This window comes from Gossypium hirsutum, chromosome A13 (assembly GCF_007990345.1).
Source record: "Gossypium hirsutum isolate 1008001.06 chromosome A13, Gossypium_hirsutum_v2.1, whole genome shotgun sequence".
Taxonomy (NCBI): domain Eukaryota; kingdom Viridiplantae; phylum Streptophyta; class Magnoliopsida; order Malvales; family Malvaceae; genus Gossypium; species Gossypium hirsutum.
The window spans coordinates 22,634,242-22,778,420 of NC_053436.1; the positions used below are offsets into that span (position 1 = coordinate 22,634,242).

Genomic DNA, 144,179 nt, shown 5'->3' on the forward strand with positions numbered 1-144,179 from the left:
ACGCCCATGCACCACCTATAACACTGTTTCTGATGACCCAAACTTCTCCCTTTTGCGTTTGTTTACTCTTTTTTCTCTATTTTCTTTAAATATGTTGCCTATTTCATGTTTTCTCTAATCCATTTGACTATTTTAAGTGAACATTCATAGTAGAATAATAGAAATACTCATGCTTATTATTAAAGAATTTTTCCATTTTTCATATTACATTCATCCATCTTTCTTGTTTCCATGGATTTTATGCTTACCCACATGCATTCATACATTAGATATTTCGGTCATATTATTCTCATAGTCCTATTTTAATAACCTAATATATTTGCTTTAGTTGTTTTAGTTTTGTTTACTTCATCTAGTACGTGAGTCTCATAAAATATTCCTATTTAGTTTTATTTTTCCATGATATTCTTGGGACATATTGGTTGAACTTCGACTTTTCAATGCAAATATACAATGTCATCCTCACGTGGTAAGAAGACCACTGTCCCCGCCTCGAAGAAGAGGAAATGAGCAGCGTCATCCTTGGGTCCTACAGCTGAGATCCGTCACCCTTTCCTCGAGTTCCCCTTGGGACCCTAGGAGGAGCTATTTCAGATATTATGGGCCCGACCCCTAGGTGTGGGCCGCTGCATTGACTGGGCTGCACTTGAACAAATTCATATTGTTGACGCGGTTCGAGCCCTCCTGACGACTGAACTGTGGGGGCTCTTCTTTGAGATCATCGAGCTGACATACCTCGAGCTCACGATAGAACTATGCTCGACCTTCCATCTCTAAGTCGTCATGACAAACTTCGACGATCCTGGAATGGTCTAGTTCCGCCTTGGTGGTCTAGTGCGCCAGTTGTGCTTACCCGAGTTTAGGATTGCACTAGGGCTGTACACGGACGAGTTTATGGACGACAATGAGCTCGACACCCTCCACCGCTATATCCACTACTCTCCCTCAAAGTGTTGGTAGGACCTCGTCCCTGCCTCGGCCTCCTATAATCCTAGCCGCTCTAAGGCATCAGCCCTCGCCCCATCCCTACAATACCTACACGCCATCTTGGCCCACACTCTGACGGGACAACGAGAGAGCACCAGCGTCTTCACCACCCACGACACCTATTTCTTATGGAGCATGGTGAACGGGCATTGTTCTCGACCTTGCCTACTTTATCGCCCTCACCATCCACCATCATAAGGAGCGACATAGGAGAGGGGTCATCTCTATCGGGCCCTATGTGACTTGATTGGCACGACACTTTGGGCTGCTCAACACAACGACACAATCATCCTCCCTCACTCTCATCGGTCAGATGTCCCCACAAGGTATCTCGAGCATGCTAAACATAAGGATGATCAAGAAACGACGTGGCACCTACCCTCCTTAGTACCGCCTCGTCCATTCCACCAAGGAGGAGGGCCTAGAGGACATTACTGATGATGTCCCTCCATGTCATGAGGACCCACCGTCTCAGCCACCACCCATCCATCATCCAGTTTATGTGGCGGCTTCATACTTTGACATCTTTTAGCGCCTTACTCAATTTGAGCAGCAGTGTTTTCAGCGTTTTGATCACATTGATGCTACACTTCATCAGATTTGTCAGCACCTTCACATCTCATCACCACCACCACCTTGCGAACCATCCGGCGATAACGATGTTCAAAAACTTTTTATTTATTATTTTTATTTTCACTTTTATCTTTATTTATCTTATTTAAGTACTTTTTATTTCATTTTCCTTTATTATTATTTTAATTTTAATTTTTATAATTTTTACTGAATAATTTATAGTTTCGGCTATTTCATTACAAGTAATTATGCTTCCTTATATTTCCTAAAAAGTTCCTGATTCTATCACAGTTATAAAGAGCTCCAAAGCTCATCATCATATAGGAACTAAAAACTCTACTGGCAAAGGTTCTCCATGACTGCCATGTCCTGCTCTGTAATATCCTAAATTAGGGCTTAATCGGAATAGTGGTTTCGTGACCACAAATCTGAGATAGAAATAATAATTTTATAATTATTTTGATGATTATGATATGATTGCATGATTGTGTGAAAATTTCGTGATGAAATTCTATGCCTAAAGTGCTTAAATTGAAAGTAGGGACTAAATCGAATAAGTTGCAAAACTTGCATTCTAGAAGTTTTTAGTATGAAATTGTTTTGGAATATTAATGAGGAGGTCTTAAATAGCAATTTGACCAATTTTAAGTTCATGGACAAAATTAGGACATGGAAGGAATTTTTGGAAAGTTTAGTAGTAAGGGTATTTTGGTCATTTAGTTATTAAAATGAATTAAAAACAAAATTAAAAGCCAATTTTTGTCCATCTTCTTCATTAGGCCGAAATTTCAAGGGTTCTCCATAGCTAGGGTTTATTTCAAGCTTACAAGCTCCATAGTAAGTGATTCCAAGCCCCGTTTTTAATGTTCTTTACGTTTTTGGAATCCCGATAGCTCGATTAAGCTTATGTTAGCAATAATTCAACCTAGGGTTTATAATTGGAAAAATACCCATAGGTGAAATTTGTGTATTTTGATGTTTTATGATAGAATATGAGGTTTTAAATTACGTTAGACAACTTGTGCTACTCAGTTTTGAGTGAAAACGAGTAAAAAGGGCTTAATCGACAAAAATACCTAATAGTCACAAGTATATGTTAGAGAGAGAATTTGATGTTGCCGTAGAAGGGAAAAATGATCAGAATGTTATAAAACATAAGAACAAGGAATAAAGTTTAATTCCCGAGCCTAGGGGCAAAAGTGTAATTTTTCTAAAGTTCGTATTAAATGCTGTTTTGATGAATGTATGTATTAAATAAGATTAATTTGGTATTATAGATCAAGAAAAACGAGATTCAAGTCGCGATCGAGGAAAAGAAAAGATTGTGGACTAAATTGCAAAATCTTTATATTTTGGTACCAAGGTAAGTTCATGTGTAAATGTAGTAACATAATTGTCATTTTAAGAAATTTAATGTTGTTTATATGATATGATGCTGATTATTATCATGAAATATTATGCTTTGTGGTTATTGTTGAATAATATGTAATTATGTGAATTACTTGATGAGTATGAACTATCACCGAAGTACCGATTTCGATATTCCGTGGAAGACGGCAAAGATGTGTGATTGAGGAAAACGCCCGTTTGAACCTTAGGAATAGATTAGGATACAAGTGACATGTCACTAGGATGGTTGAGCATCCGAACTTGTTGAGTTGAGTCCGAGTTCACTTATGGATGCGAATGTCCGAACTCGTTGAGTTGAGTCCGAGTTCGTGAAATGTAACTAGGCATCCGAACTCGTTGAGTTGAGTCCGAGTTCACTTATGGATGCGAACTCCCGAGCTCATTGAGTTGAGTTCGAGTTCACTTATGGGCGGGTTACATGGTAGCTTGATTACATATGAGGCACTTATGTGCAAATTATCCGTGTATCCGAGTTTTATTCCGATGTGTTCAACAGGTGAAATTTCTAATGAAATGGAAGAACACTTAAGATGCAAGCGACGTTTTGGTAAGTGTTGTGAAATGGACACTTTGGACAGGTATGTTCTTAACCCTCGGGTTGAAAATAGATACAACAATGATAAGGTGGTAAGATGAGGAATGATGTTTAGAAATGTGATATATGTTTTGGTGATACCATGCTAAAGTTGTTTGGTATATTTGTATTGTTATGTTACTTGTTATTTACATATGAACTTACTAAGCATTTATGCTTACTCCTTCCTTTTCATTCACTGTAGTTTTGAACAAGCCGGCTCAGGAATCGGGACAGGTCGAAAGTTCGATCACACTATCCAAAGGACTTTTATCTTGGTAAATGGCTTGTACAACTACTTAAGTATGGCATGTATAGCAATATACTTATTTTGTGTAAATAGTTTTATTATATGGCCATGTTTGGTTGAGAAAATGTTTGATATTGATAAGTCATGGTGATGGCTAATTTAGATCATGTTTGATATCATGGAAGTTTAATAGGTTATCTAGTTCATAAAAATTCATGGAAAGATGAAACTTGCCTTAAAACAGAATATTGTTGCAGCAATGACATGAATTTGAAAAATCACTAAAAATATTATAAATGGAAATAAATGATGAGTAAGTTATGAAAATGAAGCTTAATGAGTCTATTTTCATATGGATTGAACAAAACAGGAATATAAATTATATTTTATGAGATATTTAAACTTTTGCGAAACAGGGCCAGAGTGATTTCTGGATCCCCTATTCTGACTTTAAAAATTCATAATAAATTTTAAAAAAATAATTAGAAGTTGTTCTTTATATTTACAGATTCCTTATTAAGTCTAGTTTTAAGAAAAACAAACCTCGTAGTCATTGAAATTCTGTATAGAGAGATATCTGATTCGTAATACACAGATGTCAGAGTAGTCGAACCCTGAAATAGGGGAGACTTTAACTAATAAACTGTACTAATTGGCCCAACCAAAAATTCTAGAAAAAAAATTAGTAAATATATATATGAGTCTATATTTAGGGAAAATTTACGGATCTTGATTTCAAATTTCGTAACTCGAGATATGATTTTTCTTGTAACTGTGACGCGGGTAGTTAGAAAGCTGTGAATGTAGAAACAAATGATTTGAAGTTCTTAATTTGATAAATTATGTTCGGTAACCCCTCAAGCTCGACTCCGGCGACGGTTTCGGGCGTGGGGGTGTTACATTTAGTGGTATTTGAGCCAGGTTTAGTCGGTTCTCGGACTACGTGTTGTATGTACAGATTTTGCTATACATGACATATGTATGAATTGTGATAGTGTGACGACTTCTGACCTTTTTAAATGAATTTTTATATAGTAAATGGATCTCGATCCAGCAGTGGCAGATGAAGTAGAGAGTAATGCGCCAGCTCCGGCTGAAGGGGCAGCGCCGACTGAAAACCCACCTCCTACTGTTGGTCAGGGAGGAGGAGAAAGGGATCGGGAAGCCTTTCTCCAAATGATGAGTGCATGGTACACTGAGTTCGTTCGTACGAACCCAAATGTACGACCTCCCCCACCTCCCCCAATTCCTCAACCTATGCCTCCAATGCCTCAGGGAGTGGATGTGATAAAATTTCACAGAACCCCCATTGATAGAATTCGTAAACAAGGGGCTGAAGAATTTAGAGCAAATATTGATGATGATGCAGAGAAAGCAGAGTTGTGGCTTGAAAATTCTGTCCGGGTATTTGATGAATTATCTTGTACACCTGAAGAATGTTTGAAATGTGCTACATCTTTGTTGAGAGATTCAGCCTATAATTGGTAGAAGACTTTGATTTCGGTGGTACCGAACGAGAGGGTAACCTGGGAATTCTTTCAAGAAAAGTTTCAGAAGAAATATATTAGTGAAAGATTTATTGATCAGAAATGTAAAGAGTTTCTTGAGCTGAAGCAAGGTAATATGACAGTCTCAGAATATGAAAGAGAGTTTGTTCGATTGAGTAAGTATGCCAGGGAATATGTTCCTACAGAAGCCAAGATGTGCCGACGATTTGAAGACAGGCTCAACGAAGACATTAAGGTATTTGTCGGGATCCTTGAACTGAAAGAAATGGTAGTACTGGTTGATCGAGCTTGTAAGGCTGAAGAACTACTGAAGGAAAAGAAAAAGGTAGAATCTGAAACACGAAATTGGAAGAAAAGACCAATGAGTAATGCACCTTCACAGCAACCGGGAAAGTCAAGAAATATGAATCCTCGTTCCCAAGTTTCAGCTGGGCAATCATATGGAAATTTTAAGAAGCAGAATGTGGGTCCTAAATCTCAGACTACTTCTGCGGCTAGTGTGGGAAATACGAGATTTGTTAAACCCGAGTGCCAGCGGTGTGGTAGAAATCATTTTGGTCCGTGTAGAGCAAATGAATGTTTTCGATGTGGTTCTCCGGATCATTTTATTAGAGACTGCCCAGAGAGAGCTGAGAAAGAAAAATTTCAGAGTGTAAAAGCTAGTGGTGCAAACTCGAGGGAAAGGTATCCGAGAAAAGCTGGAAGTGAAACAAGCAGTAAGAATGTAGCCAGAGATGCAGCAGTTAGATCTGAGGGAAGAGCTCCGGCTAGAACTTATGCTATTAAAGCGCGTGAAGATGCTTCCTCACCCGATGTGATTACCGGTACATTTTCTCTTTATGATATTAATGTTATTGCTTTGATTGATCTCGGTTCTACTCATTCATACGTATGCATTAAACTGGTGTCTAGTATGAATATACCTGTTGAGAACACATAATTTATGATTTGAGTGTCGAACCCGTTAGGCAAATGCGTGATAGTTGATAAAGTAAGTAAGAAATGCCCTTTAATGATTCGGGGTCATTACTTTTCGGTCGACTTGATGTTGTTGCCGTTTGATGAATTTGATGTTATTTTGGGTATGGATTGGTTGACATTGCATGATGCTATAATAAATTGCAAAGAAAATGTTATAGAATTAAAGTGTGAAAGTGGTGAAATTTTGCGGGTTGAGCCAGACAAATCAGAGGCATTATCTAGTATGATTTCTTTGATGTTGGCTCAGAGATATTTGAGAAAGGGTTATGAAGCTTATTTGGCGTATGTAATTAATACAAAAGAAGTTGAAAAGAAAGTTGAATCAGTGCCAGTTGTGTGTGAATTTGCGGACGTATTTCCAGAAGAATTACCGGGTTTGCCTCCAGTCAGGGAAGTAGAATTTGGTATAGATTTGATACCGGGAAAAGCTCCGATCTTGATTGCTCCATATAGAATGGCACCAACAGAGTTGAAAGAATTAAAGTCGCAGCTGTAAGAGTTGGCTGATAGAGGCTTTGTGAGATCGAGTTTTTCACCTTGGGGTGCTCCCGTGTTATTTGTGAAAAAGAAGGATGGTTCTATGAGATTATGTGTTGATTATCGGCAGTTAAACAAGGTGACAATCAAAAACAAGTATCCGTTGCCGAGAATTGATGATTTGTTTGATCAGCTAAAAGGAGTGACATGGTTTTCAAAGATTGACTTGAGATCTAGGTATTATCAGCTGCGAGTAAAAGAGTCAGATGTGACTAAAACTGCTTTTAGAACAAGGTACGGTCATTATGAATTTTTAGTTATGCCATTCGGGTTGACAAATGCTCCTGCTGTGTTTATGGACTTAATGAATCGCATATTTTGGCCATACCTGGACAGATTTGTTGTGGTGTTTATAGATGATATTTTAATTTATTCAAAAGATGAGACAGAGCATGCTAAGCATTTGAGGATAGTTTTGCAAACTTTGAGAGATAAGCAGCTGTATACTAAGTTTAGTAAAAGTGAATTTTGGCTCCGGGAAGTTGGATTTTTGGGTCATATTGTTTCAGGTGATGGTATACGGGTTGATCCTAGTAAAATTTCAGCCATTGTTGATTGGAAACCACCGAAAAACGTAACTGAAGTTAGAAGTTTCTTAGGGCTAGCTGGGTATTATCGGCGGTTCGTAAATGGATTTTCTATAATTGCTGCTCCTATGACTAGACTACTCCGAAAGGATGTTAAATTTGAATGGACGGAAGAATGTCAACAGAGTTTCGAAGAATTGAAAAAGTTATTAATTGAAGCACCAGTGTTGATACAACCCGAATCAGGTAAAAAATTTGTGGTGTATAGTGATGCTTCTCTAAATGGTTTGGGGTGTGTACTCATGCAAGAAGGAAAAGTGGTGGCTTATACTTCGAGGCAGTTAAAACCTCATGAGAGGAATTATCCTACTCACGATTTGGAATTGGCTGCAGTGGTGTTTGCTTTGAAGATTTGGCGACATTATTTGTATGGTGAAAAGTGCCGAGTATATACCGATCACAAAAGTCTTAAATACTTGATGTCACAAAAAGACTTGAATTTGAGACAGTGAAGATGGTTAGAGTTATTGAAAGATTACGAGCTTGTTATCAATTATCATCCGGGAAAAGCGAATGTGGTTGCCGATGCTTTAAGCAGAAAGTTGTTGTTTGCTTTGAGAGTTATGAACACTCAGTTGAAAATTTCAGATGACGGTTCGATTCTAGCAGAGTTAAGAGCAAGACCAATGTTTTTACAAGAGATTTCTGAAGCTAAAAAAAATGATCAAGATTTGCTAGCCAAAAGAAAACAGTGTGAAGCTGATACGGGATCAGATTTCAGAATCGGTTCTGATGGTTGTTTGATGTTTAAAAATCAGATTTGTGTACCGAAAAATGATGAGTTGATTCAAAAGATTTTGCATGAAGCACATAATAGTTGTTTGGCGGTTCATCCGGGCAGTACGAAGATGTATAATGACTTAAAGAAAATGTACTGGTGGAGTGGAATGAAAAGAGATATTTCCGAGTTTGTATCAAAGTGCTTAGTTTGTCAACAAGTGAAAGCTGAACACCAGGTACCTTCGGGATTACTTCAGCCTATTATGGTTCCTGAATGGAAATGGGATAGGATTACTATGGATTTTATATCAGGGTTGCCATTAACTCCAGGGAAGAAAAATGCCATCTGGGCAATAGTTGACAGACTGACTAAATCAGCTCATTTTATTCCAGTACGTACAGATTATTCTCTTAATAAGTTAGCTGAATTGTATATCCGAGAGATTGTTAGACTTCATGGGATACCTTTGTCAATCATTTCGGATAGAGACCCGAGGTTTACCTCACGATTTTGGCAAAAGTTGCAAGAGGCATTAGGTACAAAGTTAAATTTCAGCATTGCCTTTCATCCACAAACTGATGGACAATCAGAGAGAGTAATTCAGATTCTTGAAGACATGCTCAGATGTTGCGTATTGGAATTTCAAGATAGTTGGGAAAGGTACTTACCATTGGTAGAATTTGCTTATAATAATAGTTATCAGACAAGTTTGAAGATGGCACCTTATGAAGCATTATATGGTCGTAAATGTCGGACGCCATTGTATTGGACTGAACTTAAGGAAAATCAGATTTATGGAGTTGATTTAATAAAAGAAACCGAAGAAAAGGTGAAAGTGATTCGAGATTGTTTGAAAGCTGCTTCAGATAGACAAAAATCTTATGCGGATTTGAAACGAAAAGAAATGGAGTTTCAAGTTGGTGATAAGGTATTTTTGAAAGTGTCTCCATGGAAGAAAGTCCTTAGATTTGGACGAAAGGGCAAGTTAAGTCCGCGTTTTATTGGACCGTATGAAATAATTGAAAAAGTTGGACCGGTAGCATATCGGCTAGCGTTACCACCTGAATTAGAGAAGATTCATGATGTGTTTCATGTATCTATGTTACGTCGGTATCGTTCGGATCCTTCACATATAATTTCACCGACAGAAGTTAAACTACAACCGGATATGACTTATGAAGAAGAACTGATTAAGATTTTAGCTCGAGAAGTCAAACAACTAAGAAATAAAAGTGTTGCACTTGTAAAAGTGTTGTGGCAAAAGCATGGGGTAGAAGAGACTACATGGGAACCTGAAGAAACTATGAGAAACCAATATCCACACCTGTTTACCGGTAAGATTTTCGAGGACGAAAATCCTTAAAAAGGGGGGAGAGTTGTAATATCCTGAATTAGGGCTTAATCGGAATAGTGGTTTCGTGACCACAAACATAGCTAAGCAATGACATGAATTTGAAAAATCACTAAAAATAGTATAAATGGAAATAAATGATGAGTAAGTTATGAAATTTAAGCTTAATGAGTCTATTTTCATATGGATTGAACAAAACAGGAATATAAATTATATTTTATGAGATATTTAAACTTTTACGAAACAGGGCCAGAGTGATTTCTGGATCCCCTGTTCTGACTTTAAAAATTCATAATAAATTTTAAACAAATATTTAGAAGTTTCTCGTTATATTTACAGATTCCTTATTGAGTCTAGTTTTAAGAAAAACAAACCTCGTAGTCATTTAAATTCTGTATAGAGAGATATCTAATTCGTAATACACAGATGTCAGAGCAGTCGAACCCTAAAACAGGGGAGACTTTAACTAATAAACTGTACTAATTGGCCCAACTAAAAATTCTAGAAAAAAAATTAGTAAATAGATATATTATTCTAAATTTAGGGAAAATTTACGGATCTTGATTTCAAGTTTCGTAACTCGAGATATGATTTTTCTTGTAACTGTGACGCTGGTAGTTAGAAAGCTGTGAATGTAGAAACAAATGATTTGAAGTTCTTAATTTGATAAATTATGTTCGGTAACCCCTCAAGCTTAACTCCGGCGACGGTTTCGGGCGTGGGGGCGTTACATGCTCGACCACAACCATAGCTACCACCAGATATAATATTCTTTTGGCGTAGGATTGATGGACTAATGAACCTCTACCACCATCGAAGTATCCTCCTCCACTCTCATCATTACCTTGGCCTATTATTCTCCATAACTCCAAATCAATGAGTTCATTCATCATCCATGAAGTTTCAATTCTCTCCTTATCTTATGATTATTTATCTTTATTTTTCAATATATCTATCTTTGTACATTAGGGCAATGTACATCTTAAGTGTGGGGGGGTCTTTCATATCATCATTAGAAATCCCTGAATTTTGCCTTATTCTCACGTGAATCACTCATATCACTATTAGAATGAATTTTAATTAATTTATGATTTTTATTGATATATCTTGAATTAAAACATAGGCATTTATGCATTAATTGTTTAAACTTTAAGACATTAGGGAATCAAGCATGATAAGTTGATTTTTGATTATAAACTTTTAGGTTGTTTCCCTAAGTTTAGGTATTATCGTGAGTTGAAATTCACAAGTTTAAACATCAAAAAGCCATAATTTTTGTGAGATCTTGAGCCTTTAGAGCATATTTTATTTCTTTCATGCTCACTTTTATTATGAGTGCGTCAGTATTGATTTGTTATTCTGGAACTTGCTTGATTATGCATGTCAAGACCACACCATTTGATTTGATATGTGAAGATGATAAAGGCACTTAGGTTTAACCCACTCACTCCATAAAAGCCTACCTTCATAATTGACCCTTAGTGAACCCCTTTGAGCCTAACAGGTCATTAATTGATTTACCCTCAATATTAACCCATAACCCATTATTGTTGAAATCTCCTAATTTGATCCCTATTTTTTTGAGATTTGATTTGAACTAATTGCTTAGCTATGTTTTTCTCTTCTATGTATTTGACTTGTTCTTAAAAAAAATACTTCAACATATATTAGTAGTAATTCGTCATTTTTTTCAGCTTGAGTGTTAATTCCATATTCTGAGAAGAATCTCACTTGTATTCAACTGATGACTGGTTATTTTTCTAGCAAGGTAATTTTTCAATTCAATCTCGATTCCAACCTTTTCTTTCAGCTTGTGACCACACCCCCTAATCAAAGCCACATTACAACCCTCTAAAAGACCTTTTTGATTGATGTATTAGCTCAATTTATAATGGTGGAGATTTGATTTTCAAGCAAGCCTATGGCAATAGATTTTCATATTGACTAATGAGTACTTTAATTGATGTCCTTAAACACCTTGAGTGATTTGAGTGAATCTTTAGTGAGGATGTTAAACTCTATGATATTTTGATCAAAGGTAATCATTTAGATGAGGGGAGACACCTACGTTTTCGTGATAAAATGCTCAACTTAGAATGTTTGAAGCTTTGATGTACTTTTAGTTGAATTTTCAATGTATGAATACTTATGGATTATTTTGAGATATCATTGATAGGGATTATAAATTGAGAAGAATTTATTTTGATTGTGACTTGAGGATTTTGCTTGAGGACAAGCAAACGCTTAATTTTGGGGGTATTTGATAAACCGTAATTCATACATGTTTTTATACCATGCTTAGCACATTTATGGATGGTTTCTCCTTAGATTTGGTGAATTCGATGCTCCTAATTCTTTAATTTCATGTTTTATACTTAGGTGAGTATAGGAGAGTAAAAAGAGCGAGAATCAGGCCAAAAATGGAGAAAATGGACCCATACGGGAAATCAACATGGCCTGGACTTCCTAACACTGGCGTGTCACACGCCTGTGCCTATTCAACAACCTTAACCACGGGCTGGAGTAATCGTGCACGGGCGTGTCCCTACCGAGCCCAAGTATAACCCTATCTAGAAAAGGCCAATTTTGAGGGCTCTTAGGCATTCTAAAGCCTATTTAAACACCTGAGGAGGCACTTAGGAAGAGAGATGAAGAGTAGGAGGCAAGAAATTACTCAAGGGAAGCCGTTTGGTCCATCTCAGAAGCCAGATTCATCATCAAGACTGAAGATCTCCCTTCAATTTCCATTTAGGGGTTTTGGGTTTTCTTTATATTTTATATTCATTATTCTTTTGAGATGTTTTCTTCTATAATTATGAACTAAACCCCCTAAATACCTAAGGGAAATGAAACCTAAGACGAATCTTGTTATTATTATCTGAATTGTATGATAAATATTTGACTTGTTCATAATTATGTGTTCTTAATTATTGTTTTAATATTCCAGGATATTGATTCAAGTTAATGCTCTTATTCAGAGGAGGAATAGACCCTGTCTAAGAGTAAATTTGTCATAATTAAGCGGAGTTGATTGCACGCCTAGAGATAGGGTGATAAGATTTTGCCGGATTAAGGTGAAACCTAATAAGGGGATCTATAGATCGAGTTAATGCAACACTAGGTGTTAATTAGAAAGAGATTTCAATTAATCAACCTAGGGTTAGACGTTATTAGTCTCGAGAGAGATAAAAATATAACTTAGGGATTTCTACGAATCAAGTCAAATGAATAAATCGTCTAATTCAGAGTCAAATAACAAGTGAAGTCTAGGTGGATTTTTCCTTGGGTATTGTCTTAATGAATCGAATTTTCCCAAAAGTTTTTCCCCAATTTCTCTCTGTGCACTCTTAGTTCAGCTAATTAATTTAGATAAAAAAATCCTTTAATTTTTAGGCTAGATAATAAAAGAAAGTAATTACTAGTACTCTTGGTTCCTTTGGGTTTGACAATCCGATGTTGCTAAAGCTATACTACTGTTCGATAGGTACACTTGCCTTCATCGTGATAATAGTTAGTTTGAAGAACGATTAATTATAAATTTTTAAAACCTGTCACGAATATCACGTATCAAAGCTACAATGACATCTTATTTACATATGTACTTACCTCGGCAGAAAATGATGGGAACGAGCCTGATCCTCTTAAATTTTGTTCTTCCCTCGATCAAGAATCGAATCACGTTTCTATTAACCTAAAATGTCAAAAATTAGCTTATTTAATACACAAATCATTCAATTCAACTTAAGACTCATACTTTGGTAAAATGACTGTTTTGCCCTTAAACTTTGTAAAAATTATGATGTTACCCCTAGGTCCGAAAATCGATTTTTATCAAATTTATTTATTATCCAAGCCTAATCGACCATTTATTTCTCTAATGACCATCCCAAATTCTCAATATTTCACAACATTACTATCTATTTTACAAACTTTACAAAGTGGTCCTATTAGGGTTTTCATGAGAAGTCCTTTCACAAAAGTTGTTCACTCAACAACCAAGACTCATTTTCTTCCATAAAAACTCAGCAAACATAAAAATACTTTCATGGTAAGTCCCTAGACTATCAATTATTTCACAAAATAGTCCCCTTAATATCTAGATTAAACTTTAGGGGTTTCATAAGTACAAAAATTATCAAGAATAACCCTCAAATTGATTTACTTGCAAGAGGCTAGCTTGGATGAAATTTCAAGGCTTCAAAACCCTTATTTTTGCTAAGAATTTTGGTGAAGAAGAAGAGGTGAAATGGGTGATATCATCTTTTGTTTATTTTATTTCTTTTTAGTCAAACAAGGCACCAAATTTTTACCTAACATTGACTAGCCTAATTCTTTGTCCCTGTGGCCGGCCATGCTGCATTTTAAGGGTCTATTTTCCCTTTAAAGACCTTAAATTTTGGATCTGTAGCTATTTTATTTGCCTATCAAGTGAAATTAGACTTTTAACCTTTATGCAATTTAGTCTTTTTTCTCAATTAAGCTCTCAAACGCTAAAATTTATTCACCAAATTTTTCATGCACCTTTATAATCATTTAGTTACACATAAAATAATATTAAAATAATTTCTCTGACTTCAGAATAGTGGTTCCAAAATCACTGTTCTGACTAGGCCTAAAATCGGGCTATTACACTTACTGAGGACACTTTGGAGGAATGAGAACTACTGTTAAAGTACTTCAGTCAGGATTTTATTGGCCGAGTCTATTCAAAGATGCAAATGAAATTTATCTATTGTGTAACCATTGTTAGCGGAGAGGAAATCTATCTAAGATACACGAAATGCTGCTACAAAATATTCTGGAGATTGAGTTGTTTGATTTATGGGGAATAGGCTTTATTGGTCCATTTCCATTGTTAGTGGGAATCCTGTACATACTATTGGTAGTGGACTATATCTCTAAGTGGGTTGAAGTTGTTGTGCTTTCTACTAATGATGCAAAGTCAGTAATAAAGTTCTTGTACAAGAAATTTTCGCAAGACTCGGTACGCTTTTAACATCCTAAAATAGGGCCTAGTCAGAATAGTGGTTTTGGGACCATAAATCTGACATCAAAATATTTATTTTATGATTAGTATGAGGTCTAGAATATGATAATATGAATATGTTAAAGTTTCATGAAGAAATTCCTTGAGTAAAATGTCCAATTGGAAATTAGGGATTAAATTGAATAAATTGCAAAACTTAGATTCTAGAATAAATTTGTGTGAATTGCTTTAGATTATAAATTAGAATGTCTTGGAGATCAAATTTCCCAATTTCTAAGTTTTTGGACAAAAATGGGCTTGTATGGATGAAATTTTAAAGAGAGGGCTTAAGGGCATTTTGGTTATTTGGCATTTTAATGAAATAAAAAGGGAAAAATAAGCCAAAAATCAGCTCATTTCTTTCATGTTGCCGCCAAAAATTTTAGGTTCTCCATACCTAGGGTTTTCAAGCTTTTTAAGCTCAATGGTAACTGCTCCCAAGCGCCGTTTTTAATGTTCTTCGTATTTTTGAAATCCTGGTAGCTTACTCTCTCTATTTCTACCCATATTTCATGCTAGGGTTCATGTTTAAAAATTTACCCATGCATGAGTTACTTGTATTTTGATGTTTTATGAAGGAATATGAAAGTTGGATGTGTGTTAAATATCTTTTCCTAGACGATTTTCATGAAAAAACCCCTAAAAGGACCTTTTTGCAAAAGAAGGTATGAGGTAGAAATGTGAAATAATGGAAAAATGTGGGCTGTCATAAGAGGTAAAAATGTTTGGCTAGGCTTGTGTAAGGTAGAAATAGCATGCATTTCATTATACGAGCCTAGGCACTAAATCGTAAAAATGTGAAAGGTTAGGGGGAAATGGTCATTTGGACCGGGGATGAAATTTTGACTCATAAAGTATAATGTGAGTTGTTAATGATCTAATTTTATTGTTATAAACCCCGAGGAACAAATTCTGGAGGTCGATCGAGGAAAACGAAAAGTTTCGGAATAATCGAAACACGATTCCGAGATGAATACCAGGTAAGTTCGAATAACTTAAAGTAAACTCATTGTATGCTTAATTTCATGATTTATGAATGTATGATAATTGTATTTGATGACGGCATGACAATCTATGAAATGCATTCTTATAATAACATGTTGGTAATTGTCCCAGTTGAGGTTGAAAAGGAAGTTTGATGGATGAACCATGTTTACATATGACTTGTGATCCTGTATGTGTTGCAGAAAGAATTTAGCTCAGACGAGTAATCTGTAGATCTCAAATATAGAAAGGATCTAGCCCAGACGGGTGTTCCTTAAGTAATCGAGCCTCCTAAAGAATATGTGTGCATTTTGGATTTATCCCGGATGGGTAATCCGATTAGGGCTTATTCTGGTTGTTTGTGGTTATAAGGTATTTAGCCTGGATTGGTAATCCTGACTTTACCTTATAAGTTTACAATGCTGGGATTTTTAGCCTGGACTAGTAATCCCGCCGTAAGATGTGAGGTTCATGGGGGTGCATATATGATATGATCGCTCTTTAGACTTGACGGTAAATGGATAATCCATCGAGATTTCCAAGAAACTCAACGGGATTAACATGAGATATAAAAATGAAAATGTTGGATGATGAGCTCATCTAAGACAAATTGCATGGTACATTATTATTGTGACTAACTTGTTGATTGAGTGCATGTGATAGGGAAACCATTTTATTCTTGTTGGTTTTATTGCTTAATATGGTTGTATGCTAATTAATCAGTAAGTTTACTTTCTAGTTATTCAGACTTAGTAAGCATGTAAATGCTTAGCCCTCTCTTTTCCCTGTCTTACAGAGCTCGAGGACTCCTAAATATTGGAAGACGGTTGGAGAGTCAACACACTATCAACTAGTCCAGCTTTGGTATATAGGCACTTTTATTTTTTTCAATGGCATGTATAGGGCTTTGGTTCATTTTGTGATATGTGTCATTTGAATTGTCCATATGAAGGCTTGTAAAAGTTTACATATCTCCTTGTATTTGGCCATGGGAATAGATTTATTTTGAAGTAGGCTACAACCTACAAATTTATGTATGCTTATGTTTGCATGGGATGATTTGGCTATAATTGGCAATGAGTTACAAGAATGAGCCATCTTAAAAGTGTAAATGAGGCATGGAAACCCTTAATACAAAAAAGGAATTAACCTAGCATGTATAAAACTGATGATATGAGGTTTACATGCAATGAGGTTTATTAAGGATGTACATAAGTATATAATCTAGCCTTATTGCGTATTAAGATAACCTATAAGTGTGATTGGTTGTTAGAGTGTGACCAAAGGCTTAGAAAATAGCCTAACAAGGTTTACATGGGTAGACACACGGGCATGTGTCTAAGCCGTGTGTGACACACGGAGCGCCCCCATGGGCATGTGGTATGGTCGTGCGTCCCTGCACCTAAAATTTTAAGTTAGTGTCGAGCACGGGCTAGACACACGGGCGTGTGTCTTGGCCATGTGCCCCTAAATACATGCTGACATCATAAACAGAGAGTTACACGGGCTGAGGGAAATGGCGTGTCCCAAGCCACATGGGCATCTGACTCACTAAAGCAAGAGAATTTATTAAGTTGTCCAAAATTTATTGAATGTTCTCGGTTTTGTCCCGAATTTCCCTGATGCATGTTTTAGGCCTCGAAGGCTAATATAAAGGACGGTATGCATGTGTTTGAAAAGTTTTAATTTTGGGCGAAATTTAATAACCTAGTTCGGTAAGTTTAAGTCCGATAATGCCTCGAACCCTATCCCGACATTGGATACGGGTGAGGGGTGTTACATTTAGTGGTATCAGAGCTACAGTTTAGTCAGTTTTAGGACTACCGTAGAAAGTATTGAGTATCGCTATAGATGCTATTATTCTAACATTGATAGTGTGACATCTCTTAATTGTTTAAATTGTTTTTGAATATAGTAAATGTCTTCCAATCAAGCTCAAGATGAGTCCGAGGGAGCCGAGAGCCATGCTCCAGCTTCCGTACAATGAGCTAATTCTAGTAGTAGTAGAAGGCTTATGTCTGAAGGCCGAGAAGAGGCCTGAGCCGTCTTCTTTGACATGATGGATGAATGGTTTAGGGATTATTTGAGGAATTGCCCTTGACCTCCCCCGCCCCCTAACCAATATGATGAGGATTTGCCACGAGGTATGGCACTTGTAAGAACTGGTAAAGCCCCTATGGACAAACTTAGGAAATATGGGGTTGAAGAATTTAGAGCAAAGATAGATGATGAAAAGCCGAGTTCTGGCTCGAGAATACTACACGGGTATTAGATGCATTGTCCTGCACACCTGAGGAGTGCTTAAAGTATGTCGTGTCTCTTCTGAAGGATACTGCATACCACTGGTGGAAGACTGTATCTTCCGTGGTGCCAAAGGAAAACATCACTTGGGAATTTTCCAAGCAGAGTTTAAGAAGAAATACATCAGTCAAAGGTTCTTAGACTCGAAGCGAAAGGAGTTCCTGGAACTCAAGTAAGGGAGTAAGACTGTATGGAATATGAAAGGGAATTTGTAAGGCTAAGTCAGTATGCCACTGAATGGGTTCAAACTGAGTCAGAAATGTGCAAATGTTTTGCGGAAGGTCTGAATGAGGAAATCAAGCTGTTGATTGGGATTCTTGAGATACGGGAGTTTGTTGCATTAGCTGATCGGGCCAAGAAGGCCGAGGAACTCAATAATGAAAGAAAGAAAGAAAAGAGAAAAGCTCGAGTTTCGGGCCAGAGGTCCAGCTGTAAAAGGCTCTCATTTTCCACAAAGAAATCAATGAGCCAACATGAACGCTCTACTTCATCGGTTGGGTATTCGGGTAGAACGAGAGGCTCCAAACGACACAATCAAAAGTATTCCTCCCTGATGGTGACTAGTGTAGGGAGTGTAGATGACCAAAAGCTGAAGTGTAAAAGCTGTAACAAATTTCACTTCGGAGAGTACCGAATGAAGAGCGGTGCATGTTTCAGATGCGGTTCTCTTGAACACTTCCTTAGGGATTGCCTAGAGTGGAATGAAAAAGAAGTGGAAGTGACTTCGAAGTTGAGTGCTCCTATTGTATGAGGTAGACCTCCTAGATATCCTGGAAGTGCTAGTGGCAGTCGACCTGCGGCTAAAGATGCTGCGAAACCAGAAGCTCGAGCCCTGGCAAGAATGTATGCAATACGCGCTCGAGAGGAAACCTTTGCTCTTGACGTTATTACGGGTACTTTTTCTCTTTTTAATACATGTGTTTTTGCCTTAATTGATCCGAGGTCAACGCATTCATACATTTGCATGATATTGGTATCTAGTATGAACATACCCATTGAACTTACGAAATTTATTACCAGAGTGTCGAACCTATTAGGCAAATTAGTCCTGGTTGATAAAGTCTGTAAGAATTGTCCTTTGATGATTCACGGTCAATGCTTTCCGGCTAACCTTATGTTGTTACCATTTGATGAATTTGATGTAATACATGGTATGGATTGGTTAGCCCTACACGATGTAATTGTAAATTGTGGTAGTAAGTATATTGAACTGAAATTCCTAGATGGTGAGATTCTACGGGTTGATACAAGAGAATTGGGTACGCCGCCAGTTGTAATTACGGCAATGGTTGCTCAGAAATATATGAGAAAAAGGTACGAAGCCTACCTTGCTTTTGTATTGAACACTAAGGAAACAGAGTTGAAGATTTTGTCTGTGCCAATAGTATGTGAATATCCCAACGTGTTTCTGAAAGAAATACCTGAATTACCTCCTAAAAGAGATATAGAGTTTGGTATCAAATTGGTGCCAGGAACAGCTACCATTCCTATTGCTCTGTACAGGATGGCGCCAACCGAGCTGAAAAAGTTAAAAGCACAGTTGCAAGAGCTGGCATATAAATGTGACAGTCTAAATTAGACCCTAGTTGGAATGTAGTTTTGGGGCCATAAGACCGAGTCCCAAGAGTTTATTTAAAATTTAGTTGCATGTCCTCTATGTGTATTAGTGCATGTGTGAAAATTTGATGATTTAATTTAGACTTATGAATGTGAATTTCGTGTGATTGACTTAGTTGAGAACTTAAGAAAATATGATAGGGGAATGAGTAAGGACCAAATAATAACAAAGTGAGGGATCTTGGGTTTGCATGTCAAATTGCCAAAAAAACCCAAGTAGTGGCCGGCCATGCCATGATGCCCATCCCTTAGGTTGAATTTCAATGCAATTATTTATTAGTTAACAATTAAAATAAATAAAAGAAAGGAATTAAAAAGGAAAAGATGAACAAAATGAGGATGGAAGAAGGAGTGTTCATGTTTTCTTTCTTTTGCAATTGCCGTAACTAGAGGAAGAGGAAGAAGGAAGATTCGGCCAAGGTGGTCCTCTAGATTAAGGTATGTTCAAGGTTATTTTTGGAAGTATATACAACCTTTGGGTGATGAGTCTAAATTCTATCTATCTCATGGTTGGATTTGGGGTTGTTGGAGAGTTAGGATTCGGCTAAGGAGCTTAAAAATTTTAGTTGATACCTTGATGCTATTAGCATGCTAGTTATATGGATGTGTTAAGTTGCTTGTTATGTTAGCATGAAAGTTGAAATTGTTAAGCTATTTTGTTGGAGGTGCCGAATTTAGGACTAAGAAGAGAATGAGTATTCGGCTAACATAGTGGAAAGGTGGGTGTTGCCAATTGTTAGATTTAGACTATGGGAGTGGCTATAATGGGCATTAAGATGTGGAACTTAAGAAATGTAGTTATATGTGGATTTACATGATGTTACAAATAGATGTGAAACTATGCTAGATTAGGAAAAATTCGATCAAGTGTTCATGAGATGAAATTAGGTGTTTAAATGATGTTATAGTTGACATTGTACATATATACATACATTCGGCCATCTAATTGAGTATGAAGGTGGTGTTAAACCTAATTGTGATGCCCATTCGGAAGTATATATACATATATATATACATAAGTATGCCCATTCGTGATGTTACCTTTAATTATGTGTATAATCGACTAAATGGGTAATTAGTGAGGATGGTTGCCGAATATACAAACATACATATGCATGTGTAATTGAATTATGAATGTTTAGCAAGATGGTTAAACTAGTTGATTTATTGATTAAGCTCAAGGAGTTAAAGGAGGAGAATCAAGCAAAGGCAAAGAAAAGATCATCGAGTAGCCGAGTTGGAACCGTCTTACCCAACACAAGGTAAGTCATTAAGCATATAATTTGGTATTGATTTAAATAGTCATAATGTCTATGTAATTATGTCGAATGAAATGATAAATATATATATACACGTATGCATGGGGTGATGAAAGTATTGAATGAAAAAGAAAAGAGGTGAGGTGTATTGAAATGTAGATTTCGGCACTAAGTGTGCGGGTATAAACAATTATGATCATGAGATTGGCACTAAGTATGCGGGTTTAAATTGCATAGCACTAAGTGTGCAAGTTTGATTATATAGCACTAAGTGTGCGAGTTTGATTATGTAAGCACTAAGTGTGCGAGTTTGATTATATAACACTAAGTGTGCGGACTTACTATATGTTTTTGAAGCACTATTGACACTAAGTGTGCGACCTTATTGAATTGGTCACGGACAGCGGACGAGTAAGTGTCTTGAGTTCGTGGCTAATAGACGTTATGTCTATATTTGGAATTCTTGCTTGATAAGTTTTGAACCTATGTGATAATTATACTTGAAGTGACGTACATGAGATTCATCGTGGAATAGAGGGAATGTTATTTAGTTGCATGAATGTAACGAGAATGAAAGCATCCATGGAGAATGCCTCAAATACCATGTTGAGTAGCATATGAAAAATTGATGTAGTACTTTGTATGATATTGAGCCGAAAGGTCTAAGGAACCATGGCATAGTTGGTATGGGTGGAGAGAATTAACCCCTTTTCACTTGTTTTCTCATGTGATAATTTATTAATGGATGATTATGTAATGCTTATGACTTACTGAGTTATATACTCACTCGGTGTTTGCTTGTCGCCTACTTTAGGTTTCTTGGACTCGTCTTTTTGCGTGCTTGGGACCGTCATCGAAGTCATCACACCGGCTAGCAACTTTTGGTATCTTCTTTTTAGTCGGTCTAGGAGAACATTTCGGCATGTATAGGCTAATATGTTTTGTTGAAATTTGGTATGTAAACTTTTAGCCATGCGAAAATGGCATAAATGTTCGGTTGGATTTGGTTCTATAATGTTAGGTCGTAAGTCTTGGTAATTCGATTTTTATGCCATATGTCATGGTTGATTATTTTTGGTGTTAAAATTCATGATATGGCAATAGTGTAGTAGGGAGATGTTTGACAATGATTAGCCTTTGGCATGGCTAGTCATGATCATAATTTGTGATATGTATGATGAATTACTAGTTAGATCAAGGAGAAATCACGAAATAGGCATAGTTGCTTTAGTAACAGATGTTGGCAGCAGCAGTGACGTGATATTGAAAAATCACTAAAAATAGTAGGAGTGGAATTAATTAATGAATAAATTATGTAATCGAAGCTCGATGAGTCTATTTTCATATAGAAGAAACGAAACGACCATATGAGTTGTATGTTAGGAGATAATTAAACTCTTGTGAAATAGGGCCAGAGCGATTTCTGGATTCCCTGTTCCGACTTTGGAAATTCATTATAAATTAACCAGAGATAGTTAGAAGTCATTCCATATGTGCATAGATTTCCCTTTGAGTCTAGTTTCTATAGAAACAAACGACATTAGTATTGAAGCCCTGTACAGGGAGATATCCAAGTCGTAATGCGCAAAGGTCAGTGTAGTCGATCCCTGTAACATGGGATATTTTGACTAATAAACTGTACTAATTGGCCCAACCAAAAATTCTAGAAAAAAATAGGTAGATGGGCATATGGGTCTAGTTCCAGGGAAAATTTACGGAACTGGATTTCGAGTTTCAGAACTCAAGATATTATTTTTAAAGCGACTAGTACGCAGATTGGCAGCTTGTCTGGGAATTTTTTTTTATAAGTGGTTTGAAGTCTGTTAACACCTCATGTTCGACTCCGGCGACGGTCTCGGGTTCGGGGTGTTACAATAAAGGTTTCGCAAGGCCAAGCTTTTCACCTTGGGGTGCCCCCGTATTGTTTGTAAAAAAGAAAGATGGTTCGATGAGGCTATGTATATATTATTGCCAATGAACAAGGTAACTATCAAGAATAAGTATCCTTTGCCAAGGATTGATGATTTGTTCGACCAGTTGCGAGGAGCCACCGTGTTCTCTAAGATAGACTTAAGGTCTGGCTACTATCAATTGAGAGTTAAGGAATTTGGCGTACCTATGACAGCTTTCAGAACGAAGTATGGCCACTATGAATTTCTTATTATGCCGTTTGGATTAACGAATGCACTGACCGTGTTCATGGACCTAATAAATAGGATCTTTCGGCCATACTTGGATAATTTTGTCGTTATGTTCATTGACGACATTTTGATTTATTCCAAAGATGGGACAGAGCATGCGAAGCATCTGAGAACTGTGTTGCAGACCTTACGAGAAAGACAATTGTATGCCAAGTTTAGCAAAAGTGAGTTTTGGCTCCAAGAAGTTGGGTTTTTGGGTCATATTCTTTCGGGTGAAGGTATCCGAGTTGATCCAAGTAAGATCTCTACTATTGTTGAATGGAAACCACCTAAAAATGTAACTAAGGTTAGAATCTTTTTGGGCTTAGCTGGTTACTACCGAAGATTTGTAAAAGGATTCTCCATGATAGCGACTCCAATGACGAGGTTGGTATAGAAAGACGTTAAGTTTGAATGGACGGAAAAATGTCAGTAAAGTTTTGAAAAATTAAAGACATTGCTGACTGAAGCTGCTATTTTAGTATTGCTTGAACCGGGAAAAGAGTTTGTGGTCTACAGTGATGCATCCTTAAACAGAATAGGTTGCGTGCTTATGTAGAATGGCAAGGTGATAGCTTATGCTTCACGACAATTGAAGCTACACAATAAGAACTATCCGGCACACGATCTAGAGCTTGCCGCCATTGCTTTTGCCTTGAAAATTTGGCGGCATTATTTATATGGTGAGACTTGTCGTATATTTACCAACCACAAGAGTTTGAAGTAATTGATGACTCAAAGAGAATTGAATTTGAGACAAAAGAGATGGTTAGAATTAATTAAAGATTATGAGCTGATCATTGACTATCACCTAGGAAAGGAGAATGTGGTCGCCGATGCGTTAAGTAGAAAATCCTTATTTGCACTGAGAGCCATGGACGCTCGATTGGCATTGCTTGATGATGGTTCAGTTTTGGCAGAGCTAGAGGTTAGGCCAACATTTCTGCAAGAAATTTATGATGCTCAGACTAATGATAGTGACCTGCAAGCTAAAAGAATTCAATGTGAATCGGGCATTAAATCAGATTTTCGAATCGGTCCTTATGGATGTTTGATGTTCAAAGATAGGGTTTGTGTACCCAAAGATGATGAGCTTATTCAGAAAATTTTTCAAGAGGCACATGATAGCCGTTTGTCTATTCATCCGGGAAGTACCAACATGTACAATGATTTGAAGAAAATGTACTAGTGGAACGGCATGAAAAGAGACATCTCCGAATTTGTATCGAAATGCTTGATATGTCAGTAAGTCAAAGCTGAACATCAAGTACCTTCAGGTTTGTTACAGCCTGTGATGGTCCCCGAATGGAAATGGGACAGAGCTAATATGGATTTCATGATAGGATTGCCATTGACTTCGAAAAAGAAAGATGCTATATGGGTTGTGGTGGATAGGTTGACGAAGTCGACTCATTTTATTCCGGTAAGGACAAATTTCTCTCTTGATAAGTTGGCCGACTTGTATATCTATGAGATTATAATGTTACACGGGGTACCACTGTCGATTATTTCAGACAGAGATCCGAGGTTCACTTCGAGGATCTGGAAGAAGTTACAAGAAGCCTTGGGTACAAAGTTGAGCTTTAGTACAGCTTTTCACCCTCAAACCGATGGTCAGTCTGAGCGAATGATTCAGATTCTTGAGGATATGTTATGATGCTGCATTCTCGAATTTTAGGGTAGCTGGGAAAAATACTTGCCATTGGTAGAATTTGCCTACAACAATAGTTTTAAAACGAGTCTGAAGATGACACCTTATGAAGCCTTGTATGGCAGAAAGTGCCGAACTCCATTGTACTAGACAGAATTCAAGGAAAGTCAGATTTATGGAGTTGATCTAATCAAGGAAACTGAAGAAAAAGTTAAAGTGATACAAGGTTGTTTAAAAGCGGCATCAGATAGGAAAAAGTCATATCCTGATCTAAAAAGAAAAGAAATCGAGTTCCAAGTTAGAGATAGAGTGTTCTTGAAAGTATCTTCATGGAAAAAAGTATTGAGGTTTGGTCGGAAAGGCAAACTGAGTTTGCAATTTATTGGACCATGTGAGATCACCGAAAGAGTTGGACCATTAGCCTATCGTTTGGCATTGCCACCCAAATTGGAAAAGATTCACGACGTCTTCCATGTATCTATGTTAAGACGATATCGATTAGACCCCTCTCATGTGATTTCACCGACTGAGATTGAAATTCGACCGAACATGACTTATGGTGAGGAACCGGTCAAGATTTTAGCTCGTGAGATTAAACAATTGAGAAATAAAAACGTGGCTTTGGTAAAGGTTTTATGGCATCGACATGGTGCGGAAGAGGCTACATAGGAGCCGAAAGAAACCATGAGAAGCAAATATCCGAACCTATTTACTGGTAAGACTTTTGAGGACGAAAGTCCCTAAGGGGGAGAAATGTAACATCTCGAAATAGGGCCTAGTCGAAACAGTGGTTTCGGACCACAAATCTGACATCAAAATATTTATTTTATGATTAGTATGAGGTCTAGAATATGAGAATATGCATGTGTTAAAGTTTCATGAAGAAGTTCCTTGAGTAAAATGTCCAATTGGAAATTAGGGACTAGCTTGAATAAATTGCAAAACTTAGATTCTAGAAGAAATTTTTGTGAAATTGCTTTAGATTATAAATTAGAAGGTCTTGGAGAGGAATTTGCCCAATTTCTATGTTTTTGGACAAAAAGGGGCTTGTATGGATGAAATTTTAAAGAAATGGCTTAAGGGCATTCTGGTCATTTGGCATTTTAATGAAATAAAATGGGAAAAATAAGCCAAAAATCAGCTCATTTCTTTCATGTTGCTGTAAAAAATTTGGGGTTCTCCATAGCTAGGGTTTTCAAGCTTTTCAAGTTCAATGGTAAGTGCTCTCAAGCCCTGTTTTTAATGTTCTTCGTATTTTTGAAATCCCTGTAGCTTACTCTCTCTATTTCTACCCATATTTCATGCTAGGGTTCATGTTTAAAAATTTACCCATGCATGATTTACTTGTATTTTGATGTTTTATGGAGGAATATGAAAGTTGGATGTGTGTTAAATATCTTTTCCTAAGTGATTTTCATGAAAAACCCCTAAAAGGACCTTTTTGCAAAAGATGTAAAGTATGAGGTAGAAATGTGAAATAATGGAAATTTTGGGCTGCCATGAGAGGGAAAAATGTTTGGCTAGGCTTGGGTAAGGTAGAAATAGCATGCATTTCATTATACGAGCCTAGGGACTAAATCCTAAAAATGTCAAAGGTTAGAGGCAAAATGAAATTTGGATTGGGGGTGAAATTTAGACTCATAAAGTATAATGTGAGTTGTTAATGATCTAATTTTATTGTTATAGACCCCGAGGAACAAATTTCGGAGGTCGATCGAGGAAAACAAAAAGTTTTGGAATAACCGAAACACGATTCCGAGACGAATACCACGTAAGTTTGAATAACTCAAAGTAAAATCATTGTATGCTTAATTGCATGATTTTTGAATGTATGATAATTGTATTTGATGATGGCATGACAATCTATGAAATGCATTCTTATAATAGCATGTTGGTAATTGTCCCTGTTGAGGTTGAAAAGGAAGTTCAATGGATGAACCATGTTTACATATGACTTGTGATCCTGCATGTGTTGTAGAAAGGATTTAGTCCGGACGGGTAATCCGTAGATCTCAAATATAGAAAGGATCTAGCCCGGACGGGTGTTCCTTGAGTGATCGAGCCTCTCGAAGAATATGTGTGTATTTTGGATTTAGCCCAGACGGGTAATCTGATTAGGGCCTGAATTTAGCCTGGACTGGTAATTCAAATCCGAGTTCATTTAGGGTGTTTGTAGCTATAAGGGATTTAGCCTGAACTCGTAATCCCAACTTCACCTTATGAATTTACGATGCAGAGGATTTTGCCTAGACTGTGAGGTTCGCGGGAGTGCGTATATGAGATGATCACTCTTATGACTTGACAGTAAATGGATAATCCATCGAGATTTCCAAGAAACTCAACGGGATTAACATGAGATATAAAAATGAAAATGTTGGATGATGAGCTCATCTAAGACAAATTGCATGGTATATTATTGTTGTAACTAACTTGTCGATTGAGTGCATGTGATAGGGAAACCATTTTATTCTTGTTGGTTTTATTGCTTACTATGGCTGTATGCTTATTAATCAGTAAGTTTAATTTCTAGTTATTTGGACTTACTAAGCATGTAAATGCTAACCCCTCTATTTTTCCTCTTTTACAGAGCTCGAGGACTCGTAAATATTGGAAGACGATTGGAGAGTCAACACACTATCAACTAGTCCAGCTTTGGTATGTAGGCACTTTTATTTTTTTCAATGGCATGTATAGGGCTTTGGTTCATTTTGTGATATGTGTCATTTGAATTGCCCATATGAAGGCTTGTAAAAGTTTACATATCTCCTTGTATTTGGCCATGGGAATAGGTTTATTTTGAAGTAGGCTAGGACCTACAAATTTATTTATGCTTATGTTTTCATGGGATGGTTTGGCTATAATTGGCAATGAGTTACAAGAATGAGCCAATCTTAAATGTGTAAATGAGGCATTAGAACCCTTAATACAAAAAGGGAATTAACCTAGCATGTATAAAACTGGTGATATGAGGTTTACATGTAATGAGGTTTATCAAGGATGTACGTAAGTATATAATCTAGCCTTATTGTGTATTAAGGTAACCTATAAGTGTGATTGGTTGTTAGAGGGTGACCAAAGGCTTAGAAAATAGCCTAATAAAGTCTACACGGGTAGACACGCGGGCGTGTGTCTAGGCCGTGTGTGACACATGGAGCGCCCCCGTGGGCGTGTGGTATGGCCATGCGTCCCCTGCACCTAAAATTTTAAGTCAGCGTCGAGCACGGGCTAGACACACGGGGGTGTGTTTTGGCCGTGTGCCCCTAAATGCATGCTGATGTCATAAACAGAGAGTTACACGGGCTGAGGGAACGGGTGTGTCCCAAGCCACACGGGCGTGTGTGACCACACGGCCCCACCCATACGGGCGTGTGACTCACTAAAGCAAGAGAATTTATTAAGTTGTCCAAAATTTATTGAATGTTCTCGGTTTTGTCCCAAACCACCTGATGCATGTTTTAGGCCTCGAATGGCAGTATAAAGGACGGTATGCATGTGTTTGAAAAGTTTTAATTTTGGGCAAAATTTAATACCCCGATTTGGTAAGTTTAAGTTCGGTAACGCCTCGAACCTTGTCCCGACGTTGGATACGGGTGAGGGGTGTTACAACGCTTATAGCCATTATTAGTGATGAAGGATCTCATTTTGATTGCAAGCTAGTGGCTAGTGCCTTGCATAAGTATTAGGTGAAACATAAGATTGCCACATCATATCATCCCCCCAAAAAATGGACAAGTTGAGATTTCTAATAGAGAAATTAAAAAGATTCTAGAAAAAGTGGTGAACCTAACTTGTAAGGATTGGTCCTCTAGACTAGATGAGGCTTTGTGGGCCTATTGTACTGATTTAAAACACCATTAGGGATTTCACCTTTTAAGCTTGTTTATGGGAAGCCATGTCACCTACCCGTTGAGCTCGAGCACAAAGCATTTTAGGCTATTAAAAAGTTGACCATGGATTGGGTCGCTGCTAGCCATAAAAGGTTATTAGAATTGAATGAAATGGAAGAATTTAGGGAACAAGCATATGAGAATGATAAATTATACAAGGAGAAGACTAAGCGTTGGCATGATAACAAAAGTATGCCAAGGCAATTTGAACCAGGGCAATAGGTGTTCCTGGTAAATTAAAATCTTGCTGGTCAGGTGTCTTTAAAGTAGCTTTAGTATATCTGCATGGAGAGTATCAAACTTGAAAATTGGGGTCACATTTAAAGTATATGGACAGCGCTTAAAGCACTACTGAGGTGCTCATGTGGATAGTGACAAACAATCCATTGACCTCCAAGATGTTTGAGTTAGCAGTTTTGCTTTGATTTTTCCTTTCTTTAATTTTTTTTACTTTCATTTAATCTTTGTTATCAGTTATCATTAATTATTTAATGTTGTTTCATTTATGTTTTTATCTTTGATTAATGGGCAATTTTTCTAGATTTCTAGAGACAGAATAAAAGTGTGGAATTATCAATTGTGATACTAAGAGAACTTTGCCACAGTAACTCAGAAAGAAATTATGTCGTGACAAACTGGGTGAATAAATGCCGAGGTATGAGGTAACATGGGTTGACCGGACGGAAAAGTCCAAGGGAGAGATTTTTGGATAGCTAGCCTTTTCTGTTAATTAGGTAGCCTAATGAGTAAAAGCCAAAACATTTTTTAGGGCTAGGTCACCTCATATTTCCCCCCCAAAAAATCCTCTTATTTTTCCCTCCTCCATGCCATGCCACAAAGATTACTCTGCACGTTTCATTTTTTTGAACTATCAACATTATCTCATCTACTCAACTCTTTTCAACTGCTCACGTGTCTTACGTTTCCCACAAATTTTTCCATCTTTACCGTTTCTTTCTCTTCAACTTCTTCTTCATTTCCTCTTACTACATTTTTCGAGATTTCTTTCTATCCTCCTTCAATGGAACGAGTAAAGATTGCTTTGAAGGCTACTGAATCATTACGGGCCAACAACACCCGACCTAAAACCTTTTTTAATAGTGCCACGAAGACAAAATACAAAAATAACATCTTAAAGCACCCTGTTTTGTTTCGAATAAGGGTTCTTATTCAAGGAAGAACCATACATGGGCTATGACGAGTTCGTGCCCTCCATCGTAGAGAAGCATGGGTGGAGTATTTTCTGTTTGCACCCTAAAGACATTTTCGGAAAGGTTGTTCATGAATTTTATGCACATGTTAATTCACCTCATTCTCCTTTTATCTATGTTCATGGTACTTCAGTTCCGTTTGATGAAGATCATATAAATGCCAAATTTTGGATTGCTCATGTGTAAGATGAACACACACCCTTCGCTGACAATGTCACTACTGATGGATTGATTTAAGTCTTGAATGATTTCTATGTCGAAGGTACGTATTGGACTATTTCCAATCAAGATTTCTATACCGTTGAGAGGGCTTTTGTAAAGCCTATTGCGAAAGTGTGGTACCATTTTTAGAAGAGTCGCCTCATGCCATCAACTCACAATACAACTATTTCAAAAAAGAGGATGCTCTTTGTGACAACCCAAAATTGACCCTAGTCGGGAAGTGGTTTCGGGACCGCTAAACCGAGTCATAAAAATAATTAGCTGTCATATTTGATGCTTATTATATGTATATATGCATGTGTGAAAATTTCATATTTGAATTTTGTTTAATTGTAGGTGAATTTTAGTAAATAGGACTTATGTGAGAAAATTTTGAAATGTGATAGGTCAAAGCATAAGGATCTATTAGTGCATGTAAGAAAAAGGGGGGACTTGCATGTCAATTTTCCCCCTAATTAGTAGTGGCCGGCCATGAGCATGAGAGTGGACAAAATGTTATGGGGTGAAACATGTTGGAAACATGTTGTGTTAGTGTGTTATGGGAGAAAGAATATAATAAAGGGTTAGTAATAAAGAAATGAAAAGGGAGGGGTGATGAGAACAAAGTTGTCTCATCCATGTTCTCCCCCCATTGCCGTGACTTGAGAAGGAAAGAAAAGAAGAAATTGGTTCTTCTTGACCAAAAAAAAATGATAGAAGGAAGAAATATGTTTTGAGGATTTCGGCAAGATAGCAAGCTAAAAATTTGAGGTAAGTGCATTCGGTCATAGAGAAAATTGAATCAAAAGTGGGTTGATCCTTGTCCTCCATTGCCGTAGCCTAAAGGGAGGGAGAAGAAGGTTTGGTTGCCTTGATTTTTGGCTTAGAAGATGGCTAGAATGAGCTCAAGAGCTTAGAGGATCAAAGTCGGATAGAGGAAAAGAGAAAGTAAACGAATAGCCGTGGATATCTAATCGTCGGCCACTTTCGAGGTAAGTTTTAAGTGTTTAATCGTTGAGTAAATTCAATTATAATAGGACATGATGAGTTGATTTAATAAGATAAGATGTGGCCATGATATGTTCTAAGCTCAAATGGTAAGTTCTTAAGTGTTTGAGCTTGGGAATTTAAGGGTAATTTGAAATAGTCTGCTTCGGACAGCAGTAGTAACGTGACTTTAGAAAATCACCATAAATTCATGGACTTGAATTAGAGGCTGAATGAGACATGAAATTAAATCTTAATGAGTCTAGTTTCTTATAAAAGAAACCGTGTAAGCAAAGGAATTTCCGATAATGAGATACTTAAAGTTGTGTGAGACAGTGCAGAATGACACTGTAATCCTCTGTTCTGTTTTTAGAAAATCATTATAAATTGTACAAAAATGGTTATAAGATAAAATTTATATGCTTAGACTCCTTAATGAGTCTAGTTTCAAATGAAATCAAATACAACACATTTTGAATTCTGTAAAATGAGAAATTTGATTCGTAGTGAAGAGTGGTCAGATTAGTCAAATAGTGAAACAGGGGAAACTTTAAGAAAAATCTGGTATTGATTGACCAAACCTAAAATTCTAGAAATTTATGGATGGAAGATATACGAGTCTATATTCAGGAAAAATTAACGGAAAGTGATTTGGAGTTTTGTAGCTCCAGTTATAAATAATTTAGTGACTATTGCTCAGGAAAAACAGCTTGTGCTGAATTTGAGATTTTGTTGTGAACCTTGATAAACTTGTTTTAGTTGCTCATAAGCTATTGATTAAACCCATACTTGAATTCTAAATCGTGGTATTGTAAGTTTATGAGTATTCGAATATGAAATGATAGTAAGGCCTAATGGCCGATGTGATGAATGTGAAAGTGTATATACGTGATAGGGCCTAATGGCCGATGTGATGAATGTGAAAGTGTATATACGTGATAGGGCCTAATGGCCGATGTGATGAATGTGAAAGTGTATATATATATGTGATAAGGCCTAATGGCCGATGTGATGAATGTGAAAGTGTATATATATATGTGATAAGGCCTAATGGCCGATGTGATGAATGTGAAAGTGTATATATGTGATAAGGCCTAATGGCCGATGTGATGAATGTGAAAGTGTATATACGTGATAGGGCCTAATGGCCGATGTGATGAATGTGAAAGTGTATATATGTGATAAGGCCTAATGGCCGATGTGATGAATGTGAAAGTGTATATATGTGACAGGGCCGAGTGGCCAACGTGATGGATGTGAAAGTGTATAAATGTGATAAGTCCCGAAGGGCATTTGTGTCAGTACTATATCCGGGTTAAAACCCCGCAGGCTTTATGCGAGAATATTATCACTGATTAATGTCCGTAAGCTTCGTGCTTGTACTATATCCGAGCTCTAAAGACCCGATGACTACGTGTGGGGATTTTGTCCGGGTAAGACCCGATAACTTCGTGTGGAGATTATGTCTGGGTAAGACTTCGTAATAAGAATTGCTTATAAATATATTCAATGCGAAAGGTTAAACAGGTATGTACTCCAAGTTTATATGTGAGCTTGATTTGCACTAAATCATAAGGTAGTTATGTGATGCATACGAGAGCAATCTATGAGACTATTCTTATGATTATGTGACATCGGATCAGTGTGAGGGGTGATGGGAAATCATACGATATATCTATGTCACATGAGCTCACTTTTATGTGAAAGTTTATCTGCCTATTGTATATGATGAGATGTGCGTATTCGGAAAAGGGATGGTATGCCCGAAGGAAGAGTGAAATAAAAATACGAACAACTATGTTATAATTTGATTGTTATCTGTTGCCACTGCTTAAAACTTACTAAGCATTGTAATGCTTACTCCGTTTACTCTGTTTCCTCTGTTTTATAGATCTCATTGCGAAGCTACAGGCTCGGGATCGTCAGTAACTAGTCACACTATCACTATCCACTGTTTGGTACTGCTACGTTTTGGATTATCTTATGGCATGTATAAAATAGACTAGTGGCGGAGGAATATTTGGTTAATATATATAGCCATGCGAAAATGGCTTATATATGTTTGAGCATAATGTTATAATCATTTGGTATGGAATGGTTAATCACTATCATAATTTGTGCTATTTATGCTAAAAGGGCTAGTTGAATCATGGAAACTATGAAGTAGGTAAAGTCTACCTTAAAGGCAGATGCTGGCAGCAGCAGTGATGTAGATTTGGAAAATCACTAAAAATAGTAGGATTGGAATTAAATAATGAATAAATTATGTAAACGAACCTTAATGAATCTATTTTCATAGGAAAGTAACGAAACAATCATATGGACAGTATGTTAAGAGATATTCAGGTTCTCGTGAGACAGGGCCAGAACGGTTTCTGGACTCCCTATTCCGACTTTGGAAATTCATTAAAGATTAACCAGATATAATTAGGAGTCATGCCATATATGTATAGATTCCTCTCTGAGTCTAGTTTCTATAGAAACAAACGGCATCAGTATTGAAGCTCTGTGCAGGGAGATATCCAAGTCGTAATGCGCAAAGGTCAGTGTAGTCGATCCCTGTAACATGGGAGATTTTGACTAATAAACTGTATTAATTGGCCTGACCAAAAATTCTAGAAAAAAATATGTAGATGGGCATATGAGTCTATTTTCAGGGAAAAATCATGAAACTGATTTTCGAGTTGTGAAACTCAAGATATGATTTTTAAGGTGACAGTGACGCAGTTAGCCAACTGCCTGGAAAAATTTTCAAATGGACTGCAATAGTAAGCGAATTTAGTCTGTGAACCCCTCGTGTCCGAATCCGGCAACGGTCTCGGGTACGGGGTGTGACAATTTTATTGGTATCAGAGCTACGGTTTAGTCGATTCTAGGACTAACGTAGCACGCGTGAGTCTATTTATACATGCCATAAAGTGATAAAATGATAGTGTGATGATTTTTGGCTATTAAAATGTGTTTGCTGTATTGCAATGAATCTTGATCCCGATCGAGCTGTAGCAAGCTTCTGACTATGAGAATTTGCGATATAACTTCACTTAGATATGTCTAAATTATTAAGTTGATCAGGTACGGATCATGTACTCGTATTTGAATTTCGATTTGGATTGAATTATAAGGGTGTAAGTGATGCAATTTTGAAAGAGTGTTATGACTATAAATGTGATTTTTGTATGTGGCTATGGAACTGGAAGTTGAATGGTCGATAAGCATGTTGTGGTTGTATTCAAGTAATGTAAATGACATACTAATGTGTATTGCTATATGTGTATATGTATCTAGAGACGAAATTGTCGAATGTAAAAAGGCAGTGAAGCGTATAGAGTGGTTGGTTTTCAGCACTAAGTGTGCGGGCAATAAGTGTTCACGGTTGTGAGATTGGCACTAAGTGTGCGGGCAATAAGTGTTCACGGTTGTGAGACGGTTGTGAGATTGGCACTAAGTGTGCGGGCAATAAGTGTTCACGGTTGTGAGATTGGCACTAAGTGTGCGGGCTTGAAATGCATGGCACTAAGTGTGCGAGTTTAAAGTACATGGCACTAAGTGTGCGTGGTTGATTATTAAGCACTATGTGTGCGAACCCACTATATATATATTTCTATCAATTATTTACATTAAGGGTGCGACCTTACCGAGTCGATTTCGGACAGTGGAAAGGGGTAAGTTCTTGAGTAATAGAGCTTAAATTATGATTTGATTAGATCATGTTTTAAGCAAATCAAAATCATGCTCTTTGTGTGTGGCTATTGGGCCGAAATTGCAAGAATGATAAGTGTCTTGTGTTTGAGTTTTGCTAACGAAAATGAAATACGAATGTGCCATGATTTATTGTTAAATGTGCATGGTTATTTGAATGATGTCCGGGCTAAGTCCTGAAGGCTTTGTGCTAAGTGACCATATCCGGACTAAGATCCGAAGGCATTTGTGCGAGTTACTAATTCCGGGCTAAGCCCGAAGGCATTGGTGCTAGTTACTAAATCCGGGCTAAGTTCCGAAGAGCATTCGTGCTAGTGATATAACCGGGCTAAGTCCCAAAGAGCATTCATGCTAGTGATGTTTCCGGGCTAAGTTCCGAAGAGCATTCGTGCTAGTGAGGTATCCGGACTAAGTTCCGAAGAGCATTCGTGCTGGTGTTATATCCGGGCTAGGTCCCGAAGAGCAATCATGCTGGTGACGTGTATTCGGGCCTTCGTGCCTAGTAGGCTTCGTGCCGGTAATTTGAGCAAAGATTAAGTATTCATTACTATACGAATTCAAATTTAAATGAGATGATATGTTTAAAAGTGTACATACATGATGTTTATAGACTTGGTTAAGCCATATCAACGTGTATTAACGAATGAATAAGAGCACTATGTATGTGAATAATTAGAGGCACTGTGTGTGTGCGAATTCCTTTAACCGAGCACTATGAGTGCGAGATCGGTCAGTGGGCACTAAGTGTGTGAAGTGGAATTCATGTAAGACCTCGTTTGGGACGAAGGCATTGATTTGAGATAGTGTGTAAGACCATGTCTGGGACATGGCATCGACTCGATATGTGAGAATATGTAAGACCATATCTAGGATATGGCATTGTAAGAGCTATATGTGCTATTGCTGAATGGACACTATTTTGTTAATCTTGTTCAAGAAATTATTTTGATTAAGTGTCGACATTCGAAAGTTTGAAAGAATTTTTTTTGAATGTTGATAATTTTGGATATACGAGTTATGCGCTAGAATAAATCTCATGCCAGAGTATTATATTAGGCTTTATGCCTATTCGACTGTATACGGGTAACGTTAACTATGATTGAATGTGCTAAATGAACTAAATGTTCAGGTACGTGAAAGTTGACTTTTCTTTTGGAAATGAAATAAGTTGAATAGTGAGATATGATGGAGTTATTAAGGATATTTATTGGGATGTTTGAGTATATGTGTACTTTTGGTCAGATTACAGCTTATACATGAATGAAAATGTGGGTTACAAATATGTGGGTTGATGATGTGAATTATACATGTTAATATGTGCTTAATATGTGTTTGAAATGCATTTGTGAATTAAATTAAGTGATTATTGCTTATGAAATCAAGAAAATGAGATATATGTGCATACTTGTAGAAATGTTTATGTATTTGTCTTAGGATAAGAAAATGATTTTATGGATCGATGCGAAATCAGTAATGAATTACAATTGCTATCGATGAGCTAATGTTTACATGGATATAATTCAATAAGAGGACGTTATCCTAAACTATGCATCGGTAGAAATTTTCGGGGACGAAAATTTCTTAAGTGGGGGAGAGTTGTGACAGCCCAAAATTGACCCTAGTCGGGAAGTGGTTTCGGGACTGCTAAACCGAGTCATAAAAATAATTAGCTGTCATATTTGATGCTTATTATATGTATATATGCATGTGTGAAAATTTCATATTTGAATTTTGTTTAATTGTAGGTGAATTTTAGTAAATAGGACTTATGTGAGAAAATTTTGAAATGTGATAGGTCAAAGCATAAGGATCTATTAGTGCATGTAAGAAAAAGGGGGACTTGCATGTCAATTTTCCCCCTAATTAGTAGTGGCCGGCCATGAGCATGAGAGTGGACAACATGTTATGGGGTGAAACATGTTGGAAACATGTTGTGTTAGTGTGTTATGGGAGAAAGAATATAATAAAGGGTTAGTAATAAAGAAATGAAAAGGGAGGGGTGATGAGAACAAAGTTGTCTCATCCATGTTCTCCCCCCATTGCCGTGACTTGAGAAGGAAAGAAAAGAAGAAATTGGTTCTTCTTGACCAAAAAAAAAATGATAGAAGGAAGAAATATGTTTTGAGGATTTCGGCAAGATAGCAAGCTAAAAATTTGAGGTAAGTGCATTCGGTCATAGAGAAAATTGAATCAAAAGTGGGTTGATCCTTGTCCTCCATTGCCGTAGCCTAAAGGGAGGGAGAAGAAGGTTTGGTTGCCTTGATTTTTGGCTTAGAAGATGGCTAGAAGGAGCTCAAGAGCTTAGAGGATCAAAGTCGGATAGGGGAAAAGAGAAAGTAAATGAATAGCCGTGGATATCTAATCGTCGACCACTTCCGAGGTAAGTTTTAAGTGTTTAAACGTTGAGTAAATTCAATTATAATAGGACATGATGAGTTGATTTAATAAGATAAGATGTGGCCATGATATGTTCTAAGCTCAAATGGTAAGTTCTTAAGTGTTTGAGCTTGGGAATTTAAGGGTAATTTGAAATAGTCTGCTTCGGACAGCAGTAGTAACGTGACTTTAGAAAATCACCATAAATTCATGGACTTGAATTAGAGGCTGAATGAGACATGAAATTAAATCTTAATGAGTCTAGTTTCTTATAAAAGAAACCGTGTAAGCAAAGGAATTTCCGATAATGAGATACTTAAAGTTGTGTGAGACAGTGCAGAATGACACTGTAATCCTCTGTTCTGTTTTTAGAAAATCATTATAAATTGTACAAAAATGGTTATAAGATAAAATTTATATGTTTAGACTCCTTAATGAGTCTAGTTTCAAATGAAATCAAATACAACACATTTTGAATTCTGTAAAATGAGAAATTTGATTCGTAGTGAAGAGTGGTCAGATTAGTCAAACAGTGAAACAGGGGAAACTTTAAGAAAAATCTGGTATTGATTGGCCAAACCTAAAATTCTGGAAATTTTATGGATGGAAGATATACGAGTCTATATTCAGGAAAAATTAACGGAAAGTGATTTGGAGTTTTGTAGCTCCAGTTATAAATAATTTAGTGACTATTGCTCAGGAAAAACAGCTTGTGCTGAATTTGAGATTTTGTTGTGAACCTTGATAAACTTGTTTTAGTTGCTCATAAGCTATTGATTAAACCCATACTTGAATTCTAAATCGTGGTATTGTAAGTTTATGAGTATTCGAATATGAAATGATAGTAAGGCCTAATGGCCGATGTGATGAATGTGAAAGTGTATATACGTGATAGGGCCTAATGGCCGATGTGATGAATGTGAAAGTGTATATATGTGATAAGGCCTAATGGCCGATGTGATGAATGTGAAAGTGTATATATATATGTGATAAGGCCTAATGGCCGATGTGATGAATGTGAAAGTGTATATATATGTGATAAGGCCTAATGGCCGATGTGATGAATGTGAAAGTGTATATATATATGTGATAAGGCCTAATGGCCGATGTGATGAATGTGAAAGTGTATATACGTGATAGGGCCTAATGGCCGATGTGATGAATGTGAAAGTGTATATATGTGATAAGGCCTAATGGCCGATGTGATGAATGTGAAAGTGTATATATGTGACAGGGCCGAGTGGCCAACGTGATGGATGTGAAAGTGTATAAATGTGATAAGTCCCGAAGGGCATTTGTGTCAGTACTATATCCGGGTTAAAACCCCGCAGGCTTTATGCGAGAATATTATCACTGATTAATGTCCGTAAGCTTCGTGCTTGTACTATATCCGAGCTCTAAAGACCCGATGACTACGTGTGGGGATTTTGTCCGGGTAAGACCCGATAACTTCGTGTGGAGATTATGTCTGGGTAAGACTTCGTAATAAGAATTGCTTATAAATATATTCAATGCGAAAGGTTAAACAGGTATGTACTCCAAGTTTATATGTGAGCTTGATTTGCACTAAATCATAAGGTAGTTATGTGATGCATACGAGAGCAATCTATGAGACTATTCTTATGATTATGTGACATCGGATCAGTGTGAGGGGTGATGTGAAATCATACGATATATCTATGTCACATGAGCTCACTTTTATGTGAAAGTTTATCTGCCTATTGTATATGATGAGATGTGCGTATTCGGAAAAGGGATGGTATGCCCGAAGGAAGAGTGAAATAAAAATACGAACAACTATGTTATAATTTGATTGTTATCTGTTGCCACTGCTTAAAACTTACTAAGCATTGTAATGCTTACTCCGTTTACTCTGTTTCCTCTGTTTTATAGATCTCATTGCGAAGCTACAGGCTCGGGGATCGTCAGTAACTAGTCACACTATCACTATCCACTGTTTGGTACTGCTACGTTTTGGATTATCTTATGGCATGTATAAAATAGACTAGTGGCGGAGGAATATTTTGGTTAATATATATAGCCATGCGAAAATGGCTTATATATGTTTGAGCATAATGTTATAATCATTTGGTATGGAATGGTTAATCACTATCATAATTTGTGCTATTTATGCTAAAAGGGCTAGTTGAATCATGGAAACTATGAAGTAGGTAAAGTCTACCTTAAAGGCAGATGCTGGCAGCAGCAGTGATGTAGATTTGGAAAATCACTAAAAATAGTAGGATTGGAATTAAATAATGAATAAATTATGTAAACTAACCTTAATGAATCTATTTTCATAGGAAAGTAACGAAACGATCATATGGACAGTATGTTAAGAGATATTCAGGTTCTCGTGAGACAGGGCCAGAACGGTTTCTGGACTCCCTGTTCCGACTTTGGAAATTCATTACAAATTAACCAGATATAATTAGGAGTCATGCCATATATTTATAGATTTCTCTCTGAGTCTAGTTTCTATAGAAACAAACGGCATCAGTATTGAATCTCTGTGCAGGGAGATATCCAAGTCGTAATGCGCAAAGGTCAGTGTAGTCGATCCCTGTAACATGGGAGACTTTGACTAATAAACTGTATTAATTGACCTGACCAAAAATTCTAGAAAAAAATATGTAGATGGGCATATGAGTCTAGTTTCAGGGAAAAATCATGAAACTGATTTTTGAGTTGTGAAACTCAAGATATGATTTTTAAGGTGACAGTGACGCAGTTAGCCAACTGCCTGGAAAAATTTTAAAATGGACTGCAATAGTAAGCGAATTTAGTCTGTGAACCCCTCGTGTCCGACTCCGGCAACGGTCTCGGGTACGGGGTGTTACACTCTTATTGCACTCCATCATTATAGGGAGAAGAATTAATATTGGCCGGATCATTTTTCAAGAGCTGCAACGGTGTGCTGAAAAAAAGCTGGCAGCCTAAACTTCCCCTCTTTTATTACTGCTTTATGTCGCATGCTAGAGTCCCTTTCAATGCTGATGAGGATGACACCCACAACAAAGGTGGACTGTCCCAAGCTATTTTTTTTCCAAATTCCAAGCCATTGATGCTACAAAATCAACTCAGCATAGTTAGACTACCACTTTTATTGCTGCACATTTTCCCACGACAGCACCCTCGGCATCTCGTAGCTCTTTTGGACTCAAGTGTTGCACTTCTTAAAGAAACTAAAGTAAAGGATTTCCCTCTTTGAGATTCAACAGTTTCAACTAGTTGAAGAAATGGTCAGGGCCAAGGAGCAGCAGGCTCAATATTGGACTTATATGGAAAGTAGAGATTTGGCTTTTAAAAGATCCTTGTAGAAGAACTTTACAAAGCTGATGCAAGAATTCCTTACTTTTCCCACCTCTTTAAGCCCAATTCCTGAAGCTATAGAGGAGCCAGCTTAAACTCCTATTGCCAGAGTCAAATCTGTGAATTTTGGAATCACTGCTAATGAAGGGGAAACTATTGCTAAGGAGCCTGAGAAGACAACATCATTAAATATTGAGAATAAAGAGGAAGAAGAGAAAGGGGAAACTACCACTGCCACTACTGCCACCACGAAAGGTAAGGACCCTGTTCCATCCACCCCACCAGCTTCCACGACTGCACAAGACCGTGACGTCAATCATCTTGTTCATGAGCTCATGGAAACTAATGAGGGGGACGAAATGAACCCCATGAAAAGGAAGCTGGGTATAAAACCAGTGCCCATAAATCCACTCACAAGGCCAAATAAAGTAACTACACTCCAGTCCAAGCTAGGGAAGTTTTTTTTTCTTTTCCCTACCTCATGCATTTTATTTATTTTTCCATGACATTTTCTGTACATATCTATATTTTTGTTTTTCTGTTACATATCTGTACATGCATTAAGGACAATGCATCCCTCAGGTTTGGGGGTGTATGTGCATTTAGATTGCATTATATATCTAGTACGTCTGCTCATTCTAGTCACATTAAACTTGTTTTGCCACTACCACATAACTACTAAGTACTATTTTGCCTATGTGGAATACGATCTTTACTTATGATGTTCGATGATGAGCTTAAATTATTCAATACACTTAGAACATGTGAAAGGGGATTATGTGATTTTAGCTTAGGTTAGTGATAACTCTTGAAAAGAGTTATATTTTAGGCCTCTAGATTGAATTAATTATTTATGTAAATATGTTTGCGTTTTTAGCATATTTTTTGAACATTTCATAACAAAGCTTGGATTATGATATAAATGTCATTATTTGTTATTGAGAAAGAAAGGTGTTGGTTATTGTCGGCAACAGGTGCAGGATGAATAAAAGAAGCGAGAAAAGAGAAAGAAACTGAATGAAGTGAAATATTGCCATGGAAAGATGTTGGTTAGATTGCCAATAAGAATGCCATGGAAATTCTAGGAAGATGACGTAGTTCTCAACCCATGTTACTCTTAGCAAGCTATACTTATACCAGATAAACCATCCTGAAAAGAGGAAGCAAAAGGTGTGTGCTGAGAGGGGGGCCACCCTATAAAAGAGGAAAGAGAAAAGAAAAGAAGGGACGAGGATTTTTGAGAAAGAGGAATTTGAGAGCAATTAGTTTCTGCATCGAATCCTCATGGAAAATTTTAGAGAAAAGAGAGGAGAGGGTAGCAACTTATAGAGCAAAAATCACAGACGCAATGAAGGGGAAGAGAAATCTGCCCTAGGTTTTGCATCAAAATTCAGTATTAAAGTGAAAGTTGGAATAACGAGCCTTTATTTTCTAATTTGAACTTTGTGATTCATAAACATGAATGATAATGTTGAATGGTTTTATTTTGGATTTGAATGCCTAATCCATGAGCTAAATCTCATTAGGTAGGAATTATTTGGGTGAATTATTACTATCATTAAAGTCCATGGTCTGATTATGAGTAGATTACTGTTTCATTCGATTTGTGATTATTTTAAATGTATGCATGCAAGCTCTAAACATAGATAATTGTATGGCATATTGTTAGATCTGATTTAATTTTGAAAAGATTAAATAAATTAGATTATTACCAGTTCATACAGGTAAGTATTCAAAAGAATATTCACAACACTCTAGATGTAGAAGTTGCGATCTGTACAGGGAAAGGAAGAACAGTCTGGATATCATTCTTGAGTTATGTAGACATAAAAAAACTCAGAATGATAGCTTAAAGTCTGGCTCCTGAAAGAAGCAAACTACAGTAGTGAATCCCTGAGTAGTAGAATGGTCAAGATTTTGGCATGACATTATTATGATATAAAAATAACACTTGAGTAATTCTAACCTTTATCAATCAACAGTACAAATCCTCCCCACTTATTCTTTGAGAATTACCACAGCATTTCAATTGCTTTAGCATTTTTTCATTCATAATTGATTTTATTAATCCATTCATTAGTTCTCTTCAATAATTTATCATCTGCTTCTTTTACACTGTTTAATTAGTCAAATTCATAATAATAGTATAACCAATTTTTTTAATCAATTTTGATCCCTGTGGAGACGATACTCACTCATCACATGATTACTTGATTCGACGTGTATACTTGTGCATTCGCATTACACATTCACACGTGACAGTTAGGTTGCTTGAAGATTACCTCCTAAAAATGAAATGTCCTAACCTCAGTTATTTTTGGACTATAGCAAGTATCTTTTAATGAACTTAGAGACTTTTGAAGCCAAACTCAATCACATCAACATTACTTAAATAACGAACAGTAGATAGTCCAATGCTTAGAATTGCCAAGTCAGCACCACTTTGTTGGCTCCATCATGTTGTGGACTAGAAAGGTGAGTCCAAGTAAGAGTGTGTAATAAAGAAAAGAAAATTAAGGGCACTTCACTATAGTAACAAACTGAGTAGCTAAGGAGGTAGTTGTATGCTCTATTATGATTATTCTTTAAATTGTGACATGATTGAGTACTAGGTAATTCAGTGTATGCTCCATTATGATTATCAAGTCAAAAAATTTTGTGACATGCTAAATCCCCTAATATACTTTAATAAAAAAAAGAAAAATTATACTAATAAATATGTTGAATAAGCTTAGAGAAAGGGTTACAAAGTAACCTGAATTTAGGTAAGAAATGAACTAAGTAAATTAGGAGATTTTTGCTATACCCAGGAAGCACACATGAGTTAGGAAATTTTATTTTTAGGGAGATATTTTCTGCATTACCTTTTTTGAGCAAACCTTTGAAACCCGAATAAGTTTTGAGAGATAAAAGATTGCTGGGAACTAAAGTATATATTGTTCTTTGAATGGGCTGGTAGTACAAGGTGGTTACATGCATTCATGCATTCATGTATATTTTGCTTAAGGACAAGCAATAACTCAGGTTTGGGGCTGTGATAACTCTTAAAAAGAGTTATATTTCATGCCTTTAGATCTAGCTAATTACTTGTACTTAAGTACATTTAGTTGCATTTTAGAACATTCCATTAGAATTTTTCTTATTTTAGCATTACATTAGGAGCTTGGATTTTACTTAAATGTTAGTTATTTTTAATTGCTTGTGGAAGGATTATGTGTGGTGGTGGATTTGTAGGTGCAGGATGAGGAACAAGAAGTAAAGTAGTGAAGGTTTGATAGGGCAAAGGATTGGACAATTTATCAACACGAATGTCATGGCAATTCTTGGAAGATGTCCAGTCAACACTCAAAGCATACCAGTCTTAGGTCAATTTGAACTTGTATCAGATATACTTGTTTAAAAAAAGGGAAGAAAATGATGGGTTGTTGGATTTAATCTATGGAAAACAATTAAAAAAGCCAAAAGAGGAAACCCTAAAGCGGGTGAAAAAACAACAAGAGAAAAAAAAAGAGATCCTTAGGCAAAAAATTGAAAGTAGCGGCTGAGTAGAGACGGAAAGAGGAAAACGAATGCAGCCCCCCTCAGGCACTATAGGACACTACATCACTGAAGTGTAGGCTAGATAAATGAAAGCTATCTTCCTAAATTTCTTTCATTATTTCTTGATTACTCTTTGTGAATTGATTTAATAAAAATGATGTTGAATGATACTTTGAATTTGAATTTTAATTGCCAACCATGAGTTAAATCACATAGTGTTGGGATTACTTGATGAAGCTCTTATTTTCTTTAATGATTGAAACATAGATCTGCTTTAATACACTGTTTCATTCAATGGTTTTTTACAAAATTGCATGTTCGTAAACTCTAAACATAGACGGATGTACAACATGTTCATTAAATTAATCTAATTCTGACAAGGTTAGGTTAATGAGATTGAAATTGAATGATATGAGCAAGTGTTCGACTGAATAACTGTAGCAGCCTTTAGACATAGAGAAGCATTTATACAAATAGAAAACAAAATAGTCTAGGGTACTGTGCTAAAGGCCTATAGACATATATCGCTTAAGGCAAGGTAACTTGAGGTAAATTTATCGAAAGAAGCTGACCATTTTAAAACTCTACTGAGCAGTAGATTGAGTATGGTTTTGCCTAGGCATTATTGTTAGTAAGAGTAGATTCTTAGTAATCTTGACCTTCCAAATCAATATCGTAGACCCTCTATTCTTTGTTGCAGTATCTTCGCCATAGCATTTGTAGTTGTTTACTTATGCATTTGCATATTAGTCACGTAATTATTCTCAAATTTACCATTGCATTCTTACTCTTGTCTTGTCATAGCATTTCCATTATTTATCAATTGCACATAGTGTAAACAGCATTATTCCTTCAAATTACCATATCATTCTTATAAATATTTTTATCATAACATTAATCATATATCGTTCTAATACCTATGGAGACGATCTCACTCTTCACTTTATTGGTTGTTTGATGTGTATACTTGCACAATTCACACATCATATTCTCAAGCAATACTACCTCATATATTACTGGATGAAATGGTATGTGTGTTGATGTATACTAGGAATACTATCGCAATGGAAACAAAATAGTCCTATCGAAATGTGGATAGAATAAGGCGAGTCTATTGTGGGAGTTAAGAATGTATGATAACACTATCCGATCCGGTGGAAAATGCTTAACCACTACTAGATACAACTCTGAAAGCTATGTGATGATCCATGATTGTGAGACGACTATCTTTGATGCCACCAAATGGGAAATTCAAAGTGATGAAGCCATAAGAAATCCAAAATCTGAGCTTGTTGTGACAGCAAGAGAAGATAGTTGGGGTGTGATTAATCTGGTTGTTAGTAAATATATTTATGGTTTTAAACAAGCTTGGTAGCATTTCAAAGTTTGGTATGGTTGGAGTTGTGTGTAAGTTACAATATTGAAAAATAGTGGGCAATACATCTAGATGGTACCATCAGGCCCCAGGATGGTTGTCTCAAATATGAAAATGTAGGAAAGGACGTAGTTAGCGTGGGAACATGGGATGGAGGGACTGCAAAATGATGGTGATTTCAGAGTGATGACACCATTTTTCATGTAGTGACCAAACATGTTATGGATGTGAAAGATACCATTGCCATCCTTCTTGAGATTATAGTCAATAATTACAACAAACGATATACCCAAATTTGGTTTCAAGTGTAGTCAAAAAAGTGAAGCGCATGATACGAGAATCTAACATCTTTAATGTGTTGAATGAATAAATTTTGGATCTTGTTAATCCGCCACTAGCCTTATGGTTGTTAATTAAAGACGTTTTATCTTATTTAAAACATCCCAATAGTTCCTCCTTTTTTTTAAAATCCTAGATCCAAATATTGTGATGCTTTAGTTATGTACAATGATGACCACATTCACTGTTAGTTTTCCTATGTCATAATCTCTTTTCCTTTCTTTTTGGGCCAAAAAGAAATATTTTTATTTTGATTAAGGCAGGTGAAAGTGTTGACTATAAAAATTCGTTAAAATGATATTATGCATATTTTGCTTTAAAATTTAATTGTTTGCAAACTTCCATGTGCTCATTTAAGAGAAGTGTAAATGTTTACCTTATTTAAATTAATTCACTTACTAAGTTACAACTTCACATCTTTATATCAACTAATACCACTCTTTCTCAACAACATTTTCATTGAAAGCTTAGTTACGAACTAAGTTCACTATAATTTTTTTTTTCAAAATATGTTTACTAGAAACAAGATCTTGATTTAAGCTAAATTTGTGCTCTTTTCAACTCATAAATATCACGAGAAACTAGTCTTCTTTAAATGAGTATTATAAGCTTGTAATCTTCTATTGGTGTGAACAAGATATGCCTAGAAATGTGCTTCAATTATACTAATATATGTCATCAAATAAGATAATATCATGAATTGAAGTTATAAAGAAATTGGATCTCCTAAAATGTGGTAACTCAATCTCACATAAACTCTTCAAATATAGTTTTTTTCTTGACTAATATTCAATGAGATTAAATCCATAAAATCTTATTCAAAATTCTCAAAAAGATGTAAGAATTGAAATTGACATTTAGTCAAAAGTGTGCCAATATATATGAAAAATTGTAAAACTGTCCAATTGCAGAATGAGTTACAATTAATGGTACAACTAACATCCTCCACTTTGGCATTTTTTGACCAAACACAATGGCAATCTCAAGCAAGAAAATGTTAATCTTCAAAATTATACTCTTTCTTAATCTTAAGAAAGTAGCCAACCAATAACAATGAAATCAATCATTAATGCAGTAATATCATAGCATTATTAAAAGAAAGATTTATATTTGATGAACTACCAGTGCATAAGTCTCATGTGCCATCAATTGATAATAAGATGATATATTATCACTAGTGTAAAATAAAAAATATTGAAAGACTTGAAAATAAATATAATTAATATTGAAAAACTTGAAAATATCGAAAGAATTTATTTAAAAATAATTAAATACTAATTATAATTATTTTGTTTTTCATTTGGGTTTGGGGTTTCAATTGTAGGTTTTAGATTTTGAGTTCTTGTTTTTTGGGTTTCGAATTACAGATTTTGGATTTTGAGCTTCAAATTTTAAATTTGATGTTTTTGTATATATTTATGTTTAATAATTATAATTAATATTTTTCTAAAAATAAATTTATTTATATTTATTTTTAAACCCTTCAAAAAATTTATTTTACATTAGTGGCGAGGTGTCATAATCTTATCAAATGATGGTACATGAGATTTATACACAAATGGTACATCACATATTCTCCCATATATTACATTATGTTTTATAAACAACTATGTATAATTGAGTTTATTTCAAGATTTGTTTCTCATGATTTTTCTTGATAATAATTTCAACTCAGTTCTTCAAGAATTGTTGGTGGAATTCTTTATAACTTCAACTTGTCTAATTATCTAGATTAAAGATGTTGGTAATGCAAAGTGAGTAATCTCACATTAGTTGAGAAAATGTTACTAATAAGGTTTAAATATAGCCTTGTCACTTATTCTCATTGAGTAATTGGGACAATAGGCCCAACACACTAGCCTCGCTGCTTCCCGACCCGGTCTGTGTTACCACGCGTGTTTCTTTTTGGATAAAATTTTTGTTTTTATAAATTATTTTCAGAATATTTTCAGTTGCAGAAAATACTATAGCTATTGCAAAAATTTGTGGTCAGTTTTTGGCCGTTGCAATTTTTGTAGAAACTAACATTACGTGTTTTACCATTTTTGCCCCTTCAGAAAACAATATAGATAGCAGACCATTCTCTTCTTTAGTATAGCAGACCATTTCTCAACTCACCAATTTTCTTTTTCGGTCAAATTTTCCGATCAAATGCTCAGTTTTATTTTTCAACCTATTTTTCCAATTCCTTTTGAGAAGAGCAATACCAATTGTGTTCCACATTCTTTATTCGAGTGTATGAATATTGAAGTACTGTATTAACCTTGGGGGTGCCGTCCACCATAGTATTACACCAATCAGGATGGATTTGCTTCTAAAGCATTGGTTCTTCCATGGCATAATGATTATTTTATTGATTTACACTCAGATTATTTTTCCTGTCAATACTAACGATTTCATTTTGCAATAGTATATTTCCAACAATTTAGAAGCAAAATTTATACTACTATTTAAACATGTTTTTCATGATGAAAAAGTACATTTCTGATCTTTCTAAAGTGAGTCTCTCGACGGAACCAATTATTGAGGCTGGTCTCAAAGGATGGTTATATTTTTCAAGCAACTTGAAGTCGACTATGTCCTATTCAATCCACCTATTACCAAGGAAGTCGAAGATTCTATGACTGTTCTTAGAGACGCGAAAATCAATGCTAAAAAAAAGTCAAGTATGATAAGGACAACAAAATCGTAAGAGGTCACATGTTAAGCCACATGTCTAATAACCTCTTTGACCTATTTACCAAGAATAAGTCACCAAGTCTATCTGGAATACTTTGGAGAAGAAGTATGAAGCTGATGATGCTGGGGTCAAGAAGTATGTCATTGGAAAGTGGCATAAATTCTAGATGACTGATGATAAGCCAATAATGGATCAAGTACATGCCTACGAGAAGTTAGTTTCCAACATCCTAGCTGAAGGGATGAAAATGTGCGAAATTCTCCAAACAAATGTCCTAATTGAAAAGTTATCGAAGTCCTGGTCTGACTACCACAATCTCTTGAAGCATATGAAGCGGGATATTTCTTTGAAGAAATTGATTTTCCATATGAAGATTTGTTTCTCATTGTTTTTCTTGATCATAATTTCAATTTAGTTCATCAGGAATTGTTGATGGAATTCTTCATAACTTCAACTTATTTAATTATCTTGATTAAAGGTTGCTTGAAATATTTTTTTGTGTTAAAATCTAAACCTCATAGGGAGATTAGATCACCAATCTTCTCATTATCCATCCTCTTCAACAATTTGGTTCTTTCATTCTATAATTCATCTTAATTTTGTTTCTTGTTTATTTCTTTAAAATTCTAAAAATTTATTCATCCTAACCCATCTACATTGATTAATTTTAAAATTTTATTCATAATTGAAGTTGATATTATCGCAAACTTACTTGTGTTCTAAGAAATATAAATTTTATTCTTAAGATTTAAGGATATGTCTTCCATCTTAATTTTTGTCTTCTTTATTATTTTTCCATCTTATAATCATAGCTAACTCAAATTCTTTACTAGGATTTTAAGAATTTATTTAAATCTTGCACATCAAGTCATTAGAGAGCCATTCATCCAGATTGCTTTAAGGTCAATCTTTCACGTCTCGATATCGTCAGTTGTTCAAAGTAAGTGTATGAACTAGATATTTTCTTTAAGGGAATGTCTTCGGAATCATTGTCTCATCATCAATACTAACGTGTGCCCACCCCATCACTCAATAATATTATGAAAACTAAGAGGAAACCATGCATGTATATAAATACCATAACAAGATATCCAAACCCTTGGAGATTCTCACAAACCACCTCTTTTGCTTTCAACCTGGTCAAGTAGGACCCAAAATTCTCGTTTCATTGCCTTCTTTACTTTATGATTCTCAAAAGCCAATAGGAACGTGTTCTGAGATATTCTAAGAATTGAAATACCTTCCATGTCCACACTGCTTAGTTGGTTAGCTAAGAACTCTATTTTGTAGTATTTACACCATCAGACAAGAGACCTTTGTAGGATATTGAGTTTTTCAGCATCAATGACCCCCTCAGAAACCTTTTCAATACCATCACTTTCAACCTGTACCATTCCCAACACCATTGCTTGACTCACCCAAGTGAGATTTGCCAACACCAAAATTTATTGATTCCTTGTATACTTGAAGGCCAACCACCATAGGGGCCTTCACTGAACCCTTCACATGTCTACCATAATGCATTGTAGTTTTTTCATTCTTCATTGTATTAACCCTTCTCAAGTAAAACCTTCTTATGTTGAATCTTACTAAATTTACCTTGGCATGATAGGCAAACAATCAAAATCCATTCCAACGATGAATTTCCCTTTTTTCATTATAACATCCCAAAATATGGTCTAGGAGATTTAGGGGTATTTTAGGAATTTTAGCCTTAGAGTGTTTGGAATTTTGTGACATGATTTATTGATAATATTTTTTATTATGGTTTTTAGAAAATTAAATCAATTTCTGAAAATAAATTTTAAATACCTTTAGTTTTGAAAAAAGGACTGATTTGTAAAAGAGTCAAAACTTAAAGTTTTTAAAAGGTGATTAGACCAGATTTTAAAATCAACTAAAAAACCCCATTTGTAATTTATTTTCACATTAATCTTCTTCTCCTCTCATACTTGTGTCGTCCATAGTTCTCCCAACTCTCCCAATTGATTTTGAATTCCAAATGCTAATTTTTTTTTATTTTTTTCATTTCTTAAATTATAAATCTCCATAAAAGTTAAGAAAAACACCCAAAAACACTATTGATTTATCTATTGTCAAGCTTATCAGTTTTTCGGGTTTTCAATCAAACGCTTAGTTTTTCATGATCTAAGGTAACAATTCAACTCCTAAATAGTTTTAAATGTTATTTAGTCTTTAAAACTAAGTTTTTAGCCATTAAATCACATGTTTTGAATAAAAGCTGAAAATCGAGTCATGAATGGTGGATTTCGAGATTTTGAGTAAAAATGTGGTTTCAAAGTGTTTTCAATTAATTTTGACATGATTAAGAGGTTTCTAAACTTAATTTGGAGTTTCGTTAAAGAATTATTGAGTTTTAATGAATTTGCATGAAATTTAGGAAAATAGCCATAAAACATGTCGAAAAAGTCAATACCATGAATTGAGTAGGTTCGTGTACTTTAAAGGTTGGAAATTAGTCATTGACGAATAATTAGATGAATGAAACTCATTTTAGGCGAAAAGCTTAAGTGTAGATCGAGATATTCAAATTTTAAGTTGGTTATGTTAAAGGTTTTGGCTACATGATAACATAGCTTAGGCTTACATTTTTGATTGCTTGTGGTAAGTCTTTAGCTTATTTTTGAATGTGTTGTTGTGTGAATTATTGTGTTGAAGCTTCGGATTTTTTAGAACCTTCTACAAGTAGAGATAAAAACAAGGAAAAGCTAGTTTGAGCTTTCGACTTTTTAGCGAAAGCGTATTGATGAGTGTTTGGAATAATTGCTTGTAGACATGATTCAATGCGTTATTTGGGAATTTAGTAGTAGCCTAAACCTATGCTATCTTGTGAACAATGTACTTGTGTTTGTGAATAGGTAACTTGAGATGAGATATTATAACATGTGATATGTGGTTATGATAACCGTTGTGAAAGTGAAAATGTGTACATGTTATGTATATGTTAAATATTAGTGACATTGTTTTGCTAAAGATGCAAATATACAGTGCTAGTGCACAGATAGTCGGTAAGTGATATGTGTTTGATTTCGGATATTTTGGCCTTGTGATCTTGAAACCGTTGGATATAATTGACATGCCATAGTATTGTGACCTATACATATAGTGATTTTTGGTGTTGAGGCCTTGGGACATGTTGGAGGGATAAGGGAATATGAGCTAAGCTCCATTCAATGGGACATGTAAGGGGAAACAAAGAGAGTGTTAGCTTTATGCTTCACTTTTGGGACATTTTTTACTCTATGAGTCTATGTGCTGTGTTGGAGATTCGTGTATCCGATGAGTGATGATAGAGCTCACTTTTATGTTTCATAGCTCAAGTGCCAAATTATCTTAAATTATGAATATGTGCATATTGTGATATGTGTTTATATGACATGTGACCATTATGCAATTTATCTATAAACATGCTTTTGAGTATTGCAACATATGCTTGAATGTTATATGATTAAATGAGTATTGTGATATGTGCTTGAACGTTACGTAATTATATGAGTATTGTGATATATTCTTAAATGTTATGTGATTATATGTGTAATGTGGTATATGCTTAAAAGTGAATATGTTTACCATGTAAAAGAACTAGTAATAATGCACAAGTATCATATGACTCTAGAGTTCGAACTGTTGAGGTTATGCTATATGGTTTTTCATTGATGCTTGATGAATTGTTTGCATTGTGGTTGTTCTGACCATTCACTGAGCTTGTTAAGCTCACCCACTCCTTTCTTAAAATCTTTGTAGAGTAGTTAAGTGCCGGTGTGGTTTCCGAGGGGTGATCCAAGCAAGACATTAGCTTTATTTTGTAGGTGTTATTAATTCATTTATGTTTTAGGAAAATAAAGGAAATGTGGTAGAATTGTTGCATAAAATTTTCCATGATATTTTGGATGTTTCTATAGTTTATTTGTTCTCAGGAGTTAAAGTTTTGAATCGTGATATGTTGTTTATTGCTCGGACTTATTCTCAATGTTTAAAACTGTGATTATAGTCATTTTGATATTTATTTGATGATGATATGATAGCATGATGAATTGGTACAAGTTGGAATGACTTATATGCTTAAAAATGTTGTATTTTTCTGTTCTGTAGTAGAGGTATCGATATTCATGTTGTAAAAATGATACCTCTGTGATTTTGAATGCAAGAAGTCAGAATCATAAATTGGTATCTATACCATATCACGAGTATCGATACTCAAGGTAATTTTATTGATGCTTTTGTAAAGGTACCAATATTTTCTGAGACGTTGATTTTAGAAAAGAAACAGAATACTGGTTTGATATCGGTTTTGCAAATGGTATCGATACCGTACCAGAAAAATATCAATAACCTTATCATAGTATCGATACCTACGTGATTGTCTTGGAAATTTTGCTAAGTGATCCCAATGTATGTTTAATTATATTTATAAGACTATTTAAAGTATGTCTGGCATGTTCTAATGATGACTAATATATGTTTGGCTAAAACTTTATAAGATAACTAATAAAGAGGATGATTTCTTAATAATGTGATAATTTACTATGAGTGTGACCTGAGACGATGGAGTAACAACCTAATATTCGAGCTTGGCGGCCAGGCTGGGTACATGGTATTACATTCATCTTCCAAATTTGAAAACCTAATGAAATCGAATAGTCTTCCATCCTTGCTTTTCTTTTGAGGGGTAAACACGTCAACTACTTCTCCATGAAATTCAAAGACCTTTCCTTTGCTTTCTTGGAAGAATGTTTAAAACAAATACCTTCGATCATCTCACTTTTGCCATTTTTCCTTTTTTAAAGTTCTTGATTCCTCTTATCCAATACTTCAATCATACGGTTGTTTTCAATGGTCATGAAAAAAATTCCAATCACGTCATCCATGTTACATCATCGTCCAATATTAGATCAGCCAACTTAAAAAATACATGACATATATTTATATAATATTAAAGATATCATGTTGTTTATAGTCTATTAATTGGTTTTTATATTGAAAAAAATAATGGCTAACGTCTTGTTGCAATGTGAGCGTTCCTATTTCCATTAGTTTTCTTCGCCACAACATATCCATGACGTTGATGTTTGTATGAACACAAGTAGTGGCCACATGAATGGTCATATTTAATGTGGATGCTTAATGGCATTGGCAAGAGTAATTGTCAGATCAATATTTTTGAGCTAATGTTGCTTGTTATTTAATGTCATACCTAATTAGTTAACTACCTTATTATATTATTTCATTCCTTCTAAACTTCTGGATTTGACTATAGAATAGATTAATTTTTTAAGGGGTTTTTTCTTTATTAAAGATGCGTATTAATAAGAATTTTTAGTCTCTAGATTCACTACAAAACTGAGGTGATATAGGGAACTATTAAGGGGACGCTAGAGTTAAACGTCCTACTAGCACAAAGACATTAAGAAAATTCTGTCCCCAATATATGACACTAATTAATTTGAGGACGACTAAATTTAGAAGACTAGAAAGTCCACTAGTATCTAACAATAGAGCCATTAATCCTATTTCACCTGAGAAATATTAATGTGTAAGTTTTTTTCTAAGGTATTCACTACCATATAAATAGAGATATTATTATTTTTATTGAAATTGGTATATATTGGTATTGATATATTTTGGAGTATCATTTCAAATTTATTAATTTTTTTTAAAATATTTAATATATGTATATAAATATATTCACAAATATCAAATTGATGAAACTAAATAAATTTCAAATATAAAATATTCATCAATTATATAAATTACTTATTAATAGACTCAACAAATAAAAATTAATCATTCAAATAAATCCAAAATTAATAATAATCCATCATTAATATGAAAATCCAAAATTAATAATAATCCATCATTAATATGAAAATTTAAGGATTTAGCTTTTTTTTATATATATAAAATAAGTTAAAGGGTGAACGGATATTTTTCTTTGATAATAGCGCAATTGAGTTTCTCTTCATTATATTTTAGTTTTTATATTTTAAATATGAAAGTAAGTCCAAAAAAATATTTTTTAAACTTTACATCCCTATCTGGCTTTTTTTATTAGTCACATTTGGTTTAAGTCTTCAGCATAATAGTAAAGAATTAAAAATATTATTTTTTTAATATTATTCATGCACTAGATGGTATACTATGTTCTAATCAATGCGACCAGTATGGACCAAAATTTTCACCGATGTGAAAAAAGGTGTTGGGCGTTCCAGTTTAGCACCGAAACAATGCTATTTTAGAATGACTTGTGATGTTATTGATTCTATTTAATATTAATCAAGGTGCGTAGTTTTCTTGGTTTGGTCAAGTGTTATTGACGATTCGTTAAAGGTTTTTCAATGATAGCATTATCATTAATGAAGTTGTTGCAGAAAGATGTCGATTTTGTTTGGTTAGAAAAATGTCAATAGCGTTCCGATCAATTGAAAGTTATGTTAACAAAAGCTCCGATGTTGACTCTGCTTGAATCTGAGAAAGAATTCGATGTTTACAGTTCTGTTTCGCTTAACAGATTAGGTTGTGTATTGATGCAAGCCAAAAACATAGTAGCCTATGCTTCTCGAGCTTAAGTTGCATAAGAAGATTTATCCTACACACAATATGGAATTAGTTGCAGTTTGTTTGATTTGAAGATTTGGTGACATTATTTATACAACGAGAGATGTCACATTTTTACCAATCACAAATGCCTAAAGTGTAATAGTCCATTTTTAAGTGGTTTCGAAAACCCCATTTTTGATGTTTGAGCCCATAAATATTAATATTTACAAGGTTAGTATAAAGGTTAATTGAAGTTTGGTTCCTTAATTTTGTCAAATTAATGGTTAATTAAGGTATAAGAACTAAATTGTAAAAGTTATAAAAGTTGATCACTATAGATTTTTAATTGTTAAAGGACTAAATTAATAATTAAATTAAGGTTTTAAATGGAAAATGGACCATTTGGAAGATAGTGGATGGTTAGGTGTGGCTTTTGATTGTTAATAATATTAAATTATAATTTAAAGAATAAAACATGTAATATCATAAAATTAAAAAGATAAAAAGCCTTTTTTTTCTTTTCTTTTCTTCTTCCTCTTCTTCTCCCATTCATCTTCTTAGCCGAAACTTTAGAGAAAGGAGAGTTTTGAGTTTCAATCTTTCACCTATGCATGGTAAGTATTTTCTAGTCCGTTTCTTGTAATTTTTATGTTTTTGAGGTCCCGGGAGCTTGATTTAGCTAACTTGTGTACCAATTTGTAAAACTATTAAAGTTTTTAAATGTTTCCATTGTTGATTTCTTGAAGTTTCTGGGTTAAATTGTTAGATTTTGAGCTTGAAAGTGAAAAAAGACTAGTCTGTAAAGTTTAATTACTAGTTTTTAAACATAGGAACTAAAGTGCATAAATTTTGAATTTGATGTTAAATTTCTATAAATATAGATAATAGAGGGATCTAGAAGAATTTATTTGAGATTAGTTTTAAAATTGAAGCACAAATTTTAAAGTTATGACAATTTTGATTTTAGAGGCTAAATTAAATAAAATACAGAACTTTAAGGGAATTTGAATAATGAAATTGAATTTTACTATAAATATAGTAGGATGATATAAGCTATTTGGAGTTGATAAATTAAAACAAATTATCGTATAGATTGGGAATTGAATCAATTAGAGGATAATTGAGGAAAAGAAAAAAATTGTGGATTAGTCCTTGACCTCTTGTTTGTTTTTGTTATTTCTAGTTAAGTTCATATAAGGCTTATTTTATTAATTCATGATATATTTTTGTAATATTTTTTTGCTTTTTAATTTGAATTGTTATGTAAATAATTTCTTTTTACATCAAATGGACTAAATCGTAAAATATGAAAGAAATGATAAATATGAATAGGTACATGGTATCGAATCGATGTGAAATTGTTATATGATTAGATGATATGTATATGATGATGTTGCCAGGTTTGAAATGATACAGTAATGGTAATGGTACCCGTGTGAACTTAGTAAATTATTAGGATACAAATGTCATACCATTAAGGTCTTAAAAAGGAGAACGGTTACGGTAAACTACTAAAATAGTCACTTTTTTGCATCAGGTTACATTTTAGTCACTTATGTTTGAAATGTTACGTTTTAGTCACTTATGTTATCTTGTTGTAACATTTTAGTTACTAGACTGTTAATTTCCATTAAGGATGTAATGGTAAGTGACGTGCCACATTAAATCATTATTTCAAATGAAAATTTTAGGTTAAATTATACAATTGGTCCTTACATTTTTTCATGTTGATCAATTTAATTTTGCTTCTTTTATGTTCTTTTAACTTTCTTTTTTTTCATTATTTTTCATTCTCTTCTGCTTCTCCCTTTGTTTTCCTCCCTTCTCCATTTCTTTTAACATTGTTTTTCTATATTTTCCATTTGTTAAAACTAATCCCTATCCTTTATGAAGGTTGCTTTCCCTTAGAACCATATTGTTTTCTTCAACAATATCACAGCACCTGCATACATTTTATGAAGGTTAAATATAAATTCAGGATTGCATCATAAAAAAATAGAACGTAAAACAATACCTTCAGTAATCATTTCATCTTTAGTAGAACAATAAGTTTGATCTTCTTTGTCATCATTCAAACAAGTGTCGAGTTTGTTCAAAATTGCATTATCACCTTGGACTTTATCAGTGCCTTTTTCATTCGAAAAGCAATGCCGAATCTTCGGTTCCTCTGCTGTTACTTGACTTACATGGCTGACATAGTTTCGTTGATCATTTTTATTCACATTTGGGAATTTGTCATAGCTAGTAAGTCTCATCTATTCAGTTACAAAACTAAACTATGAGTTCTTCTCAGAGCTACCAAAAGGGCTTAAGTTATACTTTAGGAGAGAAAGAATCCTCCCTAAGGATTTAAAAACCTTTTGGAATGAAAGATCCACATTTTCATCCCCATTTATTAACATCTCGAATAGATGTTTCTTTGCCTCGATATAAAGTTTATAATACCGGGAAAAGTTAGTAGTCTAAAATTCTGTGCCTAATTTGGAGCCTTTTAGCCTTCTTGACTTTTCTCCTTTTTTGACACTGAAAGATGGCCTCACGATTCTTTTGATATAAAAGTGATTTTTAGTCAGATAACTCACCCAATATGTTCCTTAACTCCTCCATCATTCCCTAAACTTTGTTGCTCACTCAATAATCTTCCAGATATACCATCGTGGGGTTTCTGTGTTGCTCCCTTCGCATGGCATGTTTCCAGTTTCTTTTGATTTCAAAAAGAAAATAGTTGGAACCATCTTCATAAAGCATAGTGACTAGTTTTAACAAATGGAAAACATAGAAAACTACATTAAAAGAAATGGAGAAGTGAGGAAAACAAAGGGAGAAGCAAAAGAGAATGAAAAATAAAGAAATAAAAGAAAAGTTAAAAGATCAGAAAAGAAAAAAATTTACTCAAAACAAAAAAATATGGGGACCAATTGTATAATTTAACCTAAAATTTTTGTTTGAAATGATGATTTAATGTGCCACGTTAGTTTACCGTTACACTGTTAACAACAATTGACGGCTTAGTGACTAAAATGTTACAACATTATAACGTAAGTGATTAAAACATAACATTTCAAACATAGTGACTAAAATGTAGCCTGAAGTAAAAAAAAAGTGACAATTTTGGTAGTTTACCCAAACGATTATTTGATCAAAGGCTTATATGATGATTTGAGATCCAGCATGTGTTGCATTCAAATATATCAGCTCTTGTGAGCACACAAGTCTAGTATCCAAATTCAATTTACTTTAGTTCTTCAGGCGAAAGCATAAATGAAAACAGTATTAAATGGAAACAAAATAGTTGAAATGAATGAATATGAATGGAATTATATATATAAATGATGCAAGTTGAATATGATTAGTTGTACATGTTATAGGATATATTGTTACATGTATATATAATTGTATTATAAGTTAATGACATGCAAATGAACTAACTAAGTTGTTTTTTTTTTCTTGAATTGTATATGAAAGTATAAGATGCCAAAGGATTGCCATGTTATTCCAATGTATTTCAATTGCTTAAATTGTTGTAAATGTCAAGGTAAGTTAAGTAAATTTCATTTGAACTTACTAAGCATTCAATATGTTTATATTGTTGTTTCTTTTCCTTGTAGTTGTCAGATTGTGGAATATGTCGATCGGGTCATGTTGAAGCTCACACTATCCTATTATCGACTCGATAGAATTTTAATCATTTTAAATTCTAGTTATGTGGTATGTACATAGGTGTTAATACAAGTGTTAAATTTGGATTGATAGTTTGGCTTGAATTTTAATTAAGGCTTGAATTAAAGAGAGCTATTCATGTATGTATATATGTGTGTGTGAAAATGTGATAAGCTTTAAATGTGGCACTTGAATGCCAAAAATTTTCTTGATGAATGGTACGGTAATTGATGACGTTGAGTAGTTTAAAGGTATGGTTCTTTAGGTAGGATTTTGTAGCACCCCTACCCGACCCGTTCGCCAGATCTGAGTACGAGTGTCACCAGTGAACTGGGTTAATACACATACTTAGAATACATTATTTAAAATCAAACTATTTTAACTATCTCCTAAATAAACTGAAAAAAAAAAAAGATTACCTAAAAGGTTATCGAGTACTGGCTCATTTTCGTCCCCTTTGGGATTGCTTAAAAGATTTCCCGCCAGTCTAGCTAATTAAGACCAACTTGCGACAAATAATGGTTAGATTACTTCTTTGTAATCCACTTTTTCCAAAATACCATGTTAATAATTGCGATATACCCGTCTGCTATGGATCGCTTTAACCTTTAAAATCAGTCAACTGCTACTAAAGGCTCTCTGAGTTCATATTTTCTTTCTCATCCGGCACCCCCACCTAATTAGCCATTTGACTAATACTTCTTAAATGGCTTCCCTTTAACGAGGAATAGTCCTGACAGACAATTCTTTCATCCCACGTATCATTATTTGTCACTCGGTTCTAACCACCTCTCCCTTCCTAAGGGATTAACCGGTGTACATATGATATGCCACTAGTTTATAGGGTTTCACAGAGCACCCTCAAGATTTTATTATGGTAGATCCTTATCTATAATCATTGAATAACAATTTTTTTTCACTTGTACATTAGTCAACTTCCATGACTATATCTTGATGGATTAACATCCTTATGCCTTGCAGGTTACATGACTACCATTCCCGCAATCTCTTCTTATTTCCATTACGTTCCCATTCTTTGGTCATTCCCATTCAATAGTGGATTCCTTCGACCCACTCCTCGACTGTTGAGAGTTCATACTTTCATTTACCTTCCAACCCCCTTTTTGTTGTTTGTGTGTTGTCCTACGATTCTTTTTCTGATTTTCCAACTGTGTTTATTGTCCGGACGGGCTATCTATGCTGTCATGGTTAACATATGGTCTTACTCCCATAATATTTGTGTTTAATGTCCCGATGGACTACCCCCTGTTTAACATCCCGTTGGACTATCCTATGTTTAACGTCTTGCTAGACTATCCCGTGTTTAATGTCCCATCAGACTATTCATAATGGTGTAACATCTCTGAACTAAGGACATACACAATATAACCCAGTGTTTACCATCCTAGTGGACTACTGGGATGCCATAATGTCTTTCATGGATCTCATACATTTTCTTAGATAAAATATCATGGATTATTCCTATTAAACTAAAAAGGTAGATACTCATAGACTCATGCAGACTTCCAGTAGAGTTAGCATTTTAGGGTTTGTCATGTCCTAAAAATTGGGTTAGTAAAATCGAGTTTGTGAACCGAGAGTGGTCACACCTCGATTTTTAAGGTTATCTGTGTGCATTTGTTATAAAATGTGTTAGTGAAATTGTTCTTAAAACCCAAGTTTGAATCCCTTCCTTCGTATCAGTTTTTTTTGTGCAATTTTGTTTCAAACCCTAGTAAATGTCACGCCTTATTTTAAAAATAAATCTTGTAAGAGTTTGAACAAGAATGACTTATGGCTTAGTGGTTAAGAAGTAGTGTAGTTTTCCTAGAGAACTGAGTTTGATTCTCCTCTCCTATATAATTTTTATTCACAGTATATAACATAATTTTTTGTTGTTCTTTCAACCTCTTTTGAACATTTTTTTCTCCCCTATTGCTGCCTCTCTCATCTTCCTTTTCTCTTCCTCAACATTTTCTCTCTTCTCTTCATCATTATGTCACACCCTTTGATCTCCCAATTTCTCTATTATTGTCGCCCCATTTTTTTTTCATTCTTCTTGCATATCCACCCCCTCTAAAGCCCTCACCTTCTCATTTCCTTTTTTTCTTTTGACACGGATTTAAATCTGGTGGAGTGTAAGTTGCAGTTTTAAGTCAAATATGATTTTGCTTTTCCTTTTCTATTTCTTCTCTAATGGTCGAATCTACCATTCATATTTGGTCAATTATCACATGTTTTATTTCGTGTTTAAATTGAGGAAGGTCCAAATTTGAAAGCCTCAGGTCAGCAGTAACACCGAAAGTTGTTCGCAATTTCATTTTAAGCCGAAATAGTGTAAGTAGTGATCCCGAAAACTTGATCTAAAAATCTGATCTCTTTTTTCTATGGCCGAACCCTATGGGGTGTTTAATGGTCATTCTTGATGTGCAACTTCTTTTTGTTAAGTATATATTTGAACTAGTTTAGCCAGATCTGAAGTGTAGAAGTTACAGATTTACGGTAGTGCTTCAGATTTGTGTAAATTAAGTGTGGGTAATAACTTTTTGTGTTTATGGTCGTTAAAAACTTGTGTATGAGTTAATTTGGTATTTGATCGAATGAAATAAGTGTCAAAATAGTATTGGCCAAATGTTCTAGGGCTTGTAACGTGATTAATTGATTGTGTAAGTGCTTTAATGGACCAGCCTGATTTTGGGTCCAGTCGGAACAGTGGTTTCAGGACCATAAATCTAACATATAAAAATGTGTCTTTATTATATTTTTATGGTCTAAATTTTTATGGAATTATTTTTTAAAAATTTCGTTCGAAAATTTTGACGCTTGGGCACTCAATTTAGTCAAAATGACTAAATTGTAAAAAATACAAAAGTTGAGTTCTACATGCTAAAGGTGTCCAATTGTTATGAAATTTTAAATTGGAGGTCCTTATATGGTAATTAAACCATCGGTTAAGTTGGTGAACAAAAATGGATATGGTTAGGCATGTTTTCAAAGTTTTTCATTAAGGGCATTTTGGTCATTTAGTTATTAAAATGAATTAAAAACAAAATTAAAAGCCAATTTTTGTCCATCCTCAACCCTTAGGCCAAATTTCACATGAGGAAGACATAGCTAGGGTTTTTCAAACTTCCAAGCTCGATTGTAAGTCCATTTTAGCCCCGTTTTTAATGTTATTTACACTTTTGAGATCCTCGTAGCTCGATTTACCTATTTCTACCAATATTTTGAGCTAGGGTTTATATTTAAAAATTTACCCATGAATGAAATGCATGTATTTTGATGTTTTATGGAAGAATATGAATGTTTAGAGTGATAAACAACTTTTACTAAGTTATTTTTGATGAAATTGCATAAAATGACTAGTTTGAAAAATGTTGTAAAATGTGTGTAAGTGTGTGATTTAGTGCAAATTGTGGACTGCTATAGTTATGAAAATGGTTCAGCTAGGCCTAAAATGCAAGGAAATTGATTAAAAATTATTTTTCGAGCCTAGTGGCAAAATCATAATTTTGTGAAACTTTAGGGGCAAAATTGTAATTTTTGCCATGAGATGTTTTTGGGCTGATCTGAATAATGTGAGAATTGAATAAGTCAAATATGTTATTATAGATCAAGGAAGACGTGGAATTGACTTTGATCGGGGAAAGGAAAAGATTGTGGACTAAATTACAAAACTACTATATTTTTTGCACCGAGGTAAGTTTGTATGTAAATAGTATATCGTTTTTATTTATGTTATAATATTTTGTCATTATATGAGATGTGGTTCAATATTGAATGATCACTTGATGTAAATTATGAATTGAAATTGATTATGAATGAATTGGCAAAAGGTTGAAAAGTGAGGAATTTCTCGGTTTGACCTTCAGAATAGAAAAGATACGAATAATCTATTGTGAGAACACGTGTAGTATTATGTGCAGGCTACTATGTGTTTAAAATGGTTTTAGGTCACGTATGTAGTACTAAGTGCAAGCTACTACGTGTACTAGATGGTTAGGTTGCATGTGTAATACTAAGTGCAGGCTACTATGCGTACCGATAGCTTCAATCACATGTGTGGTACCAAGTGTAAGCCACTATGTGTAAGATATGTATGGTACTATGTGAAGGCCACTTTGTGAAGAAGGTAGCTTTGACTACAAGGGTGGTACTATGTGCAGGCCACTGGGTATCCGTTATTATTCCAATGTGTTCAACAGGAAATGACTAAGTGTAATTGAATTTGACTATGTGATGAATAAATGTAGGTACGTATGTGTAAACTTATGAGCAATGTGCTCTATATGTGATCGAACTTTGGTAAGATTGATATGGAGTAAGTGTTACAATAAAAGCTACTACAAAGAAAACATGAAAGAGTGAAATTTAGTAATAAAATAGTTTTGGACAGCAATAGTTGCGTGACTTTGAAAAATCACCAAAAATGGTGGAAATTGAATTAAGGTTGAATAAGATATGAAATTAAATCTTATTGAGTCTATCTTTCATATAAAGGAAACAGAGTAAGCAAAAGAATTTCATATTATGAGATATTTGAATTTTTGTGAGACAAAGTCAGAATGATTTTGGAATCCCCTATTCTGATTTTGGAAAATCATTAAAAATTTTACAAAAATAATTATGGGTTTCAAAAGAAACAAACAAAAACATCATCCAAATCCCGTATGAGGAGATAATTAATTTTTAGTAAAGGGGGGCTTGAACTATTAGACAGCAAAACAGGGGTGATTTTAAAGAATAGACTGTACTTATTGGCTAAACAAAAAATTCTGAAAATTTTATGGTAAGAATATATGGGAGTCTAGTTTTTGGAAAAATTAGAAGATCTTAATTTGGAGTTCCATAGCTCCAAATATAAATAATTTAGTGACTATAACTCGAACAGACAACTTGTTTTGAACTTGAGTAAATAGTGGATCTATGTGTAGTTATGATTGTATTATTTTGAAAACATATTTTAAGGATTTATAAAAGCATGTTAATATATTTTTTTTATTTACATACCTACTTACTAAGCTATATGCTTACTCCCCTCTTTTTTCCCTTGTTTTATAGTGTCACTAAGCTAGCTCGGGGTACGGAGATCGTCGGAGATCCATCCACATTATCATCATTCTTTTGATATTTTGAAATTCATATTTTGAATTATGGAATGTATAGAGTACTTGGTTATTTTTTTATATGTCATAATTGATTTGGCCTAAAATGTTGGCCTTTAATATTTGATAACTGATTTTGTATAAGGCCATCGATGTTGGCTAATATTAGTTAAGTTAAATGTTATGATAATGCATTTTGTGAGAGGCATGAGTTGGTTGAATGAGTGTGTAATGACTAAGTATGGAAAATGTGGCATGTGAATGGCTGTGTGAAGGACACGGCCTTAGACACGGGCGTATGCCCCTATTTTCAAGAAATTTTCCAATGTTCTCCAAAGTTCTCGGTTTAGTCCCAGACCGCTTCCATAGTATGTTTTGGGCCTCGTAGATCCATATCAGGGACTTAGTGATGAAATTTGAATAGTTTAATTTGGATGAAAAAAATATGTCTCGGTTTTGTACGATTGCATGTGTATGTTTCGGTAATGCCCCATACCCTGTTTCGGAGTCGAACACGGGTAAGGGATGTTACATTTAAGGGTAAGTCGATTGAATGATTTTTTTTGAAATTGATTGATTGATATTATTTATTTTTTGCATGTAAAAGAATGCCACTATTTTATTGTATATATTGATAGCATGTTTTGCATGCCATGTAACACCCCTCACTCGTATCCAACTCTGGGACAGGGTTCGAGGAGTTACCAGACTTAAACATTCACAAACATAAAAAATCGGGTCACCAAATTTTGCCCAAAATTTAAAACTTTTCAAATACATGCACATCGTCCCTTATACAAGCCTTCGAAGCCTATAACATACATCGGGGTGGTTCGGGACTAGACCAAGAACTTTGAAAATCTTTGGGCAACTTAACCAATTTTTATGTTTTAGAGAGTCACACGCTCGTGTGGGTTGGGCCGTGTGGTCGTACACATCCGTGTGGCTTGGAACACTCCCGTGTCCTTAGCCCGTGTAACTCTCTATTTGTGACGTCAGCAACCATTTAAGGGCACACGCCCAAGGCACACGCCCAAGGCCCGAGGCCGTGTCTTCTACACGACTGAGACACACGACCATGTCTCTACTCGTGTGGTCAAGACTTAAGCTAATTTTCAAGCCTTTTTTCATCTTTACATGCACACACATACATGATTTCAATGGCATTCATCATTAGTTCGTTATTATGCATTAGTTCCACCTACTCATGATAAACTAGTCTAGCCACATCACAAGATATTAACACATATCATGGATAAATAGGCTGACAAGTCAAAATCATTATTAGCCATATCTCATTACTATAATCAACAAATCAATATAAGCCAATACATTTGGCTAATCACAACAACATCCATCATAGGAAAACTAAGTCCCTATACATGCCACTCACATGAAAACATTTAACATACACATGCCAATACTCCAAGGATAATGGCTCGATAGTGTGATGCTGCCTCCGACGATCTCCAACCCTGAGTTGACCTGACAAAACTAAATGAAATGGAAAGGATGGAGTAAGCTTTACACTTAGTAAGCTCGCATGAAAATAATAAGCAATGCGATAACATGCTATTTTCATATTCTTTTTATTTATTCAAGTTCTAGCTAAGCTATTTTCCCAAGTCACAGTCATTAAATTATTTATATCTAGATCTATGGAACTCCAAATTAAGACCCGTTAATTTTCCCTGAAACTATACTTATATATCTTCTTACCATAAAATTTCTAGAATTTTTGGTCTATTCAATAAGTACATTTTATTCTTTAAATTCTCCCCAGTTTCACTGCCTAGTAGCTTCGACCTCTATCTACTAAAAATCAAATATCTCAAAGTACGAGACTCGGATAATATTCTCGTCTATTTATACTGAAATTAGACTCGTTAAAGATTTTATTCATATGATTCCTAACTCATAGTTATTTTTGTATAATTTCTAGTGATTTTCCAAATTTAAGACAAGGGAGTCTGGAATCACTCTGACTCTGTCTCACAAGAATTCAAATATCTCATAATACAATTTTTTTTTTCTTACACCATTTCTTTTATGTGAAACTAGACTCATTAAGCTTTAATTTCATATTCTATGCAGTCTTTAACTCAATTTCCACTATTTTTGGTAGATTTTCAAATTAGGACTAATGCTGCTGTCCAAATCAGTTTTGGTACAATATAATGATCACTATCATAAGATCATTTCCAACTAATTATGAACTTACCATTTCATGGATCCCTTACTCATTTTTCACAATAGAGCTCAATATAAAAGTCATTATTTCTCATGGGCATACTTAGTCATGCATTCCAAGTATAGGATAATTCCCTATCATATACACTCAATCGATAAGTTAGTTCCATAACAATGCACCATGTAAATTTGTCTTAGATGAGCTCATCATTCAACATTTTCATTTTTATATCTCCTGTTAATCCCGTTGAGTCTCTCGGAAAATCTCGATGGATTATCCATTTACTGTCAAATCATAAGAGCGATCATCTCATGTATGCACTCCCGCGAACCTTACATCTTACGGTGGGATTACCAGTCCAGGCTAAATCCTCCGTATCGTAAACACATAAGGTGAAGTTGGGATTATCAGTCCAGGCTAAATCCCTTATAGTGACAAACACCTTCAATGAGCTCAGATCTGCATTACCAGTCCAGGCTAAATTTAGACCCAAATCGGATTACCCGTTAGGGCTAAATCCACAATGCACACGTTTTCTTCGGGAGGCTCAATCACTCAAGGAACACCCGTCCGGGTTAAATCCTTTTTATATTTGAGATCAACGGATTACCCGCCCAGGCTAAATTCTTTTTGCAACACATGCAGGATCTCAAGTCATATAAGCTATGATTTATCCATTAGATTTCCTTTTCAACCTCAACCGGGACATTTATCAACATGTCATTATTAAGGATATATTTCATAGAATTTCATGCCATCATCAAATGCAATTACCATACATTCATAAATTATGCAATTAAGCATACTATGAGTTTACTTTAAGTTATTTGAACTTACTTGTCGAAACCTCGTCAGGTACAACCATGTAGCAACTCATACAACCCATGTAATATTAATTTAACATTCAATTCATGTAACAATAATTTGCCATTCAATTTCACATAACACAACAAACATCACATTTTCCATATCATACACACCATCTATCAACTTCTCCTAAACATATTAAATCATACAATTTATGCCATATCAATAGAGAATTACAATTCAAGCATTGTATTGCATTATTATTAACACACGAACTTACCTCAGATCTAGAAACGATAATTTACCATTTTAATCCATAACCTTGTATTTTTACAAAAATCACATGGTCCAAAAATCATATTTTTACAAATTTTCATTTTGACCCCTAAACTTTCACATATTTGCACTTTTGCCCCAATGCTCACAAGATGATTTTTATTCAATTTCCTTGCATTTCAAGCCTAGCCGAATCATTTTCATAACTATGGTAGCCCCTAATTTCCACTAAATCACCCTTTTATGACCAATTTTACAATTTTACCAAACGGTCCTTTCGGATGTTTTCATCGAAAACCGCTTAGTAAAAGTTGTTTATTTAACACCCAAAACTCATTTTCTTGCATTAGACATCAAAATACAAGCATGTCACTCATGGGTAAATTTTGAAACATAAACCCTAGCTCAAAATAATGGTAGAAATGAGTAGATCAAGTTATCAGGATTTAAAAAATGTAAAGAACTTTAAAAACGGGGCTCGGGATCACTAACAAATGAGCTTGGAAGCTTGGCCAAACCCTAACCATGGCTGCTCTTGGTAAATTCAGCTGAAGCAAGAAGAAAGGGACACATTTGGGTTTTAAAATTTGTCTTTTAATTCATTTTACCCCTAAATGACCAAAATGCCCTTTTTACTATTCTTTCAAATTTTACCCATCCAAGGCCATTTTTGTCCAAAAAGTTATACAATGGTCTAATTACAATTTAAGGACCTCTCATTTAAAATTTCATAACAATTAGACACCTCTAACACTTAGAACTCAACTTTTGCACTTTTATAATTTAGTCCTTTTGACCAAATTGAGTGCCCAAACGTCGAAATTTTTGAATGAAATTTTCATGAAATCATTTCGTGAAATCATAGACCATAAAAAATAATAAAAATGAAATTTTTCTCATCGAATTTGTGGTCCCAAAACCACTGTTCCGACTAGGCCCAAAATCGGGATGTTACATGCCACCGTACTAAATTATTACTGATTAAGCATGATATGCTTCACTACTTCATGTCATTATGTATTGCATGGGTTTCCAGATTTGATGGGTGACAGAAGAGTTCTGCGGAGTATTGGCAGTTTATCTACAAGTTATTGATTAACTGTATATCTGCGCCCTGAAGTATTGTTGGAGTACCAACGACTTATCACAATTTACTGAAAGTTATCTACAATTTATCAACAGCTTGACTGCAATTCACTAGCAGCTCATCTGCAATTTTACTGTCAGTTTTACTGTGTCAATTTTGTGCTTAGTCGAAACAGTGGTTTTGAGACCACAAATCTAAAGTTAGAAAAATTATTATATTAATTATTTTGGGGTTATATCATGATTATAAGGGTGTATGAAAATTTTGGTGAAGTAATTTTAGCGTTTGAGGGCTTAATTTCAAAAAAGGACTAAATCGCATAAAGTGCAAAAGTCTGATTTTAATAGCTAAAGGTGAAAAAAGCTAGAGAACCTAAATTGGGGGTCTTTAAAAGACATTTATACCCTAAGATAGTGCATGGCCGGCCATAGGAGACAATTTGGTCAAAAAGTCCAAGTTTGGTGGGTTTGGTGGCTAATTTGACTAAAACAGAAATAAAATAAGAAAAAGATGATATCACATTCTCATCTTCTTCACTACCACCGATTTTTTAGCCATTTTTAAGGGTTTTGAGCTTCAAAAATTTCAGCAACTTGTTCCTCTTGCAAGTAAGTGATTTACATACTTTTTGTTGATTTACATTTTTGGACCCCTTACAAAATGGTTACGAGATTAGGGTTTTTCCATGAAAGCATATGTGTAGTTTTCTAAAATTTTATGGAAGAATATGAGTATTAGACATGTAATAAACAACTTTTGTGAAGGGATTTCTCATGAAAACCCTAATAGGAACTATTTTGCATAAGTTGAAAATTTGATGATAAATGTGAGATAGTGGAAATTTTGGATTTGCTATAAGAGAAAAAGGGTTCGGCTAGGCTTTTGATATGATGAAAGTCGATAAAAATCAATTTTCGAACCTAGGGTAAAATGGTTATTTTGTAAAAGTCTAGGGACAAAATGGTCATTTGGCCCAAGTATAGATTATTGAGTCCCTAGATCGATAAAGTGATTGAATTTATGAATTTTTGTTATTATAGATCAAGAAATTCAAACTCCAAACTTAGACCGGGGAAAGGCCAAGCAAATTGATTAGACCGACTAGACACCATATTTTGTAACCGAGGTAAGTTGTATGCAAATTATACAACTACATTGTCCTTATATGCGATAAGTTAATTTAGCATGAATTACTTGATTGAGGAAATGAGAAGGCATGATGCTAATTAAGGTAGTAGAATTCCCGTTTGAACCATGGGAAATAAAATCGGATATTCATGCCATGATGTATAGACTATTATGAGCTAGTGTAAGACATGTCTAGGACATGCATCAGCCACATTAAGAGAGCTAGTGTAAGACCATGTTCGGGACATGGCATCGGCATTGAGACGAGAGCTATTGTAAGACATTTTTGAGACATGCATAAGCTACGAGTAAAGCTAGTGTAAGACCATGTATGGGACATGGCATCGGCATCCTACCCCATAGTGAGGCTCATTGAATATTCGGTAGTGTTTCAAATGGTTCAATGGTGAGAGTTATGGTTTAAAATCAAGAGAAAAGTATAATTGTGTTGTGAGTGATACAGGTACCTATTCAGTCTGTGTGAGATGTGAGTTCAATATATATTATATGATGAATATTGGTTTGTGATGAGTAAGTTGTGTTTATGCCTATTTATATCAAGAGCTTGTTGATGAATGGTATAGTTGTTGCTATGTGTTTGCATACTTCTTACTAAGCTTTAATCTTACTCCCTCTCTTCTCCATTTTCTTATAGTGTCGCCTAAATAGTTCGAGGATCAACAGACGTTGGAGGCTACAACCACACTATCACACTATCATTCGAAGCACTTGGTATAGTTAGATTTCTTGTTTTCTTGTATGGCATGTATAGGGCTAGAATTTAATGTTTTGTGTCATTAAGAAATAGCTGAATGTGTTGGCTTGGAACAAATATATTTATTTTGTATAAGTCCATGGATAATGGTCAATTCTCATTTTGATATTTATATAGAAGATATTATTTTCATGGATGAGTAAAACGCACAAATAAAATGTTGTCCATCGTGGTTAGTTTGGTTGTGTGATGTGCCCTTGTTTTGGTATGGATTGATTTTATGCAGGTTATGTATGCAAGGGTGGCAAAGAGGCTTGGTAAATATCCTCTTTTTGTCCACATGGGTAGGCACACGGGCGTGTGTCTATGCCGTGTGTGACACACGGTCCGCCACATGGGCTTGTGACAAGGCCGTGTGCCCCCTGCACGTAAAATTTGCAAGTCAATATGCATGGTAGTAAATGCATGGGCAAAGACACGGTCGTGTGTCTCATCGGTGTGTAAAGCATGGCCTAGCACACAGGCGTGTGTCTTGGCTGTGTGACCCTTAAGAATTGCTGACGTCAGAAACAGAATGTTCAGGTTTTTGCACCAAGCTAGGACACGGGCGTGTCGTGGCCGTGTGAAGAACACAAGCCAGGGACACAGGAGTGTGCTAGGCCGTGTGAAAACCCCTATAGGTGTGAATTTAGAATTAATTCCACAGGGGTAGAGGGCACGGGTGTGTCCATGTATTGCTAAGGCCGTGTGAGTCACACAGCCCAATGCAAGACCAAGTCGAATTGGTCACACGGGCGTGTTGCCCCTCCCACACGAGCGTGTGCTCATGTGGCTAGTAATATTTTTCAAGGTTCATGGTAAGACCCAAATCATTCCCGAATAGTTTTTAATGAATGTTTAAAGCCTACTAGGCCTTTATTATGGAGTTTTTGATTTAGAGTGGAAAAGTTTTAAGTTTAACTAAATTTTGATGACTAAGAAATGTGTGAATGTATTTGATCGATTTCGGCAACACCTCGTATTCTATCCCGGCATAGGGTATGAGTGTGGGGTGTTACATACTACATATTGTTACTGGTGGTTTAACCAAATCGAGCTTTGGCTCTTACTGTTTTGGTGTTCGGATGACTAGTTCTGGGGAACTTCTGGTGTGTAGATGATGGATAGGTAGGTCCTTTGCACTGTTTTACATTCGATCATACACATTCATATAAACTGTTTATTAAACTGTCATGATCTATTATGGACATTGATATTGATGGCTATGTGCCCTATTGCAATTGTCTGAAATGTATGTAATACTACTGTTTGTTCTGTTAAGGCTAACACTAAGCTTTTAAAGCTCATCCCATTGTTTAATCCTTACAAGTAATCCTTGAGCCTAAGATTAGAAATGCCATATGAAGTACTCAACTCAAACATCTAATTTTTTCTAAACAAAGTACTTTCATCTTAAATATATTTTTTGTTTGGGGCTGTAATATGTTAATTTTGAACTGTGGCGTGGGTTTACTTTTTATTGGGATTTTTCATGCATGGATTTCGTTATAAAATGAAAAACTCTAATAATCGGCTCAATATGCCATAAAACATGTTATTTCGCACAAAAATTAAAGGCATCACTTTCTCCGCTGCCTAATGATGAAAAAGGAGTTTTAAAAAAAAAGCAAATTGAAAAAATCAATTAAGTTTTTTTATCATACGACACAACGTATAATATATTGGACTCTAAATTTAATCGGCTTAATAATCAAACATTTATGACAACTATCCTAAGTTTTTTTAAATCAATCAAATTCACACATAAGAAACTAAACGATTTTACTAGGCCATTTCGATGGCCAATGTAGCCTTTCGAATTCGACCATAATGTCTAGGTCGGGTTTGGGAGTTATAAGGTTGAAGTTGAGAAACTTACTTGATGCTTCCTTGCCTCATCAACTTATCTTTTCCTAGCGCCAAAGCTTCAATTCTCCTAAAAACTAAGCATGAAAACCAAAATAATGGGTTAAACTTGGCATGTTTAACTCAAATCTCAGTTTTCTAGAAACATGCAAAACCGTTAATATAGCTTGTAAAAGCCATTAACTTTAGTTCCTAAATTATACGTTACTGAAGGATTCCTAACCTTACCAGTTTACTAGATTCTCTATTTTCCCAACCTAAACCTCACGATAATCAATCCATGCATAGCTTTCTTTAATCATTTTTTCCTCAAATTGACCAATGGAGAAGAAGAAGAATGAAATAGATTGGAGAAGAAGTCTCCCTTGGGAAGTCACTCTCCAGCTATATATAACCCTTCCTGCATGGCCTTCAATCGTGTAAAATCCATATGTTTTTAATCATTTTGTCCCCCACTAAGGGACCAGCTGGTTCTAATCCAACCAAACCATGATTAGATTTTAACCTTGTACAATTTCAATTACTATCTTTTCCTGATTTTTCAGTAGAAACTGTCAGCTTACGGACTCTTCCAATTTAACCCCTAAAGGAATTCGGGTGTGACAACTCTTCCACCCAAAAAAATTTCATCCTCGAAATTTCCTTTTTCACTCAATAGCCAAGGTGGACTTAAAGATACCCTTATTTATTCTTGCCCCTAGAGGGTGGGTTTGGTGTACTTAGTCGCCTTTCCTCCTTACTAGAACCTTCATCTTAATTCTCCTTTTGTTCACTCTCACTACTTTTTCCCCACCTATTCTTTTAATTCCACCAACACTTAACGATTTATAGATATCAGCTCTTTAGTGTGTATTTGACCACTATGAATTTAGACATACTATAGTTCGCATTTTTTCTTCCTCCTTCGTTTAGTGATTTATTCAAAGTGAACATCGCATGACCATCATCTTCTTACTTCTAATTATGGCGGATAATCTCGAGATTGCTAAGGTTGTTTATACACTAACCCTACCCATATAATGGGTCAATTCTTTTTCTAACACAAGACAGCTAAGTTCACCTATGAAACATCTTTATTCCTATCTTGGCGAAGCACCAGAGTTACTACCTTGAATCCTGAGTTCTACTCCATCAATAATAATGGTTTATTAGCCCTATTCGACAACACTTGTCACTGAACGAATGTATGGATAGTTCTATTTTCACAAGAGTCACACCATAATGGGTAACAGTTGGTAGATATTCTTGTTTTGTGAATCTTAAAGATTTCTTCCTACTCCCAATGTCACAGGTGGCTTCCTTACATTAATATATTTGAACGATTATTTCGCATGCATTTAATTTGTTTCCACGCTTTCCTTTGGTTATAAATAAACTGAAACATGAAGGGAGAATCTCCCAACTCCTCGATCTTTCTATTTGGTCATTTTACCTAATATTTCTCACCTCTCTTTTCACTACTTTCTTTCTCTTATTTATGTATGTCCATGGGGTGTAGTTCCCCGATTGCTTTCGTTGCTCAAATCTATAAAATAAATCATTTATTCATTACCTTCTTTACCTGTCCAATAGCTAAATCCTTCATTGATGGCTCAAGCTTGACAACAAATCTTGATTTATGGGATCACATCCATCAATTATAATATGATAGATTACCTAAGATTCCAAGAAAATCGTTTTCCCTCTATTACTTTTGATTTCTGAATGAATCAAGGAAAAGGTCGACTAGGCGAAACTAATAATACCCCCTCTTCCTTTGGAGGGTACGATTTATCGTGGGGGAATACATTCCTCATTCATTTCCAGTCAGTCTAGAATATGACGAGGATTTGCCTCAAGTACAGAGGGAGTCTGTTTCCTCAACCTCCCCATTCCTCTCCAGGACACCACTCATTGTGACTCCTTCTATAACAACATCGAGAGACCTCATTAGCATTACTTACCTCTCCGTCTCTTTTTCTGGCAGAGATTTAACTCTTTGCCTTAACAACCTTATTGACTTCTTTCCACTATCGATGAGGTAGAAAAATAAATCCTTTTAAGTATTTCAAGGTAGAAAGGAAGTTAGGCAGGTTGAATCTAAGAGGTTCACCTATCCTGGAGGAAAATATCGTGTTCAGCTTTTTAAATTCCTAGCAGTCCATCTGCCAATGTAAGGTGACTGCCTCCGGACGTACTAATGTCCAGAGTGTGAATATTGCAATAAAAGATATAGATATGAGGCAATATCTACAAGTATACAGGTCCAGTTGTAATATAGTTACAATGGAGTAGGTGAGTACTCTAAGGATCGTACCCAAGAGAGGCTAATACTAGATCAATTTTAACCTAAACACTAAAACATCTAATTAGTACTCTAAATCAGTTATAGTACAAAAACATAAATAAAAGGGATTTTTAAGATCTTTATAATAGTAAAATAATAATAAATAAATAAATAACAAGAGATTGAAAAGTATAATTAATTAAATTTGATTGTAGGTGATTAGCTCACTTCGGTAATCCTCATCAACTATCACTTCGGGCTCATTATTAATCAACTAGTCGCTATCCCAGCAGGATCTTTTGATCTTCTACTAAAATAACGAGTTGACAAGGACTACTTATCTTTTGACCTCACAGTCCAGACTGGCTTGGGGTGAAGGTGTTCATGGGTAGGCCTTACTAATTTTGGGTTAATTCCCACCTTGATGACTTTTTAGGGTTGTCAAGCCTAGGGTTTAGGTTCTTCCTTTCCCAAACAGCTGATCTATTGAGTAACCTTATAAAATAGTTAATAAATCATACATCCACTCACTAATCCTCCATAGAAGGATTAATTACCCATGGTTTTCATAAACAATATAGAATCGATATAAAGAGTAAACATGATAAAGTTTCAGAAAAAGCCTGATTTGTATTAAGAATTAAAGTGAATCCACAATGTTTGATTGTCACTACAAATCAAATTTTTCGAGATAAAATAAAGAACAAATTGAAAGTAAATCTAAAACCTAAGAAAAGAGAAAAACTATACTGAAATTAAAAGAAAAAATTCTAAGGTAAGTGATTGGTGTCCATAACATGTGACAAGTGGGCATATTTATAGATTTTAGGTGGTCGTAATCCTTAACCCTAGATTAACTAACATTCTTGAGCTTTAAGTTTGATTGTGTAGACCAAAAAGCCCCTTGGCTTGTATTAATTCCCATCTAGAGTTGATGTTATGACACATCAGAACCTGTGTCGCAACATAGAAGTCAATATACACTTCTTGGGATATCTTTAAAGGTATGTCACCACATCCTTAAGTTGTGTCGCGACACTGAAAGCAACATCAAAATTTCTCCATTTTGCTCCTTATGTTGTGAGATAATGACTAGTATCAATTTAGCACTCCTTCTAACGGTCTCTTACACACTTACAAAGTTCATTAGCTCACCCTTAGGACTCATCTGACCCCTAAGGTCAATAAAAGACTCAATTTGCACATTTTATTAATTTTATGTAAACTCAATAAAACATAATTAAAACTAATGATAATGCTTGTTTTCAAGCACCTCAAGTGTGATAATTAGTTTAATCTGCTACACTAAATTATGGCAGATGAAACTCTCCCCCACTTAAGTCATTGCTTGTCCTCAAGCAACACACAAAAAAAAAATAGAAAAGATGACTCTTGAGCAAATATGATACAAGTACTGAATTTGGAGCACATGGCCAGGCATTTCATATTTACATATAATTTTGACATGATGAATAATTGATTTACCACTTTTGACCTCAAACATCTAAGTTCAGTGCATTGCACAATATACAAGCAATAAGCTGAAAGCGATTTACCACTACCCTTGATATAATTTGTAAAAAACTAAACATAAACTGATTGGTCGAAAATGTGTCAAACATGTCAAGTTCACAATTTTTGGGATAAGAACAATATCAGTATGATTAATCTCAGATAAAAAGGTACCTCAATTAAGGACATTAAGACAAAAAGAACCCACATTCTGCCCTATTAAATATTTTTAGTAAAACAAAGCAGACAAACCATCTAGTTCCAATGCTTTTGTTTGACCCATATCATTTAGTGCAACTAGAATCTTCTCCCTTTCATATTTCGCTATAAGAACTCAATTCTAATCCTTTGATATACACCAATTCACCCCCTCCAAAATGTGATCCATATCACCTGAACCTTATGAACAGAATAGATTAGAAAATTTATTATTTTCAATCACACCTATTTCCATTCTATCCTTTGTAATCCTCAATCTTCCCTTAAAAGCCTTTCTATTTTATTTTTCTGTCGCCTCTGAGATGTAAACCGATGAAAGAATGTCATTGTAATAGGTCATTTTTCAATGGTCTCGGAAATAGTGATTTCGGTATCACAATTCTAAAAAGTGAGTTCATATATATTAGTAATTAATATTTAAGAGTTAAGTATAGTATTATGGTAAATTTTGATTGGATAGATTTTATTAGTTGGTTAGTTAGTCAAGGTACAAGTGGTGTGTATCGAAAGTCAGTGGTTTTAGAAAATGAGGTATTGAGATCTCGTTTTCATAAATCGAGCTCAAAATAATAATATTTATGGAGTTTTTGTATAAATGGATTGAAGTTTGATCTAGAAATTTCAGTGATTTGATAGTTAATTAATGAAAAAGGACTAAATCATAAAAGTGATAAAATTTCTATTGCTATAAATTTTTAATTAACCAAAGGATCAATTGAGCAATTGAACCTTCTTATGTATGTCAAACTGCGGTGGAATCCAATTGCTATCCACTAACTTTGTAAATTGAATTTAATATTAGTTAAACATGTTTAATTAAATAAACTATGATTAATTAAATTTTTTAATTAAAGATATATATTAAATTAAAGAAGAGAACAATCATTCTTTCCTTCTTTTACTTATCTTCTTTACTAAGCAAAAGAAAAAAATGGGTCTTGAAGCATTTGGGCCCTCAATTTAGTAAGATTTTAAGTTTGTTTCTTGTCATTTTTATGTTTTTAATATCATTGCAATTAGGTCCAGCTAATTCGTATCTCCATTTTCAAAATTGTTAAAGATTTCTAAAGTTACCATTGATATTAATTGAATTTTTTGAATGTTTATGGTAGGTTTTGAAGCTTAAAAATGAAATAGGATTAAATTGTTCAGTAAATTTTGTTAATTTAAGTTTAGGGACAAAATTTTGAATATCTTGAAATTGGTATGAGTTTTTTTAAAATTGTAGTAATAGGAGGTTTTATATCGACATAGTTGAAGTGGATTTAAAAATTGGAGTTCAAATTAGGAAGATATGATAAGTTCGATTTTAGGGACTAAATTGAATAAAATGAAAAAGTTTGAGGGCATTCAAATAACAAAATTAAACTAATATATATGTATAATAGGATGATATAAGATATTTGGAATTGATAAACTAAATTGAATAATTGAATAGATCAGAAATTGGACCAAATTGAAGATAATCGGGGAAATGGCAAAATTTGTCGTTTAGTCTTTAGAGAGATGTTGGTTTGTTGTTTTGACTATGTAAATTCACATAGTACAATTGAATTTAAATTTTTTTATATTTAATTTGTGTATTTGTATTTGTTTGATAATAGTTTGAATTGTGCACAATTTAGTACAATGGGTGAGTTATGAACTAAAACATAAAAAAATTATAATCTGATGGTTAAAACTTAAAATGATGAATTGATGTCTGAAATGAAATAGAATTGATAATTGCGTATAATTGATTGAATTGTGTTTATATGAATTTAATCGATTGTTTATGGTTATGATTAAATTGATTTGATTTGAGATTATTGTATATTGAGGTAAATGCACAATTGGTTTTGTATTAAGAAGAATTATGTTAGAATATTGATAGGTATTGGTAAATTACTATTGAACATATATAATGGAATTGATAAATTGGCTTATAATGGAAATTGAAAATGGTTACCTTATTAACTGTTCGAGTAGAGTTGGATAAAGTTGGCATGCCATAGTATAGGAAGAGTTCTGGGTTACTTCGACTACGAGTCGGGGAGGCATTGGGTGCCAAATTACTTCGGTTATACCGATAAGACACTGGGTGTCAAACTTATTAATGAGTGTTGGGCGCAAACTATTTACTTCAAAATTTTCCGATGGGGCATTGGTTGTCAAACTAGAGTGTTGGTTGGATTCGTGTACCCACTCAAGTCCGAGTCGAGTTAATAGGGGTAATAAATGGTAAAAGCGGGATAAGTATAATTGAAATCATGATGATAGAGTCCTTAAAATCATGAAATTGAAAATCTAAAATGAAAAGTGTTATTTGATAATTGAGATTGCAAATAGATAAGAAATGAGAAGTAATGTTATATTTGATTTGTGAGATGTAAACTGGATTGAAAATTGTGATATGGTAATACAAAGTTGATTAATGGTATATATGAACATCGATAGTATTGAACACTCATATGTATCGTATATACAAGCAGGAGGCCAAAATAGAAATGTGACAAATTTATGAATTTGATGCAGAATTTGAACAATAAAAATGGAATAATGAATGTCATTATATTTTGAAATTGGATGTATTGTTGACAACAAAATGAAATGATACCATATAGTCTTTAGATTGATTAACTAAAGCTTGTATACATTGATATATGTGTACCATTGAGACTTTAAGTTGTAATTGTGAATTGGAATGTTGTGAATGTTATTGAGTTTTTTATTTCCATGCCATTGATATTAAAGTTATTTGAAATGCTAAATGTTCAGATTATTACATGAATTGGTTATGGGATTAACTCACCTTGTTGATATATGATTGTCGAATTTAGACAAAATTGTCAAGTTTAATAACTTGTTGTATAAATTCATAAAATGAGGTTAGTTGTTGTTTTAATAACTGTAAACTTACTAAGAATTTGTAATGTTTACTCCCTTTTTTTCCCTTTTTTTTCCTATAGCCAACTTGAGGAATGTGTCAAGCAGATCGTCGAGAAGCTTACACTATCCCGGTATTGATTTTGTAGTCTTTTTATTGTTTAAAAACTCAATTTTGTGACATGTATATAGGTGATTAATTTTTGGTCAATCTTGAAAGCTAGTACTTCGGTTACTGATTATGCGCTTATCCTTGAATCATGGTAGATTATGAATTGGTAATGCTTGATGAATGGTTGATTATTAGATATATGATATAAGATTAGTTGTTGGCTTGAAATGTATATAATCAACATTGATAATTGTATGACACGTCTTATGTTTGTTTAAAAGGTAAGGTTTGGTATGTTTATCATGGCAAAAATGTACCATTTCATTTTGAGATACAATGTTTGAATGAATCATTGGAAAGAATTATGTTGGTATTATAATTGTTGAATGTTTTGATAATGATTTATGATCTGTTTGTGATGGTGTCAAAATGGCATATTGGTTAGGCACTTTAGGTTGTTTTGTATAATGATTTGGATTGAATTCTTGAATGTTTAGCAATATTTTATGTACATAATCATGTGCTTAGTAATGCTTAAGGGTTGGATTGTATAAGTTTCAAAAGTTTGGATTGTATAAGTTTCAAAAGTGATCATTTTTTATGTCACACGATTGGTTGACATGGTCGTGTGTAACTGGTAATTTAGATGTAGGATTATTGACACAGCCTTAGGTTGCCGCACAGTTGTGTAACCCCTGTTTTACATTTTTACCTTACTTTTATGTCAAGTTTCAAATTAGTCCATGCTTAATTCTGAATTATTTTTAGAGCTTTCTTAAGCTCGATTAATACTCGAATCTAACTATATATCATAATACTTTATTGTTTATGATCTGGATGGTTATTTGAAGGATTTGTTTAAGATGTAATTAAACTGAAATTTTAAAAATTGTTTCAAATTAGTCCTAGTTGAATTTCTAAATGATACTGAAGCATACATAAGCCTATATATGATCTGAAAATGACATATTTGTTAATTATAAATTGAATTGACTATTATTGGATTGTTTTTGTTTAATTTGAGTAATAATTATGCATTTATGAAGTATTCTATGTTTAATTAATGTGAATTGAATGTGTTCTATTTCAGTTATGACTATAGCATTCCATAACTCGGGTTTGATGATTGGACCGGGTTATGGGTGCTACATTCATGTTTTGACCACGCTGTTTTAACCAATTCGCCCTTTCCCTTTGTTCCCAATAAATCTCCTCCTTATTGATTTCCAAGTTATGTTTTAGCATCCAAAAATTCCAAAAGGTTTTCCTCCTCCTTATCTCCCAAATTTAGATACACAACTCATCTCCTAAGCGTTCTTATACTCCCTTTCTTCCTTTCCCTCAACCCATCCGCCTATCTCTATATTCCAAAACACAATTCGACTAACCAATCAAGAATAGTACCCTCACTATTTAACCAAAGCCTACGAATTTTACATTCACATGTCTCTTACAAAGTCCACCATGATTCAAGTAGAAATATGTAGCGATGCCCCCACCTATCCATTCGATCTGTGTCTATAAGCAAAGGAAAATGGTCCAAAAATAAATTTGATAAATGGTGCAAATCAAATTTCGAAAAATTCGTCAACCAAGCCGAATTGGCAAGCCCCCTATCTAACCTTTCTCTGATATTGTTTTCTACAAAATTACCCCTCTACCACGTAAACCATGGACTTCCATACCCGACATCTTCTAGCTGATAATCTAATAAAGTATCCCAAAACTCCCTCATGCATATTTCATCCCAAGGCAATCCTTTTTTTTCTCAAAAGAGTACATTATCTCATTAAAATCCCACAGACCATCCATGGTAAATTTTGGTATTATCCTAACCCTTTTAGCATGTCCCAAGCCTCTGTTCGAAACCTCGCCTCAAGAGAGCCATAAAAGCTTGTCATCCTCCACTTTCCACTATCACTTTCATCCTAAACCTCAACTTCAATACATTACCTCAAGAAACTCTTTAAACTAACTGACACTTCCATTTTCCACACCAGACTAAGGCACCCTTTATCCCTTCAGCTAGTACATCAATACCAAAGTGAAAACCACACTTCCTACGAACTTTTTCCATCTAGTGGGAATCCAATTAGTTTCCATGATGAAGACTATATGGGGATAGTACAATTTTAGTTTGTTTCAAAACCTTCTAACAGCTCGTGGACTCCCCAATCCACAGACATTCCAACTTATAAGCTTCATTATTGCTAGTTGACCTAAACCTTGTCGACCGTCTATAATCCTATGGATAAGCCATATTCTGCTCATCAATTACATTAGTTGCATCCATAAACTTAGAAACATTGGAGGTGATTATAGATGTTCTCAGCCTCTTTTACTATCTAGGCCTTCCATTATGTCGTCCTCAAGATCTTGTACCATCATATCCTAACCCGATTCAATTGAAGTTCCTGTCTGATCCTTTAATTCCATTGGAAAATTTCGTTCCAAGTTTATCCCCAATATTGGGTTAATCGGTCTCCTAATTTCTGATAAGATCTTACCTCTTAATGTTCGCTCACCCGATCTCATCCCCCACACGCCTCTCGAAATCTCTGTACCATCATCTTCCCACAGCCAAACACTAGTCATGGTGCTAAATTTCCTAGTCGGCGCCCTCAATGAAATATCCTATCCTACCTCCTCTTTCTTGAAATCCCTGCTCAACCAATCTGGATAGAAATTGTCTCTATGGCTAAGATGTCCACAAATGAAGCAAAATAACATGAGTTTTTCGTACTGAAATCTCACATTGATAAAACTAGATAGCAAGATTTGAATTTTCTTTCTATGTTTCAATAAAAGTCGCTCTTCAATCCTTTAATTCGTAAGCACTATTTAAAACTCAAAGAGATCTACTTTGAATCATACACCTCAAATATCCCTATAAAATTACCAAACTGTTTTGCCACCGTTTCGAAAAAAATCCTAGAGGGAGATCATGAATTTGGACCCAAAACCAATAAAAGATCAATGGTATTTACATTGGATCTTCATTATTTTCAAGCCGATGAAATACCAACAAATGATTATTAAACGTCCATGGTGTACCCTTTACCACCCTATTAATGTCCACCCTATTGTAAAACCTAAACAAATACCTCTTTTCGCCCAGATCCAAGATCTATACACCACCCAGGGGTGCCAAAGATTAGCCATGGTGTTTTACATTGCTAGAAAATGGACCACACTAGTCATTAGGAAACACTCCGCTAAATATAAATCAAACAATTTTGGTTGCATCTCGAATCCATTGTGAAATTGCCAAGCCTCCTCCTCTCCTTCGTTAATACTAAGCCCTGCCAAATCCTTCTCCACTGGAACCAAAAAACCTTAAATCTCCCCACCGATCAACTCTACTTAGCACGCCAATAAAGAAACCCAAAAGCAAACATGATAGAAGAATCATAATCAAATTCAAAGACCAGAATCATGCCACATAAAGGACAAATGAAAACGTGCCATTTCAGCAGACTTTGTAAATTTAAGGCTAAATATATTGGTTTATGACATTTTATAAGATTATATTTTTTTAAAAAAATTAAGAGAAGAAGCTAGAAAAGGTAAAAAATCCTTTGACAGATAGTAGATTTTCAAATATACTTTATAATGTTGTTAATAAATTTAAATCAATAAAATCATTAGCCTTCTATCTTTAAAATGGCGATTTAAATTTTTTAAAAATTACATGGAATGACTAAAGAAGATATCAATATATCATTGAGCATTAATTATGTGAACAAGTAAGAATAAAATTTTCAAGTTTGAACTTAACATCAATAATTAGAGCTACTATTAATTGGACATTTTAATGATAATATAAAAATAGAAGGATGGAATCAAATCACGAATTTCAGAATAAGACTAAAATCAAGATTAGACCTCATAATTTTCTATATTTTTTTAGTCACGTGTTGGGTCTTCTCCTTCGGTCCTCCTCGACGACTCCGTCAAGTCATACACGCAAAAACACAACCATCCTATATCTTTTGTAATAAATTAATTATTCTTTTTTCATTAAAAAAATTAAATCCAAATCTCTTCTCGAATCAGAAACCGACACGGTTCAATAAATAGCAATATCGTTGAATTAGATGGGTAAATGAGTCATTTAGCTTGCTGCCGAAATAACCTCGCCCACAATTAGTAGCAACAAAAATTTCACAATAAGATCAAAATGATTAAAATAAAAATATCTTTTTGGCCAACAAATGATTAAAATAATTTATGGGGTTCTCAATTTTGCTTTTTTTTCCATGCCTTTGAGAAAATTGTCTTCTTGCTGACAGTAATTGTTATGAGCATTGCACAACTCTCTCTATTTTCCCAAAATCTGTCTACTTCCATAAAGATTTTCGCTTTCAAAAATGAAGGTGTGGATTGCTGTGTTGATTGTATCATGGGCTTATTGGATATCCATAGTTGAACCATCGTGTTGCATTGCTGTAACAGAAAATGAGCACAAGCTCAAGATTTACACAGTGAGATTCACCACTGAAAGAGCCACCAGGAACTCTTATCTGATGTTTATGAAGGATCTGTACAATGCATTGACAGAGCGTGCAGATAGAAGCGGAGACATACCGATATTGCCTCCCCGATCTGCACAGCCTACTGATCCTCGGCAATATGTTCTGGTAGAGCTCTCAAATGGTTACCAAACTGTCACATTAGCCTTGAATGTCAGTAATGTGTATATCTTGGGTTATCATGCAAGTGCGGGCTCCTATTTCTTTAGCGATGTCCCAAACGATGTACGTAATGCTTTGTTCCCAGGCAGTAGTGGCCTACCCTTTACAGGCAGATATGGGGCACTTGAGGGTGCTGCGGGAGTAGGTGACGGAAGGGAAATCCCTCTGGGAATGAATGAACTACGCCAACATATTGATAACCTGAATTGCATCAACCCTAATAATAACCGTGCCCCTATCGCAAGAGCCCTCGTAGTTTGCATCCAGATGGTTTCCGAAGCTGCGCGAATGAGAAACATCCAGCAACAAATACTTGCAGTTGCAGAGCCTCACGCGGATGGCACTTATGGAACGTTTAATCCAGATGGCTTAATGACGGAGTACGAAACCAGCTGGGAGGACATTTCCTCCGCCATTCAATCTGCAACAGATGGAATCTTCGCAAGCGCAGTTCGTTTAGTATATGATGCTCAAGAATTGGTTTTAAGCACCCTGAGGCAAGTTATTTTCATCATTGCATTAATGCCAATGGAATGTAACCCAAGACCTAATTTGCAGTTTTTGCGTATGTCAACCTCAACTTCTTCTTTGAGATCCAGTGGCTTGGTAGATAACAGTGACACTTGTGAAAAAGTGTTAGCACCAACCTCACATATTACTGGACAAAATGGTTTCTGCGTTGATGTATACGAGGGGATCTACCACGATGGAAACAAAGTAATCTTATGGGAATGTGGACAGAACCAAGCCAATCAATTGTGGACATTGACATCAAATGATAACACAATTCGATCTGGCGGAAAATGCTTAACCACTTATGGATACAGCTCCCAAAATTATGTGATGATCTATGATTGCGACACGGCTGTTCCTGATGCCACCAAATGGGAAATCGCAGTGATGGAACAATAAGAAATCCCAGATCTGGGCTAGTTTGACGGGTAGTAGAGATAGCTCAGGTATGATTAATTTGGTTGTGGATCATAAGTTTGACGCTTCTAGGCAAACTTTCTATGCCAGCAACAATACAAAGCCAGCAGTGACCACCATTGTCGGTTACAAAGGCATGTGCTTGCTAGCAAGTGGAAGTCGGGTGTGGCTGGAAGACTGCGTGAGCAACGATGCTAAACAACAATGGGCGATATATCCAGATGGGACCATCAGGCCCCAAAAGAATAGAAACGGGTGCCTCAAGTATGCAAACGATTATAGTGGGTTGGTCAACGTGGCTACGTGTGATGGATTTGTTGAGGAACGATGGGTATTTCGAAATGATGGAACCATTTTGCATAAGATGACTGAGATGGTAATGGATGTGCATGATCCTACTGCAACCCTTCTTGAGGTCTCGGTCAATCATTATAGCAATCAACAATTTAGCCAGATTTGGTTTCAGGTGCAACCATGAAAACAAAAAAAAAGCATATGCTGGTGTCTTTCCATGTATTGAATGAATAAATGCTGGGATGATCATGTACCCAACACCATTTGCTAATAGACACTTTTTATCTTCTTCAATAACTAGTCTATTCTAATCTAACATAACATTTCAAGCAATTAGTACTATGTGGATGCATCTCGATTACAAGAACATTGAAGTTTGCTAATCCTGACCTGATAAACGGTCTAGTTTATTGCAACAAGATTTGTCAGTTACATCAACCTTGAGGGTGCTCAATCATTGTAACATCAATGGTAGCAAGGCAATAAGCACACAATAAATAAAAATAAAAAATCAATAGGATTGTTTTTCCTATGGCTATTTAGCTAATAGCCTTTATCATTAATGCCAATCTCAAGAAGGGTCCTCAATGCTTGTTTTCTGATTACTTTGCTATAAAACCCTCTTCCCAACTTCATTGCTCTCTCAAATTCCACCACACCACCACTCTTCTTCAGTCCTTCTACAACAACCTTCAACAGTCTCTCATCACTTCCCATGACTTCTACCACACTATCCACAACAGCCTCCATTGGTGGAATCCGCCTGCCCCACCGTTTCATTGACCTATCTGAACCATATACCTCAGCATACGCAGCCCAAAACGAGGCCCTCAAGTAGCCCTTCCCTTTTCCCCTCACTGCCCATCTCTTCATACCTTCCTCCAACCTAAAAACTGCACCACCTACATCTACCCCTTTCTCAAGGCCTATCTCAATCTCCCTCAACTCTTGCTTGGAACAAACAGCTTCCTCGATCTTGCATCGGCCACATCTGCAGTTAAATCCCCATGACAATGACATTTCCACACGCTTTTCCAATGGAGAAAGTGCATCAAGTGATCTCTTCACCAGCCTTGACATCCCTAGAAGCATGAACAATAACATAGTCCCCTACATGCAAACGTCTTGCATTTGGATTGCATGAATGATTGATGAAGGAAACTAGTATCCATAACCCAACACCGTAAAAATCACTGTTTTTCCCCAACACTTTAGCTGAAACTGCCTCTTCCACAAGAGAATTGACATCCAATATGCTTAATATCTTATCCATATCAAGCTTCTGATCATTTGAACATCCATTTTCTTCAATCTCAGGTCTGAAGATACTCATATCAGGAACTTCAAGCCCCGCTTCATTTTCACCTGTGGATAGCATATCAATCAGAAGCTGTGTTCTTTGACATCTAGTGACAGCTTCCTTAACTTTATCTATAAAATTCTTCCACATAACAAGCTGTGCATTTTCAGCTGAATCTTGACCACCCAGTATACCCCTTTCAATTGCAATTGCCTTAGTGACTAAAACCAAAGTCCCAGCATCAATATTCTTTGTTGCAAACAAGCCACGCCCACTAATCTCAGACCTGTTAACCTTCACTGGACCGATATATTCAGCAAGTTCTAGAGGTTTTCCTCGGAACCCATTAAGGACCCAATCAGAAAGATCGAAACTTCCTGTCCTAGATTGAAACTCAAGCTTTTTACATTTCTCTAAATACCCATTAACAATATCGAGATTCCCATTACCCTGAGGATCAAAGAGGGCTGCTTTGAAGCAGTCCAAGGCATTGAAATATCTATTCAAACAAACAAGATCTTACCTTTGCAAATCAATGTCCTGAAATGGGTAGCTTCGATTTGAAGTGCTTGGTCGCAATCATTAAGAGCTTGGGTGAAATGTTGGAGCTTTGACCTTGCCTCAGCTCGGTTAGAGAAGGCAACACAGAGGGATTTGTGGAGCTTGGGGAGATGACCAGGGTCAGAATGTTGATGGGTGTTTGAAATTTGGGATTGGCAAAGGTCGATTAACTCTGAGTAAAGTTGAATGGAATCTCGCCATTCTTCTCTGAGGAGAAGCTCAGTGGCTTTTGATCTGAGCTGCTGCATTTGCTCTTCAGCGCCGGACATGGCTATATCCCCTTTTGATTTGTTTGTGTGTATGGTTTTTTATTTTTATTTTTATTTTTATTTTTTGCTTCTGCTTGCTGGTTTTAAATTTTGAGAGTAATGAATTATGTAACGGTCATGTCATTTTGGGCTTTTTTTTTTCTTTATTCTCTTATCTAATTTTGAACTTTTCTATAATGGATCTTCTTCTTTGACAACATCAACCGCTACATCAGTCTTGTTTATTTCAGTGAAATTTTTGGTCAATGCAACCGACTAAAACATGAGTTAATTGACATGGGTTAGGACACGTAATTAGGCTCAATTAATTTAAAAATTTCTAAAAATATTTTATTTAAATGATTTTGGGTAAAAAGTTATTAAATTAAATTTGGATTCAAATCATTCAAATATTTTAGTTAAATCTTTCAAGTCACACTATACAAACTTGGAAGGTCAGTGTATAAAGTTGACACAGTATATAAGTCTTATGGTTTAATTGATTGCTTATTGAAAGTTCTTTTTATTATCTTAGTTTATGGCAGTAAACTTGCATTAAAAATGAAAAGTTAATGTGCAATAACAACATTCAAATCTCAAAAGATTTGCATTATACGGGGACTTATTTACATTATAACAAAATTTACTTCAACTTGGGAGTCAACAGAACTAGTAATAACATGGGCCTCAGCCTCAAAAATTCCTCAAAACGCAATAGTTTGTATCCCTCAGCTAGGGTTCCAATCTTGAGAGTTCAACCATGAAAGCCTGGTAGCTGTAGTACCATCCAGACAGTATCATCAACATAGAGACATGTCCAATCTTGCGCAGAATCCCAAGTTACATCCAGCTTTACTTGCATAAATCTTGTCAGAACTCGGAAGTATGGTGATTCTAGAGAAGGACCAGCTTTAACAGAATCATACTAGCTAATTAAGCGAAAAGGTGTCAACCATTCGTGGCAAATATGAAACAAAGATCCTATGGAAATTTTCATGTTCACCTGTTAGGCCAACAGCAAAGTAAGACAGCCCAATTTTAGAATATATCAAGTTTAACAAGATACAAATCCAGAAAGCATCTCATAAGTATTGAATACATTTCCGAAAGGGGATTGCACCCTTCAATTTCTCAGATTATCCTTACCAGTGCTACCTGTTAAATGCTTTATAATTGACGGCCGATTACTATATCAGCTGATTATTACTTCTTCAAAAAGTACATTCCATCTCGGAGCTCTAATTTTTCTTCAGAAACTAGACCTGATAAGAAGCTCTGAAGCTGTTGGAGTGATTTATCATATGGAGGGTCGGCTACACAAAACATCTGAAAGCAACATGTTGACTTACGTTAGCAGTTATGTGACTTTTATTCAATATTAAGTGTGGGGGCATCTCAAAACATCCTACCTTTAGAGTATTATGAATTCGATCTAATGCCATGCTGCCAAAATTTGTAAGCATACCCAAGATGAATTTCTACAATGACCTAAATTCTGGTTAGAGAGCATCAGCAAGGAAAATGGCATATGGAAAACTATTCACATGCATCACATACCTCATATACAGTCATTTCTTTACGTAGTTGATCCTCAACAGAAGCCACAGATCTCTCTGCCTCCTCGTCACCAGCTAGAAGCTCCTCGCAGTTTCCAGTAATACCACTGTTTTTGCCAGCTTCAATCATGCCCTCCACTAGGGTAAATACATGGTTGCTAGGATCTGTTCCTAGTGATTCAGTAAGAACACCCTGGATACAAGATTTAGTGAGGATAATAACTTTGTTAATGGACTTCATTTTCCAATCATTCCTGTATTGATTACCAAAAAATGCCAAATTTCTACCTACTAGAAACTTTTAGCTCCTACTTGCGAGGGAAAATGCCAAGAAATTTGTACCAACAACAAATCAAAACAATGCAGAATATGTACTTCGAAATTGAGAACTAATAACTAAAAAGCTAGTAACTGAGAAGGAAGATTTGCATCAACTTCCCGATAACGTTCCAAACCACAACTGCAGAGGGAAATTTACCATATTACTTATATCTTGAGAGGCAAATACATTTTGGCATTACAATAGAATAACACATTGAAGATCAAGGGGCTGCCTCAAGCTATTACGTGGCAAAAGGAAATTTCATAATTTTGAACTGGGAACATTTTTTTTTTATATGGAAGAACATGAATTAGTTAAACATACCTTACTTATCCAAAAGCTTATCCTCCTGTTGAGCACATCAACAGGGATCCCAGTAGCAGCAGCAAGATTCTTAGAGGTCCAACTGAAAGTGGAAAACAAACATACCATTTTCATATGAACAATAAGATGCAAAGTGTTTGTGATTGTTGAAAGTACCTCGTTTGGTCTTGAAATTGCATTATAATTGCTGCATGCACAGGAGCAACTGTAAATTGCATTACCTTGTCCTCGAATTGCAACTCCAACTACAATAGTTTCATTAATTAAAAGCATAAATGTTAGTTATGTCATATTGGTAAAGCAATAAGAATAATTGATACTAAAAAGGGCATTCATTGGCATTCACAAATTACACTTTGAAAGACCTAACCTTGACTGTTCCAAGATTTTTCTTCCAAATTAGCTTTCGAGGAGTCTTAATTTGATGAAACCTTCTTGCATAATCAGAGAGCAGCTGATCAACAGGTTCAGGAATGATAAGTGCCTCATCCTGAAAATTTCCAGAACATTTATGAAAAAGTGACCACGATAATGAGAAACACTAGATTACTTCAAAAAAAGAGAAAGGATTTCGATCAGTACCATAAGCATGGGCAACAAGGAAACTACAAGTTTGTTGGACACCAACATATTCTATATCTGCTGTGCCTTCTTTAGACAAACACTGTCCTGAACAAGTTTCTCTTGCATATTTTATACAAAATCATTTATTTCCCCTTTCAGGTAGATTGTCAATTTATGAACTCTTCATAGACGTGGTCCATATGAAAATCAAAAGTGAAATGAAAAAGAGGAGAGAAAAATATGAAACTAAAGGTGGCATGATAAATTACATGTTAAGAAAATATATTGAAGTTATTCAATTCTCTCAATTTCTTTTGGTATAATTGATTCCCTCAGCTCTGTTTGATTGGTGGCTCTTCTTTACACATTTTGCTTTTCTCAATAGAAAGTGAAAATAAAATAAATTTGAATTGAATTTGAATATATGGGACCAATAGAAAAAGCATCAATCAAATGGATCCCTAACTATCATGTATTAGCCCTTCCTTTGATCAAATAATTTCTTTGCCAAAAAGCCACTTTGGCTTTGGTAAATAATAAACTTAAAGCCAAAAGGAGAAAGAGGAATGGGGAAAAAGAATATCTAAAATGCTATTTTGAGATGTTTTGCCTGCCTATCATTAACAACAACGAAGAAGGTAAATTTTAATAATTTAACATAGAAAAGAAACAGTATCAGTGAAACGCATGCCTGGATTGGAGGCCAGAAATTTGAAGATATGATTGTAGCATCAAGATTATCCAAAGAAATCCCAGTCTCTGCTGCCACTGGATCTTGGAGTTCCACCAAATGTTAAACAGATTAGGTTAGAAGAAGGTAGAATTAGATCCAGCTATCCATATATAAAAGTTATACAAAACCAGGGAATACCTATTTGAGATGTGTTGCTAATGGTTGCTTTAATGTTGGTATTTGTCCTCTTGGAATCAATCAAATCATTAAGCATGATTTCACACTTCTGCATGCTACTCTCTCCAAAATGTATCTGTAAAAAACAATAATATACAAACGAGCAAGTTTCAGAAGAGATACTTAAGGGAGGAAAAAAGAACAGAATGAGTCTAATAACAAAATAGAGGCAGCATACCTTGAGGAGTTCTAAAGTCCGTATCTCTGAGTCAATATCATAATCTGACTTGTTCAGAAGTTTTTCAGCAAGCATAACACGATATTCATTAACAAGTTGATCCTTCGAACCAATTATGCCGACAATCATTCCAAGTATGTCAACCTTCCTTCTATTTCGGCTACCTTTTAAAGGGTCAGCCTCAACAGGGTCGGGCTCCCAGCTGAGCAAGAAATAACTCACAGAGATGCAGGTCAATATGACAATTTTGATTGTGTAGTTTATATACATGTAAACTACCATTGTCAATAACAGCTATAGCAGTACACATACCGTTGTGCATCAATCCAAGCCTGTTTGTCATCCGTATTAAAATCATCATCAATTGCAACATTTTCTTGATTTTCTTCATCTCTATTTAATTCCTCAAGAAGGCTATCCCCACTGTTTCCAGATCCATTTGGATTACCACTACTGCCATCTGTAAGCATGGTCACAATGCACTTTATGGTGTCTTTTCTTCCCCTCAAGTAGTCCCTTATTGGTTCACCAACAGCTTCAAGAAAAACACCAGCTGGATCTATGGTCCTGAGTGCTTTGATTGTTGAAACATATTGATGCAATATGTCATTGGTTGAGGCACCCGCAGTAAGTAAGCGGTATCTTAGTGCAGAAATAAAGGATTCAACCAGCTTAGAATGCTGTCCAGTATATTCAAGACACTGTTTTAAGTCTTCAATTGCAGGAGAACTGTAGTAGTCAGAAAGAATTTAAATGATGAGGAATTTCCATGAATAGTTTCTATTGCACCACCAACTTCCATTCAAGCAATGAACACATGCGCACACAAACAAAAATAAAAAAGCAGTACTACAGAATATAATTAAGTCCCATCTGTCTTCTTTTGCCCAAATTCAGAGAGAGGAGAGAGGAGAAAGGCCGAGGGACGATAACTTTCTTGGAAAGAGAATTCTTCAAACTCACAGAGGTTCACCTAAAAAGGAGAGAGAGAGAGAGAGAGAGAGAGAGCTGCAGGAATAAAGAAATTTTTGAATGGGAAAAGAGTTACCTCTCAGGGTAGTCCACAATAATCTCAAATAGTTTGGCTATCCTTAAATCTTGCAATGTTTCATAAGCAAAATACTCTAGCCGCAATTTCCATCTAATGAGTCCTTCTGATGGAGTATTTGTTCCAGAATAGCATGAAGATGGTTGTGAAGCCAGAGGTGATTTGATACCTGATGAATGTTGGTCAAAACTAATAGAATCACCAAGATAAGCAAGCAATGCGTTCAAGAATTGCAGAGGAACGACCTGTACAATATTCTCCAAATGTAAGGAACAAGCTCTCAAGTAACTTAACCATAGGGAAAAATAACAGCAAGTTAACAAAACCTGAAATAACATGAAACCTGGAAAGAGATACTTTAATATTTTACCAAAATTAACAGCAAGATTAGCAAGACATCCATGAATTGATTTCTTAAAGTTGCTTTCAATGAAAAGGAAAAATGTGACGGATTTACAAACACCAAAACCAACCTGTATCCAACCCTTAATGGAAGCCAAAACAGAACTCCGGTAATCATCACCCGCCAGATTATGTACTTTAGCCTGTATGCAAACAAGGAAAGAATGTTGCTAAAATAAGGTAAATTTATTAAGCCTAAAAACATGATAAGCAATGTAAGCTAGAGGTAATATTTTCTAAAGGAGAATCATTAAAGAAAACAAAAAGCACAAAGTCCAATACAGAATTGAATAGAAAAAGATCAGATAACTATGTTGAGTTCAATTAGATAAGGTGAGCATACATATTTTATGATAAATAACAAGCCCACCTTCAGAAGCATGAAAATAGCAGAAGCATAGGCATCTTCAGTCATTGATGTGAAACCAAGATTTCTAAGATCACGAACAACCTTCCCAATGTTCCTCACCAACTTACTGTTCTCTGAAAACTTGTCTTGGGAATAGCACTCATCAATGTCCATTTCACCAGTTCTATACTTGTTCTTTTCATCCAAATCCATCTCATCTCTATCTCGATGCTCATTTTCCTCATTTAATTCTCCATCCATTATGGTACTTAACTCCTCAAGCCTTCCCTTAAAATAAAAGTGAAGCACCTCTAACAACATCAATGAAATTATCAGCTAATACTCAAATAATAAAACCCCAGTTATGCACAACAAAAGAACTGACCTTTTTTTCAATAAAAAGCTAATAATTTCATACCGGGAAAATGTCGAGGTAGGTTGGCCATAAGTATGGAGGAAACAATTAATTGATACTTTGAGAAAAGATCGACTTTTCCCACATCAAAGTCGGGCTTTCCATCAGTCAAATTATCCGTATAGGACTGTAATGCATGAACTAACATTAACAAGCATTTCTCTTGATTTTCTTTTTCTAAACAAATCTCCTCCAAAGCATTACAAAGCACTCTTTGAATCTCATCCTCATCAATCTTCTCTAATTCTTCTTCAATTTTGTTATAATCCTCAAAATGGCGCCAAAATCTCGACGCCCCATTTTTCTCAAACGCTTCCTATAATTAAAAAAAAAAAGAGATGAAATCAAGAAAATTTAATTTCGAAAGAGACTGCAATGGCTTAACCGATTATTACCTCTAGTAATCTAAGGAAGTAGTCCCGAGAGAGAATATGGAGGCCGAGTTTGCAGAGAGTGTGAACATGAGAAACGAAGTCATGTTCGAGGGAGAGATCGCCGGAGCTTTTGAGGAGAGAATTAGCGGCGGTGCAGAAACCGTCGTAGCTTTGGAGGATTTCTTGGACGGAGTCGTTGTGGAGACTCGTCAAAATCCCTAGATTGCACACTGGAGTAGAAGTTAATGACTCCATTGACAAGAAAATAACACAAATCCTCTCCTTGCTTTGAAAAACCCTAACTTAGGCCTCAATACTTCAGCTTAGAATTGAACTGTGGAATTCTTTTAGTTCCATTTTTTAGATTTCTTCTTTACCGCCACTGCCATGAATCGCTTTTGCTACATTTCCACCAAAACGACGCATGACATGTGTCGTTTCACTTATTTCGAAAGCCATGTTTTGGTCTATTTTTAATTTTAGTTCCTCTATGACGTTATTTTTTTCTAACAACTTTCTTATGGTCAAGTTGTGAAGTCGGATTAGTACCTGGATTCCTAAAATTTTTGAAAATTTTAATTATTCCTCATGATTTTTAGAAATTTTCATTAGACCTCTTAAAGTTTTAAAATTTTGGATTAGGCCTCTTTAAAAATTTTAGAACTTCTATTAACCCTCAAATTTTTTAAAATTTAATTAGATTTTTCAGAAAATTTAAAAATTCTAATTAAGCCTTTAATTTGTTAAAAATTTTAATTAAAACCTAAATTTTTTTAAAATTAATTTAAATTCTCTCAAAACTTAATGGTAAAATATGTCATTGTTCAAATAACATTCAAATTTGGGACATTTTTTTATCGGCAGTAATTAATTTAGACATACTAAAAAGATTATAGAAGGACGTGAGATTAGGTCAAATTAAAATTAAGGATGAAATCTAAATTTTATTATGATAGAGGGACTAAAACCAGAATAACATTTTTCAACTTATTTGTTTCTCTTGGACGCGCTGCTCAAAGCTAGCTTAGCTTGGGTCTCTCTCAAAGTCTCAAAGATCATATGAAGGCAAATGTCCATGGACATAAAGAAACCAGAACCCGAACCGGAATTAAGATCTTGTTGACGTCACTATCGGCTATGGTGGCGGAAACTTCCACCTTTCCCATAGACTTAACCAAGACAAGGCTCCAGCTTCACGGCGAGTCTCAACCTCTCTCCTCCTCCACGCGCCGTCCCACCAATTCGTTCCGTGTCGCAGCCGGTATCGTCCGTGACCAAGGCGCTTCAGGGCTGTATAAAGGTCTCTCCCCGGCTATTATTAGGCATCTGTTCTACACTCCCATTCGGATCGTCGGTTACGAGAATTTAAGGAATTTGGTGAGCGCCGATGGCTCTCTTTCTCTGTCTTCTAAAGCGCTTGTAGGTGGCATTTCCGGCGCTATTGCTCAGGTTTGCCTTCAAATACTGAGTCAAAATCATGGAGATTAATTTGCTTTCTTGAAATTGCCAAAAAAATGAATTGGGATTATTAATTTTTCTTAAAATACTGTATGATTGAATTGGGATTTTTACTTTTTCCTAAATATGCAAAAGGTTCCAGTAGCTCTGTTTTGCTGAAATTTTAGATTTAATCCCACGGCTTATAATAAGTCGATGACATGAAAATTTTTTGTGATATTTGATCTCACCGTTATGGTCACTTGAAAATTCAGTCCATTATGTTCAACCGGTAAAAAAATTATATTTCAGCATAATGTTTATGTTGCTTTTTGAGAAAAATTTATTTTATAGCAATTAACAGTGTTAGCAATCCAGCTATTGCTTATGCACTTACATTTTTGACAAGATTGATTATTGTAAGTATTGATTTGGAATGTAATAGTATTAGTAGTACAGTTTGTGGCAAGTCCAGCTGACCTTGTTAAGGTGAGGATGCAAGCGGATGGCCGTTTGATAAACAACGGTCTTCAACCTTGATACAAAGGACCGTTTGATGCTTTTAACAAAATTGTAGCCATGGAAGGTCTTGGAGGTCTTTGGAAAGGGGTTTTGCCAAATGTTCAGAGGGCGTTCTTAGTGAACATGGGTGAACTAGCCTGTTATGATCATGCAAAACGTTTTGTTATAAATAATCAGATATCTGATGATAACATCTATGCACACACATTGGCATCGATCATGTCAGGTCTCTCTGCTACAATGCTGAGTTGTCCGGCTGATGTTGTGAAGACAAGAATGATGAATCAAGCGGCTAGTAAGGCAGGGAATGTTATGTACAAGAGCTCATATGATTGTTTGGTGAAGACGGTGAAAATCGAAGGTTTAACAGCATTGTGGAAAGGTTTCTTTACTACATGGGCAAGGCTTGGTCCTTGGCAATTCTTTTTCTGGGTATCTTACGAGAAGTTCCGACAAATTTCGGGGCTTTCTTCCTTCTGACTAATGGACCCGATCAGGCTTCAGATGCCAACATACTTACTGGATAGTTTCAGATGTTATTACCGGTTTCTTGTTCCAGGGGCAATAACTTGAATGCCAGCATTGGGCAGAAGATGTTCTGCTTTGATGCTCTGCTTCCTATGTAGTGTTTTTTTATGGCATTTTTCCCATATAAGGTTAAGCTTGTTGTGATTTGCAGTCCCTTGGCGGTAAATGCGAGATCGGTAAATTTGTGCTTCTTGTGCATGTTGTGGCCTGTTCAAGTTTGTAAGTACGGTATGTAGGACGAATAAAAATAGTATTTTCGATGAATTGATTCAAAACTTTACATGAAACTGTAAGATCATATAAGAAAAAAACTAATTTTACATCTGTATAAGCTAATCAATCCTCTTTAAGTATAATGTTTATGCTGAGAAGTATGAAATGCAGGTCTATTATTTTATGTATAACATATATACATATGATGATATGAGTTAGTTTTATATTAATTTTTTTTATTCAATTCTACTGCCAAACACTACATCACTAGAGCAATAAGACGATAAGAATTAGATCTTCGGCTAAATAGGCCTAAACTTTTCAAGGTTGCTTGAATAAGGATTATCACGTTTCAAAACCTTCAAATAAGGATCTAATGTTCTCAATTTTGTTGAAATAAGGGTTTGTCACATAGATTACCCAAATCTGAAAAAAAAATACAAATTATACATAAACCAAATTTAGCATACACAGATATAGATACTTAAAAGCTAATATAAAATCCCATATTCATTCATCAGCTCTAAAAGAATTTTCGAAGTTTCATCGTTCAACTCTAAAGAGAATTTGAAAGTAAAAAAAGATACTAAAAGATTTCCTTACCTTTATGCTAACTCAAAATTGTAGAATAATTTTTGAAAATTTTGAAACTTGAAAAACTTAAGATGAACAAACAAAAATCAAATGCAAAACTCAAAATCAAAAGATTTAGAAACCTACATGAAGATGATGTCGATGTGGTTTTCTTTGAAACCAACAAAAAATTCCACAATAGATAATAATGGCAATTTATTAAGCAAAAGGAAACAATTTGTCCATGAAATATCATGGGTTATTCAACTCAACAAAGCTAATATTATGGTCTTCAATTACAAATCCCCCCCCAAAAAAAAAAAGAGAGTAGGATTTACATGAGACAGTTCTGGTGCTTCACTTTATGATGAAATTCTTCCCTCATTCTCCTGATCTCCACTTTTCTCCCCCAATCTCTCTTTCTTCTTGTCTTGTTGGTGAGCGATCCAAATGTGGGCTTTATCCACGGCTTACCAAAACACAAAGGCGTGAATGCCATTGTGAAGCAAGTGCCCAATTTCACCAATTTTGCTCCTCTTACTTTAAGGTTCCAGAGACTGGGCTAAGGGACAAATTGTTGTAAAATTCACTAATGAATGCTTCCAGATGCAAAGGCAAGTGGATAATCTAAGACTACTTTTGAGAAATTTGGATTCTGGACAATTTTTGGGTAGATTAAGGTTTCTTCCAAAATCGGGTTTTAGACTCAAATAAAATACAATTTCCCTTTTTTAATTAAAAATAATTTTATTTAACTTATACAAATTCCATCTAGTTTAAATAAATACATTTCATCATTAAAAAATACTAGCTTTTTCAACACCACAAATGTATCTGGGTATGCTGTACAAATGCCCAACTAAGATTCAAAAATATTAAGCCCTTATTTGAATGTTTTGAAACAAGTGACCCTTATTTAAGTAACTCTGAACAGGTTAGGCATTTATATAAGCATTTAGCTTAATAAGTCTCAATCAACAATAAATCCTTAAAAAATTTTAGGTGAGATTTATTGCTTATAATTATAATTTATGTTTAAAAATATTAAATTAATTATAGAAGGAATCCAATTACATCGATGTAAAACTTGAGTCATTTTACATTTTTTTATAATTTTTTACACAATTAATATTTTAACACTCTAACTGTAATATTTCATGCTCAATTCATATAGATCATGCATATTAAGTTTGACATAAATTAAAACTTTTTAACTATTCATTTTATGAAAAAAATTCAACTGTTAAATATATATTAATATAGACAATGTTTTAAATCGATATAATAGAGATATTGGACCGGTTCAAAAATTTATATGCATAATAAGTACAAATATCTTATAAATTCAATTGTTGAAATTATTAAAACATTAATCGTATAAAAAATTATAAAAGTATGTAAAACCACTCTAAATTTTACACGAATATAAAAAATTCCTCCCAATAATTATTATTTAAAAAATTCACTAAGATGAAATTGAGTGAAGACAGAAAAATTTTGTAGCTTAATTATTAGATTAAAAAAATTTCCTTCTCACTCATGAAAATACACTAGAATAGGTTTATCTTTTGAATGAGTTTTAAATGAAAAAAAAATTTTAATTAAATATGTTTTTGTTATCTTCATTTTTTTTCTATTCAATAATTTTTTATTATTTTAATTATTTATAAAACTATTTTAATTTATTATTATATTAAATTGTAAATTTTCATTATATTCTAATATAAAAATATCTTAAATATAATGTATTTTTAAAGTTAATATATGTAATTTTATTTTTAATAAAAATTCATCTATTATAATTATATTTTCGTTTTTTGCCTCTCTTATTTATTTATTTTTAAACAACTTTATGCAGATATATATTAAATATTTTATACTTACTTTTAATTGGATTATATATAGATTTATAATACTTAATTTTACTTGGAGTCAAATAGAATTTAATTATAATTTGATTTTAGGGTAAACTATTAAAATTGTCACTTTTGTTTGTCTCAGATTATATTTTAGTCACTTATATTTGAAATATTACAATTTAGTCACTGAGCCGTTAATTTCCGTTAATTGTGTAACAATAAGTTGACGTAGCAGGGAAAATTTTAGATTAAATTATACAATTGGTCCCTATATTTTTTCGTTTTGAGCAATTTAATTTTTTATAATCTTTTAACTTTCCCTTTTTTTCCTTTATTTTCCATTCTCTTCTGCTTCTCCTTCAGTTTTCTTGTCTTCTCATGTAACGCCCCAATTTTCGGGAATTCTGTGAATGTTGGCATAGGTTTAATTATGTTAGTGGGCCTCTAGAAGGCCCAAGCTTAAGATAGAACCCGGCAATTTTAGTTAATTTTTGTTCCATAAGAAAAATGGGGTGAAATTATGAAATAGGACCTATGTGAAAATGTTTGAAAATGCTATAGGCTAAATTGAAGTGGCCAAATAAATAGGAGTGCAAAATAGGAGGATTTGCATGACAAACCCCCCATTTTACATGAAGTGGCCGGCCATCATGTTGTTGTAGACAAAATGTGCACTTGATATCCATAATTTATGGTACAAATTGATACAAATTGATAATGGGTTAGATAAATGTTCCGTGATAATGGGTTAGGTAAATGTTCCATGATAATGATAATGAGTTAGGTAAATGTTCCATGATAATGGGTTAGGTAAATGTTCCATGATGGGAATTTCATGTCTTTTATATTAAAGAATTAAATGGATGAAATATGAAATTTTATTAAAAAAAAAAGGGGTGAAAAGAACAAAGTTTTGTCCTTCTTTGTTCATCATAGCCTAAAGTTAGAGAAGAGAAAGGAGAGGAGAAAGCTCTTGAATGTTCGGTCACTTGGGGAAGAAAATTGAAGGTAAGTTCATGGTAGTTTGCTTCTATCTTGATGTTCATGAGTTCTTTTTGATTCTACCTTAACTCTTGAAGCATATTTTGGTTTTTGGTTGTGTTGTGAGCATTTGGTCATGAATTCAAATGAAGGAAATGGTTGTTGTTTCATGTTCTTTTGATGAAAAATGGAAGATATGTGAAGTTGAGCCAAACAAATGAGCATGCATGTGCTTAGATGCTAAGGGGAAAAATCGGCTAATATGTTGTGCTTTAAAATGATGAAATGGAGATTATACTTGAGTAAAATCATAGATATGTGATGATTGATTGGTGATATACATGTTTAAAAAAAACATGCATGCAACTTATGTGTGAAAGAGTGATTTGGTAATAAATCTGCTTGGGACAGCAGCAGTAACTTGAATTTGGAAAATCACCATAAATTGTGGGAGATGAGTTCGAAGCTGAATAAATTATGTAATTAAAGCTTAATGAGTCTACTTTCAAATGAAATAAACGAGAACATATTTTGAATTCTGTACAATGAGAAATTTGATTCGTAATGAAGAGTGGTCAGATTAGTCAAACAGTGAAACATGCGAAACTTTAAGAAAAATCTGGTATTGATTGGCTAAACCAAAAATTTTGAACATTTTATGGATAGAAGATATATGAGTCTATTTTCAGGTAAAATTAACGGCACTTGATTTGGAGTTTCGTAGCTCCAGTTATAAATGATTTAGTGACTGTTGTTCACGAAGACAGCTTGCAGTGAGATTATGATTATGTGATAAACATTGACAAAAATTTGTTAATAAGTTGCTTATTGATTTCTTATAAGCTTACTATGACCTATAGGTGTGGTTGGCCGAATATTGTAAGGGGTTAATACGTAGTTCGTATTTGAATAGTTAGATTAATGTGTTAGTAATCCAATTGTAGGCAGTTCGTGTGTGGATCTCGTCAGCATATTGTCGCAAACAGATGTGTAACTAACACCCTCTTTCTTAGTCTGGATCGGCAAAAGTCGAAAAGCCGAAATGCCGAAAACCGGTATTTTGTAGATTTGCGAGTGTGCGAATGCTCGTGGGGTAAATCGATTAATGTTTTTGGTAAGCTGCAAAATTTGGACTGCAAAGTGCATGATTTCTGTGCCCTCGATATTTTTGGGCTTAATGGGCCAAAATTGGAATGATGGGCCAACGGGCCCAATTCGGTAAGAACCCTCGGTATGTGATTCTGTTAGTACGTGAAAAGTAGGAATATGCATGAAAAACCCTAAAATAGGTAAATTACTGAAATAACTTTAAATGTGGAAAATTTACAGTTTTACCCCTAGTAGATAAATTATCGAAATACCCCTAGGGTTAAATTGACCTAAATGCATGTTTGACTGTTGTTATTTACTACATGCCATGTTGTTATTATCTGATGCATGGGATTGGGATATTGACGGAGGAAGTACTGAAAGTGGCTTGTCCACGTACTGGAAGCTTTGCCTCAATTTACTGTTAACTGAGAAGCAAGGCTGCAACTGTGAAGTGTTGGGCTGGGTGGGTTGAGCTATTCCCCACATGGAGTGTAGGGCTGGTACGGGTGGAGTGTAGTGGTTGGTGGGTTGAGTAGTCTCCCCAAATGGGCTTGCATATGTTATTGATGTTGCATGTATTTTGAAATGGGCCTATGGGCCATACTGTTATTTGAATAAGGGGCTAAGGCCCAGTTTATTGTAATCTGAAAAGGGCTCTGGTCCAGTACCACTGTTACCTGAATGGGCTTAGGCCCAATAGGATTGAGTTGACTTGGGTTTTGAATGGGTTTTCCTTGCACACTGAGTTTCCCCAAACTCACCCCTTTTATTTTCATCCACGCAGGAAATCCCCAACCATAGTGGGCTTGGAGCTGTGAGGGAATTCGGAGTGGCCACCCGTTCTGAAAGTTTGGTTTTCTTCTGGTGAACTGGACATCCTATTATTTACGTTGAGGTTTGGGTTTTTAAATGTAATAAGGCCACTTAATTATTTTTGATGGTTTTAATATGTATTACTAAGATAGGTATTACTTATTTTAACTGTTGAAATTGGATAGCTTTAGGGCGTGTTTTCAAAAAAAAAACAACAATTGATTTCAAAATAACACGACAACAAGCAAAGCTTCCGCAATGAAAGTATTTTCCAAAATTAATCACTTTTCCTAAAAATGACTTAATCAAATCAGTTTCCTAGAAATATACATGACGTTAAGGTGTGGCAATGGCGGTGTGCATGTCTAGGATTGGATCCGAATGGAGCTTGGTACTTAAGTAGTCCAATAGACTCACCTCCTCTTTTTCGGTTTCCTACCTGGTGCACAACTTCCATTCACTTTAACCTATAATGAAATTATCTTTTAAAACACTAAGCTGGTTTTTCTGGATCAACAATATAAAATGTTTTGAACACTTCGATGTGGCATGTCGGATCCGGCCATAACGTCTAGACCGGGTTTGGGGTGTTACATTTAGTGGTATTAGAGCCTAGGTTGCAACAACTCGACTGTGGATCGGGTCCAAAAAGGGTTTTCAAAACTTTATGCCAAAAAAAAGAGGGTATTTTTTTGAAAAAAAAAACCTGACTTTTGAAAATAAATTTCCTGTTTAAAGGAGATAATCTCCGACCTTGTTTTTTTTTAACATAAATGTTTGGAAAATGGATTTCAAAAAGCCTAAATCTTTTGAGTTTATCTGAAAATTGATGAGGTGGCACACTGAATCCCCGGCACCAAGGCTGTAAGTACTATTCTGTTTTATATACTGAACTGTACTGTAGTTAGTACTAAACCTTAGAGATAGTACTATAGATAATGTAGCGTAAAGGCTACAAAACTGAGACTGTAGGGTAAACTAAGCCCTTGGAAACTGAGACAGTAGCTAAACTGTGGTTACGCGAGAACAACTCTAAAACCTTATCTGTTCATAAGATATTCTATAATAAATAGTAGAAACAGTAAACTAACTGCATAAAATTCGTAATCAGATAAATCGATATGAGTACGAGAGCTACTCGGGGAAGAGGCCGTGGTCGAGGCTGTGGTCGAGGCCGTGGTCGAGGCCGAGGTAGTACTCAAGCTGGATCTTCGTCTTCTGAACACATACCCGCTTGGAGTAGCACGACCACCACCGGTGGATGAGAATCGGCCGTATGATCGAATCACGGGGGATGATGCTCTGTCCCAGGCCATGTTAAGAGTTTTGGAAAGGGTAGCCGGAGCTAATATCGGGCCTATGAATAAGGGGTCCATTTCTGAGCGACTCCGGGCTAACGGAGCGGACGTTTTTAAGGGTGTATCTAGAGTAGCCCCAAATGTGGCTGAGTACTGGCTGGAAGCCACGGAGCGAATTATGGATGACTTGGACTGCTCAGTGGAGCAAAAGTTAAAAGGAGCAGTATCCTTACTACGGGATGAGGCGTATCAGTGGTGGATCACTGTGAGAGAGGGTATCCCAGCTGAGAGGGTAACTTGGGAGTTGTTTAAGCAGTCTTTCAAGGTGAAGTATGTCAGAGCTAGCTATGTGGATACGCGAAGGAAGGAATTCCTAAACCTGACCCAGGGTGGTAAGACCATTGCTGAATATGAGGCAAAGTTTCTGCGATTGAGCCGGTATGCTAATGGCATTTTCTCTACCGAATACGAGCATAGTGTTCGCTTTGAGGATGGCCTCAAGGATGAGCTAAGGGTGCTCATAGCTCCACACAGAGAGCGCGATTTTGCTGCACTGGTAGAAAATGCTAAGATAGCCGAAGAGGTGAAGCAAGCTGAACGAAGGAACCGTGACAGGGATCGAAATCAGTTCAGGAGAGATGCTGGACCAACTGGTGCTGCAAACCGGAATGTTAAGAGAGCTAGAATGGAGGAACCAGTTCGAGCGGTTCCGGTAAACATTGTTAGACCACAAGCTTGTGGAGATTGTGGTAGAATGCATCTGGGGGAATGTTGGAAATGTTCTGGGGCTTGTCTTCATTGTGGATCAAAGGAACATAAGATCAGGGATTGTCCTAAGAGGCCAGCTCAGGCTCAAGTGGTTGAACAAAGGGCTGTACAACCCGTGCAACCAGCGCGAGGTGGACTGTCGCCGTCGAGAGGTCGTGGCTAAGGTCGCGGTGGCAATGGCCATGGACGTGGGGCACCTAGCAGGGGTACTGTTAACACTGAGGCTCGTCAGCCAGCTTTGGTATATGCTGCTCGTCACCGCGAGGAGGGTGACGCACCTGATGTCATAACTGGTACGTTTTTTTATCTCTAACGTACCCTATACTGCTCTGATAGATGTGGGGTCAACTCATTCATATGTTGCATGTGATATTTCTAGGGCATTGGGTGTTTACTTTGAGGAAACTGTGTGTGGGGTAACTGTGATAAGTCCGTTAGGTCACTCAGTTAAAGTAAAGAAACTCTTTAGGGAGGTGCCTTCAGAAACTCAAGGTAGGATTTTCTGTGGAGACTTAATAGAGTTACCATTCGGAGAATTTGATTTGATCTTAGGGATGGATTGGCTGACCAAGCATAGGGCAGCGCTGGATTGTGCAACTAAGAGGATGGTGTTAGGGACTATTGAGGATGAGGAGGTAATGATTATTAGGGAACGAAGAGATTACTTGTCCAATGTGGTATCAGCTTTAAAGGCTGAGAAACTGATGCGTAAGAGATGCGAGGCGTACTTGGCTTTTGTAAATCAAGTTGAAACTGGGGATCTAACTGTAGATATCGTCAGGACTGTTAGGGAATTCCTAGATGTTTTCCCAGAGGAGCTTCCAGGATTGCCTCCGAATCGAGAAGTTGAGTTTGGAATAGATTTGTTGCCTGGAACGGTGCCCGTGTCTATCGCACCATATAGGATGGCACCAAAGGAGTTAGTGGAGTTAAAGGCTCAAATTCAAGAGTTGTTGGATAGGGGCTTCATTAGGCCAAGCGTGTCTCCATGGGGAGCACCGGTGCTATTCGTGAAAAAAGAAGGATGGTACGATGCAGATGTGCATTGATTATCGCCAGTTGAACAAACTGACGATTAAGAATAAGTATCCACTACCAAGGATTGATGATCTGTTCGACCAGCTTAAAGAAGCTTCTGTATTTTCCAAGATCGACCTTCGATCTGGATATCATCAGTTAAGGGTCAAGGAGGCAGATATCCATAAGACAGCATTCAGGATTTGGTATGGTCATTACGAGTTTCTGGTTATACCATTTGGACTGACGAACGCTCCTGCAGTGTTTATGGATCTGATGAATCGTGTGTTCCAACCATTTTTAGATCAGTTTGTAGTCGTCTTTATTGACGATATCCTGGTATATTCTGAAACTGAAGCGAAACATGATGAGCATCTTCGTATAGTACTGTGAGTGTTAAGGTGAAGGAACTCTTTGCGAAGTTCAGCAAGTGTGAATTTTGGTTGAGGGAGGTAACCTTCTTAGGACATGTGGTCTTCGTCGAAGGGATTAAAGTGGACCCTCGAAAGATTGAAGCAATTTTGGAGTGGAAGGCACTTAGGACGGTGTCGAAAATTCGAAGTTTCCTAGGGTTGGCAGGATACTACAGAAGGTTTGTGGAAGGTTTTTCTGTGATGGCAGCACCTCTGACAAAACTCATAAGGAAAGGGGTACCGTTTGTATGGACTGAGACCCAGCAGGAGGCTTTTGAGAAGTTGAAGAAAGTTCTGATTGAAGCACCTGTGTTAATTTAGCCAGAGTCTGGGAAGGATTTTACTGTGTACAGTGACGCATCACATGTAGGCTTGGGCTGCGTGTTAATGCAGGAGGGTAAGGTGGTTGCATATGCATCACGACAGCTTAAACCTCACAAAGGGAACTATCTTACTCATGATTTGGAGTTGGCGGCAGTGATATTTGCACTTAAGATTTGGAAACATTACTTGTATGAGGAGAGGTGTATTATATACACAGACCACAAGGGTCTTAAGTATTTGTTGACTCAAAAGGAGCTGAACCTTAGGCAAAGGAGATGGATTGAGTTGCTTAAGGATTATGACTATTCGATCGAGTATCACCAGGCAAGGCTAATGTGGTAGCCGATGCTCTAAGTCGTAGAACTGTATCTGATCTGAGAGCAATGTTTGCTCGTCTGAGTCTGTATGGTAATAGAAGTCTATTGGCTGAGTTGCAAGTGAGGCCAACCTGGGTGGATCAGATTAAGGAAAAGCAGTTGAACGATGAGTCTTTGGTCGCTCGTTTTCAACAAGTTAAGGAAGGGGAAACTTCTGAGTTTGGGTTAAATGGCAAAGGAGTTCTGTGTTTCCGAGGAAGAATTTGTGTTCCGAAGGACTCTGATTTGAGGCAGACAATACTGAAGGAAGCTCATGGAGGACTTTGTGCCATGCACCCTGGAGAGAACAAGTTGTATCACGACTTACGAGAATTGTACTGGTGGACTGGACTTAAACGAGAAGTAACGGAGTTTGTAGGGAAATGTCTGACATGCCAGCAAGTGAAAGCTGAGCATCAATTACCCTCTAGACTGTTACAGTCAGTGAAGATACCATTTTGGAAGTGGGAGAGGGTAACCATGGACTTTGTGAGTGGGCTGCCCTTGACACCATCAAAGAAAGACTCGGTGTGGGTGATTGTGGATAGGTTGACCAAATCGGCCCATTTCATACCTGTTCGTACTGACTTTTCATTTCAAAAGTTAGCCAAGTTGTATGTGGCGGAGGTTGTGCGACTTCATGGAGTCCCAGTTTCAATTATTTCTGATTGGGATCCTAGATTTACATCTCGATTTTGGAAAAAGTTGCATGAGGCATTAGGGACACGATTGAATTTTAGTACGGCTTTCCATCCCCAGACTGATGGTCAATCAGAAAGGGTTATTCAGATTCTGAAGGACATATTGAGGGGATGCGTGATTGATTTTCGAGGTAGTTGGGAGGATTACTTGCTGTTGGCAGAATTTGCGTACAATAACAGTTACCAGGCGAGTATTTGGATGGCACCGTATGAAACACTGTATGGACGAAGGTGTCGTACACCTAGTTGTTGGACCGAACTAGGAGAGTGACAGGTTTTTAGACCAGAGTTGGTAGCTGATACTGAGGATAAGGTCAGAATAATTAGGGACAGGTTAAGAGAAGCATCTGATAGGCAAAAGTCGTATGCAAATTTGAAGCGTAAGGAGATTGAGTACTCAGTAGGTGATATGGTTTTCTTAAAGGTTTCACCTTGGAAGAAGATCTTGAGATTCGGCAAGAAAGGCAAATTGAGTCCGCGGTTTATAGGGCCTTATCGGGTTCTTAAGCGGGTAGGGCCAATAGCATATCAGTTAGAGTTACCACCAGAGTTAGATAGAATCCATGACGTCTTTCATGCGTCTATGTTAAGACGATATCGATCGGATCCCTCACATGTTGTGCCAGTGGAGGAGATTGAAGCAAGGACTGATTTGACCTTTGAGGAAGAACCCGTACAAATTTTAGATCGAGAGGTTAAAGTTCTAAGAAGGAAGTTGGGGTTCTGTTGGTAAAAGTACTGTGGCGTAATCATGGAAGGGAAGAAGTTACTTGGGAATCAGAAGAGACTATGCGTTAACAATACCCTCAACTATTTGGATCAGGTAAATTTTGAGGCCGAAATTTCTTTAAGGGGGTAGAGTTGTAACGCCCCAATTTTCGGGAATTCTGTGAATGTTGGCATAGGTTTAATTATGTTAGTGGGCCTCTAGAAGGCCTAAGCTTAAGATAGAACCCGACAATTTTAGTTAATTTTTGTTCCATAAGAAAAAGGGGGTGAAATTATGAAATAGGACCTATGTGAACATGTTTGAAAATGCTATAGGCTAAATTGAAGTGGCCAAATAAATAGGAGTGCAAAATAGGAGGATTTGCATGACAAACCCCCCATTTTACATGAAGTGGCCGGCCATCATGTTGTTGTAGACAAAATGTGCACTTGATATCCATAATTTATGGTACAAATTGATACAAATTGATAATGGGTTAGGTAAATTTTTCATGATAATGGGTTAGGTAAATGTTCCATGATAATGGGTTAGGTAAATGTTCCATGATGGGAATTTCATGTCTTTTATATTAAAGAATTAAATGGATGAAATATGAAATTTTATTTAAAAAAAGGGGTGAAAAGAACAAAGTTTTGTCCATCTTTGTTCATCATAGCCTAAAGTTAGGGAAGAGAAATGAGAGGAGAAAGATCTTGAATGTTCGGTCACTTGGGGAAGAAAATTGAAGGTAAGTTCATGGTAGTTTGCTTCTATCTTGATGTTCATGAGTTCTTCTTGATTCTACCTTAACTCTTGAAGCATATTTTGGTTTTTGGTTGTGTTGTGAGCATTTGGTCATGAATTAAAATGAAGGAAATGGTTGTTGTTTCATGTTCTTTTGATGAAAAATGGAAGATATGTGAAGTTGAGCCAAACAAATGAGCATGCATGTGCTTAGATGCTAAGGGGAAAAATCAGCTAATATGTTGTGCTTTAAAATGATGAAATGGAGATTATACTTAAGTAAAATCATAGATATGTGATGATTGATTGGTGATATACATGTTTAAAAAAAACATGCATGCAAGTTATGTGTGAAAGAGTGATTTAGTAGTAAATCTGCTTGGGACAGCAGCAGTAACGTAAATTTGGAAAATCACCATAAATTGTGGGAGATGAGTTAGAAGCTGAATAAATTATGTAATTAAAGCTTAATGAGTCTATTTTCAAATGAAATAAACGAGAACATATTTTGAATTCTGTACAATGAGAAATTTGATTCGTAATGAAGAGTGGTCAGATTAGTCAAACAGTGAAACATGGGAAACTTTAAGAAAAATCTGGTATTGATTGGCTAAACCAAAAATTCTGAACATTTTATGGATAGAAGATATATGAGTCTATTTTCAGGTAAAATTCACGGCACTTGATTTGGAGTTTCGTAACTCCAGTTATAAATGATTTAGTGACTGTTGTTCAGGAAGACAGCTTGCAGTGAGATTATGATTATGTGGTAAACATTGACAAAAATTTGTTAATGAGTTGCTTATTGATTTCTTATAAGCTTACTATGATCTGTAGGTGTGGTTGGCCGAATATTGTAAGGGGTTAATACATAGTTCGTATTTGAATAGTTAGATTAATGTGTTAGTAATCCAATTGTAGGCAGTTCGTGTGTGGATCTCGTCAGCATATCGTCGCAAACAGATGTGTAACTAACATCCTCTTTCTTAGTCTGGATCGGCAAAAGTCGAAAAGCCGAAATGCCGAAAACCAGTATTTTGTAGATTTGCGAGTGTGCGAATGCTCGTGAGGTAAATCGATTAATGTTTTTGGTAAGCTGTAAAATTTGGACTGCAAAGTGCATGATTTCTGTGCCCTTGATATTTTTGGGCTTAATGGGCCAAAATTGGAATGATGGGCCAACAGGCCCAATTCGGTAAGAACCCTCGGTATGTGATTCTGTTAGTACGTGAAAAGTAGGAATATGCATGAAAAACCCTAAAATAGATAAATTACTAAAATAACTTTAAAAGTGGAAAATTTACAGTTTTACCCCTAGTAGATAAATTATCGAAATACCCCTAGGGTTAAATTGACCTAAATGCATGTTTGACTGTTGTTATTTACTGCATGCCATGTTGTTATTATCTGATGCATGGGATTGGGATATTGACGGAGGAAGTACTGAAAGTGGCTTGTCCACGTACTGGAAGCTTTGCCTCAATTTACTGTTAACTGAGAAGCAAGGCTGCAACTGTGAAGTGTTGGGCTGGATGGGTTGAGCTATTCCCCACATGGAGTGTAGGGCTGGTACGGGTGGAGTGTAGTGGTTGGTGGGTTGAGTAGTCTCTCCAAATGGGCTTGCATATGTTATTGATGTTGCATGTATTTTGAAATGGGCCTATGGGCCATACTGTTATCTGAATAAAGGGCTAAGGCCCAGTATATTGTAATCTGAAAAGGGCTCTGGTCCAGTACCACTGTTACCTGGATGAGTTTAGGCCCAATAGGCTTGAGTTGACTTGGCCTTTGAATGGGTTTTCCTTACACACTGAGTTTCCCCAAACTCACCCCTTTTATTTTCATCCACGCAGGAAATCCCCAACCATAGTGGGCTTGGAGCTGTGAGGGAATTCAGAGTGGCCACCCGTTCTGAAAGTTTGGTTTTCTTCTGGTGAACTGGACATCCTATTATTTACGTTGAGGTTTGGGTTTTTAAATGTAATAAGGCCGCTTAATTATTTTTGATGGTTTTAATATGTATTACTAAGATAGGTATTACTTATTTTAACTGTTGAAATTGGATAGCTTTAGGGCGCGTTTTCAAAAAAAAACAACAATTGATTTCAAAATAACACGACAACAAGCAAAGCTTCCGCAATGAAAGTATTTTCCAAAATTAATCACTTTTCCTAAAAATGACTTAATCAAATCGGTTTCCTAGAAATATACATGACGTTAAGGTGTGGCAATGGCGGTGTGCATGTCTAGGATTGGATTCGAAGGGAGCTTGGTACTTAAGTAGTCCAATAGACTCACCTCCTCCTTTTCGGTTTCCTACCTGGTGCACAGCTTCCATTCACTTTAACCTATAATGAAATTATCTTTTAAAACACTAAGTAGGTTTTTCTGGATCAACAATATAAAATATTTTGAACGCTTCGATGTGGCATGTCGGATCCGGCCATAACGTCTGGGCCGGGTTTGGGGTTTTACATCTCAATTTCTCTTAACGTAGTTTTTCTATATTTTCCATTTGTTAAAATATCCGTGCATATAGATTAAGCATTTTAGTTTGACATTTTTTGTTTCTTGCTTTTGGGAATCACAAGAAGGAAGGGAGTTCAAGGAGCACAACCGGGTCTGGTTCTTGACTAGATGTAGAGGGTAAGAATTGTGGTTGATGTGGTAAGGGGCTTTGAATATTTGCACGAGAGGGTTCAACCTTTGATTATCCACAAAGATATCAGATCTAGCGATGTCCTTTTTGAAGACTTCAAAGCGAAGACTGCAGATTTTAACCTCTCAAACCAGGGTCTCGACATGGCTGCTCGTCTTCATTCTACTTGTGTTTTGGGAACCTTCGGCTATCATGCACCTGAGTACGCTATCTTAAGCTGATTTATATCATTGTTCATTTCTTTTCCGAACCAACCAGTCATTGCCAGTTATTGACATAAATAATTGAAGGGAGGAAAACAATAAGAGAAGCAGAAGAGAATGGAAAATAAAGAAGAAGAAAAAAAAGGAAAGTTAAAATAACATAAAAGAAAAAAAATTAAATTGCTCAAATGAAAAAAATATAAGGACCAATTGCATAATTTAACCTAAAATTTTCATTTGAAATAATGATTTAACATGCCACATCAGCTTATCGTTACACCGTTAACGACAATTAATGGCTCGGTGACTAAAATGTTACAACACGATAATGTAAGTGGGTAAAACGTAAAATTTCAAACATAAGTGACTACAATGTAATCTGAGACAAATAAAAGTGACTTTTTTCATAATTTATCCTTGATTTTATAGTACTTCAATAAAATAATAATTAAAATTTTAGTATTTTGTTATTAAACGTGGAGAAAATATATCTTAAGAAAAGAAGTAGAAGATTCATACTAAATAGTAACAAAGGTATAATTATCTTTTTTTACTCAAATAAATCCTAAAAGAGGATTTATGTGATGTTTTTTAAACCATAGGGATTTGTGGGTATTTTCATAATATAGGGAAATAAAAGTTAGGCTGAATTATTTCTTTCGCCCTCGAACTATACCAAAAAATTTAATTTGGCCCTTTTTCGGGGCTTTTTATATTTAGCCCCATATTTTATTATCTGTCAAATTGGATGATAAAGTTAATGAAGTTGTGAATAGGATAGGATATTATGCCGCAATTCACATGTATTTATTGTTATTACTTTATTTTATATATCATGACATTAAATAGTAAAAAAGTAAAATAAATTTTAAAAAGCTTTAAAAATTATAGACTAAAAAACTTAATCAGAAACAAAAGTTAATTAAAATTACTATGGAATCATCTACAACTTAATGCAGTTCATACGTTCATAGAGTCAATTATAATAATGATTCAACATAATTATTGATATAACATTATTTTATATTTATATATTGTATATAAAATTAATTATATTTATTCAATATAAAATAAATTGATGTATGTGTTATTGTAAATGTATATTATTGAATCAAAATTAAAATTTCATGTATATATTTGAACCACAACAAAAATTTAATATGTATAACTATATTAAATTAAAGTTCATATATTAAATTATACATTAAATTATAGTTCATATATATTTTTAAATTTTATTAAAAGATGTTTTTAGAGTAAAACAGAAGCAATTGAAAAGCAAGAAAGCCTTATAAATTCTTTTACAAAATTTTTAAGAGTCCCAAATTTTTGAATCAATTGCAAAATATCATGTGTAAAGCTGAAGTTATTGTGGGTAAAACTAAAATTATCACCGGTAAAAATGAAAACATTATACTTGTATCATAATTATTTTCTTTAATTATTTTAATTATTAAAAGATAATTAATAAAATTTTATATTACCACTAACTAAAAATAAAATTATTAAGTGATAATTTTAAAGGATTATTTTAGCTCTAATTAATTAATTTAATAAGAGATAAATGAAAGAATTTAAATTCTTGTAAAACTGTAAAATGAAACACTTAAATTATATAAGAATTTTTTTTATTGAAGTCAATGTCCCTGTAAAAAGGGTCACCCAAGCTGCCTAGAAGATTTCCACAGAATTCTTTGAAGAAAGCAAAGAACTTAAAGAAATTTTGACAAATACCATACATGTTTTGAAGAAAAGTCGCTTTCTTATCTAGTTCAATCATTTTTTAAGAAAGCTAATCGCCTTTTGATTCAAATTAGTTGAAGAAAGAAGGTCTAAATCCGTTTTAAGAGCAAGTCGCCACGACACTTGAAACAATTCATATCCATTTAAGATCAAATCTAAACAATCTCTAGATCGAAATCAAACTAGAGAGAAGAATGAAATGATATTTCTTTGTAAAGAAATCGAGAGATTGTAACTTTCTTTTCGAATTTATCAATAAATTTGACTCTAGATTTTCAAGTCAACTTTTGACTCGAAATTTGTGTGTAAATAACATAAATGCCACATCTGCCTTTGACATTCACATCAAGGAGTTAATGGTGATGATAATTTTTTCATCCAATGAGGGATAAATAAAGCCAAAAAAAAAAATCAAATTAACCTTTTTATTGGTTAATATATTATTTGGTATTGAGTTTGATACTTTTTTCTATTGTAGTACTTATATTTTTTTTGTCCATTTTGGTATTTATATATGTCAAAAGATATACATTTTGGTACCCACATGTAATGGTGTTAGTTTTTAATGTTTAATTCGATTTTATGAAAGTTAATTGCTAATGTTATTAGGTTTAGATTTTTCATAATTTTGTTAATAGAATAAATTTATTGTTAATTGTGTATTTGTTTAATTTGTCAAATATAGTCTTATGGATGTAATTTTTTTGGATTTTAGAGTTGATTTGATGAGAGTTAATGTAACGCCCTAAAAATCTAAGCTGTTGGTTTGTAAAATTCCAATGTAGTAACTAGTTTGGTTTAGTGGTTAAGTGACTTGTGCTCTTTGGGCATAGGTTTGAGTCTCGGTTGAAACAGCTATGATTATTATTATTTGTTTGTTAGTAACCTTGTGAGTTGTTCTATTAGTAGAATTTGGGTTTGATTTGAACTCTAATTAAGCTGTTAAGTAAGGATTAATTAGTAGGTTGCTCGGATTGGGTTGGTTAATAAATAGATTTAATTATTATTTTATTTTATTTTAATTCTTATCCCTAAAAGAAATTCTCTTTCCTCTCTCACGTCTCATGTTCTTCCCATTGCTCCCTCTTTACCGTTCTTGTTTCTTCTTCTTCTTCTTTTTGTGTGTTTTAGTTATTTTCTATTTTGTTCATTCTTTTTCCTTGTTGACTCCTATTTGGTCAAGAAACCATATTTTATTCTTTGGGGCTGCAAAGTTAATCTATGTTGGGGTGTGATTCTTACTATCGGTTACTTGTGTAAGTGTTTTTGCAATTATTTTTTTCGATATTAAGTTGTTCTTTAATTATTATTTTAGTTAATTTGTAGTTGGTGAAAAGTTTTGGGGTTGTGAGTGGATGTTTGTTGTTGTTTAATTGAGAAATCTTTTTGGATATTAGGTGAAGATTTTAGGAATAACGGTCCTCCGATGAGTTAGTATCTGTGAAGGCTATTTTTTTTTGTTTCGGGTAAGTAATCACTGTTACGTGTGAGTTAATTGTTGAATTTGGGTTAATGGTGGAAGTTATGGTGGAGAAAGGTTTCGTCTTGGGTAGATTATTATTGATTTGAGTGCTTAATTGTCAATTTTAGGTACTGGAAATCTTGAGGTTGCCTTCGTATCAAAATCAAACCAGGTGTATAATGCAAAACACCAAAAAAACAATTATCTATGGAAGCCGAAAAAGCAATCTGTCGACACCACACGGCTGTGTGCCAGGTTGTGTGATAGGTCATATTTTGGGCCATGTGTGACACATGGTCTAGGCTATTTGAGCCGTGTGGACCACACGAGCGTGTGTGAGGTCGTGTGGGTCACACGGGCTTGCCATCTAAGCCGTGTGGGCCCAAAATATTGAATGTTTTCCTAAGGCCATACACATCGTTCTGATTTTTCGTAGGCCTTCTGTGGGGTCAGTATATGATCAAATAAACTGTAAAATATGAAATTGTAAAATATGAAATTTGGTCGTCTATTAGTATAAATTTTTATATCTATTCATATATTTGAGACATCATATTATAAGTAAACCTTGTACTAGGCTCTGAGTAACCCGAAAAATGATATGCATGCTTTGTATCTGTTATGTTATACATGTATAACTGTATCATGTCTGATTTCTATTCTGATCTGTATTTGCTTTTGGGATGGGTTATATTATGTGGAGGAAGTATTTATGTGAATGGTGATAACTCAACTATTACACTAGCAGCTCAACTGCAAATATTTTAAAAGGTGTCATATCAACATTAAGTGGTATGTAGGATTGGATTGGTGTTTCATACCCCATGGTGTGTTAGATGGTCGGAGATGGTGTGTAGCAGATGGGGTAGGAAATATGTCTGTATTTGTACTGCTTTGTTATGATTTTGTTTCAGTTAAATCGATCTGATATAAATTAATTGTTTAAGTTATTTGTTACAAACTGAGTTTCAAAAACTCATATTTTGTTTAACTGATATTTTTAGGTAATCCTCAGACTCATACAGGCCAGTGTCACAGAAGCTCAGTTACAATAAATTTATTTTTTTAATTTATTTTAATTTAGATTAAATCATTTTTTTAAATATTTGGACTATTTCAGATTTTTTTTTGGGGATTTTGGCCATAATGTTTATGTAACACCCCTAACCCGTATCCGTCGTCGGAATGAGTTACGAGGCATTATAGATCAATCAGAACATAAATCATTCATTTTCACATAAACATTAATAAAATATAATTATAATGTCCCTTATAAGGCTCTATGAGACCTTAAAACTTACTTGGAAGAGGTTCGGGACTAAACCGATAAAATTTGCAAACTTTAGGAAACACATAAAAATTTCAACCATTCAAGGGTCACACGCCCGTGTGAATAGGCCGTGTGCCTCACATGGCCACTAGACACGCTCGTGTCACAAGCCGTGTGAAAACAGGGCATACATACTGACTTACATCACACGGTCGAAGACACACCCGTGTGCTATGGCAGTGGGAAAACTGGAGGGTAAACTGACTTGGGTCACACGGCCGGTCACACGCCCATGTGCCAGCCCGTGTGTCACACACGGCCAGTAGACACACCGTGTGTCTAAGTCATGTAACTCACTGACTTCTTTAATTAAGTTACAGTAGACACACGGTCGAGTCACACGCCGTGTGCTCAACCGTGTGGGGTGAAATTAGGCTTGGTTTAAGCAACATTTCTCACCCTCTTCAAGCATACCTAAACCACACCATTTCATACCATTTTAATGCACTTATAGGCAACCAAAACATGCTAATTCATATACAAATCATGTCATTTCATCTTCAACCATTTCACTACTCAAATCAATGCCATTTGTACAATCAAACACATATCAACTAGCATGATTCATTCCTCATTACTCACCTATTCAATCATATACCAAAGTACATATCATACTCATCAATACAACCTATTTAAACATGTATTTTTTTTACTGCCATCAATCACACACAAAGCTTGGCTCATAAATCATCTATTAACCATTCATTTTATTAAGTCTAAATTCATGCTTTTCATAAGTAAATACTCAACATATACCAAATGACCAAATGATCATATTGAACCATCACCAACCATACCAAATTATGCCATTACACAAGGCAAATTACATGTCAAACATAAGTCATTAATAAGCCATATAAAATGGCCAAATACATCACCAAAACCTTTATCAAAAAGACTCAAGCCTATACATGCCATATAACCAAGTCACAAGTGTATAAATACTGAAATAAAAAACCGGATAATGTGATGTGATCTCCGCCGGCTTCCAACTGAGCGAATGTCTGAATCACTATAAAACATAGAAAAATAATATAAAGTAAGCTATAAAGCTTAGTAAGCTCGTATGATATTAAATTTGTAACACCCCGTACCCGAGACCGTTGCCGGAGTCGAACACGAGGTGTTAACGGACTTCAAGCAACTTACATTAAAATTTCCCAGACAAGCTGCCAATCTGCGTACCAGTTACTTAAAAATTCATAACTTGAGTTCCGAAACTTGAAATCCAATTCCGTAAATTTTCCCCAAAACTAGACTCAGATATCCATCTACATATTTTTTTCTAAAATTTTTGGTCGGGCCAATTAGTACAGTTTATTAGTTAAAGTCACCCCTGTTTCAGGGTTCGACTACTCTGACCTTCATGCACTAGGACTTAGATATCTCCCTGTACAGAGCTTCAATACTTATACCGTTTGTTTCTAACAAAACTAGACTCAAAAGGGAATCTATACATATAAGGCATGACCTCTAATTGTCTCTGATTAATTTATGGTGAATTTATAAAGTCAGAACAGGGGATCCAGAAAACGCTCTGGCCTTGTTTCACAATAACTTAAACATCTCATAAAATAAGGCTCATATGGCCGTCTCGTTTCTTTCATATGAAAATAGACTCATCACGCTTCGATTACATAATTTATTCATTATTTAATTCCATTTGTACTATTTTTAGTGAATTTTAAAATTCACCCTACTGCTGCCGTCAGCATCTGATCTCAAGGTAAGTTTTACCTATTTCATAGTTTTCCATGATCAATTAGAAATTTTGACATACATAGGACCATATATGATCATATTTAGCCATTCCAATGGCTGATCACTTACCCAACATTTCCATAGCACTCCATAACCACATCATAAAACCATGTATATATACATAAACACAAAATGATTTTAATGCCATACTCAAATTATACGAGCCATTTTCGCATGGCTATACACACATACATTACCAAAAGGTACTTGATTAACAACAAAGGGTAGTCCTATACATGCCATTATCAGAGTTCAACTAAAAGAGTACCAAAAGGGCTTCGATAGTGTGAACGACTTCGACTTGGACAATCCCGAGTCCGATAGCTGACGAGCAAAATCTATAAAACAGAGAATCAAAGCAACGGAATAAGCATTTAATGCTTAGTAAATTTGAGTAATGAAATTAGTTTTGATTAAAGTTAGTTTTGACTAAAGTATAACATTCATATGGCTAAATGAAAAACTTCATATATGCACATTCTCATAATCATACTTACTTCACGCTTCAATCAACATATTCATAAACAAGGTATCAAACCTAACTAAAGGCCGAAAGTTCGTTAATCAATTGAACGAATAATATTTAAAACGAATCGACTTTTCCGATGCATATACGAAACATACCTTATCATTTAGATTTTATGAGCGTATTAATTGAAATTATTACAGCAAGATTGCTCACTTCCAAACCCAAGTATCTTCGGGATTTAGCCGGATATAACAACTCGCACAAATGCCCTCGGGTCTTAGCCCGGATATAGCAACTCGCACAAATGCCTTCGGGTCTTAGCCCGGATATAATCACTAGCATAAATGCCTTTGGGACATAGCCCGGATATAGCAACTCGCACAAATGCCTTCGGGTCTTAGCCCGGATATAATCACTAGCATAAATGCCTTCGGGACATAGCCCGGATATAGCAACTCGCACAAATGCCTTCGGATCTTAGTCCGGTTATCATCCGAATAATCATGCACATATGTCCACAAATCATAACACATCTTTATTTCGTTTTCATTACTAGAACTCAGACACAAGGCACTTATCTACCATTACCATTTTCGGCTCAATAACCACATACAAAGAGCATGGTTTTGATTTGGTATATAACATGATCTAATAGAATTATAATCTAAGTTCCATTACTCGAAAACTTACCTCGAATGTTGTCGAACGATTTCAACGGCTATTCAATTACTTTTTCCTTCCCTTTATCGGATTTAGTCCCCCTTTGCTCTTTAGCTTAAGTTCAACAAATTTTAAACTAGTCATTAATCGACTATTCAAGTATTACTTTCAGAATATAATACATATAGATCCGACTTTCACACATATAGATTATAGTAAGCTTTATAAAAATCAATAAATAATTCATTAGCAAATTTTCATTAATGTTTACAATATAATTACAATTTCCCTATAAGCTGACTTCCTGAGCAACAGTCACTAAAGTTTTTATAACTGGAGCTACGAAACTCCAAATCAATTGCCGTAAATTTTTCTTGACAGAAGACTCATTTATCTATTATCCATAAAATTTTAAAAATTTTTAGTTTAGCCCAACAATACCAGATTTTTCTTAAAGTTCACCTTGTTTCACTGTTTGACTAAACTGACTACTCTTCGCTACGAATCAAATTTCTCATTGTACAGAATTCAAAATATGCTCTCTTTTCTTTCATTTGAAACTAGACTCATTAAGGAGTCTAAACATATAAATTTTATCTTAGGGCCATTTTTGTACAATTTATACTGATTTTATACAAACAGAACAGGGAATCTAGTAGTCATTTTGACTCAGCCCCACAATACTTCAAATATCTCAAGATCGGTAACTCTTTTGTTTTTATAGTTTCTTTTGTAAGAAACCAGACTCTTCAAGCTTTAATGACATGATTTATTCAGCTTCTAACTCAACTCCTACAAATTATGGCGATTTTCCAAAATCACCTTACTGCTGCTGTCCCCAAGCAGATTATTACCAAATCAAATACTAACATTTGCATTTCACCTTAATAGCTAGCTTAGCAAACCTTAATTTAACATATAATTCACACATATCACATTCCAAGCATTCACTCTATTCTATCACTTAAGGTACAAACATTACTCAATAACTTCCTAATTCAAATTCGGAAACTACACCAAGACCATCTTAACTTGTTTCTCATCTTGCTAACAAAAACATAGTAAAGCAAATCTTCATACACAATGGTTATCAATTCATCCATTCACTAGGGACATAACCTAATGTTCAATAACAACCCCTCCTTTATCAAGTACACATTCGGCCTTGGTACATAATAAGGTAGTCGATTCCTTTCCCTTTAGCACCCATTGCTCACATATGATTATTTGTATAGTTCAAACACTCATCTATCTTTGCTCATCTAAATTTAACATGGAACAACAAAATTCACCATTGTCAAATACCATAGCCGAAAGCCCTAGTCCATAACACAAATCAAAATTTCTACATGGGTTACAAAAGTAGCTTGATATCTTACTCAAGATTAACCAAAATTTCATGAACTAATATAAACTTCTTACCTTGCTATTAGCCTAGGATGACCGAATGCCTCCCTCCCTACTTCCTCTTTACAATCGGCCAAGAAGAACCAAGGATACAAGCTTTGTTTTCATTACTTTTCTTTTTTATTCTTTCTTTTATTTATTTCCTTTCTTTTGCATAAAATAATGGCCATTTAATTAAGATTTAGTACATATTATATATATGTGACCATCATGGCCGGCCACCACTTATAAAAAAAGGGGTATTTGACATGCAAGTACAATTATTTGCAACATGCATAAATAGGCCACTTTACATTAGCCTAGCACATCTCTAAATTTTCACACATAAGTCCTATTTAATAAAATTCACTTACAATTAACAAAATTCAAACATGAAATTTTCACACATGCATATATACATATAATAAACATCAAATATGACGGTCAATTATTTTTATGACTCGGTTTAGTGGTCCCGAAACCACTTTCCGACTAGGGTCAATTTAGGGCTGTCACAAAATTTATCTTATTAAATAGCATATATTAGGCATTTACATATACTATAATATAAATTCATTTGATTTCACATTTATACCATAATCCTAATCACATAATTAACAAAGCTTCACAAGTTTATTTATTTCTTTGCTCGTGTGGATCAATTACATTCTATTTAGTAAAGATAAATCATGTGAATTATCATCAAATAACAGTATTTCGCATACTATGTGCCATATGTATATTTAGTTAAAACATTTATAACTCATATCTCACACATCATTCAATTCATACCTCATTATAGCCAAATAAACACATTTTTTTGGCATAAAACATACTTATACATAAATCTTTCTCATTTCATACACATGAAACACTAAGAACTTACCAAATTACCTTCATTTGATTCTCATATTGGTTTTGTACGTACCTGTTACACTTAATTTGATTGTATCATTCTCGTCTTGACTATGCCCGTTGAACTATTCAAAATCACAAAGGATACTCGGGAATCACACATAAGTCGTACAATGGCATATCCGGATATGGTCTTACATGTAATCTCATATTGATGCCAATAGCCCAACTATGGTCTTACACAAAATTTCGTATCGATGCCATGTCCCAGACATGGTCTTACACGTAATATCATACTGATGCCATATCCCAGATATGGTCTTACACATATTCTCATCTCGATAACCCTAATGTCATGACATTTGTATCCTATACTATTCCTAAGGTTCGTACGGGACTTTCGAATGCCTTAACTCTGTCGATTTTGACTCGTAATCATGACCATTCAGTATTCAATTCAATTCAATAATAAATAAGCATTTATAACACATAATTAAGTATGTTTATTAGCATATGAACTTACCTCGTTCGCTGTAACGACGAATTAAGTTGATTAATCTGATATTTTGTTTTCCCCCGTTCTAGATCCGAATATCATTTTTCTCAATCTATATAATAAAAAAATTTAGTTATTTAATCATTAATTCATTCAATTTAACACAATTTACATGTTTTGGCAAAATTACACTTTTGCCCCTATTATTTCACATTTTTTCTATTTAGTTATTATCACATAAAATCACAATTTCATGCAATTTCATCCTACCTATGCTTAGCCGAATTCTTCTTATTGCCTTAGCATCCAACATTTTCCAAATAATCACCCTTCTAACCACATAATTTCAATATTTCACAATTTAATCCCTAATTTGCATTTTCATCAAAAATCACTTTATAAAATATGAAAATTTAACATCAAATATTCATATTTCACCATTAAACATCAAGGAACACATAAGATCATCAATGAAAACTATCAAAATCTTTAACAGCTTTGAAATCGAAGACACGGGCTAGCTAGTACTAGTTGCAACGATCTCAAAAATGTAGAAATCATTAAAAACGGAGCTAAAACCATATCTAATTGAGCATTTGAAGTTTGGCCGAACCAAAAGCTTCTCCCATAGCTGCCATTCTTTCTAATTTTCATGGAGAAATGGTGAAAAGATGATGATTTTAATTTTTTTTAATTAAACATTAACTTTATTAACTAATTACCAAAATATCCTTTAAAAACATTAGTAATTACACCAAATGCCACTCCACTATCATCCGCTAACTTATAACTAGCCTATTTACCACTTAAGAAACTTTTATTTAATGTTCTATAGTTATTTGACACTTTTAGCTAATAGAACATAAGTTTTACGCTTTACGCAATTTAGTCCTTTTTACCGAATTAAGCATTCAAACAGTAAAATTTCTTTACGAAACATTCATACAATAATTTTACCATGCTGTAAACTTTAATAAAATAATAAAATAAATATTTTGACTTCAGATTTATGGTTCCAAAACCACTGTTTCGATTTGACCCAAAAATGGGCTTTTACAGTCTAGGCCGGGTTTAAGGTGTTACATTTGGTGTTAGAATCATGTTGCAAAACTCAGGCTGTGAAATTTTGGGTTCAAAATTTTGTGAAGACTATTTTTTTTGGAAAAGTTCATTTCTGCATTTATTTGAAAAAAATCATTTTGTGAAATACCGAGCTCCGGCACCGATTCTGTAAGTAATTTTGACTTAGACAAACTTTAGTTTAGAAAATTTCTAAAATGAATAGATCTGTACTACTATAATTAGAGATTGAGACATCTCTATAAATTCTTCCGATAACTTTTTGAGCATAAAATATCCGTTAATAAATACTAGAACTGATATATAAAAATTTGTAATGTAGATAATATATACAATGAGAACTTGTGGATCACGTGGGTGCGGTACCTTGGGCACGGCGGTGCCGAAGAAGGCTTTGAGTTGAGTCATCCTTGATGGGTAATATGCCCAATTTGGATATAAGTGAAATACCGGGTTCACTTACTGCTAAGACCGGGTCTCAATGTCGCTTGGCTAAGGATGACACATTGTCCCAAGCCATGTTGAGGGTTTTGGACAGAGTCACTGGGCCCCATTCTGGTTATGGGAATCGTGGTTCGATAACTGAACGACTCTACTTTAATAGAGTTGAATTATTTAGGGGTGTCACTAGAGTCACCTCGACTATGGTCGAATATTAGTTGAAGGCCACATAGAGGATTATGAATGATACCGACTACACCTCTAAGCTAAAATTGAAGGGGTGCAATATCTCTGCTTCGTGACGAGGCATATCAATGATAGTTGATGATTAATGAGGGTATTCAGCGGGATCAGATTACATGAGATTATTTTAAAAGTACATTCCAGAGTAAATATGTGGGGGAGAGTTATGTGGATGCTCGTAGACATGAGTTTATGAGCCTTACTCAGGGGGATAGGACTATGGCTGAGTATAAGGCCAAATTTCTAATATTGAGAAAATATGCTTGTGAGCTGGTATCGAATCAATATGATAAGTGTATCTGCTTTGAGAAAGGGTTGAGGGATAACCTTAGGATTCTAATAGCTCCACAGAAGGAGCAGGCTTTTGCTGTCTTAGTGGACAAGCGAGAATTCCTAAGGAGGTTAAGCGCGTTGAGTGCGAAAATAGGGACTGTGAGAGGAGTAAGAATAAGAATGATTCAGAGCCCTCTAGTTTTGTTAAGTGGCCTAAGAAATGGGCCAGATCTGATAGGATTCTGAGAGTTGAGGTTCCAGTTGCTCTTACTGTGGTTCAGCCATGTAGAGATTGCAGTAGATGCCATTTGGGGAATGTTGAAGGAGGTAAGGAGTTTGTTTATGATGCAGGTCGATGGAACACCGTATCAGGGATTGTTCACAATGATTTAATTAGGTGCGAGCTCTAACTCCAGGTTTAGTTCAACCTCAGCGGGGCCTGTGGTCTTATCAAGGGTGGTAACAGTACATGTAGAGAGAGCATCGGACAGAGGTGCTAATTAGAATGAGGTTAGGCAACCTTTACTGGTATATGTGGCTAGATAATATGAGGATAAAGACACCACAGATGTTATCTTTGGTACGTTCTTTATTCATAATGCTCCGTATTTTTCTTTGATAGACAGGATCAACACACTTTTATATAGCTAGTTCTGTCTCTATGGACTTGGGTATGTCTATTGAGAGCATTTTTGGAGAGATTATTGTGTTTAGTCCACTAGGTCAATCAGTTTGGTTTAATAGGCTTTATAGGAATGTACCGCTAGAGATACAAGGGGTTGTGTTTTTGGCTAATTTGATTGAACTGCCATTTGGGGAATTTGATTTAATTCTAGGAATAGACTGGCTTGTGGAACATCGAGTTAGCCTAGACTGTGCTACAAAAAGGGTGGTTCTGAGATCTGAGGGTGATGTGGAAGTGGTTATGATTAATGAGCGCTGAGATTACCTTTCCAATGTGATCTCGACTCTTATGGCTGAAAAGTTAGTTCAAAAAAGGTGTGAAGTATTTTTGGCTTTTATGTACGATTCAACTTCTATATATTTATCTGTTGGGGACATTTAAATAGTTAAGGAGTTTTTGGATGCCTTCCTTGAGGAGTTGTCAAGTTTGCCTTCGGATCGAGAGGTCAAGTTCGGTATCGAGATTCTATAGAGTACAAATCCAATGTCCATTACTCACTACCGCATGGAACCAAAAGAGCTTATGGAATTAAAGGCTCAGCTTCAGGAACTCCTCGATCGAAGGCTTATTTTTCCTAACGTGTCTCCATAGGGGGCACTAGTTTTATTTGTAAAGAAAAAAGATGAGATTATGAGGATGTGTGTAGATTATCGTCAATTAAATAAATTGATGATAAAGAATAAATATCCACTTCCAAAGATCAATGACTTGTTCAATCAATTTCATGGGGATTCTGTATTTACCAAAATAGATCTTCGTACTGGGTATCATCAGCTTAAGGTTAAAGAGGTCATGTTCATAAGACTACTTTTAGGACTTGTTAAGGGTACTACGAGTTCCTAGTCATGCCTTTTGCTTTGATGAATGCTCCGGTTGCATTCATGGATCTTATGAACCGGGTTTTTCAACCATACTTGGATCAGTTCGTCGCGGTCTTCATCGACAACATTTTGGTATACTCCAAGAGTGAGGATGAGCATGATAAGCATCTTAGAGTAGTTTTTCAGAAATTCTGTGAGAAATAGCTTTACGCTAAGTTGAGCAAGTGTGAGTTTTGGCTTAGGGAAGTCACTTCTCTAAGCCACGTGGTTTCTGTTAGGGGGGTCCAGTTAATCCTAAAAAAATTGAGATTGTGTTTGAGTGGAAACATCCTAGGAATGTTTCTGAGATTCGCAGTTTCGTTGGGCTGACAAATTACTATCGAAGGTTTATCGATGAGTTTTCATTTATTACAGCTCCTCTCACTCAGCTATTATGTAAAAATACACCATTTGTTTGGACAGATGAGCAGTAATCAAATTTTGAGAAAATTAAATCTATTTTGACTCAGGCTCTTATTCTAATACAATGTGAATCTGATAAGAAATTTATGGTTTACAATGATGCATTTCATGTTGGATTAGGTTGTGTTCTGATGCAAGACAGTAAGATAGTGACTTATGTGTTTCGACAGCTTAAGTCACACGAAGGAAACTATCCCATGCACAATCTTGAGCTGGCTGCAGTTGTCTTTGCCTTAAAGATTTATAGGCACTATCTGTATGGTGAGAGGTATATCATTTATACTGATCACAAGAGCCTCAATTATCTCTTTACTCAGAAGAAGTTGAACCTTAGTTAACGTAGATGGATTGAGTTACTTAAGGACTACGATTGTATGATTGAGTACCATCCTAGTTAGACCAATATGGTGGCTGATGCTTTTAGTCATAGAGCAATGTTTGATTTAAGGGCAATGTTTGCTCGCCTAAGTCTGTTTGATTATAGGAGTCTGTTAACCGAGTTGCAAGTTAAGCCGACTTGGATTGATCAGATTCAGGTTAAACAGTTAGGGGATGTCTCTTTGGTTCTACAATTCCTTAAGGTTGAGGATGGTATTACTTCTAATTTTGGGTTGAACAGTGATGGGATTCTGTCTTTTCAAGGACAAGTTTGTGTGCTTAACGATTTTAATTTGAGGTGATCCATTCTACGGGAGCGTATAGTATCCCCTATACTACGCATCCGATGAAAATAAGATGTATCGTGATCTGCGTGAGTTATACTGGTGGCTGGGTTTGAAACGGGAGGTAATGAATTTCGTTTCTTGGTGTTTAACGTGCCAGCAAGTTAAAGCTGAGTATTAATTACCTTTGGGTTTGCTTCAACCCATTAAGATTCTCCTATGGAAATAGGAATGAGTGACTATGGACTTCGTTAGTAGGTTTCCTTTAACTTCTACTAAGAAGGATTCTGTATAGGTCATCATGGATCGTGTGACCAAGTCTGTCAATTTCATTCTTGTCAGGATGGATTATTTGTAACATCCCGAATTAGGGTCTAGTCAGGACAGTGATTTTGAGACCACAAATTCAAAATAGAAATAATTATTTTATGATTGTTTGATAGTCTATGACATGATTGCATGTTTGTGTGAAATTTCTATGAAGAAATTCTATGCCTAAGATGCCCAATTTGACTTTAGAGACCAAATTGAATAAGTTGTAAAACTTGTGTTCTAGAAGCTTTAAGCATGAAATTGCATTGGATTATTAATTAGAGGTCCTTAAATGAAAATTTGACCAAGTTCTAAAATTTTGGACAAAAATGGGCATGAATAGGAGAAATTTGAAAGAAAGGCTTTAAGAGCATTTTTATCATTTGGTAAATAAAAGAATAAAAAGGGAAAATGAAGAGAAAAATCTTGTCCATCTTCTCTAAGGGTGCTGAAATTTGGGGAGTCTCCATACCTAAGGTTTTCAACATTTTCAAGCTTGATTGTAAATGCTCCCAGGCCTCGTTTTTAATGTTCTTTACATTTTTGAAGTTGTCATCAATCGGTCTAGCTATTTCTACCATTATTTTAAGTTAGGGTTCATGCATAAAATTTGACCCATATGTGACAAGGTTGTATTTTGATGTTTAATGGAAGAATATGAATGTTTGATGTGTGGTAAACATCTTTTACTAAGTCTTTTTTAGTGAAAACACCTAAAAAGGACTTATTTGTAAAAGGTGTAAAAATGAGTAGTAGAAATGTGAAATAAAGGAAAATATGGGCTGATATGACCATGGTGTAGGGTCGATTTGACCAATGTATGTATTAAACAAGTTAAATTTGATATTATAGATCAAGAAAAACGTGATTTGGGTCTTGATCGGGGGAAAAACAAAGTTTACGAGGATTAGGCTAGTTTCTGTCATATTGTACCGAGGTAAGTTTATTTGCAAATAATGCAAAATATACCATAATTTAAATGCTTTAATATTGCATGTATGGTAAGTACATACATTTTTAATGTGATGTTGCATCATGTGTTTATTGCCTAAATTGTATTATGAATTATGCTTGACAATTCCATGAATATGTGATTGGTGCTATGAGTATTGAACTTGACGTTCCGAGCAAGTTCGATAGAAATGTGGTATCGAAAAATCCCGTTTGAACCTTAGGAATAGTTTAGGATACAAGTGACATGTCACTAGGAATTTTGTAATCTGAACTCATTGAGTTGTGGTCTAAGTTCAAGATATATGTGACATCCGAACTCATTGAGTTGTAGTCTGAGTTCGTGATATATGTGAGACATGTTTTGGCATCAGGGGACTGGTTTCGTATATGTTATTAATGGTGAGGTAGTCCAACATGTGTTGCGGATATCTGACAGCCTATGTGAACAGACCCGTGAGTAGCTCGTAAACGAGCAACATGTGATCCGAGATATGAAGTAGCCATTGGCTATATATAAAGCACTTAGGTGCAAATTTCTGACGTATCCAATAGTATTCTGAGTGTTCAACGGGTAGTTCTAAAGGAATTTCAATGAGAAATCTTGATGATTACGTCAAAGACGAGAAAATATGTTATCATGTACAAGTGGCACAGGTATGTACATTGAACTTATGAGAATGACATGAGACATGATAAACTTGTGGTAAGAATATATGTATATGTATATGTATATGAAAAATAAGTTTAAGAGTTTTGATAATGTACAAGGTTATGCTCATCATGTTAAATGTATGATTAGTGTTTGTTTAAATTTCATTTTATTTGTATGTAAACTTACTAAACTTTTTGCTTATCCCCTTTCTTTTCCATCTCTTATAGTTTCGCCAAGCTAGCTCGGGGATCGAAGAACGTCAGATGCTCGATCACACTATCAATTGAACATTTGGATATAGTTAGCTTTATCATTTTGGTTATGGCATGTATAGGGACTTGGCCTTTTTGTTATGTGTCATATTGGTTAGCCAAATGTGTTGGCTCATGATGGTATTATAATTATTTTGTATATGGCCATGAGAGGTGGCTCATATTGATTATTTGGGTTGTAACCCTAATTATTGGTGCATGCATGCAAATGTGATTATGTTTTGATGTGGTTTTGGTTGCTTGTGGATGATATGTGAGATGAATGGCATATGGATTAAGCGAATGAATGAGGACTAATAGGTATGACCATATTTATAGTGTAATTGAGTAACTTGAAAGAAGAATTAAAAAGATGATGTAATATGAAATTGGTATGGAATGTCATATGGAAGTATGATGGTGGGAGTATGTGATATGTCCACATTATAAAGACATGGATTAATATGATGGTGAATGCTTATGTAGTCAAATGTGCCATGTTGTATGCTATGAAATAGGATTGAGTATGTGAGTGTTTAATGGTGGAAAATGGCTTGGAAAATAGCCTAAAAATTGTCCACACGGTTTGCCTCATGGGCGTGTGATCTGGCCATGTGTCCCCTGTACCCTAATTATGCAAATCAAAATGCCCAGTAGCAAACACAAGGGCAGAGACATGGTCGTGAGTCTTAGCCGTGTGAAGGACATGGCCATAGGACATGGGTGTGTACCCAGACCGTGTGAAGTCTGCACTTAATTTGTGGACTTTAATTTGCCACATGGCCTAAGCACATGGGCGTGTGCCTTGGCTGTGTGACCCTAATTGTGTTGATGAGGTCATAGTCAGAGAGTTACACGGGCGTGTCCTAAGCCACACGGGCTTGTGAGATCACACGGGCTACCTACACGAGCATATAACTCTCCAAAGTATGAAATTTTTTAAGTTATCCTAAATTTTTCTAAAGTTCTCGGTTTAGTCCCGAACCACCTTCGATGTATGTTTAAGGTCTCGTAGGCTTTTATCAGGGACAATTTGCATGTGATTGAAAAGCTTTTATTTTGAACGAAATTTTATGGCCTGATTTGGTATATGTACTTGTGTTAAAGTCTAATAACGCCTCAAACCCTGTCCCGACCTTGGATACGGGTAAGGGGTATTACACTATTCCCTTTAAAAATTAGCTAAGTTATATGTTTCTGAGATCGTTAGACTTCATAGAGTTTTGGTCTTGATTATTTCTGATAGGAATCCTCGTTTCACTTCTCGATTTTGGAGGAAGCTTCATGAGGCTTTGGGTTCTAGATTGGGCTTCAGTACTGCGTTCCATCATTAGACAGATGGTCAATCTAATAGGGTGATTCAGATACTGGAAAATATACTTTGGAGTTGTGTGATTAACTTTCGAAGTAGTTGGGAGAAGTTTCTACCGTTAGTTGAGTTTGCTTATAATAACTGTTTCCAGTCCAGTATCCAAATAGCATTTTGTGAGGCTCTGTATGGTCGTAAGTGTCGTACTTCGTTGTATTGAACTGAGTTGGGTGAGCGATGGGTTTTGGGTCTTGAGTTGGTTTTTGAAACCAAGGATAAATTTAGGATGATTCGAGATTGTCTTAAGGCGGCTTCTGATAGACAGAAGTCGTATTCAGATCTGAAGAATCAAGATATCAATTATTTTGTGGGTGATTATATCTTCCTTAAGGTATCCTTATGGAAGAAGGTCTTTCGTTTTGGACGTAAATGTAAGTTGAGCCTTAGGTTTTTTGGGCAGTATCGGATTCCGAAACGTGTGGGACTGATCACTTATCAGTTAGATCTACCTTTGGAGTTGGGTCATATTCATGATGTGTTTCATGTTTCCATGTTGAGGTGGTATCAGTCTGACCCATCCTATATTGTTCTTATAAAGTAGATTGGGGTTAGACTGGATTTAACTTTTGAAGAAGAGCCGATTCAGATTCTGGATCGAGATGTCAAGGTCTTAAAGAAGAAGTCTATGCCATTAGTGATGGTTTTGTGGCGAAATCATGGCACTGAGAAAGTGATGTAGGAACCTGAGGACTCGATTCAGCAACAATATCCACATATGTTTGAGTTAGGCAAACTACGAGGCCGAAATTCCTTTTAGGGGGAGAGTTGTAACGCCCTAAAAGTCTAAGTTGTTGATTTGTAAAATTTTGGTGTAGTAATCAGTTTGATTTAATGGTTAAGTGACTTGTACTCTTTGGGCATGGGTTCGAGTCTCGGTTGGAGCAGCTAGGATTATTATTTTTTGTTTGTTAATAACCTTGTGAGTTGTTTTATTAGTAGAATTTGGGTTTGAGTTGAACTTTAATTAAGTTGTTAAGTAAGGATTAATTAGTAGGTTGTTGGGATTGGGTCGGTTAATATATAGATTTAATTATTATTTTATTTTAATTCTTATCCCCCCCAAAAAATTCTCTTTCCTCTCTCATATCTCATGTTGTTCCCATTATTCCCTATCTACCATTATTTTTCTTGTTTCTTTATTTTAGTTACTTTCTATTTTGTTCATTCTTTTTCTTTCTTGACTCCTATTTGGTCAAGAAACCATATTTTATTCTTTAGGGCTGCAAAGTTAATCTGTGTTGAGGTGTGATTCTTGCTATCAGTTACTTGTGTAAGTGTTTTTGGAATTATTTTTTTCGATATCAAGCGTTTATTTAATTATTATTGTAGTTAGTTAGTAGTTGGGGGAAAGTTTTGGGGTTGTGAGTGTATATTTTTGTTGTTTAATTGAGAAATCTTTTTGGATATTAGGTGAAGATTTTGGGAATAATGGTCCTCTGGCGAGTTAGTATCCGTGAAGGCTACTATTTTTGTTTCAGGTAAGTAATCGTTGTTACGCGTGGGTTAATTGTTGAATTTAGGTTAATGATGGAAGTTATGGTGGAGAAAGGTTTAGTTTTGTTTAGATTATTATTGATTTGAGCGTTTAATTTTTTATTTTAGATACTGGAAATCTTGGGGTTGCCTTCGTATCAAAATCAAACCAGGTGTGTAACGCAATACGCAAAAAAAAAAAATTAATGATCGGAAAAAGCCGAAAAAGAAATTTATCAACGTCACACGGTCGTATGGTAGGCTGTGTACTGGGCCGTGTGTGACACACGATCCAGGCTATTTGGGTCATGTGGATCACATAGACGTGTGTGAGGCCGTGTGGGCCCAAAATACTGATTTTTTCCCTAGGGTCATACACATCGTTCTGATTGACCGTAGGTCTTCTGTGGGGTCGGTATGTGATTAAATAAACTATAAAATATAAAATTCGGTTATTTGTTAGTATAAAGTTTTATATCTGTTTGTATATTTGAGACGTCATATGATAAGTAAACCTTGTAATAGGCTTTGAGTAACCTGAAAAGTGTTATGCATGCTTTGTATTTGTTATATTATGCATGTATAACTGTATCATGTCTGATATCCATTCTGATCTGTATTTGCGTCTAGGATGGCTTATATTATGTGGAGGAAGTATTTCTATGAATGACGATAACTCGTCTATTACACTGGCAGCTCAGCTACAAATATTCTGAAAAGTGTCATATCAACACTAAGTGGTGTGTAGGGTTGGATGGGTGTTTCATACCCTATATGGTGTGTTGAGATGTCAGAGATGGTATGCAGCGGATGGGGGTAGGAAATATGTCTGTATCTATACTGCTCTGTTATGATTTTGTTTTTGTTAAATCAGTCTGATATAAATTAATTGTTTAAGTTATTTGTTACACATTGAATGTCGAAAACTCCTATTCTGTTTGACTGATATTTTTAGGTAATCCTCAGGCAGGTCGTTGCCACGAAAGTTTGGTTAAAATAAATTTATTTCACTTTGATTTATTTAAATTTGGATTAAAGCGTTTTGTAATATTTGGACTATTTCGAACCGTTTTGGTTTTGGGATTTTGTTTTCAATTTCTACATGATATTGTTAAAAACGTTTTATCGAAAATGTCTGTTTCCTGCAAAACAAATAATTTCGAGAAAATCAACTTGGTTTTCCCAAAACATAATGATCTAAGAATTTCCGCTACGAAGTATTAGTTTTTAGAAAATGTATGCAAATATCATTTTTAACTAAAAAGTTCCAAAATTTACGAAAACGAGATTTACAACCGTTTTACGTAATATCTCCAGATTTGGCTATAACGTCTAGGCCAAATTTGAGGTGTTACAATTAATTGCTAATATTATTAGTTGATTATGCATTTTAATCAAATCAACTTTATAACTCAAATTAAACACTAAAAAGTTAACATGTTTACCTTTTTGTATTAAAATGTATAACTTTTATCAAATACAATCATATTAGAAAAAGATGTGAAACTCAAATACCAATTTATATTATTATATATTTTTGAAACTCACAGGATAAAAAATCATTCTGCCAAACATATTATTTTGCAATATATTTTCAAGAAAAATGTGTATAATTAGTTCAATTGTGAGTCTTATCTATGAATTTAATTATCTATCGCATAAATTGTGGGGAAAAAATCTTTAAAAGGAGAAAAAAATTTCTAGGATTTTTTCTTATAAAAATATTAACAAAAATTCGAATTATTCTGCCTAACACTATATAATATGAAGAAAACGTCAGTTATATTCTAAAATTTTAAAACACAAAAACTCTAAACATAAATTATAAAATCAACATGCATAATATATATATAGTTTCTGTTTGGTGTAAAAAATTAGTTGAATTTTTGTTTTTGTCAAAATTCCTTAAAACTTTTGGGCCCACGAAAATTAATTTCATGAAATTTACGGACGACTTGTCAATATTTGGCAGTAAAATCCACCTTTTTCGTGCAATTTAACCATATTTATATTATTATTTAGGATTAATATTTTGTCCTTTTAACTTGATCAAAAGTATCTAGTTGGTATTTGAATATTTTTCTTACTTCGTTAATATTTGAACTTGTATTCCGTCACTGAAGTTGATACCTTCACACTAACATCGTTAGTTTGTGCTAATGTGACGTTGATGGCCAATCCGATGGTGGTATATGACAGCCCATCATAATGACACGTAGTAGACATAAATTTAAAAAGTAAAAATCTTTTAAAAAATATAATTTTTTGGACAAGTTGAGTGGGCAAACTACATATTAACCATTAAAAGATTAACGTTGTTAACAAATTGGAGGCAATGTGTGTGACAAATTTCAAATTTAGGTACCAACTAGGTACTTTTAGATAAGTTCAGAGAGTAAACTACATATTAACCTTATTGTTGAAGTCATTGATTGAGTTAGTATCACGAGTCAATTGGATACTAACTCAATTAAGAAATTTACGAAAACGTTAATTCATATTTAAAATTTAGTTATATTATTTGAGGATGCTTTAAATATTTTTTTATAGAAAGGGTAAACTACACCCAATATCACCAAGGGCGAAACTAGAAATATTTTTCGAGGAGGCCGAAATTAAATTGTAATTACAATAGCAAAAATGCAATTTCACCATTTTAGCAGCTTATATCTTTATAATTCTTAAATGATTACATCAAATTTTTATATTTTTAAGGGGGCCAAAGTACAATTTTACCTTTACTGATTTAAAACCTTAAAAATTTTAAATGGCCTAAATGAAAAATTATCCAAGGGCAGGGCCTCTGCCAACCTCTCCTAGTTTCGCCCCTGAATATCACTAAACTATTAGTAAGTTTACATTTTAGTTACTCAACTTCAAAAAGTTACAAAATGGTTATTGAATTATTTGAAAGTTTTCATTTAAGTCAATGAACTATTCAAAAGTTTTCATTTAAGTCATTGGGTTGTTAAGTTTTTTTTTTTAAAAGTCTAGCTAGCAAGTTCCAAACAACAACTAAAAATTAGTACGGTGTATTGATATGCATCAACAAATAAAAGAACATACCGTAAAATAAGTCAATCTAACAGTCAATGATAGAGATAAGAGAAGGAAGCTGTTTGGATTTTATTTCATAGATTCGTGATGTTCAAAGTTATTTCATGAAAAAAATTGAATTGTAGAAGATAATAGAAATGAAAGCTTTCTATTGGTGTAGGTAGTGCAAACAAAGAAGACCATATAACAACGATTATAACAGCCCAACGACTTAAATAAAACTTTTGAATACTTCAATAACCAATTTATAACTTATTTTAAGTTGAACAACCAAAATGGAAACTTCTAAATAATTGACCTTGGATGTAGTTCACCCTAAAAAATGCATATAGTAGGATTTGAACTTGTACCATTTGCATTAATAAAACTTTACTTTTACCACTTAATTAAAGCTTTATTTTAATTTGTTTTATACATTTTAATTTTATTACGCATATTTTATTACCTCTATCAATTTTATATTTATATTATTATTTAAGCTCTTGATTGAGTTGGTGTCACGAGTTAACCGTGCACCAACTCAATTAGGAAAATTATAAAAATATCCTTTCATATTTAAAATAAGTAATATTATTCAAATGTACTTTAATATTTTTATTAAAAAATGCATATAGAAGGATTTGAACCCACACCAATTGCATTGGTAAAACTTTAAATTTACCACTCAACCAAAGTTTTATTTTAAAATTTTTATACATTTAATTTTATTTTGCACATTTTAATCTATTTTTTTTATTTTAACACCATATATATTTTATGTGTTATTATTAATTAGTTTCAAACCATACATTTAATTATTTATTGTATGTTATTTTTAACCACAAATTTATATTCTAAATACGTGGTTTTCATACGCGGATGCGTTTATAGAGTTTCTAGTATTAATAATATTGTTAATTGAATTGGTGTAATAAATTAACTCGACACCAACTCATGGTTGATGACAACACCATAATCAATAAATGTATTCATTTAATATTTTTAATTTGATATATTTATGTGCTTAAAATTCATTTTACTCGCAATTTAATCTATTATTTTTTCATTTTAACAGCATACATATTTCACGTGCTATTATTAATTAGTTTCAAACTATAAGTTTCATTATTTATTGTATTTTATTTTTAAACACATATTTGCATTCTAAATATGTGGTTTCCACACATATACAAAATTGATAGAAATTTCTTATAAATAATGTTGTTGATTGAGTTGGTGTCGTAAATTAACTTAAAACAAACTAAAGATTGATGACAACATTGTGATAAACAATTATATTTATTAGGTATTTTAAATCTAATGTATTTATATTTTTAAATTTCGTTTTACTCACAATTTAATATTTTATTTTAATAACTTACATATTTCATGTGTTATTATTAATTATTTCAACCAATATATTTTATTATTTATTATATATTATTTTTGAACATATTTCTATATTCTAAATATATAATTTCTAAACTCAGGTAATAGAATTTCTACTTCTATTAAAAGCTTTATTTTCCTTTTAAAAAAAATCCATTTCAGTGCACGAGGGAATTAGACAAACTGCATAAGAATTGATTGTGTTCATTAAGGCCTAGCTATCTAAGCTGAAGGCCATCGACCAAGTTAAAACACAAGTTTGTTCGCAGAGAAAGGAAGGTTGGGTGCCGCTTGATTCAGATAGTGTGAAAGTTAACTTTGATGTTGTCTTTAATCCTGTTACAAAGAACTCAGTTTCAGGGATTATAATTAGGAATTTTGAGGAATTGATTATGGCTGCATATATCTATCTGCATTCTGGGGTTGTTGATGCTTTCGTTGCTGAAGCATGAGTGTGTGAATAGGCCATTGATTTTGCGATGGAGCTAGGGTTCAAGAAAACAAAAATAGAAGGGGATTCTTTGACAGTAATTAAAAAAGTCAAGGCAAATATACTAGATAAATCCATGTTGATTCCGATCATTAAAGATATTAAAAAAAATTAGGGGGTTTTGAAAGAGTTACTTTCCGTTTTGTTAATAGAAAGGCTAACATTGCTGCGCATGCTTTGGCTGTTAAAGGACTTCGATTGGATGGGCCGAGATATTGGGTGGAGGAAGCCCTATAGGTGGTGGAAAAGGGCGGTTGAGATAGATAGTCAACGTTGGTTTTCTTAGAGTTAAATGGCATTGAACAGCTTTGGGGGGTGGGAGTCTCTCATCATCTTTTTAACTCCTGGTGATTCTCAAAGCCTTGCTCTCCTCTCTAGGGATTAAAATAGCAGTCAGGTAGCGGAATAGCGGCCGCTATATAGCGGTAACGGCGTCGTCTGAAATTGGTACTGCTAAAAATAGCGGTGGGAAGTGGAGTCACACCAACAGCGGTGGATCGCGGCTACAATTTAATGGGTAATGGGCAATTGCGGCAATAATGAGCCGCTATTCCTGTTATTTTTCTGCTATTCCTATTGATATCTATTTTCTTACTTTGTTATAAGTTATTAGTTGTGTGAATTTTAAAAAAAATTCACGATTACGATATCTACAGTGACCACAATAGCATCCGTTATGTCCACAATAGCATCCGTTATGTCCGTAATCGCGATAAATGCAACGTGATCGAAAACGCGGCCGCAACCGCAATTTAAATACTTGCTCCTTTTAGTTTTGTTGGAATACGTGGATGATGTCGTCTTAAGATGGTGCCGGAGGAGAGGCGTTTATGGGTTTTCGTCGGAGTTGAGGGAAAAAGAAGAGGTGCTGTTAGGTTTTGCGTGGTTTTTTTTTTACTATTTTTCTATCGATTGGTTTGCTAGTTTTTTCCACTTCAATCTGTTAGTTATATTTTCCTCTTGTTTGTTTCTAGTCATTTGTTTTGTAGTGGGTTGTGGGGCCCAAGACTTGAGGGGAACGGAACATTCATGGCACATTGTGACACAATAACGTCACGTTATCTGTATTTTTTTCAATAGTTTAATGTTATATTAGTATTTTCATCCTGAAAAAAATCAAATACAAATGAAAATCTTGAAATTTAGGATGAAATTGCTATTGTGACATTAAATTATTGGAAAGGGATAATATCCCTGTTTCATACAATCTTTTCTCCTTAGTTCAATTAGTGAAAATCTTTATTAGGTTAAAAAAATAAAAAAAATAAAAAATTTCATTTCAAATACTACCACCTGTTTATAAAAAAAAATTATTGCCACTTGAATCCATTGATGGTGGGAGAATTTGTAACACCCCCTATCCGTATCCGTCGCCGGAACAGAGTACGAGGCATTACCGAGGAGTACAAAACACTTACAGATAATTTAAATATATTTTCATAACAACTTGTCTCGATTTCATACTATTTCATATTTAAGCTTTACTCACCAAAGTATTTGAAATATCATCTTTATGCAAATAGCACACATGAGGTACATAATTCCATAGTTAAGAATGAACACATTTATCAAACATATTCCACATTCATATATCAATGTCTTACATTTCCATATATCATTAACCGTCATTTTTCTTGTTTTTCAGATAATTATGTGTAACCATCGATAAGCATGTAATTCACTGTTTCTTCCTATCAATCACAATTTCAAATGACAAATTCATGTGAATCAGCTCAACCTCATTAGGTGTTTAAATTCTGTCACTTTGATTCACATACTCATAATTTACTAACTATCCTGTCAAACACAATCTCTGAATGATAAAATCACATAATTGAGCTCAATAATAATAATGATAACATTACTTACATTTCTTTTTCCACATGTTACATTTACGACTTACCAACTTTTCCATCCAAGGAACAGCTTACGGATTTGAGTACATCGTGATCTGAAGCCCGAAATCTAGCTGAAGCATATAAGTGCTAAACGGAAGCCCGAAGGCTAACTGAAGCACATAAGTGCTAAACGGAAGCCCGGAGGCTAACTGAAGCACATAAGTGCTAAACGGAATCCCGGAGGCTAACTGAAGTTCATCAGAGTTGAACTGAAACCCCAAAAGGGTTAACTGAAACTCATATGAGTTAACGGAAGCTCGTAAGAGCTAAACGGAAAGCAAACACGAGAATTCGCAAAAAATGTTGAATCTCGGTTTACTTGGGTAATTTACCGTCAATTCATCTTTTTCACTGAAAGATTGTACTCATTTCCTGTGTTCCGTTCCTCCGAAATTCTCAGTTTAATTTCATAACTTTTGTACATAATTTACTTATTTTCAGCAATTAACATACATAAATATTAATCACCATTCATAAAATAATATTGAAATTTAATAATATTAACAAATGGTCACTAAATTTAGTTATATAAACTCACAAGTTCGATTTTTGTATTATAGCGATAATCATAATTTCATAATAAATATTCCAAATAAAACATTATATCGTTTCTAATTCAACACTTATCGATTATAATCGGGCATGTGATCAATTTATACACAAGTCATTCATATATTTTTTGTATATTTTCCTCCTCCTCCTCTCCATCCACATCCTTAGTATAAACAACACACTTGTAGGTAACATTATCTATAATTTTTACTATCTACTTATGTGAATATTCAAGCTGTCCATCTATGTCATAGTCACTAAATATATTTTTATCTTGAGCTACAGAACTCCAAATTAATATCCATAAATTTTCCCAAAAACTAGATTCGCATATCTTCTTACCATAAAATTTTTATAATTTTTGGTTGGGCCAATTAATACAGTTTATTCATTAAAGTCTCCCCTGTTCTGCTGTCTGACAGTTCCGACCCTTCTTCACTAAAAATTAATTATCTCCTTGTACAGGATTCGAATGATGTTCCCATATGTTTCTATTGAAAATAGACTCATTCAGGATTCTAAAAATATAAATCTAAGCCCATAATTATTATTATCCAATTTTTTATGATTTTACGAAGTCAGAACAGGGGAACCCGAAATCATTCTGACCTTGTCTCACAAAATTTATCATATCTCATGATTTACAATTTCATTGCTTACATCATTTCTTTTATAAGAAACTAGATTCAATAAGATTTAATTTCATATTTTATTCATCCTATAATTCCATTTCTAAAATTTTTGATGATTTTTCAAAGTTAGACTACTGCTGCTGTCCAAAACAGTTTTAGTGCAAAATGTTGATTTCCATTTTGCCCCAAATTTCACAATTCATACAATTCAGTTCTTGATCAATTAACCCCTAAATTAAGATAATTTTATCAATTAATAATTTTTATAGACATTATAAGTTATTTCATAACTATTGAAATTCAGAATTTCCACATAAAACTCTAACTTCAAACTCTTTTACAATTAGGTCCCAAACATTCACTTTCTATTCAATTCTTTCAATAAAATCAGCATATAAACAATTTAAAGCTCTAATTACATGCCAAATCATCATAAACTTCCAGCACATATTTATAGCAACTTTCAATTCTTTTCATAGAATGAAAAACTAATGAATTCAACAAGTGGACCTAGTTGTAAAAGTCACAAAAACACAAAAATTTCAAGAAGTAATCAATAATTGAACTTAATTGCAGTAAAAATATGAAAAATCAGCTTAAGGTAACTCTTCCATGGTGTTTTTGCTGATAAGAATGCAGAAAAATAAAGAGAAATCTAGATAATTCCACTTCAGTCCTAGCTTTATTAAGTAAATTTTGCAATTTTGCAATTTTTCCCTTAATTCTCCTTATTTTCTTGCTGATTTCATGCCCTTGCCGTCCAGCCCAAATAGAATTTGGGTCTATTTTCCTTTTAAACCCTCTTTCTTTTATCAATTAAGCTATTTAATCATTTCCCATAATTTTGCATTTGATACAATTTAGTCCTTTTTGTTCAATTAACTATCAGAACTTTAAAATTTCTTGACGAAACTTTAATACTAACATATTAACACTCCATAAATATTTATTAAAATATTTATGGCTCGATTTAAAATTATCGAGGTCTCGATACCTCGTTTTCGATTCTAATTATTTTAATATTTATTTTTAGTACACTATTCACTATTTCAAGATTTCTCCTAGCCTCACATTTAATTTATACTCACTAAATTAATAATATTTTCTACTCATTTGTCGGATTTAGTGATCTCGAATCACTGTTCCGACATCACTGAAAATTAGGCTGTTATAGAATTAACATACGAGTTGTGGTTAGAGTGAAATGCCACGCACAGGTCGAGAAACAAAGTTCGTGATAAATGTATAAAAAATATTTTATAGATGTCAATCGATTAAATGAGCTCATTAACTCATTTAAATTGGTAATAATTATTATGATAAAATTATAATTTTATTATTTTAATACTTTATATTTTTATAATTTTTAAATGATTAAATCAAATTTTTATTATTTTTAATGAGACCAAATTACAATTTTATCATTAGTAATTTAAAATTTTAAAAATTATAATGGTACATGTGCCGGCTCCCTGGGACCCCTCGGGCGGCTTCGCACATCATCTCAGGCTTCCCTCAGTTTTTTGATACTGGGTCGCTCTAATGCATGTTGTGAAAAGGAAGGGTTGAACAGAGGTCCCTGGACTGCTGAAGAAGACCAAAAGCTCACTGCCTATATTCAACAACATGGCATGTTTCCTTGCCCGAGAAAGCAAATGGTTAATTGATGAACTCTATGACCTTAAATTTATGCTCTTTTTTTCTTCGTTTAGGAATCAAACTCGAGCCCGGAATGAAATCTTTTGTCACTCCAGCCGTGGTTTAATCGAACTCCTTTGTGATCAGGGTTAAAGAGATGTGGTGAGAGTTGTGGATTGAGATGGATTAATTAACTAAGGCTTGATATCAAGAGAGGAAAATTCAGCTCACAGGAGGAACACACCATTATTCAACTCCATGCCTTTCTTGGTAACAGGTGATTATAAAATCTGTGATCTTTCTTTAATTTAGCACTTAATGTTTATGACCTAAAAAGCTAAAAAATATGGTTTTATGAATTGGGTGTTTATTGCATTGTTTTTTAGACGGTTAGCTATAGCAGTTCATTTGCCAAAGAGGACAGATAATGAGATAAAGAACCATTGGGACACTCATCTCAAGAAGAGGCTAATAAAGATGGGGATCGATCCTATGACCCACAAGGCCCGAATGGATGCCCACGACGCCATTTAAGCCACATGGCTCAGTGGAAAAGGGCTCGCCTTGAAGCAGAAGGCAGGGTAGCCCGCGATCCATCAAATAAACAACCACCTTTGCCAAGTCTTGTCCAAATCCAACCAAAGAACCACCATCCGGCGGGTACCCATTCCTTAACTGTAAGACCAAAATGCATTGATGTGGTCAAAGCATGGCAAGGTACGGTTTCCGGTATGTTTAATAACTTCCCTAACCGCGACAACCTCCACTCTCCCAACTCCAATGCTCCCATTCAAGCTGTAGACTGCACTGCCACTGCAAGCCATCATTTATTTACGTGCGATGAATTGGTTTACATAGACGATTGGAAACGTTTTGGAAAGCTGAACCAAATGCAGAAACTAGAAGACTGGATGGTCCAGTCTACGTACTGGACGGAAACTCCATGGTTTGCCAATAATGGTGCAGATTTTAAGGAGGGTTCATCAGAATCGGATACTTTGATTGGTATCCCAGTTTCATTTTCATCAATGGAAGTTGAGGCATCAAATGGTAGCCATAGTGTTTGGATGTTAAGAGTAATAATAATAATATCACCGTTCTGTATTGTGAAGATGATCATTTTGTTGTGAATCGTTATGCATGCAGCAATAATCATTGAAATCCAACTTTAATGCATGTGATTCTGAATCTAAAAAGAAAGTTATATGGTTGAATTTTATATCAGGTTACTTAATATTTAATATTTCCCTTATCATCACTAATCTTCTTACTTTTTAAAAGGGTAATTTTTTCTATTTTATGTCCATTTTGATATTTAAAGTTTGTGATTATCTTTTTTAATAATATATTTTTAAGATTTGAATATTTGATTTATATTAGAAGTGTAATATATACTTCTAATATATCCTACTATTGCATTTAATTTTTATATATTGAAATGAATATTTTCAATTATGAGGCAAATTCTTTTTTAATAATTCTGTCAAATAATTTAATGTGATTTATTCTTTAAATATATATGATTGATTAGATATATACACTTTAATTTTTTTTATACAATCAAATAAATATTAAACCTTTGCCTCTTACCAATTATACAAAAAATTGTTGAGATATATATGTTTATCATTATATACGTAAAAAATAAGTCATGTTAAATTATTTTGCGGAATGAATTAAAAAGAGAAGAAGCTTATATCAAGATTTAAAAAAATACATTTTGAAAAATAAAAAACTAATAATAATTAAATTATAATAGAGACTAAATCTACTAACAAGACATATTACAATGACCTTTTTATAGAATTTAACCAACTTTTATTTGAATTTCTTATATTTATATTTAGTTCTAATTTTGAATTTCATCCCTCTAATTTTATGAACATTGAGGAGTTGTCCATCTATTTTAATTTTCTAAAATTTGATTCTCATCCATTATGAAAAATAGGAAGTTAATCTAGTTGTTGATAAACATATGAATTTACTTCTTGATTTTTAGTAATTTATTATATATAAATTGTTAAACAATTGATTTTTATTGTTTCATTGCATATTTGTTGAGTGTTTTTGTGTCTCTTGCTCCAAGAGGCTAATTTCTCTATTTATATGGTATTGTTCCTAGATGTGATGTCCTAGGTAGACCCCCATACATGCCAACACGTACCCTATCCTAAGAATAACATGTGTTCTTAAGGTGGGGTTCGCTTACATGGTGATGCGAGCTTATCATGTGCGAGCTCATGTAAGGATGCGAACTCACCACGTGTAAACCCACCACATGCATGCCCACGTAAGGATGCAAACTATGTAGGCTACGGGTTGGTCCCAGTCAGGTAATCGGGTAGCGGGCCGTTAATGGCGAACACCATAACAATTTGTTCCCCACCTAGTTCGAAGAAGAGTTATAAATTGGTTCTTTTGAGAACTTAGCTAAGTGGAGTGAGAGATTTTTGAGAATGAAAGTTTTTGTATACGCTCTTCGCTCAAAATTGTTGTGTTCATTTTGTCACTTGTTAAAGGGATGTACAATTGTACGATGCTGATTGGGCCTTCACTCTTGGATATGCAAATTGTCAGGCTTTGAATGCTTTGAATTTCTTTAAAAAAACCTAGTTTCAACCCTAAATTTTGAACTATTTGGATTTCAAATTTTTGAAGAAGAGACGCTGTTGAAAAGAATTGTCGTGATTCATAGGTAAACTTTTTAAAATTTTCAAATACTCCTTCTGGTCATTCTAGGTTTAGTTGGATATGATAGTTAGGATAAGAAGAGGTGGTTGTAGTGGTCAGGGTAATCGCGGTGGTTCAAGGAGTGAGAATTCATAATGTCATGAAGCTGGTGTTCCTATAAAGGTGAAAGCTTATACCTGTATGACAATGTATGAAGAAATGAGTCGTCATTTGGCCGTTCAAGGCATTCAATTGCCCAATTTTTCCTATGGGTGCTCAGTTGTCAAAGGTCTGAAGCAATTGAGTGATACTGAAGAGGGTTTCTTGCTTCTTTGCATGTGTTAGAAGTAAGTTTTCACCTTCCTTTACACCATATTTTCTACCATCTTCTTGATGAGTATGAGATAGCTCCGGGGTAGTTATCTAGTTTCTTATAGTGGATTGCGGTCGCCTATTTTATTGAGTGTGGTTGCCGGTAAGAGGCATAGTTGATTTCTATTTTCCAGAACCTATACCAACTCAAAGTCTATAATCGAGGAGGTTCTTTTGGCCTATTTTATTTTAATCCTCCCAAAGGATGCCAGTCGATTGTTTCCAACTGATCGTTGAACCTTCGATTGAATCGTTGTAAATACATACGAGTGAAGAATAAATTTGGAGCTGGTTTTGGTTTTCCAACTAAGTGGTCCATACCTAGCAAGAGTGTGTGCCTGTGAAAGCGAGAAATCACATCTGAAGTAGGTTGGGTTTAATTTACCAGGCTTCATCGAGGTCGCGTATTGAAGCTCGAGGAGGTGTTAACTGCCAGAAATGTGTTTCACCATTGCCTTATAGATTTGACTCCTAATGGATGGCGGCCAATTGATGACAAGAATGATGCAAACATTGTGTCAATTTTGCTTGCGCAGTTCGCATGGCTATATGGAGCTACTGATGAGTTGAGGCTCATTTTTTTAGGGAAAAAGGAGGAGCCTAAGAATTATTTTTATACATTTTGTAAATTAAAGCCTTGCTTGTAGTCCTCCAAATCTGTAAGGGATTGGGAAGGTAGCGCTAACATCCTTATGATTATTGTTGGTGCGATAATAGACTTATTGGTGATGCAAACATAGCTTGCGTTTCTTTGAAAAAATTTCAAGGGAAATAACAATTTTTTCTAAAGAGATCAACTAATACATGGATGTATGGTCATTTATGCAAAATGTGCGAAGAGCTACTTTTGGTACTTTTGTTGGGGAAGGAAGTGCAAGTAGTCGAAAGAAATAGAAGACTACTACTAGAGCTACCAATATTGTATTAAGTAGCAAAGAAGAAGGTAGACCTCTGAGGGAACTTCGCCAAAAGAAACGTAAGGATTGCGCCACATCATTTGGTGTTGTGGTGACCACCGTTGTAGCCCCTCTTGTGATTCTTTCTTCACCACTATCCCCATTTGCTCTAAGACCATCGACCAAGGATGCCTTTGGTGCGATTGTTGAGGATGGTCCTCCTAGGAGATTGCTGAAGTTTATGTTTGCTGGTGGCGAAGCACAAACATTATTTGTCTGGAGCGACCACTTAAGTATGAAGAATTTTCTTACTGCCTCACTAAGGTGGGTAGAAAATGGAATGAATCAATCCCTCAAGAGGCAAAGTAATACATGTCCCATTCTGCATCATTTAGCTGTGTGAAGAAGCTATCGTTGAAGGATATTGTATTATCTTTTCAAGTGGTTCTGACTAAAGCTAGGATGATTAGCATGGGGTTCGCCGAAGGTATTGGTGAAGATGAGGTAAAAAAGATGGAATCTACAAATGCATACTAGTCCACCATGGGGGCCCTAGAGAAGGCTCGTGAGCTACATA

At 34.9% G+C, this 144,179-nt stretch overlaps 5 protein-coding genes, 1 long non-coding RNA gene and 1 pseudogene across 9 annotated transcripts; 5 read left to right on the forward strand and 2 right to left on the reverse strand.

Annotated features, from left to right (window-relative positions):
- The first annotated feature begins 40,097 nt into the window (after window positions 1–40,097).
- LOC107894520 (abrin-a) lies at window positions 40,098–84,116 on the forward strand. The gene is made up of 3 exons (XM_016819784.1): window positions 40,098–40,174; window positions 40,280–40,598; window positions 82,887–84,116. Exons 1-3 carry the CDS (start codon window positions 40,098–40,100, stop codon window positions 84,114–84,116), a joined length of 1,626 nt encoding a protein of 541 aa, XP_016675273.1.
- Window positions 84,117–84,165: 49 nt separating this feature from the next.
- Window positions 84,166–84,612, forward strand: LOC107894521 (agglutinin-like). Its single transcript, XM_016819785.1, has one exon. The coding sequence runs from the start codon at window positions 84,166–84,168 to the stop codon at window positions 84,610–84,612; it is 447 nt and encodes a 148-aa protein (XP_016675274.1).
- Window positions 84,613–84,786: 174 nt separating this feature from the next.
- LOC107893680 (methyltransferase FGSG_00040-like) lies at window positions 84,787–86,558 on the reverse strand (annotated as a pseudogene).
- Window positions 86,559–87,129: 571 nt separating this feature from the next.
- Window positions 87,130–93,425, reverse strand: LOC107893681 (anaphase-promoting complex subunit 2). Of its 2 annotated transcripts, none has more exons than XM_016818737.2 (16): window positions 93,001–93,425; window positions 92,609–92,921; window positions 92,212–92,501; window positions 91,913–91,984; window positions 91,440–91,684; window positions 90,704–91,120; window positions 90,392–90,593; window positions 90,175–90,289; window positions 89,995–90,077; window positions 89,110–89,229; window positions 88,896–88,984; window positions 88,740–88,821; window positions 88,095–88,286; window positions 87,947–88,015; window positions 87,684–87,863; window positions 87,130–87,540 (listed from the first exon to the last, which is right to left on the reverse strand). In XM_016818737.2, the coding sequence occupies exons 1-15, from the start codon at window positions 93,232–93,234 to the stop codon at window positions 87,741–87,743; spliced, it is 2,646 nt and encodes an 881-aa protein (XP_016674226.1). In that variant the 5' UTR covers window positions 93,235–93,425; the 3' UTR covers window positions 87,130–87,540; window positions 87,684–87,740. The 2 variants fall into 2 exon arrangements, with proteins under 2 accessions (XP_016674226.1, XP_016674227.1); XM_016818738.2 differs by having other exon boundaries at window positions 89,995–90,071; window positions 93,001–93,393.
- A 613-nt stretch (window positions 93,426–94,038) lies between these two features.
- LOC107893682 (mitochondrial uncoupling protein 3) lies at window positions 94,039–95,788 on the forward strand. 3 transcript variants are annotated; one of them, XM_016818741.2, is made up of 2 exons: window positions 94,039–94,428; window positions 94,862–95,788. In XM_016818741.2, the coding sequence occupies exons 1-2, from the start codon at window positions 94,039–94,041 to the stop codon at window positions 94,865–94,867; spliced, it is 396 nt and encodes a 131-aa protein (XP_016674230.1). In that variant the 3' UTR covers window positions 94,868–95,788. The 3 variants fall into 3 exon arrangements, with proteins under 3 accessions (XP_016674230.1, XP_016674231.1, XP_016674229.1); XM_016818742.2 differs by having other exon boundaries at window positions 94,868–95,788; XM_016818740.2 differs by having other exon boundaries at window positions 94,876–95,788.
- Window positions 95,789–103,617: 7,829 nt separating this feature from the next.
- LOC121212290 (PTI1-like tyrosine-protein kinase 3) lies at window positions 103,618–110,207 on the forward strand. The gene is made up of 2 exons (XM_041084743.1): window positions 103,618–103,848; window positions 109,971–110,207. Exons 1-2 carry the CDS (start codon window positions 103,618–103,620, stop codon window positions 110,205–110,207), a joined length of 468 nt encoding a protein of 155 aa, XP_040940677.1.
- Window positions 110,208–113,033: 2,826 nt separating this feature from the next.
- On the forward strand, window positions 113,034–114,245 carry LOC121212701 (uncharacterized). The gene is made up of 3 exons (XR_005908004.1): window positions 113,034–113,188; window positions 113,330–113,398; window positions 113,523–114,245. It is a non-coding gene; the product is annotated as an uncharacterized lncRNA (long non-coding RNA).
- The last annotated feature ends 29,934 nt before the right edge of the window (window positions 114,246–144,179 follow it).

Bases quoted from the DNA above. Each gene is read 5' to 3' on its own strand.
- LOC107894520 (XM_016819784.1), top strand. From the start codon at position 40,098: ATGGTCAGGGCCAAGGAGCAGCAGGCTCAATATTGGACTTATATGGAA. The intron at 40,175-40,279 runs GTAGAAGAACTT...TCCTATTGCCAG, and splicing joins TTGGCTTTTAAAAGATCCTT to AGTCAAATCTGTGAATTTTG. The intron at 40,599-82,886 runs GTAACTACACTC...TCAAAAATGAAG, and splicing joins CACTCACAAGGCCAAATAAA to GTGTGGATTGCTGTGTTGAT.
- LOC107894521 (XM_016819785.1), top strand. From the start codon at position 84,166: ATGATTAATTTGGTTGTGGATCATAAGTTTGACGCTTCTAGGCAAACT.
- LOC107893681 (XM_016818737.2), bottom strand. From the start codon at position 93,234: ATGGAGTCATTAACTTCTACTCCAGTGTGCAATCTAGGGATTTTGACG. The intron at 88,822-88,895 runs GTACTTTCAACA...TTCCACTTTCAG, and splicing joins CAATTTCAAGACCAAACGAG to TTGGACCTCTAAGAATCTTG. The intron at 88,016-88,094 runs GTATGTGATGCA...AGGTCATTGTAG, and splicing joins AAGAAATGACTGTATATGAG to AAATTCATCTTGGGTATGCT.
- LOC107893682 (XM_016818740.2), top strand. From the start codon at position 94,039: ATGAAGGCAAATGTCCATGGACATAAAGAAACCAGAACCCGAACCGGA. The intron at 94,429-94,875 runs GTTTGCCTTCAA...TTAGTAGTACAG, and splicing joins TTTCCGGCGCTATTGCTCAG to TTTGTGGCAAGTCCAGCTGA.
- LOC121212290 (XM_041084743.1), top strand. From the start codon at position 103,618: ATGGATTGGCTGACCAAGCATAGGGCAGCGCTGGATTGTGCAACTAAG. The intron at 103,849-109,970 runs GTTAGGGAATTC...GACTAGATGTAG, and splicing joins CTGTAGATATCGTCAGGACT to AGGGTAAGAATTGTGGTTGA.